This window comes from Ciconia boyciana, chromosome 1, assembly GCF_034638445.1.
Source record: "Ciconia boyciana chromosome 1, ASM3463844v1, whole genome shotgun sequence".
Classification (NCBI taxonomy): domain Eukaryota; kingdom Metazoa; phylum Chordata; class Aves; order Ciconiiformes; family Ciconiidae; genus Ciconia; species Ciconia boyciana.
The window spans coordinates 208,385,297-208,527,337 of NC_132934.1; the positions used below are offsets into that span (position 1 = coordinate 208,385,297).

The 142,041-nt window shown below is 40.6% G+C and overlaps 5 protein-coding genes and 9 non-coding genes across 37 annotated transcripts; 10 read left to right on the plus strand and 4 right to left on the minus strand.

Annotated features, from left to right (window-relative positions):
* The first annotated feature begins 7,889 nt into the window (after nt 1-7,889).
* Nucleotides 7,890-16,891, plus strand: VSTM5 (V-set and transmembrane domain containing 5). Its single transcript, XM_072850738.1, has 5 exons — nt 7,890-8,044; nt 11,223-11,552; nt 11,654-11,794; nt 13,377-13,501; nt 16,332-16,891. Exons 1-4 carry the CDS (start codon nt 7,960-7,962, stop codon nt 13,418-13,420), a joined length of 600 nt encoding a protein of 199 aa, XP_072706839.1. The 5' UTR covers nt 7,890-7,959; the 3' UTR covers nt 13,421-13,501; nt 16,332-16,891.
* Nucleotides 16,892-17,054: 163 nt separating this feature from the next.
* MED17 (mediator complex subunit 17) lies at nt 17,055-30,261 on the minus strand. The gene is made up of 12 exons (XM_072850712.1): nt 29,947-30,261; nt 29,414-29,580; nt 28,842-29,061; nt 27,458-27,594; nt 27,273-27,357; nt 26,017-26,169; nt 25,061-25,191; nt 23,830-24,014; nt 23,128-23,265; nt 21,999-22,116; nt 20,532-20,691; nt 17,055-18,617 (listed from the first exon to the last, which is right to left on the minus strand). Exons 1-12 carry the CDS (start codon nt 30,176-30,178, stop codon nt 18,412-18,414), a joined length of 1,932 nt encoding a protein of 643 aa, XP_072706813.1. The 5' UTR covers nt 30,179-30,261; the 3' UTR covers nt 17,055-18,411.
* Nucleotides 30,262-30,882: 621 nt separating this feature from the next.
* Nucleotides 30,883-42,616, minus strand: C1H11orf54 (chromosome 1 C11orf54 homolog). 8 transcript variants are annotated; one of them, XM_072850736.1, is made up of 11 exons: nt 42,511-42,616; nt 41,386-41,477; nt 40,858-40,918; nt 39,612-39,735; nt 37,661-37,759; nt 36,776-36,849; nt 35,883-35,984; nt 34,732-34,908; nt 33,841-33,990; nt 33,134-33,250; nt 30,883-31,056 (listed from the first exon to the last, which is right to left on the minus strand). In XM_072850736.1, the coding sequence occupies exons 4-11, from the start codon at nt 39,667-39,669 to the stop codon at nt 30,883-30,885; spliced, it is 951 nt and encodes a 316-aa protein (XP_072706837.1). In that variant the 5' UTR covers nt 39,670-39,735; nt 40,858-40,918; nt 41,386-41,477; nt 42,511-42,616. The 8 variants fall into 8 exon arrangements, with proteins under 8 accessions (XP_072706837.1, XP_072706836.1, XP_072706838.1 ...); XM_072850735.1 differs by lacking the exon at nt 42,511-42,616 and adding an exon at nt 42,289-42,498; XM_072850737.1 differs by lacking the exon at nt 42,511-42,616 and adding an exon at nt 41,933-42,073.
* A 26-nt stretch (nt 42,617-42,642) lies between these two features.
* On the plus strand, nt 42,643-57,477 carry TAF1D (TATA-box binding protein associated factor, RNA polymerase I subunit D). Of its 15 annotated transcripts, XM_072850716.1 has the most exons (18): nt 42,663-42,734; nt 43,219-43,290; nt 44,903-45,157; nt 45,229-45,715; nt 45,998-46,173; nt 47,770-47,824; nt 48,147-48,437; nt 49,816-49,882; nt 50,128-50,179; nt 51,057-51,161; nt 51,485-51,630; nt 51,969-52,016; nt 52,886-52,923; nt 53,465-53,537; nt 54,289-54,342; nt 55,292-55,364; nt 56,237-56,309; nt 57,030-57,477. In XM_072850716.1, exons 3-7 carry the CDS (start codon nt 44,916-44,918, stop codon nt 48,228-48,230), a joined length of 1,044 nt encoding a protein of 347 aa, XP_072706817.1. In that variant the 5' UTR covers nt 42,663-42,734; nt 43,219-43,290; nt 44,903-44,915; the 3' UTR covers nt 48,231-48,437; nt 49,816-49,882; nt 50,128-50,179; nt 51,057-51,161; nt 51,485-51,630; nt 51,969-52,016; nt 52,886-52,923; nt 53,465-53,537; nt 54,289-54,342; nt 55,292-55,364; nt 56,237-56,309; nt 57,030-57,477. The 15 variants fall into 15 exon arrangements, with proteins under 15 accessions (XP_072706818.1, XP_072706817.1, XP_072706814.1 ...); XM_072850717.1 differs by lacking the exon at nt 51,057-51,161 and having other exon boundaries at nt 42,643-42,734; nt 43,219-43,266; XM_072850713.1 differs by lacking the exon at nt 51,057-51,161.
* LOC140646757 (small nucleolar RNA SNORD5) lies at nt 49,927-49,998 on the plus strand. Its single transcript, XR_012040562.1, has one exon. It is a non-coding gene; the product is annotated as a small nucleolar RNA SNORD5 (small nucleolar RNA).
* LOC140646751 (small nucleolar RNA SNORA40) lies at nt 51,248-51,374 on the plus strand. The gene has a single exon (XR_012040556.1). It is a non-coding gene; the product is annotated as a small nucleolar RNA SNORA40 (small nucleolar RNA).
* On the plus strand, nt 51,722-51,860 carry LOC140646742 (small nucleolar RNA SNORA8). The gene has a single exon (XR_012040547.1). It is a non-coding gene; the product is annotated as a small nucleolar RNA SNORA8 (small nucleolar RNA).
* Nucleotides 52,249-52,380, plus strand: LOC140646745 (small nucleolar RNA SNORA1). The gene has a single exon (XR_012040550.1). It is a non-coding gene; the product is annotated as a small nucleolar RNA SNORA1 (small nucleolar RNA).
* LOC140646741 (small nucleolar RNA Z40) lies at nt 53,080-53,152 on the plus strand. The gene has a single exon (XR_012040546.1). It is a non-coding gene; the product is annotated as a small nucleolar RNA Z40 (small nucleolar RNA).
* Nucleotides 54,107-54,238, plus strand: LOC140646747 (small nucleolar RNA SNORA18). Its single transcript, XR_012040552.1, has one exon. It is a non-coding gene; the product is annotated as a small nucleolar RNA SNORA18 (small nucleolar RNA).
* On the plus strand, nt 55,034-55,172 carry LOC140646743 (small nucleolar RNA SNORA8). The gene has a single exon (XR_012040548.1). It is a non-coding gene; the product is annotated as a small nucleolar RNA SNORA8 (small nucleolar RNA).
* On the plus strand, nt 56,353-56,482 carry LOC140646744 (small nucleolar RNA SNORA25). Its single transcript, XR_012040549.1, has one exon. It is a non-coding gene; the product is annotated as a small nucleolar RNA SNORA25 (small nucleolar RNA).
* Nucleotides 57,478-58,239: 762 nt separating the features above from the next.
* CEP295 (centrosomal protein 295) lies at nt 58,240-103,746 on the minus strand. Of its 3 annotated transcripts, XM_072850710.1 has the most exons (29): nt 103,597-103,743; nt 100,986-101,119; nt 99,426-99,626; nt 98,145-98,269; nt 97,158-97,251; nt 91,842-91,955; nt 90,284-90,424; nt 88,970-89,153; nt 86,925-87,116; nt 85,753-85,977; nt 84,382-84,488; nt 82,612-82,824; nt 81,684-81,781; nt 80,453-81,557; nt 79,317-79,488; nt 79,041-79,193; nt 77,476-77,700; nt 71,406-71,512; nt 69,719-69,857; nt 67,929-68,162; nt 66,361-66,515; nt 65,947-66,109; nt 62,943-63,583; nt 62,478-62,651; nt 61,267-61,384; nt 60,818-61,021; nt 60,154-60,262; nt 59,502-59,601; nt 58,240-58,629 (listed from the first exon to the last, which is right to left on the minus strand). In XM_072850710.1, the coding sequence occupies exons 2-29, from the start codon at nt 101,091-101,093 to the stop codon at nt 58,594-58,596; spliced, it is 5,637 nt and encodes a 1,878-aa protein (XP_072706811.1). In that variant the 5' UTR covers nt 101,094-101,119; nt 103,597-103,743; the 3' UTR covers nt 58,240-58,593. The 3 variants fall into 3 exon arrangements, 2 of the variants coding, with proteins under 2 accessions (XP_072706811.1, XP_072706812.1); XR_012040487.1 differs by lacking the exons at nt 58,240-58,629; nt 59,502-59,601; nt 60,154-60,262 and having other exon boundaries at nt 60,991-61,021; nt 61,267-61,501; nt 103,597-103,746; XM_072850711.1 differs by lacking the exons at nt 58,240-58,629; nt 59,502-59,601; nt 60,154-60,262; nt 61,267-61,384 and having other exon boundaries at nt 60,817-61,021; nt 103,597-103,746.
* On the minus strand, nt 70,109-70,192 carry LOC140646750 (small nucleolar RNA U2-19). Its single transcript, XR_012040555.1, has one exon. It is a non-coding gene; the product is annotated as a small nucleolar RNA U2-19 (small nucleolar RNA).
* Nucleotides 103,747-142,041: the final 38,295 nt, after the last annotated feature.

Consider the following 142,041-nt stretch of genomic DNA (forward strand, 5'->3'; position numbering starts at 1 on the left):
TGCTGAAGATGAACACCATCCTACCCAGTTCTCCTCTTCCCCACACAACTTGCAGGGCAATGCAAATGCCTGGTGCCAATCCTGATGTGCATGGCAAGAAAGGAGAATGGGGTTTCTTGGGAAGTTGGCAGAAATAGGACCAGCAAGAGAGGCAGGATAGAGGCTGCGCTTGCCGCTCCCCCAGTTGTGCTCTTATGGGCGAGAGAATGCATAGGTCACGTTTCAGTCTGTGAATTTTTATTTGGACTGTATCACTCTAAATATCCCTCTGGTGGGAATTTCAGGCAAGGATTTTGTCACTGGATAAAACTGGAGGGTCTCCTGTTCTTCAAATCAAGTTTTGAGAACGTACGAAAAACGTAAGATAATTCAAGTTTCTTTTTCCTTAAACATTGCAGTCCTGGCGTGTCCTGTGAGATACGACTTCCTGGGCAGTGTCGAGTCCACCCCATCACCATTCTTCACAAGATGTTTTAGGGACAGATGTTGCCGAACTCCCCTTCCAGACACCCAATTGCAGAGAGCTTTTAATTATCTACTCTCTAGCACCACCTAAGCGCAGCCCCAAGTAACACAAACCAGCGCTTCTCTTTCAGAGCATGCCTTTCCCCGCGCCCTGAACGCGGGGGATCTCCCAGTATCTCCAGAAGTGTCCTCACCAGGAGATGCTGACTGCCACCAAGCACCATCGCCTGCCACTTGCCAGTCAGACAGGCACCTCCCCAAGTGGCTGGTGGCCTTTGGGCCCTGGCAAGGCACCTGCAGCCTGTCCCAAGTCACCAGGCACCAGGTGCCTCAGTTAAGGTTGTTGGGAGGTCTTCTGCTGTCAGTGATGGTGCTGCATGACCTCCTCCATCAGCCACCTATCCACACTGCACTACTGCAAATTAGAGGCAAAAAATAAATGAAGTTTCCACCTCTGATGTGTTTGGAGCAGTTCCTAAGTCCTCCCAACACACAGGCTGAGGTGGGGAGCTGGGGCCAAGGCTATAACTGATGCTGTGACGTCCATGGTGCTCCAGGAGGAAACCACCCATGGTGCATGTGCAAGGGTCTGAGCTGTGACTGCCCTGAGTTGCCCGCACTTGCTTACGTGGGAGACACCATAATTACACCACCATTGCTCAATCATGGTCTTTATTTGAAAGGCAACATGCCTAAAATGCTTCAGCAGTCATTCTGCAGGGCTGGATGGACTTGACTCAATTTGCTTCAGTGCTGCGTATTCCCAGCTGCCCCGCAGGTGCCATGTCCAGATATGGGAGCCAACACGGGCAGCGACGCTGCCCACAGCGAAGAGTATCAAGCCTGTCTCTCCAGAGAGACCCCGTGGGCAGCCCCTGCTCAGGCCTTCTGGCAAACCCAGAGAGAGCCTACCTCAGTGGTAGAAAAAGAGGGTTCTGGTTTCAGTAGCTCAGTTAAGACCATGTGAGGACACGGCTGTGCTGACAGGGCAGGTCAAAGTAAATTCTTTGCACCAAATGAAATGGAGAGGTGCTCAGGTGATCCACATAAAAAGAGCTGTTGAGACTCAAGTGTAGATATTTAAATAGTCCATTTCAACTAGACCAGCTTAATCATGCTTAATTATTGCCTTGTTTAATTATTACTCATGCTTAATTCTATTTATGTTCTCACCTAATCTGTACATATCACTACTTCTGCATCTTAGGACAGTGACCGAATTGGAGATGGGAGACAGGCTTGAGCGCCTGGGGCATCCCAAGATTTGGGATGACAAAACCTTATGCTATTCTGGTAACGGTGAGGAGAAAATCAAAACTCACAGGGAAAAAAGGGAAGACACAAGAGTCCCTTTGTGTCTTTTCCCCTTTATGAGATTGTTTTCATTCTGCACACAGCAGGTAGATGTGCCATTTGCTTTCCTGAATTCTGCAATAGAAATTATTCACACTGCTAATAAGCAATAGTGAAAAGTACCATGGATCAGCAAAGTAGAACTAGAGTATCTTGGAAAATGGTCAGATGATTATTACATCTGATAAAATCTCCTTTGATATTTTCTTTGTATGGTGTAACACTAACCAGGCCCTTTTCTAGACAACAGACAATAACTTCAGACATTGATGTGAGGTGAAGGGTTATGTGAATGACTGACCTTCTGGTGTCCTGGTCAAACTGGAACACAAATATTTTTATTTAATCAGAAATGCATCATTATTTTGCTAGTATTACTTTGTCTTTGTTCTCTGAAATTAAAGCCTGCTTTGTTCTGTGGAGTTAACATTTCAAAGTAAAAGAAATGGGCATCCAGTTATTCTCCTCCATCCCACCTCCCCAGAAGTGTCCACATTTGACCTGGGTCTCCGATTTCTTGGGTGTGAACCTCTACCCCTGATCTGCTGAATAAAAGGCAAGAGGAGAAAGGCAGTATACCCTGCTCATGGTCTTTTGGACTCTAGCCTAGGAAAAAAATTCAGCATATTCAGCAAACAGGATTCAAATTCTTGAGCAGCTTTAGATGAACCAAAACAAGTTTTTGATAATAGATTTACCTACTGGGTGATGCCTGGGATTCTTTAAGCCTCTTTGATTTATAGAGCTGGACTATAAAATCTGAGAAACAAGCCTTCAAGTGACACATATGCAGCTTTCTGGGAAAGCCAGCTTGCCTGTGTTACTAGACACAGAGTCTCCAAGATCCCTGGAGACACGCACCGACTGCACCAGGCTGGAAATCCCAACCTAGCAGTTGTAGTAAAAGTGAGGTGTGGATGCAATCGTCTTCCTTTGGTCTCTGGGAAGATCTTGATGGCAGAGCCATACCAGAAAGCCTTGTAGCCAACGCCTACAAGATTTACTTCTAATTTTGCAGGATTTGAGTAAGTTTTCATGGCTGTCACACCTGCCCTGATTGGTGCCATAGCTGCTTCTCTGGGTCAAACAGTTTTTCTTGGCATTACTTGTGGTGCAAGAATTGCAGCTAGTGTTGATAATCAATGCCCCAGCATCTTAGGCATAATCTGCAGGCAGGTGCATTGAGTATGATGAACTGGACCAAGAAGGAGGAAGGAAGGAAGACAGAGAGAGAGAAAAATGCTAATGAAGAGCTCAATGAATTGCAGTGGTCACATAATGTGTCCTGCTACTGTAGTGCAAGCCTGCAGCAACCGTCCCTGTGCTGGCTGTGCCCTGTGCTCTTGCCACACCTTCTGGAAGGGATAAAGGCCACCTCAGAGACTCAAGAAAGTGAGGATTTTTTTTCTCTGTTTTGCCATAAACTTCCTAGAAAAAAGCAACTTCGTGCTTTGGTTTCCCATTGAAAGAAAATGGGGGTATTGCACTCTCTGTAAATACAGAAGGAGGATGTAACATCTTGGAAGAGTTTTAATGCCACATAGCAAAAGCCTGTTTCATTTCTGACACTGAACAGTGTCTTGTGGGTGAATGCAACTACCCGGCTATCCCCACTCAGAGGTATGCTTTGAGTACCTCCCGTTTCATAAAAGCTGTTTCCAAATGTCTCCCTTCTACTAAGTGTCTGTGCATCCTCAGATATACATTTCTGCATCTTTCGAGGTTGTATTTCACTTCATTTCATTTTTTACTCTATTTTCCTAACCCCCAAAACCACAGACCAAAACCACAAGGAGACTCAGGCAATCTAGATAGCTTAAAAAGTGGAGGAATGCTGACAGACCAGGACTGCCCATGGTCTCTCCTCTTACAGCTATTGATTGATTTGGGGTAAGAGAAGGGCTTTTTGTTCTGTGCCTCTGCCAAAAAAATAAAAGGCGAAAAGAAACCACTGACAAACAAAGTGCAGATTTGGCCAGGTTCTACTTCAGATGCTGAAAAATACTTTTTTTCACCTTATATGGATGGAAGGAATGTTTTTACACATGGAGACCTCCCAACGAATGTTCTTTTCACTTCCAGAAGACCAGAATAAAGTAAGCCTGGATCACCAACTTCATGTGAAAGAGGAGGGTCCAGCAGGATGTTACCTATTTTTCTTCTATACCTGTGCCTGGTGTACATTTCTGTTGCTGGTTCAGAAGCCTGCAGCTCTTTCCTGCTCTCTGCCAGCTGTTTGCCAGCTCACTGCATCGACCAAAAGCATCTCAAGGCAGTGGTGAGCAGCCTCCGCAGCCCTCCGACCCTGCAGATGCAATGCCCTGCAGTCCCTGTTAACATTTCTTTGCTGAATTTTCTCCCATGGTTTCTCGCAGGATGAAATTACCTCTCAAGTGCTATTGCAGGTCTGGAATCTCTGTGAATTTTTAATTCTGGTGGTTTTTATATTTTCTTCAGCAAAAGACAAGGTCAAGCATTTTGTTGAGTCCAAAAAGACATCAAAGGAAAAGGGCAAGGAAAAAAAAAAGCAAACCCTCTGTATAAAGCATTTCCGAGTACTCGTGCAGCATATTAGAGAGCAAAAGGAGCTTTCTGGCTCCTATCTGGCTGTTGTTGCAATTGTTAATGTGGTTTTGTTCCATTATTAATGACACCAGAAAGAGAAATCAGGCCTTCCAGACAAACCTGAGAGACTCTCAGACGGCAAAGAGAAGGAAGGGGGGAAAAAAAAAAACTTAAAATAATGGAAATAAGCAAAGGGAAGGGGAGGGGAAACTTAATATACTGAACATGTAGCAATAAAAATCTGTAGGTGTCTATAGCACTGCAGGGATGGTGAACTGAATCTTTTGCAAAGCTTGCAAATCATTCCCAGAGCCTGCTAGTTTAAGGGCACTTTGTAATTAAACCAGGAAAAACTAATTTCTTACAGTCTGTACTATATTGCTTGATACATTCGTGTTTCCTATAACTGCTGTTTGACAAGCAGAGAAAAATAAAACCAGAAAAGCAACATTAATGGCTGAAACATTTGTAACCTGGAGCGGCGTATCATTAGCCTCATCTGAATGTGGTTGGACAGGATTTCAACAAAAAGCTTTGTTAGGAAAATACATCATGCATATGCCAAGATAAGTAATCTCAGGATTAACGCTCCAGTCTGGCTTTCCTGTAAAGTTACTCCAAGTTAGCTACCAAACCAGCATCCCTGCAGAAGAGCCGGGCAGGGCGCACCCCTTTGCTCCCACTCGGCAGAAACAGCTCTGCTGCCGAAGCCTTGCGCTGATGCCCAAGCGCTGATGCCCAAGCACCAAAGCCCAGGACCCACCACCGGCTCGTCAGCAGCATCGTCTTCAAACCCCCTCCTCAACAGAAGGAGGGATCTGCTGAAGCTCATCCCCCATTGCATTTGGGGTGCTGGGGGGACTCAGAGGGGCCAAGCATCAAGGTTAAATTTGGTTAGACTGGCCACTAATCAATAATACAGCTATTATCAGTACTCCTTGAAGTCAAGCGATTCGCTCTGCAGTCACTTGTTGATGGGGCTGCAACACCAGCCCCTGCAGTGCTGCTCATCACGGCCACGCTCCTCCACAGGCTGCTAGCAGGGAGCCTGCCTCGAAAATCCCCCCTGCCCTCCACTGCTGCGCTGCCCTGCCAGTGGGCTCCCACCCTGCCCAGAGCGCTCACCCACTGCTGCCGCTTCACACCCCGGTGCATTTCTGCTTAAGAGAAACCTCCTGCCTTGCAGAGGGGATGTCTGCAGCACAGCGGGAGAAAGCGTTGCTTGCAATGGGCTCTCGGGGAGAGAGGAACCAGCCAGCTTTCAGATAAATGGGGTCTATAAAAATCTGATTATATGCTTTCTTAATACTGGGAATTTTGTTGTGTGTGTCACTGTATTTCTTGAGGTGCTGTTTATATTAAAAAAAACCCAGCCTTGAGACATTTTACAATTTTCCCTGTAAAAAGAAGGAATCTGAAAGCTCTTTGCTGTTAATTTTGCTGAAATTAACTGAAATTTTGAATTTTGCTGAAATTAACTCTTTGCTGAAAACAAACACCCATTTCATATCCCAGGACTGAACATTTGACCTATACTGCAAAGCCAAAACTGCCAATATTTGGGAAGAACTCCAGGCCTGGATTTCAATTTCATGACTAAGATCTGTCTTTCCAATAGAGTGGATTAAATCAATGCAACCAGTGTGATACATTTTAAACTACTAAAAGTTCAATTAATTTCATATGAGCATATGTCCCATATGTTGTGCTGCCAAAACAGGTCACTGGGCCAAGAGTTCAAAAATAATTTAAATAAAGGCTTAAAGAACTGAAAAAGGAAAATTACATAAATTTACATTACCATGAGACCTTCTTTAATGCTTTGAGGAATAAAACTGCCATCAAGCAATAGGGTCAGGAAGAAATTTTGCCACTGGGGATCTCATTTTCAGCAGGGACCCAGACACGATGTTGGCCTGACGCAGCAGAGGGGATTTGGCAAAGCACAGGAGCAGCTCAGACAAATAGGGTGGAGGGGAAGCACTTTGTAGGCTGCCTTTGCAGATGAAGTGCAACCGTGCTTTCAGGCACCCCCAGCTCCACGTCAGGCTGCAAAAGCTACGAGATCAAATATTCGGGCAGTATGCCTTCACTGACCTCTCCTCCCCCTGTCCCTTCACCTGACTCCCATTGCTGAAGCTTCAAGAGATGCACCAGAAGTCAGGGAAGCTGGAGATTTTATTGCACCCTGAATAAAAGGTGGACCCTGGAGTCCATGCAGATTGCACCCTCTCTTGCCAAGGCCTGACCTAAGTCCTACGAAGTGGAGGTGTGCAAGCAGGAAACCCTAACGTCACACAGAAGCTTTCACCTGGCTGCACATGACAGCATCACACTTGTTGGACAGCCCCAGCGGGAGCAGGTCCCCCACAGCCGAACCCTGAGCAAGCCCAGCCCCACTCCTGTTTGGCCCCCTGCCCGCGGCTGTGCTTCTGCCACCCAGACCCCCACGGGGCTCACTTGTCATCCTTGTAGACAACCAGTACATAGGGAAACCTGCACTAGTCCATACAGGGCAGTGGGAGACGTGGCTGCCCAGTGCAGCGGGCTCTGGCAGACCCCGGCCGTCCCTCCTTGTGTGGGGAGTTGCCCTTTCCTCCCACCCGCCCTGAGAAGCCTGTGCTGACGAACAGACTGAGATGTCTCTCTTTTACCCACAGCCTGCTAGAGAAAACTTGAGGAGAAGGAAACTTGAGGAAGAGGGGGAAAAGGGCCACCCCGGCGTGTAACCCTTTTGCCGGTCAGAGGGGCAGCTCTCCTGGGGGTGCATACGGCCTCTGGCAGCATCCGCCCCTGAGCGAGGGTGAATTTTCAGGATTGGGGCACTCGCATGTTTTCTAATTATGTTTCTCCCTAACTCACGCTGCCCCATGCTTTCTGAAAGAAGAACAAGTATTTCTGGGGACCGCCTCTGGAAGATGGTGGAAGGGAGAGAGAAGCACCCAGCGCTTGTGCTGGGTACGGTGGGATGGGAACCGGGCTCACTTTCCAGCGTGGTCATCTGAGGTGACCCCTGGGGACACAGAGACGCTGCTGCCCAGCCCCGCCATCTCGCCCGCAGCATCGCCAGACCCCTCGGGGCAATAAAGTCATTTCTAACACCCCGCAGGGAAATTTCCCCGGCGGGTACGTGTTCCCTGAGCGATCACACACACAAAAAGCACCCTCGCCCGAGTGTCCCCATGCCTGGGCTCGGTTCCTCCGCTCCGGCCGGGGCTCCGGCGGAGCCCGGCTCGCTCCCCCGCCGGCAAGCGGCACGGCCGGGCAGGGCTGCGCGGCCCCGCCGGCGGCCCATTAGCGCTCATTTCCTGGCTGGGGCGACGGCAGGCGAACGGCAGCGCTCTCCCGTCCTCAGCCAATTGCATCTTCAATCCGCATCGGAGGATCGCGGGGTGTGAGGCGTGGGAGAGCCCGGGGGCCGGTGCGCGGCTGGCGCCGGGGGGGGAGAGGGAGGAGGGGGAGGAAGAGGAGGGAGAGGAGCGAAGAAGAGGCCTGGGGCGGGCAGCCCCCGGGGTCGGGCCGCGCTGGCCGGCCCAGCCGCTTAAATGCGAGTCCTGGGGCATCGGCTTCTCTCTGATGAGACCGCTCCAGGGCTGCCGGGGACGGGGCGTCGTCGTGGGGACCGTCACCCTCTGCCTGGCCGCCGGGTGGGCTCTGCAGAGTAAGTGTCCCTTTCTCCCCTCCGCTTCCTCCCCCGGCCCTTTCCTCCTCCTCCTCCTCCTCCTCGCCGCGCTACCCCCGGCTCAGCCCCCGCGCCCGCCACCTGCGCGGGGCGGTGCGAGGAGCCCGGCCGCCCCTCCACGGGCTCCGGCCCCGGCCGCAGCCGCCCGCGCTGCGCTGCCGGCAAGCGGCGAGAGCTCTTCCTAACCCGGACTTAACCGGGAGCGCCCGGGGAGCGGCTGGGGACGGGACTTAGGGGGGCTCAGGCAGGCATCGCTGCTCTCTGCAGGCTGGGAATGCTCTGGGAAGGCTCGTCCCCGCTCCGGCTGCGCGGAGGGAGCGGGGGAGCTGAGCGGTGCCAGCCCGGGGCCGCAGCCCGCCCGCCCGGGCGGGGAAGCGCGGCGGCGGGGGGACGAGCCTCACGGCCGCTCCCGGCGGGGGGGCCCCGAGCAGCCACCGTTCCCCCCTGCTTTCCCAACAGCGGAGGGGACAAGGGAAGGAGGAGGAAACAAATCCCGGTTAACCAGCCCGAAGGGCTTCGGGTCACGCTGGGAAAGGCGGCGGTGAAGAGGGAAGCTGGATTTCAACCCAGCGCCCCACGGGGGGCGAGTGGGGACGGGGCAGCACGCAGAGAGCCGGCCCGTCCTCTCCGAGCGAGGGCTAGAGGAGGCTCCAGCCAGCCCCCACGCCTGGGAATTGGGGTGGGCTGTGCCACCAGTGGGTTTGGTTTGGCCACGTCATGCCTCCTCCTTCATCATCAAGGGGACGCACAAGCAGCACTCCGAAGGGTGGAGGAACCGTCCCCAGAGGTTGAGAGCTCCTGCGTGGAGGCTCCTCACTGCCAGCCCTTTGCACCCGCTGCCCAGCACGCTGCAGGCCCGGCTGCGTTGCTACGGCCAGGTCTGGCGCGCAGAGCCACGCTTCCAGCTTTGACTCTAGGCCAAGCGAACGCTTTGGAGCGCAGCAGCATGCCAGGGACAGCAAACTTGCCGCACTTGGAGCGGCAGCGGTACCCGTACCCTCCTCTCCACCGTGCGTGTTCTGCTGGGCGTGAAGGGTCTGGTTTTGCAACCAGCAGAGCGCAGTGGCCTTGCACAGGGCACTGCGGGCGGGTGTGATATTTGCTCTCAAGGCTGATGCCGCTCTGTTTGGATTCGACCGGTTCAGGTGATCTAGGCGGATTGCCGTATTAAAAATATTCTTTGAATGACTGGATATTGCATTGCCTTTTTTGGCTTTGTGTGCTGGATATGGACAGAACACATTTGCAACTAATTTAATGGAAGGATTTTTTTTTTTTTTACATTTACCTTGCAATCACATATTCAAAACAAAGCCATGCCTTTATCAAAATATGGAAGGGTCACTGTGGTAAGACACTCAGCTCCTCTCTGGTCAGAAACAGTGCAAAAGGCCTTTAAATAAACACATGGAGCAGAAAACAATTAGAACAATTTGAAGTGATTACCAGAGGTTCCCATCTGTTCTGTTTCTCTAGCTGGCACAAACCCCTTTTTCACAGCTCTGGTTAGTCTCTCCTGCACACAGGCTGAATGGCAGACCACAGCCTAGCTGAGGATGCGCTGGGCTACCCGGAAAGCGTGTTGTCCTTGCAAGGGGACTGGGCAGCACGAGCATGACAAGATGCCCATGAAGGGGGAATCCCAGGAGTGTTATCTTGGAAAAAGCCTAGATCCTATCTGGTTAAAAAAATATAGAGTGGCTGGGGCTTTCTCCTGTGCTGGTCCCATAGGTGAGGACCTGGGAATCAAACTGGCTTCTCGAGCTTCCCTGCCTGACCTTGACCAGCAGAGTTTCTGAATGCTGCTAGAGATCCCAAATATGGCGAAGTCGGCTTGTAATTAATTTACCCCTCTCTCCCCATTTGTGGTTGCTCTGGAGTTTTGGCCATGGAGGGTTCTTATTTTTTTATAAGATTTTAAAAAATAATTTATTTTCCTTGATTTTTTTTGCTTTGCCTTTTTTAACGATTCTTTTCCCTGAAGACTCTGCAGAACCTCCAGGAGCATCCCCAGGGGTTCTGCTTTGTGCTCCTTCAGTGTAGCTGAGGGTCTCATCCTCCCTCCCCGCTGGCTTACAGACATTTGCAGCTCAGCATTGTTTTTTCAGTTCTGCTCTTGCAGTCAGGCTGCTCTCAGAGGAGAGCGGGTGAGCTGCTCCAAGCCAAACCAGGAAAAGGCATTCAGTGGTGAGGCTTACTCTGTGCTTTACGTGCCTTTTGTCTGGTTTGATTTTTGTGGGTAGATAACAGGATTTCAGTCTCTAGCCAAGTGTCTCAAACATGCCACTAATTTAAAAAAAAAAAAAAAGTATGCCAATTGAAACTCAGATGTTTGGTGTTCATCCAAATCTTCATGCAGAAATACCCACACGCAAGCAGAAATTCCTGGAGTTACACATTAAACTAAATGGTCAGTTCAGTTTCACAGTGTTATGAACAGCTCCGTAATCACATCAGTAGGAACTAGGTGAGAATTAAATATTCTTTCACATGCATTTTTGCCTGGAAATCATCAGGAACATGAAGTCCCTGACTTTGCGTGAAACTGTGTACCTTGATTACATGCGATTTATCTGCACTGATATGTAACTGGCTGCCTTTACAAAGCTGTTGTCTCAAACGTTGATTACGCATCTGGAAAACATGATGAAGTCCTTGCCAAGTCTTCACATACTTAAGCCTCCTACAGTTCTTGCTTTTGGGGGATGGTAATTAATTAATATAATAGGTTACCTTGGCCATGGTGATTAAAATTTCCATTTAAATTCAGGATTTTAAAGGAAAGCCAGTTACTGATGAATACAAAAGCATTGCTCAGTTTTCAGGAAATGTTATGCTCCCTTACCCAAAAAGACTCTTCCAAACTCTATCCTCTTAGGTATCGAAACACTGAAACACATGCAATTACTTGTCCTGTATGGTGGAAGCATTTCTCCTGACTATCACCAAATAAAAATGTGTATTTAGTCTTAAATTTAAGTATGTGTGTTCCTTTTAGGGTCAGCAGAAAGAAAGAGAAACTGCAAAGCATAATCCATCCTCTGTTAAAACAGACCACTGAGATAGGTGGGATGAATCACGCCCCAGAGGTCCCATCCTGCCCTGGACAGTTGGTGCAACATCACCTCCACACTCATCACCCTCCTTTGTCTTTCAGCTCCTGGCGGAGTATCGTTAGTTGTCCCACAACCCAACATCAACGCAACAGTGGCACAAAACATCCTCCTCTCAGTTGAATACTCTTGCAGAGGCATTGCCACCATTGAGTGGAAGCATGTGTCGAGCTGGGGCACCACCAAAATTGTTGAGTGGAAAAGTGGGAATTACGTCAACATATCCACAGTCTACAAGGACAGAGTGACTACTTTTGAAAATGGCTCTATACAGCTTCTGAACGTGGGCATGAGAGATGCTGGCTACTATTTTATCACTGTAACAGAGGAGTATGGAACCAACACCTACGGCACCATCATAGTCAACGTTTACGGTACAAACGAGATGGGAGTTCTTGGCTTTACCCTGTGTTTAAACATTAATCTGCTTGTAATTGATTTTATAATATTATTTTTTTTCCTGTCCTCCCTGCAGAGGTTATCTATGAAGATCTGCATTTTGTAGCAGTTCTCTTTGCATTTCTCGCTGCAGTATCTGCCATTTTGATCTGCTTCATGTGGCTGTGTAATAAATCTCTGCATCTATTCCAGAAGAAGACGACGCACAAACTAACAGGTATCTCTCTAAGAATGCAGTCAAGGTATAGGGTTTTGAAGTCTGAATTTTGAGCCTAAAATTCACTTGTGATTTGAGCCATAAAGGTGCTAAGCAGGGACACTGAAAAACAAGACTGGAAGGGCTCAGTTCAGTTATCCTGTTCAACATTTTACTAGCAGAGGCAACTGAATAATAGGTATTTAGTTGCAGAACAATCCACAGGACATCTACCTTATACATTTTACATCAGAAACCACAGAACACTTCCCAACATTGCTAACTGCAAAACTTAGGGAGAAAAGGCCAGAGCTGCAATAACCCCCCATCAGAGGGCATGAGTCAAAGTCACAGACCCTCAGGGTCTGCACCAGAAGGGTATCTCCTAGGGAAAATACTCAAATGGCCCTTGGGAGTGGCTCCCACCTCACTTCACGGAGGATGGCACCTCTTCTTCTCCTCTCAAACCCCCCTTTCATCTGTCCTCATGTTTGATCCAGTTGCGGACTTCAGTGAACACTGACTGATATCAAAAGCAGACTCCTAACATGTGCCAAAGACACCAGTCTGAAAAGCAGATCGAGGGCTGCACTGAAGGGAACATTCACATATGAGAGAAGAAACTTCCAAGCCACAGCCAGGGACATACAGCCTAGGCAGCAAGACAAGGTGCCACGCTACAGGCCTGGGCTCAGGCTCTGGGCACATCCTTGGAACAGGAGGTTTCTTTTACCACTTCAAAACATTTCAGGCGTTTACCTCCCTTCTTTGTAAGTGCAGATCCACTAGTGGTTTCTTGCCCTGTAGGTAAAAGGTCTGTATTTCTTCTTTAATAAGTGCTGCTTAAGCTGTTACATTACAACAAGCAGCCTAAGTATCAGTATTTTACTAGACCAACACAGATACGCAAGAATCCTAAGCCTCATGGCCCAGGCTTTGTGTCAACTCTGCAAAACCTGATATGAGAAGAGATTAATTTGGCTCAGGCTGTCTCTTCCTTTCTGCCGCTCACCTACAGCTCTAAGGGCTGGTGCTGTTTTCACGGTACACACACCGCTCACAAGCTTCTGTAGCTACTGAAAATTTTCCTATCATGCCAGAATATACAGACTTTTATTGGGATAAAGCCTCTCCTTCCTCCAGTTAAAGCCAGTCTCCCTACAGAGCCAGAGTTTTATGAAGTCTGAATCAAATACGCTTATTTGGCAGACTTCAGGAAAACCACAGTTCTGGAGACGTGTTGTCATCTCCCAGAACATGATCCAAAGCAGGGACCTAACTTCTGCTGCAATTCCACCTTAGAAGAGCCCTCCTTTCAGAAGTCACAAAGAGAGGTATAAGGACTGGCCCTATGGACTTTAGTTTTCATAGTGCCTTTAGTCTTGTATTGGAAGAAACCAGCATCACTTTAAAGATTGTGACGGACTTTTTATGCAGTTAAATATTTTGAAAAGATGTATTTAAAACCTAATTGTAGATGAGTAAGCTTGAGCTAATATTAAAAAGTTTAAAATGTCTCAGCTATTAACACAGCGTTGTTAGTTTTGGAACACTGGCCTTCCAATCCATTTGACAATCAATAATAATATCCTTTTATTTGCAGCAAGTACAACTGAAGAGATTGAATTGGAAACCATTGAGTGCTAGCCAAGGACTGTCTCATAACAAAAATAACAATTCTACCTCAGGAGAAAGTATTGGCAAGGAAAGCAAGAAGAAACCTAAAAGGTAAAATGTTTGTGACTACTGTACAAACATCCTGACTTGCAAAGCTAATTAGACATGAAAGCAGCAGTGTCTGATGGAGCTGTTTTGACCTGTTAAGATTTCAGCTCTGCTAGCCAAGGTCAAAGTAAAAAAGAGTATGCTTTCATGCTGAGCACGAACACATTTTTGTGGCTAATTAATAAAATCTACAGCTTCTACCACTCTTAAAACCAACCAACCCTCTAAGATCAACCCATAAAGGAAATGAACATGGTCTTGAAGGACACCTGTATTTTGGCTACAGCAAGTCTCCTATGACAGACAGAGCATCCTTCAACATAATGCATTTAATGTCTAATTACAGTATTACATTAAAAATTAATTGCAAGGATTGAATCCTGTTTATTGCACCTATGCTGCTACTTTTGCATGTAAGGAATTTCCTGAAGCTCTGAAGACAAACTGTAATTCTTCATGAGACAAAACTGACTTTGAAACAATGCCGAGCTGGTCAAAGTTCCCCCACTTACGTTTCCAATTGTTTACACTGCCCCCAGATATTAACACACATTTTATGACATTACTAGGAAAGGTTGTTAAACAAGGAACTACACACAGGCACTGAAGAGGATGCTGCCTATAACGATTAGAAGGGTCAGATAAAATACTGACAACATCACACCAGCGGGGTGGCAAAATACTACGCAGTTTCATTGTGAAAGATGTCGAATCCTTTGCAAACTTAGCCCACCGACGAATAGTCTATCTGGGAAGAAAAGTTAAAGCAGCATTACTTTGAAATTTAGTATTTACAAATACAGTTCTGAAATGGCTCTTGCTGAGAAGCCACCTTTGCTTTCCTATGTTGTAAGAAAACATGAAGTGATCCAACTAGCATTTTCCTGAATCTGCGTATCACACTCACATTTTCCACCTGCAGATCTTCTGGGTGGAATAACATTTGCTTTTGTGAGTGAGAAAGCACTAAACTGACCAGGCTTCAACTTAGCCTGTTTTGCTTTTGTAAAGAGAAGAATTTTGCAGTGTGAAATAAACTCTGAACATGTAAGAGACCATGGACTAGCCTGTGTCTGCAGATTGCCATGTGGCTTTTTGAGCTGAACCGCTGCTACTGCCTCTCTCACACTGTAGCTCACTTGTTCGCATGAGGCTTTTACAAGACAGGCTGACAGAGCTTCCCATCTGGTCAGGGACTACGATGCTCAGGTGCAGAGGTACGACAAGTTAGATATGGAAAAACAAAGAACTTCTCACCAAGTGCGTAACACTGCAAACAGGCTTTTCCCAAAGCACCATACTGTACACAATATTTTTAAAAAGTCATCCCCAGATTGAACTGGACATTTGTAGTACAAAGGGCCTCTCACTCACTCATAAATTTGTGTACCAGATTCAGCTGGTTGTGCCTTCCTGCATCTAGGATAAGAGGTCAAAAAAGGCGAGAAATTTAAACAACAACAAAAAAATCCCAGCTGCAGCACAGCTTGGCAAAGTAAGTTTGTTCTAATTCTTCACTTTAAGTATATATTACCAGTCTTCTGTATCTTTGAGTGAATTAAGCTTTGAGGACACAGAAGAAGTTGTAAGTACGTTTGTTTTAATCACCAAGCTTGAAGTATTTTGTAAAGTATCCATACAGCATATGGAAAACATTATTAAATGGGTTTTTTTCTGTTTATCTGTTCCAGATTATTTTTTTTAATCCCTAAATCTTAGAACTTCATCGTGAAGTTATGCATTAGGCTGAGCTGAGTATATAGCAGGTGCACTGCCAGACTTATGTAGAAAGGACAAAAAGTGCAACTTATATGTAACACCATTATTATCTTCTAACATTGACCTGAACAGGGTAATTATCAAAGGAAAAGTCAGAGAATGTATACAGACATGAATGACCATTTGAATGCATTGCTGTAATTGTAGAGATCACTTACACTTTTAAACTACAGCATTTGAAAGCTGGGATGAAAGTAGCAAATGACCATTTAAAATTCGTCAATTTAAGATCCGCTATAACAGCAGTGAGAGGTTTCCAACTAGCACAGTTCTTCTACCTCTCTCAGCTTGCCTAAAGATACAGCAATTTCAGGCATCCATCCCTGGCTATTGACGCTGGTGCCAACCTTGCTTTTAGATAGTAATATCCTAGATGAACAATGGGGATTCAAATAATATTCAGTAAGGACATACAGTACAGTTAGCCTATGCACTGTTTTCCTTATAGACAATTCCTCACCCACAAATTTTACCCAGAATTTAACATCCTTACTCTACATAGGTAGGGCCACTTATAAAATATTCACATTTTCTGAAACTGATGTTTGTCAATATGCGTTATTAATGTCAATAATATTTGATATACAAAATGTGAGGTTAAGCTGTCTGTAGCAGTTTCTTGCTACACTGGAGGTGCCTGAAGTATCTAAAGTCTTACAGCAAGTTGTTGAAGTAGAAGTTTAGAACTTAATAGCTATTCTTACTCCATATGGAGTTGTAAACTCCATACAGAACAGCAGCAAATTTAATATTGAGAGCATTCCAAGTGATCAAAGGGATGAAGGCATTTTGCATTTAACTTTTTAATTAAAGAGATGTCCAAGTTCACAAGATTGCTTTGGCAATCAATTGTAAAGGTCTTAATCATCCACTAATGTCTTCATTTCATGTTCAAAGATGCAATACCAAGAATTTCAAGACTGTCCCTCTGTTAGAAGCCTAATCAGTCTGTTTTCCATCAAAATTAGGAATTCCTGTGTATTCAACACTAAAAGACAGACTCTCTGGGACCCTAATCATCCTTTTTTTTTTTTTTTTTTTTTTTTTTTTCCAGCTAGGCCTGAAAGTCTTGACAAATGTCTTCACTGCTAATGTGCAGTGCTTGCACTTCTGCAACATAAGGGAAGTCCTCTTGCATCCGTTGTTTCTTTTCAGAAGGGGACAAATCCTGCAACTATGAGACCCTAACAGCTCCACAGTGATCCTATTACTTGGTAAGGAAGAGCTTATTTGATGAAAAGGCTATCACTACATGCAGACCTGTCAGTTCAGGTTGTGTAAAGGTAGTGTAAGGACACGTTTAAGTTTCATATGCTCATCTTCTAATTATTAGTAAGAGAAGATTTGTTGTGTTGCCAAGAGTCAAAGCAGCCTCATAACAGATGCATCAGGCTGTTGGCTGAACTGTTCACCAAGGAACAAAACCCCTCTCTGCCTGTAATCATACAGCGTCTGCTAGCCAAGCAATACGGGACCTGGCATCACAGGTGTTGCGTAATAGCCACCCACCTTTCAAGATCAAGAGACTATTTTCAACAAGTATTTTTTCATTTTCGTAAGTTGCCTTGGGTAACTCATCAGAACCTGAAAGGTTCTTTCACTCTCTTTTCCATAGTTCAGTTGCACAGAAGCAAGTACTTCAAGGAACTGAAATAACAAAATGTTCTACACTGGCAAACACCAACATAAGTACAATAGCTGCTTTGGATACACACTGTGCTTGCCACAAGCAGTTGCTTAATATGTATTTCCTACAACTATTCTTTATTGCTCAAGAATACAGCAAAATAACAACTGTCACCATACAAATATGATGTTCAAGTCAAATGTTCTATGTGCAAGAAGCTCTCATATATATATATACACACACACATATATACACACACAGCTCATAACACACAATATGGACATAAGTCTGAACCAATTCATACAGACACGTTTCAGAAAGATCCTTAGCAATTAATCATCTAACAGAAGAAAAGCTTTGTGCAACACCTTACTAGAAGCTTCAAGAAGGCTACAATTACAACCAAAAAAGACAAAACCATGACTTTTTTATTTTAAAAGAACCCAAAAGAGCTGATCTTCAGGAGGATACTATTGTTTCCCTGGGCAATCATCAGTGACAGTGCAGGGGAAAACAAAAAACTAAACAAACAACAAAACACACAAAACAAAAAACAACACAACACAACCCCCCCCAAAACAAACGAACAGCACAAGTGTAGAGATCCGAGGTCTACTGCATGAGAGTTACCTGCTTCTATCCAGACAGGAATTTACACAAGTCACCCACAAACTCAAATTGTCAGAATTTTGCAAGCAGAGTAAGACCCTTTCCTCTACATGCTTGCAAAAAAACAAGGACTGAAAACCCAAGTAAGGTAACCGACACCACATAGGCTCATCTATAGCCATCAGAGGGGAAAGACATTTGCCACAAGCTGTGACTTCATAACACTCTCAACTTAAACAAATCACTAAGTAAATACATCTCTCAAAAAGAAATGGGTCACCCAGAAGCCACATCAATGTACAAACAAACTCCAACTCAAGAATGTTATGCAGTGAAGACTGTTCCTTGATTCGTAAGTTTTGTTTAGCCTTAATTCTTGACACGGGAGCTCTGCTTCTCCTCTGTTGTCCCACTTCTCATCAAATGAGTCCATTACCTTCCACAAGGATAGCCATTCCTTGTAGTATAAGCCATTAAAAGGCTTATCGATAGCACAATTCAATTCTAATAATTTTCATCTTTCAGAAATACTTGCAAAGATCTATTGAGAAAAAGTAGGGTCACGAGGGGAAAGGGAATGACTCTGAGCAGACACCTTTCATGTAGCAAAGGACTACTGAATTTAGTTTTGTAAAAGAAAAATACATTAATTACTCAGCTATGTTACTCTAGATAGAGCAAAGATACAGCTGAAAGGAACTTTTTCAAAAAGTTGTATTTTATATGCCATTGAAAAAAGTTTTATTACAAACACTATAATGGACGTATCTGTACAGGAAATGAGTTTGGATTTGCTTTCTTGTATTGCCCCATAGGTTCCATTTCCCTTTGCTGCACGGCAGTGGCCGTTCACAGCACAGTGATGATTCAAAGCCCCCACAGAGAGGCTGACAGATTATTAGCACGGAGTTAGGGCGGCCATGAGGAGTTCCATTTTATACACAAAGTTACGCCCTTCCATTTTATTCCACTGCACTTCCTTGAACGGCCCTCGAAGATGATTCCACTTGTTGTCTTGCAGTACATCGCCTTTGGGGAGATCCTTGCACTGACTCCGTGGAAATTGAACCATAACTTTGCTGCCACTTTCTGGACCATTACGTACTGTGATGAACAGAGATTTTTATGAGCATTTTTATACTGTAGGAATTCCTCATATTAAATATCCTTCCTTGTGTATGCTATACATTACTCCTACTCAATTCCAAACATGCTGAAAGCAAACAAGGGAATTCACTTTACTTTTTTTTTGGAAAGTTCTTCTCTTTGAATTTTCTCTCTCTTGTCTCCCACTTCTCTGTGATTTTGGTGCTTTAGCACTGCATGGTCTTGGTTAGAGCAAACCAGAGAAACATTTGACAAAAAAACCTACACATACACCTTACAAATGCATTTATTTTTCCCTAATGATGCCAGGAAGGGCAAAGATTTTTTGCCAATTCTTACCTTGGATGTATTCCCCACCATTCTGTTAAAAAACGTGATCAAAAAGACATTGTTCTAGTGGATTTATCTCAAACAGACAGGAATGAAGTCACTCAGGATAGCTGTTGCTTTTAATTACAAATTTCTGCAAGATCGGTGGAGGGGTGGTGGTATTCTGTTGGCTTGGATGGGTTTTTGTGTTTTGATGTTGGGGGGTGGTGGTGGTGTTTGTTTATTAAATGAGCAGTTAGGGAGATAACACTTAGCTTTCCCCTCACCTACCAAGCTAGCCTTCTACAAAGAGATGACTATCAGGCTGACTGAACATAATTTCTCTTTCATAAATCGATGCTGACTATTTCCCATCACCTCCTTCTCCTTAATATATTTGGAAACTGCTTCTGGGACTGTTTTTTTGCCTCATCTTCCCAGTAATTGCAATGAGGCTGACCAGACTGTAGTACCCCAGATACTCCTTCTTGAATACAGGATGTGACATTTGCCTTCTTCCAGTCCTCAGGAACCCTTCCTGATCACCATGACCTTTCAAAGGTGATCAAGAGTGGCCTTACAATGACATCAACCAGCTCCCTCAGCACTCATGGATATAACCCACCTGATCCCATGAACTTGTGTATGCCTAGTTTGTTCAAAGGTTCTCTAACTCAGTCCTCCACTACTGAGGGTAAGTCTTCTTTGCTCCAAAATTTCGCATGGGTCTCACAGACCTGGGTTTCCTGAAGGCCAGTCTTAAGACCAAAGCAAAGAAGGCACTGAGCACCTTGGCCTTTTCCATGTCCTGTGCCACCAGGTCCTCTCCCCATTTAACAGCAGGCCCACATTTTCTCTAGTTTTCCATTTGCTGCTGACATACCTGTTGAAGGTCTTCTTGTTGCCCTGTACGTCCCTCACCAGATTCAACTCCAGATGGGCTTTAGCTTTCCTATCCCCAGCAATGAATGCTTGGACAGTCTCTCTGTCTTCCTCCCAGGTCAACTGATCCTGCTTATAATCTCTTGCAGCTTCATTTTTATGTCATGAGTTTAGCCATGAGCTCCCTGTTCATCCACACAGATCTTATCACCTTTGCACAACTTCCTGCACATAGGAATGACCAGTCTTGAGCTTGAAAGAGGTGATTCTTGAAAAAAAATAATCAACCAGCCCTCTTGGACCCCTCTTCTCTCCATCCCATAGGATGGTATCCCATAGGATTCTTCCAAGAAGATCCCTGAAGAGACCAAACTCTGTTCTCGTTAAGTCCAGAGTTGTCAGCCTGTCGTTTGCCTTGTTCCCTTCTCTCAGGATCTTGATGGTTTCTGTAATCTATTTTTTCCTATGCTAATTCTAAGAAATATATTCAAACCTGTGTAAATTAAAACAGGTTTATATTAAGTGGCTTACTGGGCAAAGTATTGATTCTATTTAGGTGCCAATTCCATACACAAAAGAGACCGTTTCTAGAATATTTTGCTATAAATTGACATTATTCTATAAAGTCCAGAGACTACCTCAGAAAGAGATTTACGAAGCCAGTAGAATTTGTGTAAGAATTTTAAGATTTTTCCATACATCTGCAAGAGAAAACAGTACCTGAAATGGCATAGTCTCCATTTGGTGATGCTACAGTTATTGCTGATGCATTGCCAATACTCTCCACGGGCCCCAGACCAACATGATTACTGAAACTCAGCACATGCCATCCCATAACTTTCGCAAGCTGCTGAACTGCGTGTACTTGGTGCTGCGACATCTGAAAGATAACAAGAGGTTCGTCTTCTGTTCAGTATTTGCACATCACAGAAAGAACTGCTTACTGGTTTTACCAAGCTTTTTTTCTTCTGCTGTACAGTAGTTATTTATAAAAATTACTTTGTCTTATAAGTTCTCTAGTTTCAGAGGAACTTTTTTTTTTTTAACATATGCTACATAAGTGCTAGTAGAGCTTTGTGTTATTTGAATTTAGACTAGTTCCTTTGCAGACAGAGAAGACCACTGTATTAAACACACTATGCAGTTAGACGAATTCTTCATAGGTAAATGGGCTTATGCATTTTATTTAAGTATTGCTTTCAATTTATAAAAACCTTTATTTAGGTCTCAAGAACTAATTCAAGTGATACAAACAGGATTTTGAAATAATCCTTTCTTTGAACAGAAATGAGATTTCTCCTGTAAAATATATAAAATCTGTGAGAGTAATATCATAGCAAACTCAGGGGAAAAAAAAAAGTTGAGGTTCTGAGATGCATGATTATCTCCATTAATGCTCAAGTGTAAGCATTGAGCTTTAGCAGCTTAAAAGTTTAAATGCTAATATTTTTCTGTATCACAACTTAACACTTGTAACAAGGAAGTATCTAGCACTGTTCAGCAGTTCTCTGTGAACAAGTCTGAGAACACTTGACCAAAAAGAGATACCCTCAGCAGAATCTGTTTCAACTTGTTTTCTGTGTTCGGGAGTTTCGTGTAACTGCAACAGGTCAACCACTGTTATTAGAGACTTGTATTTTGACTATATATAATGCATAGTGGGGAGACTGTCACTTCTGAATAAAACCAGCAGCTTGCTCTAAGCAATTAAGAAAAAAAAGTTCATTCAAATATCAGCTGATTTAGTAATGGCTGATGCAAAGCAAACATTAACAAGACAATGTTGAAATGACAGTAGTTGTGCACTCATTAAGATCTCTACTCTAGACAGGACTTGGTTACAGTAAGTTTCATATATTGAATACCTTATTGTCTGCTATGACTCTCACTGACTTGTTCTGAAGTAAGCAAAAATCTTAGTGCTCCCATAATGAGTAGCATAAAGAAATGTATTTGAAATGGGAGGGAAAAAATTATTATTACTACTGACCTTAGTAAAAACTGGCATTATATTTTAGTAACAGTTGCTAAAGTCACTATGCAAACATACTGAAAAATTCAGTCATCCACCTTCCTATTTCCACTATCTTTATTTGACGTTTTCTAACATTTTCTACATAGATAAAGATGAGATTCTAACTTTTTCTGTTTCCCAAACACTACAAGAAAGGGAAGAATAATGTATACCTGAGATAAAAGGAAATCCTGCAGTTCTTGCTCTTGATGGGACAATGTAATAACTCTTCCATCTCTATGCACAACTCTGATCTGTTCAACTCCAATGTTCAGCTGTAGTTGAATAGATCTTTGAAGACAAGATGCATATTTATTCAAAATGCATTACAACACTTAAGAAAACAGGAAACGAAGAACACAGAATCCCTCCCGTTCATTGACAAGAACTCTACGATGAGGATGGTGCAAAGCCTAGGGAATACGACAGCAACTCCAAACACTTCCATTTCATCACTCACCACAACAGCTCCCTCTGTACTGCAGGGGACATACTCTGTGGCATGTTACCAAACCTCGTCCACTGCTTGTTCAAGTCAAGGAACCTCCTGAGGTGCCTCACAGCTCCCTGCTACCACTGTGCCCAAGTTTCCTTCCAGAGGTGCAGGGGAACATGGTGTGTACTCAGGGCCTGTTCTATCCTACAGCCAAGACTTGGGCAGCATATGTACTCTGGAACTGAGACAGCAAATTGCACCAGTGACTGCAGTCTGCTCCTCCACACTCTGGACACGGCCAGAGAGGATTGCTCAAAATGGAAAAAACAACTGGTTCATCCACTGCAAACGCATTAGTTAATTCACTGCTGGTCAGCATCCAGACGTTAGTTTCTGGAACATGAAATCTCTTATTTTGATGACAAAGTGCATAACTAATAGCATGAATTACATGAGTTCCATATTTCAGTACCTATGCAGCCAAGTTAGGACTGAGCACTGACTAGCTCTCCATGACCAGACTGGAAGTTCAGAATCCAGCACATACAAAGATACTTTATATTCAGCTATCTCTATCCAAAGTAAATCCCCCCTTAAACGGCCATTTTCACCTTCAATTCCTTCTTTGAAAGGAAACTGTGCTAATTAACAACTTACTAGGTTTCTTCATGAAAATGTAAAGTGGGTGAAGAGTTTTCTTAGGGTGATTGCTCCCCCCACAACTCAGAAAAAACAAACACTCGCACACAAATAACAGGCTCCTACTTGTCTGTCTGAAGAGAATCTAAAGCCGTAAAACACAACTTGAATACACTCTGCTGTTGCTGCATGCTTCTACAGCAAGAAACATGCATTTTCATACTTACTTGCATATCTGTTCGTATCCTTGAGAAGTTATTAGAACTTTAACACTGGATTCGTAAACGTCATTTATATTGGACCAGTGGGCCTGAATCTGAGGATCCTCAATACGACTAGCCAGACTGTCAATGGTTCGAGCAGTTCTAGAAGATAAAAACATATTCCGCGCACAATAATCTAGATAGTTTCTGCTGTCATCTTGTTTAAAGGAAACTAGTAGGTTATTAATTTGCAGGGGTTTTTTGTGGAACACCAAAAAAAAAAAAGGGAAAGGGGGCAAATTTAACAGAACCACGTGGATCAAGGTTCTATTTCAGCACCATTCTGGCGCTAATGCAGCACACTTGTTTACTCTGTACATTTCACATACATTCTGCAGCAGTATTAAAGTGCTATTACTCAGTATCGGTTACTGCACAGCAAAGAATACTAAAAAAGATTTATGCACTTTAAGAAAACTAGGGACAATTATCAGCAGCCTATGTCATAACTGTCACAGATCTTGAAGAAATCAGATATTTTTTTCTACTGAGTGCTGTTTGCTCATATTTCATAATATGTTATCGGTTCTTAGTACTTAGAAATAAAGACTATTTTAACAGCGAAAGAAGAAGTAGCTAGTTTTAAGAACACTGAAAAAAGATCAATTGTATTATACATAATGGTACATTTTATTGTAACTTTAACGAGAATAGCTTGTGACCCACCTGCGTCTCAAAAAGATATGTTTTGCCTGCTTTATTATCTTTTCCAGAAGTCCTTCATTTGACTGTAAAGAACTGATATCATTTTTATCAAAAGCCTGGGGTCCTGCAAGTCTCATTCTCTTATGACCAAAAGGTGCACTAGCTGGATGTGGCATCACTGTTGAGCTCAGGGTTTGCTTGTGACACTGCAACAAACAACAGATGTTATAAAAGGAAGTGATGAAATAATGTATCCGCAAGAAATAATATGTGTACTACAATATGCTGCTTCACATCAGGTTTTTTAAGTGTACATACTTTCAAAAAGTGCAACTTTTTTATTTTATAACCTGGACAGCACTTTAAAGCCAGCTTTACACTCATACTTTGCCTCCCATATTTATGCAGGACTTTCAAACCTTATCGAAAGTGATTTTTAAAAAAAAAGGTGCTAGCTAACAAAAATTTGGTAGTATGACAGTAGCTCCTACTAAGAAGTCTGCCTTGTATATATGTCTGGAGACAAACAGAATCGTCAAACAAAAATAAAGGAAGCATTTTAGAGATAAAAAATTGGAGGTAGCAAAAGATTTAGCAACCTGTTCAAAGTCAAGAAAGGAAATTCACAATAGAGCTGGGCATGGAGCCAAAACTTCAGAAAACCTAGCTCAGTGTTTAACACTGGGCTATTCCACACGACTGCATGACTTGCAGAGCCATGCGCTAAGGAGATGAACACTCTCTGGAACACAGTTTCACAACTGCTTAGACATCTAAAATTGTGCTCCTTTCCTGAACAGACGCAACCTCAACCTTCTACCCCAGGTCATTCTGCTAGATTACACGAGAATCTAAAACACTGAAGCAGAGAAGTGGACCTCAAAAGAAGTGAAATTATTATGGTAACTGATTCTTCTTTCTTCATGGGAGTATGGTCTGAACAGATGCTCACTTAAAGTACTTGACAAGTACTAATTAGACACAAAGGAAAAAGGGAGACTGATGAGCTGTACTGGAAAAACCTTGCATTGCTTTTCCGAAGTAAGCAGCCAGGCCTGAGGTTAAGTAAAGAACTCCCAACATTCTCTACGTAGTAAAGAACTCCCTAACCACCCACACATACTAAAACTGAACAGTAGGTTGCCTTACACAAATGGATAGAAACTGACTGGCCTCTACTGGCACTCTGCTGTTACAACAGTGCTGCACAAAAGCCCAAAAACTCTTCAGTACTTGACCATAAATGCATTACCTCTCTGATAAGTTGATGCAAATTATGTTCCAGAACATAGAGATGATCCTCTGGATTGTGTTTTTCAGAAGCGGACTTTTGTGATTTTTTGTCATTGGAAGAGTGACACAGAGAAATAGACAACTGCAAACCTGTACAAAGCATATAAAAAAAAATGAGGACACTGACAATTTTCAGGCAGGCTACTGAGAACTGCTTTTTCTTCACATTTTACAGTCAGTAGTTTTACAACCAGTATTCACTGTATCAGAGAAAAATCAAAGAATGATGTTGGAGAGCACAGCATCAAAGGCAAGTAAGACTTGCTACTCACTGAAGTGTTGACAGGCCAACTAATAAATCACTAGGTGCATTTCACACTGATTTCTACGACTCAATCCCACACAAAAAGAAGAGTCCCCAGGACCCCATTCCTTCCGCAAAGAAGGAATGATTTACCATCATATAAATTTTAAGCAATCCAGAAACATATTCTTCACATGATATAATCATTTGTGTACTCCTTGTAAGAACAGAGGATTCATCAGCCGACTCTGAGCTATCTTCATGCTGTTTAATTATTCTCATTGAAGAGTATTAGCCTCCATTCTTCTGAAGACCCATTAACTCAAGTCTTAAATTTCACCTGCATGCAATCCAGGAGCAATGACTTATGCACAGCTCCAAACTGCAATGTGCACATGGCATTACAGTTGATAGCTTTAAGTGCTACTGACAAAAAACACAATCACAAAGAAAAACAATCCAAAATCTACACAATAAAATATGAGTAAATTAGAAACTAAAGTGCATTAGTTGAATTTTTCTATAATTAGCAAGCAAAATTCAAATTCTGGGAAATTCTGTTTTTCAAAACCTTTGAAAAACAAGGAGATTGCTCCTCCCCCCCCGCCCCAAATTTCAGTTCACATTTAAGCAAATAATCATAGGTTAAGAAGTCTTAAAAAGTCTCCTACCTGGGAAAGGCTGGGAGATTATCTGATTTTTCACAACAATGTGAGGAATCTGTGATTTAATTTGGACAGCTTCTCGTGACAGCTGAGCAAAAATTTCTTTACATAAAAGAACATTCTGTGCTGTCTCCAACTTTGTCTGCCAGTGTGGAGAACCTGAAAAATATAAATCAACGTTTGCAGAAGAAAAGAGTAAAGAGAAGCTACAAAGGTAGCTTCAGATGCCAGATACTGTGCAGTAGCTATGAGTAATCGCTAACATAAGGTATTTAGTATCTTCTATCCAAACTGAGTATTTTCAGAATTTTATCTCAGTTAAGCAAGCACTTTAAGATAACAGTAGTGCATTTTACTTCCATTTTACATATATATATACTGTGAACTGCACCTCCCTTCTGGAATTGCCTATTGCATCCCCTTTTGTGAACTCTGCTTATGAACCCCTGCTTCTTAAGTTGCAATTTACTTTCAATTATACTTCTAGCTTTATTAAATTTACTCTAAAATGAATCACCAAATAATGTTAAATTCATGTACATGCTTTCACAGGATTTATAGGCCCAATATTCTTGGAAGATTCTGGTCTGAGTAAGTACCCAAGCTCTATCCTCTACCCTGAATACCATAAGAAACATCTACTTAATACAACATCCTGTCTATGTTCAAGACAGCACAAGCATCTGTGTCACAGATCACTGTGAAATAAAATCCTGCCAGTTCTTTTTAATCCTAAAGAATTAAGGATGAATTTTTAATCCCAAAGGTTTACACCTTCAGATACTGTCACATATCAAATGAATCAAGCTACTGTCTGCCAGGTGAGCTGTTGGTAATTAATGCACATGCTGCCAGCACACTTTCAGATTCAGAGAAAACATACCAGCCACAGAAACAAGTGATGCATTTTGGGCAAAGTTAAAAGTGAACAGACATTTAGTCCAGTTGAGCCACAATACCTTGGTTTGCTTTTGGTTATGTGCTCAAACTCTTAATGACGAACGAAAGGTGCTCCAGAAGACCTAAAATACAATCCTAGTAATTTTATTTCAGAAATTGAGTAAACACATATGAAAAACTGAAGGAGTACACTTTGAAAGCATCATCCTTCCAAAGCCCAAGCAGCATCTACACAGAAAATTTCAGTTTAAATCAGTATATTCTTGTTCACTCTTCTTTCAAGCTAGAATTTTCAAATAAACATCAGATGCAAACCCATTTCTTGAGAATGTGCTCAGAAAACAACATATAGCTAGCTATACCTGGTTTTGATTTTGGCATGGGTCTTTTAAAAAGATTCACTGTCCCAAGATCACCAATGTCTGGAGCTTGTTTCTGAATAGAAACCTAGGCAAAAGAGAACATTATTTGATGTTTGTTCTTTGTTGCAAGCATACAAATAACAAAACAAAACCCATGCTATATTATCAAAGTTTCTCTGGCAAACCTTTATATAGGCTGATCCTTCTAAATCACTTGGAATTTGAACATCCAAAGGACAGTAATCCTCAGGTATCTTTTTATCCAAGTCGATGTCAGTGTTCTTTATCACCTCAAACGTGCCATGATGAAGAAAAAGGGAGCCTAAGAAAGGAAGGACAAAGACACACATACTATAAAGCATCTTATGCAAATAATGAAGCTTATACCTCCATTTTGGAAGAATACGTATTTCCATAGTTGCGCTTGACTCAAATTTCTTAATGAATTCTTAAAAAAAACAGGTAAATTAGACAGCTCATTTCAGCACATCAGCATCTCAGTCCTCCAGTGTGCGATGTGTAATATTTTACAGTAAGTTAGCAAGTAGTCTTTAATAGTTACGTGAGAAAACCAAGAATGTTTCAAAATGGTGTCAGCAGAAGCAGGGAAGGAGAAAAAAGGTATTTGGTTAAAACAAGACAAAAAAATTAACTGCCCAAAGTTTTGCAAGCAAGTAGCTCAAGGGGCAACACCTCTACTGATTTAAAGGAATGCTGATGATGTTTGGCTTGACAGTCTATCCTTTAGATTGAACACTGTCAAATTATGACAGTGTTCAGTCTGTAAAAAGCAGCCATACAGCCAGCCATTCGGGTGAGACTGATAAAGGCAGATGCCCACATCTGTCCTAGTTGCATCCCTTTTACATCCAAGGCACGGGTCATCTAGTTTAGGATAAATCATCTAAAAAGAGGCATATCCTGGGTTACATCTACAGCTTCGTCTTGAACACAAGATTAAGAACCCTAAGTTTGACAATGATGACAACTGGAGCCCAACACAACCAGTTCAGATGCCTGCTTTGCATCTACATCTTCAGTTTGGTGAGATTCTGTATTCACTCCTTCACTCCATAATTGGCTCTTAGAACTCTGGGCTGGCCACCCTCTCTCACTGTAATCCATGAAATAATGCATATTCTCAGTGTCATTTCTCACAAGCATAGGAATAATAGGTATAATAAATCTGTCTGCACTCAGAGAAAAATGCAAGATGCTCCTAAATCTTTTCAAAGTGCTTTACAGACCAAATGCAGATAAAAACCAAAGATTTACAAGGTCAACTGATCAACTCAATTGTCAATGCAGAATTGCTTCTGTAAAGGAATCTTTACTATAATCCTATACAGTCAGCTTTTAAAATCACTTGCTAGGTTGAGGATGGCAGGATATTTTCCCTGATAGTAAAACAAGTTTCCTCCTTTTATAATTCTCATAACTATAATAATATTTTATTATCTAGTATTATTTGTTATTAAAAATATTGCACCTGTTTTTCCAGTTACAAAAAAATTATTTGTAAAATATAAGTATCCATTTTTGAGAAAGACAAAAGACCCTACTGTTTACCTGCACTTCTGTAGCTCAGATCGCCAAGAATTTTGTCTCCCACTTTTCTCAGCTTCCAATGTTGTCTCAGTCTTAGCAGTTCAGAGTTGAAGTCTCTTTGTCGCTTATTTTCCTGGTTTTCTGCAACCGATTTGGATAATCTTTCTGCACCTTTCAAAAGGATTTGAGCTGCTCCAGCTAATGACTTCTTTTTTGAAATCAACTGTAGAAACTGAGGATTCTAGTAACAAATAAAAAGAAAAGCTTCTTGTATCTTAATTCTCCAAAAATTATTATTAGTGGCACTAACTGACAGTGACTGATAACTTAGGTTGGTGGATGTTCAATAACTTACTTAGAGTAACTTTCATGACAATATTATATAGCCACAAGTAGAATTTTGACTTACAGCTTCAGCAAAGAGGCCTTTGAAATTAGCCTTCCCCAACCCATAGAGTGTGTGTACCATGTGTGTACCAGCACATCACAAGGAACATTTTCCTAAATCTTGTACGTATCACACATTAAAACTTCCAGTGAAATAAAATCTTTAGTATCAAGCCATAAAAACTACACAACTAGGTACAATATACCTGTTTTGGAGGAAGGGGATCCTGCACAACTGGATCCAGAGTCATGAACTTTTTATCCTTGACAATACTAAGAACATCATACAACACACACATCTCAGTCAAGGCGCTTCTTAAGTTGTTCCTCACTGAATCCCAAGGCCAGAGGGATGGCTGAAATTTTACCAACCCTAAAAATAAAGCAAAAGAAGGGAAAACAAAGGATTGTAAAAAGCTATGGTGTAAGGCTCATTCTTAAACCACAGAGAGATCACAACGGCATGAAATACAACATAACAGCAGGATATCTGGATCTATCCTTTCCCACTCTACCCCTGTAATTTGCTGGGACTCGGTCACGAATACCCTGGCCTGACCCACAGCCAACCGTGGCAATCCACGGGAGAAGGCCAGCCACGCCCAAGCGCCTGTGGGGCTGCAGGCCGGGCACCGCCACGGCTTGGCAGGCCTCCGTCAGCTGCATCCCGAAGAGAGCCCAGGCGCTGGGCCCGGCCGCGGGCCGGCTGACAGGGACCCGCGGGCCCGCCGCCCCTCACCTTCCTCATCCTCCGCCTCGCCCGGCTCGGCCCAGGCGCGGCCCGCCGAACCCGGCTCGTCCTCCTCGGAGCCGGAGCCCTGGCTGAAGTCGATGCGCTGCGCCAGGCGCGCCAGGTTCTGGGACATGGAGAGCGGCTGCAGGTAGGTCTCGCTGCCATCCAGCCCCACCTCCTGCACCTGCTTCTCGCACGCCGACTCGATGCTGATGCGCACCGCCGGCACGCCCGCCATCTTGGTGCGACCTCCGACCGCAGCCGCCAGGCGCGCGCGCGACCCCCGCGCCGACTACGGGTACCGGGCGGAGGCGGGCCGGTGAGGGGGCGGGGCCAGCGCCGGGCGGGCTCGGCTGTTTCCGGAGGGTGCTCGGGAGGGGGCGGGGCCGGCCCGTGAGGGGCGGTGGGGCCTGAGGAGCCGGTGGCGGGGGACGGCGGCCCCGCGGGCGGCCGGGCGGTGCTGCTGCGAGCCACTTCCACGGCCGATTACAATACCGGGCCGCTTTCCTTCTCCCTCGCACGTCGCAGGCAAAGCCCGGCCGGGTTTACTCCTCAGAGGCGGGCACGCAGCTCTGAGCTGCTGCAGTTTTCTTTTACAGCGATATTTTTGACCAGAAGTTGGTTCGATTGCCCGTTCTAAACATAAATTCACTTCTGGTTCCCCACCATCAGCTATGACCATGCAGGAAGCTCAGCGAAATAGCAAAACCCCCCACAATTAGTAATACTGCAGTGAAATTCCCATTTGGATTCAGTCATAACAATTTCAATTACGCGTACGCTCCGAATGCCTCACTTTAACAAAATGAAGACGTCGGCAGGTTACTGCTCTCGTATTTATTCGTGACTCTGATAAATGTGCATAATGAAAAGCGTTACAAAAATCGCCATTTGTGTTTTAGAAAGATCCAATTGCTACGCCTTGACCAGAGCCTCCCTGTTTCAGTCTCTCCCGACGAGGTGTGTCTCCGGGGGCCTGTCGATGCGGAAGAGCAGCTCGGCGGGCAGGAGGTAGCCCAGGTACTGCACGCTGTCGGGGCTGGTGTCCTGGTGGTAGTGCCCTCCTTCCCCGTGGTGGCTGAAACAGTGGGTGTGCTCCACGCGCAGGTCAAAGCCCTGTCACCAGAGAAAGGCCCGTGAACACGCGCTCATGTGAACTGTGGTTAAAAGTCCTGGGATAGTCTCTCCTTTGTACTGCGTATTTCCACGCATCTCAGAGCCCGCTCCAACCATTAAGCAGTGAAAACTTGCAAGATGCTTGTGAAACTAATAAGACAAAAGAAGAGGAGCTGTACAAGGCTTTACCATAGGACAGCAAAGAGAAAAGAATTTGGAAACCCTGACAGCCCCCAACTTTTGGTCTCAGTCTCACAGAGATTTCCTTTTTTTTTTTTTTTCTTTCTTTCGATTGGGATTAAATAAAGCAGTCACACCAAGGAACCCCTACTGGAAATGAGAACCCCTTTGCACTGAATGCCACAGACCCATGTGATAAAGGGACAATCTCTACTCCAATTCTGAGAGCCAGCTTAGATGGAAATGGGAAGAATAGTGAATAAAGTAACAACTAGCATACTAAACTGTGAGATCAACCCCAACAGTTCTATATATCATAGAATGGTAGAATGGTTGGAAGGAACCTTTAAAAATCATCTAGTCCAACCCCCCTGCCATGGGCAGGGACATCTTCTACTTGATCAGGTTGCTCAAAGCCCTGTCCAACCTGACCCTGAACACTTCCAGGGATGGGGCATCCACAGCTTCTCTGGGCAACCTGTTCCAGCGTCTCACCACCCTCATCGTAAAAAATTTCTTCCTTATGTCCAATCTAAATCTACCCTCTTTCAGTTTAAAACCATTGCCCCTTCTGTCACTACAGGCCCTGGTAAAAAGTCTCTCTCCATCTTTCTTATAAGCCCTCTTGAAGTATTGAAAGACCACAATAAGGTCTCCCTGGAGCCTTCTCTTCTCCAGGCTGAACAACCCCAACTCTCTCAGCCTTTCCTCACGGGAGAGGTGCTCCAGCCCTCTGATCACTTTCATGGCCCTCCTCTGGACCCGCTCCAACAGGTCCATGACCTTCTTGGGGCCCCAGAGCTGGATGCAGCACTCCAGGTGGGGTCTCACGAGGGGGAGAACCACCTCCCTTGACCTGCTGGCCACACTTCTTTTGATGCAGCCCAGGATACGGTTGGTTTTCTATGCTGTAAGAGGATACTGATGAGTAATGCTATGGCATTTGAATGCCATCTTCTACTGCTGTCTCTGTAGTGACACTCAAACATTTCCAAAACCATAGGCTTAGCCGAGTGCTGCTGAGCTTGCAGGGGACAGAAATGGGAGTAACCCTGCTGCATCCACTACACAAGTTGTGTTGGTTCTAAATGGAGCAGCTCTTGATGGCTGTTTTCAAAGTACTCATCAGATGATTCTGGGAAGATGCACACAATTTAGCCTTAGGCCAAAGGCTGCCACATAATGACACAATAAAGTCACACCCTTGAACATATCCAAGCCTACAGCATGTCTCATTTAACTCTGGAAAAAAATGTTTTTTATATTACTTATGACTGCATTGTTATTTATAAAATAGTCATTTTCATCTATGGTTTCCTGGTTTCTTTTAAATAAAGTCTTCCTAATGATGAACATCTTAATGGCTTTTGAAACCAGATTGTTTTTATCCTGAATTGTTTGCTGTTGAATTTAGTGCTTCTGAAAGATGCTAGATAACTTTCTAGCATGAGGCTTTGCAGACTTTGATTTGCATCGGCAATTATGAGACACACGCTTCACATATTTCGACACAGCATTAGTAGAGACAGTTTTTATGAAAGTGAACTACATGAACACATAGCTGAACAAGCTTCCATGCTCTTGACATTTCTCCTGGTGTGGCCAGCAGTGAATACAAACTATGCTGTTGGGTTTGGGACGCAAACACTTGTGCACTTGCAATTGGAACTGAACCATTAAGTTCAATCCACTATGAACAGCCACTAGGTTTCAGAACGGACTGACCTAGCCTCACTTCAAACCAGTGACAGAAATGAGAAGCTTCTATTTCATTACAACACCTCTGGAAGAGTTTAAGACAATATATAGACACTCCTGTTCTTAAAAGGAAAATCACATCCAAGACAAAATTCATTACAAGTCTCAGTTTACACTTAGAAATGAGAAAGAGACTCACTGGATCTCTGGAAACTATTACTGGCTGACAAATCAGCGGAGCCTTCATTTCGAAGAATCTGAGCCAGTTATTCACATCCTCATCGGTATTCAGAGGACAGGCAGAAAATTCTGGAGGCTACAGCAAAAGTAAAAGCTTTATAAGTGAAAGGAAGACACTTGTACCAAGATACTTTTTCTCTAGCAACTTTCCTTCACTTTTCCCCTCCCCACTACTCTGTTCACATTCCTTCTTGCCTAAAAGCAGCTGACCAGTGCCCATTACTGTGTTTCTGCCAGAAATAGAAGTGCCCAGAATATTGCTTCTTTCATTGCTCAGGTAGCGGGAGAACTACCGAAGTAAGGATTGTCCTCCTGGTACATTTTAGAAGCTCATTTATTTTTAAAAAGTCTATTGCTTCTTATAAGTATCATCTCAGTTCACATATTTCATTTCAATTCATGTTACAACAGCTCTACAGTTCTTTAGCTGCCCATGGATTTCAAAAGAAAAGATGACGGTATTAAGCCCAAGTAATACAGCATCACTAGTTTTGTAACGTCAGTTTTGTAATGTCAGCTTCTTACGTTAATACACTGCTTATCCTAACAGTTTATGCATACATTTAAAAATACAAAAGAAAGTCAAGGCACTGAGATGTTACACCCTGATTTATACTTCTGTTTTCAGAAGGATGAAGAAAGTTATATGAATTGAGAACAACTTACCATAATGTGAATCTTTGCTTTCCCCTTCTGAATGATAAATGTACCACCCATCCCAACTGGCTTTTCTCCATAGTGTTTCTCTAAAATTTGTCTCAGACAAGACACAAAGTTAAGTTCCCCAGTTCTTCCATTGGCTTTCACTTCAATGACCTGGAGAATAAAGTTAATTTGTCACTGCTATCTCCTCCTGCAACAGTCTGCAAAGGTCTGTGGAAGCTGCTCTGAAATTCTCCCCAGCTTCTAACCCAAGATTACTTTTTGAAAATGTGAGTTTCCCTGCAAGTGCTGCTCTACTTGCATCCTTCCAGTACCTGACCAACTGTCTTTCCTGACTTCCTGTTCAATGCTAGCTTTGCCTTTGAAGGGTGCTGGGCAGCAAGCTGTTTACTCATACATGAGACAATGATATAAGCAACCCCTTTCTGTCCACCAGCTGGCTTCCACTCTGTTATAAACTCTTGGAAATGGAGAAGACTGCTCAGTTTCCAGTAGTCAGGTTTGTGACTGCTCTGCCAACACCTCTTTGTGCTAGCTGTGTTGGGGGAAGCACTTCTACAAAAAAACAGACAAGTGCCCAGACCTGATTTACACAAGTACCTTGTACAACCATTACCTTAAATCGCTGCTAGTTTGGACTGGATTTGTATGGATGAATTATGATGGAAAAGTTTTAATAAACTAATATTTATCCCTCAAAAATTCAAATGCCTCTCTGTCTCCACCAATTCTTCCCCTTGTTTACAGGCATCAGTTCCTTATGTTTGGATATTTCTTTCATGGAATTACTACTTTACTATTATCACAGAAAACTGATAGGAGAACATTGAAACATGAGTTTCCCTTCAGCCACAAAGCTCTAGAAGCAAAGTCACCTTTGATCCAAGTACGTACCTTACCAGGTTGGCCCTCACTGGCATAAAGGTTGGCCAACAGCCCAAACTCACAGTCAGTATATTTACTGCTGTACTTCTCAAGCAGGCACCCTTTATCTGCAGGATTTATCTGAGCAACGTAGCTTCCATTTACAGCAGGCTTTTTTTCACTCTTAGTTTGAACAATAGGGATAAGCTGAGAAAAAGAACATGTAAGAACAAGTCAAGTAAGTCAATAAGAAAAGAGTAAGAGTCAGTCAAATGAACAGAACTCATAAATGCAATTTAAGCTTTGGACCATGATCCCAAGAAATAATCCCCTTCATCACACAGCTCTGTCTCTCAGGATGAGGTCTGTACTGGTAAGAAAAATGTACTAATATTGTAATGTAATTGAAAACTCTGGGAAACAGTTTTACTTTTTCTGGAACGTTAAATTTAATGTTATATGAAGATGAATGCTAGTGTTGAAAAAAAAGAAGGGAAAAAAAGAAGGAAAAAAAGTCTAACCATTGAGATCTGAGGCCTGCATGCAAGTATTGGAATTCTATGTAATACTTTCTCAGTGCACAGTAACAACCACTATTATAGTGGCCCAGATTAATGCTGAGATGGACTATCTCATCTGCCAATAAATGCATCAAAAGGAGACAGCAAGACCAGAGGTTTATGCTTGAAAAGACTCTGACTAACCAAAGCCTCCACAGGCAATAGTTCTTCATCTCCCGCCTCTCCTGCAGGTGATCATTTTGTATGTGGCATCTTTAAAATTTACAATGGTAGAACAAAGCCATCCCAGAAGGCAAAAGACAGGGAGTATTTCAAAGACATTTACCAGTAACTTTGACAAGCATTTCTAAATCTTGTTATTAAAACCTCTGGTAAGGTCTTTGTCAATCAGTTTCAAAAAATCATGTTTCTTGCACCCTTCAAAGCAATCACATGCTTCCCGGAGAATTACAAGTTAAAAATTAATCTTTATTATCTCAACAGAATGCACCTCTGTGGATGGACCTCATCTGAATTCCTTCTAATGTGTTTTATGTGCTTCTGGCATGAATGGTGTTTATTAAATGTTTTGTTGTAAATGGGAAATACCCAGCATGATACTGCTATACTATTATGATACTTCCATTAATTCATTGAGAACCATCACACTTACTTACTGACCTCGGCATTTACTCCAAGACTCTTAGATGAAGCAGCTCCAGCTCCAAGAATGAAAGCTCCAGGCAGCTCTATGTCTTCTGCAACCGTATTTAGATCGTAAACCTGTGAAAGAGAAACAATCCTTTGATTTCGGTGTGGTGCTCTGATCCGGAATTGTCATTCTGTTCACTGTAACCTCTGGATGCATTTAATTCACAACACCCTCATTAGTATTTTGGATAATTAGGTTGAACACAGTTTCTGAACAACACAACATTTGGCAGTAACAAATTGGGTACATGTCCATTTGTTTTCTGAAAGGTAGAGTCTGCTTGTATGTTCCCCTGCCATTTTACCCAAAAACTGAATTATTGTTCTTATTGAAATTTGTACTTCTGTAAACTAAAAAATGGAAGGGAATATCATATAGAGACAGATGGGGTGAGGTGTCAGAAAGGAGGTACGATATTCTTGGAAAAGGACAGTAACGTGAATCCAGTGTTGGCCTGAAAATGCAAATAAAGCCAGTTTTTACAAAGAAGCGTGGCTGTGACTTGAAATCACAGGCATGCAGCAAGCCATATATAAACATGCAGACAAGCCCCTTGTTTAGTAGTTCCTTCCATGGCTCCAGTCACAGATGGTATGTTTCCAAAACTATCTTGTATTTGAGGGCAGGAGAAGATGAACCATCAACCATGATATGCTATTTTTGCTACAATGTGTAAGATTTCCTGACATAGTCTATGTTTAACACACGTCAGAATCAATCTCATAAAACACGGAAAAGTAAGCCTCTTTCACAAGTGGAGTCTTATAGTATCTGTTAGTCCTTAGTTTTGTTTATATTTCAACAAGATACTGCTTTTCTTTTTACAAATGTATTAAACCCCACAGCTCCAGGAAAAACTCACTTTTTCTTTGTGTACAACAGGTATGAGGTAAGGAACACCTCCCACATCTGCTATTCTAGGCTTTCCGCAGATTCCTGGAAGAATACAGCCAGTTAGCTTGGTAAAATACTTTTTCCTAATAATCTTAAATGAGCATGCAGTCTAACCCACCAAAGAACTGGTTCCTCCAACTTATAATACCCTTTGAGAACACTATTTCCGTAGCATGCTTAGGTAAAGTGTTGCACTATTAAGAAGTCCAAGGACAGTAAGCCCTAAAATGATTCACAGTAGGATTTAATGCTAGGCAACCTGTTGTAAAATTAACATTCTCTAAGCACAAAAAAATATTAAAGTGGGCAACACTGCCATTTGCCAGTTCTCCAGTAAGATGCCCTCACCACACAGTGGATACACCCACTGGGACTCCACTTGCAAAACTTCAGCAAAGCTGGATGCCCAAGGCTCAGGACAATTCATCCCACTTATTTGGACATGTATTTTAAGAAGGGATGAATCACCTTCTGGAGGTGTTTCTTTCACTACATTGATGACAGAGGGAACTCAGATGAGTAGCACAGATGACATGTCTGTCTTCCAGACAGCTAATGTCAAAGAAAATTAATCCCGCTCAGAATAAGACAGTTTCACTTTGTCGATATACATGAATGGCAGGAGTTTATGTTAAGAAAAAAAAATTATGACAACTACTTGGTAATGACTTGTCCTTGTTCATACATCAACTAGGAAGCAAGTCCAGGAATAAAATGTAGCTTTCCTCTCATGCATATTCTTTACCTGAAAAACAATTTAAGTTCTCCCAACATCTTTAGAAGATCCAAACCAAGCTGGATCAGGTAGAAAGAACTGGAGAAGCCTTAGTGGAAGACAGGAATGCTAGGTTACCTTTAGCAGGAAAGTTGAAGGGTTCCTGAGTCAGATCAGGACAGTCTACAACAGAGACTTGAGCATCAGCAAAGTTTTCCTTAAGCCCTTTCTGCAAAACTATAATAAAGAATAATGGCAAAGTTAGTGACAATGAAAAATTACCAAGAGTTTGACAAGTTACTAACAACAATAAATACATCTGTTCAGGCTTTATTTCAGCAAGCTACATTAAAGGACTTATGCTTACCCTAAGTAACTCCATTGATTTAAATGCTACTGTCTGTAGGCACTTGTTTCCTGAGTCAGAGCTTCAGGAAGAGCAAAAGCTTGTTCAGATAATTGTTAGCTACCATGTTAATTCATTTTAAGAATTTTTAAAACCTTTTAATTGAAACACAATAACTCACTGCTCCTAGTAGCACTAGGAGCAGCACAATGTGAAGTAACATGGGTAAACTTAAACCACATTTAGCAGTGGGTTTGCTTCACAAGAGCAGATGATTATGATCACGGTTAAATATCATGCGAGAGCAAAGGAGGAAGTAAGTTTTAGCTAAAGTGACAATCAGTTCTTTAAATATATTAACTAGACTGTTTGCAATAGCTTGGTTATAATCTCAAACTGTCTCTGCTGTCTGGAGACTTCTGCTGTCACAGGATATTGCCTGTCATGTTTACGTTCACGTGGAGATTCTCTGGCAAGTGTCTGTACAAGACAGATAATGAATGGTGCTGATTATAATGGGGCTGACAGCCCTAAATCTAAACTTTTGGTTTTGCTTCATATCAGTGTTTTCAGGCTCAGAACCTGCAAAGTCACTCAAACAACAGGGAGGATTCTGACTTAGACAAGTGCACTGTTGACCACAAGGGTCAGTAGAAGGTACTTGGCAGGTTTCTAAATACATCTCAGTACCATCTGGTAAGTGGAAAAGGACAATAAAAGGGCACTCCTCAAATTATACTCAAGAGCTGAACAGCAACAAAATTCACAGCTTACAGGAGGTCCTCAGGACAGACCGGGGGAAAAAAGGAAAATTCTGGTTTGTGACTCATTTTTTCTGCTACTGTTTTAAGCTGTTCTGCTGCAAGTAGATGCTGTTCTCTGCAGAGCCCACAGGTCTATAGCAGCCCTGGCCTATTGCCCCAGCCTGACAGCTACTGGGTGAGAAAAGCACTGAGAACCACCTGGGGTACTGCTGGGACCACACTTTCTCAAAGCATGGAAATGTCAAACTGACACAGATTTGGGAGAGTGGCAGACTGAACTTGAAGACCTCTCTGAAAGAAAAAAAACCTTTAGTACATCTGCTGCAGGAGACAGACAGCCAGAAGGAATAATGCGTCTCTACTAGGGCAAGGAAAGAAGCTCATGAGCAGGTGGGTTGGACCAAATCATCTCCACAGGTCCCTTCCAACCTCAACCATTCTGTTATCCTGAGCCCGTTTTGTGAAGGCTTTGGAAAGAAACAAACTAAATAAAATGTTTCCTGCCGCCTGGTTCTAAGGCAATCACCAAAAGAGGAGTCTCTAGGTTCAAGCAAGAGCACCTGCCATGCTATACTGCATACTTGCTCAAAACACTTAGCTGTGTTTTGAGTAGTCCTGAAAAAGAAAGAAATACTAGAGGGTAGAGGAGGACAGATGATCTCGTATGTATAAGTAAGTTCGGTCTGTTATTGTCAAACTTTCACAACCCATGCGCAAGTCTGCAAATGCAGCAGACAGTTTTAAAGGGTTTGAGAGCCTGTTCGTGTGCTTAAATATCATTGGGGTTTGAGGGAGGAGTCACTGTTTGCTTTAAGGAAATAATAGCATATAGAAAAATAGTGCTTTTCTTTACACTCAGTGTGCTAAGAGCAGGAACATTCTGCATGTACTAGCTGTAGAAAGGTTTTAATAAGAGCTTTAAGATAAGTTTGAAGAGTACATTATAAGTTTGTAAAAAATTACACGCTGCATGACTTACCCCCAGCAAGCTCCTCCAGACTTGGAACGTGAAAAGCAAACCTTTCAACTTTGGCCATTTCCTAAGTGGTGCTGATTTCTTCAGGTAAGAAATTACAATATACCGCGCTGTAAGAGTGACTGATCTGTCAACAAGGATAATAGTTTAATGATTAAAACAGGCCATTTTCAATATGTTACTTATTTTTCAATTTCACTCAAGAATACATAGACAACAGTAGAATTGTAGTTCTGCCATCAAAGGAAAGACTAACAGCTTCAATATTAATGTTAATTTTCTTAAGCGCTTTGGAAGAAGATGTGTCTGTCAGCACTATAGCTGGCTCAGAGCATTACATATGCTAGTCCTCAAGCTTACAACTGGCTGTAGGCAAAACACATCCTACACTGAATCCAGTTCAAGGGACAGGTCAGGAGATTTATCTGTCCTTTATAACCCTGGAGTCATAATTTGTTTTTGAAAGAAAACTGGGCGTTTCTGAGCACATTAGCTGCCTCCTCAGGTCTTCCCTCCCTTAATGTTTACTTTTCCAGCATTGGCTATGGTGGACTTTCAACCTCAGCTGTGACATGGTCTCCAGTTGATTCTGGGCATGTGTTTCCCCTTCCAGAGGGGAACAGGCTAGCAGCAAAATAGAAAACAACAGCAGCAAGTTCTGCAGTATCAGGCTCTGTACAGGTACAAAGCCTGTAACAAGTTTTGTTTGAACATAAGTTTAAGAACCCCTTTACAAATGAACTATATTTCAGTCAGCCTTGCAACAGCAAAGTCAGCTACTAGGGCAAACCACTGGCTCAGGGCAGAAACAGATGATTACACGCTACCTATAAATCAGCACAGCAATCATTAACTCCTTAGGCACATGCTTACTGCACACAGCGGAAAAAGACAATGGGTCCCACTTATCCAGATCTCAGGCCTTAGAGGAAAAAGCCAAAAACCTAATTACAATCCCAGACCTGACAGAGCTTTTGTTAGGAAGGACCATGATGTGAGCTAGCTGTTTATGTATACTTTTAGCTTCTATTTTAGAAAAATCCTAGCTTTTATGATTGTCAAAAATTGTAACTGTCCTTATACCATCAGCCTCTTAAGTCTGCATAAAGGAAAAAAACCCAGCGGAAAAAAGAAATAAAAAGAGTTGGGAGATCATAGCACTCACGTAACTGAAGTCTTGGAGCTCAAAGTTCTGCCACCCCAAATTACTGCTATAGCAAGCAGTAGAGAAAGGGAGAAAGACACCTACCTGTCATTCTCATCTTAGTTGGTCTTACCCATCTCCACAGGTGGCTCCCTCCCTCCTCTGGCTGTGGAGGAGAAAGTAAGAGGCTGGATTTGGTGCCTCTGGTAGAGTAGAAGCCTACTGTCAGATGGAGTGAATCATACCCCAAGACTTTAAGTGTGCACTGAACACAAGAAAGGGAGTAATTAGAGAAAGAAAGTGAGAAGATGGCTTTGGCAGCACTGTTTTAGATGATCCGCATCCCCTCAAGAACCTTTTGCCATGTCCAGAAGGAAGCTGTGCCAGCACTCAAGACACCAGTTGAAAAAGTCCTGAAACAGACTGAGAAGACAGGCTAGAACTGCTGTTGTGCAAAAGGCAGAGGCAAGACTTTGACACAGTTCAAATAAGTAGGCTCAAATATAACACCTAGACCATCACCTGCTCTTTAAAGGACAGTAGTCAGCTCAATCAAGAAAGGAGGGAAAGACTGTGGGAAAAGCTCAAGGTACCATAATAAACCCGATCTGATTGCTAGACAGTAGTCCTTACCCAGAAGAACACAAAAGAGAAGTAGATCCGTGAGTCACCACTGCAAGGAGAGCATTCACAGGGGAGTTTGTGTGGTGTGGGAGAGGGAGAACCTGAAAGGAGACAACAACAGACAATTAAGATCCATCACAGAGGGGCGGAGTGACATTGAATTACTACAGAAGACTTTCAAAGAAAGAACACAAATACTAAAGGGACGATAAGATTATTAGTCTGGGGTGGTGCAACAAGAATAGAGAGAACAAGCACCTAAAAAGACTTTAAAAGTCTATCTTTTTAAGAGGAAGAAAACATCAGAGAGTAGTCAAGGGCCAGGAGAATGCAGATGAACTGGGAACCATGATATTAATGGGGTAGGGGGGGTTGTCTAGTATCAAAACCTGAATTAAAACGAGTTTAGAGGGTAGAAGCCAGAAAGCAGAGGTTATAGGCAGGCTAGAGATGAGTCAAAGTGGGGGAAAAAAGAAATATCTGGGAAAAACTGAAGATGGCAGTCAGTGAGAGAAGATAATTTTAGCGATGACACCAAGAAGAGCAAAACATCTACAGATGCATCCGCAGAGGTTGTATTCCTCAACTGGGGCGAGGCGAGGAGATCCCGTCCGTGGCAGAGAAAGGCTGCAAGACAGCAGAGGCATCTGCTTGAGCGGCTGGGATTTGGGGAAGGGATGGGTGATGGCAGGGCAAGAACAGGCGGGCCAGGCGAGGCTGGGGTCCTTAGGGAAAACATCCAGGCAGTCAAAGGCAGCAAAGAGCGCTGGAGCGAAGAAACACTAAAGCTGACCCTGCACTTGGCGTGGCTGCGAGAGGAAAGAGGGGATTATTCAGGCTGGAGCCGCCAGCTCGGGGGAGACTGGGCGGCAGAGGGAAGGAGAGGCAGGACAGTAGTAACGGGAAGCCGACCGGTGCAACGAGCAGCTCCTCGGAGTCTCACAGCGAGCGGGAAGCGCGGGAACTGCGCCCTGAAGGGAGCCCGGACCCTCCGGGCGAGGCGGGGAACGGTTGAAGGGGGAGGCAGCCAGGAGCCGCCCCGCACTGCCCGTGCCTGCGAAAGCGCTGGCCGACGCTGGCCTGCAAAAGCCCTGGCCCCGCACCCGGCCGCCACTAGCGCCTGACCGCACGTACCTGCCCCGCTGTCCGGGCTGCGCGGCGGCACTGCCCGCCCCCACCGCGGGCCGGTCCCGGGGACCGCCCGCCCCGCCACCCCCAGCATGGCGGCGCCGGACCGCGGGCCTTTCCCTCCCTCCCGTCAGCCCGCGCGCCTCTCGCGAGCGCCCGGTGCTATTTAAGCTCTCGGGCGGCCATTTCGTGCCCTTTGTGCCGGCCGTGCGGGAGGCGAAGGCGACGGGGTGAGGGCGCGCTCGGCATCTGCCGCCATCCGCGGCGCTGGGGCGGCGGAGCGAGGGGTCCGGGTGAGGGGGGAAGAGTCGCGGCGGTATCGAGTCGTGCCCGCTCGCCGAGCGCCTCCGCTGAGGAGCCCGTCTGCGGGGAAGGGCCCGGGGCAGGTTGGCGGGCCGGCCCGGCCTGCCCCGGCGGGGGTTGTCCCAGGAGCGGGCTGTGTGGCGGCCGTTGGTGAGGGCCTCCTTGGGAGCGGTGCCCGTAGGGTGTCCCCGGCCTGTGGTAACTGGGCGCCCACGTACAAAATGTCTGCCGTGGCGCCGGCCCCAGCGCGCTGCTGGTAGCCGAGCTCGGCGAGGGGTGGCGAGCGGTGTGTCTAGGGCTGTTCAGCCTGAGGTAAATGTTGGCGAAGTAAGTGATGGCTCTTTTGGGAGGAGAGAAGTTCGTGTGAAATACTCAAGACAGTTACATGTTGGTTGTTTTTCTTCCCTAAAGGATCTGTGTGGCGTGCCAGCTGTTCAGAATAGAGCTGCAGTAGAGGCGGTGAGTGATGCTGAGCTGCTAACTGTAAGTACCAGCCGCAGCCTGTGTAGTTGGAGTGCCGTTGTCGCATGTGTTCTTGCTTTGATGTTAGGCCGTTCTGTTGCTGGGCGTTCTGTTTGTCAGGCTTTGCGTGAACCGATGTTGGTGGTGTGCCTGCAGTTCGTCCAGGCCATAGGTGCAGGTTGCTGTCAAAAATCACCTTTCTTCACAGCAAAGGGCAGGTTGGGCCCCTGTGCTGCTATTTTAAGTGCATTAGGGTGAGTTAAGGTCTAGTGTACTTCTAAGTCTGCATTTAATACAGTTTTGGAATGAAATATTTTCATTTTGAAAAATACAGCTGCTGTGAACAGTTAGATGATGCAAAAAGTCGTCTAAATGTAGACTGCTTGAAAAATCACTGATGTATGGCTGCAGCAGATTTGTGATATTTTTATTTTCTTTGTTCTGAGAATAACTTTGAGGTCACTGTAGCTTTATGGGTTAGAGAAGAAATGGAACTTAATATTTTGTTAACAGTCATGGCTGTTTATGTTCTACAGCCGTTTGTTCTGGCCTGCTATTCTTATTGTTTACTGGTAGTCTTTATGTATCTACTGTATTTTCAGACTTCTCAGTTTGCTGTTGCATACGTTTGTCTTCCCATGCTTTTGGGAAGCCTTCTTCCTGAATCTGTGCAGTAATCTGTACTCTGAAACATGAAACTGTTATCCAGACAATAGCAGGTTATCTGAGGATGTTAGATGAGTTCTGCTGTAGTGTCTTCAGATGCTAAATTGTGTGTAACAACATTTGAAATACTAATGGGTATGATGATGGGTTTGTGCAGATGTAAAAAGCACAGTAAAATTACAAAGTTACAGATCTACAGTGCTAGTAAATGACTAACAAGCAGGTAGAATAATTCGAGGCTATTGCATAGGAAGGACAGGTTCCTCTGCTATGTGTTTCAGTCCCTTTTGTATAAGACCCGGGCAGCTGAAGGGGTGGATTGGGTTGTCTCGCAAATTCAAACTGAAAATTAACATCTTGTTTGTGGGGTTAGTCTCCATGTCGATTAATAACCAGTGAACAAAGGGTTGATAGATTGTTGGAGCAGGAGGCTTTAGGTGTTGTGTAGCTAGCAAAAGAACAGAGGGAAGATGGCATTACTTCTGATGGTGACACTGTCTTAGATTAGTTTAAAAAGGCTGTAAACCACAGCGAAGTGAGTATTTGTGTATGGCTTAAAACTGCAGTATCCTTACAAGTATAAGAAGCTGTTGGCTATGTGTATGTGTGCTTATTTAAGGGAAAATGTATTCCTAGTAGGGAGAGGGTTAAAACATTCAGAACTTATCTCTACAAGTTTCTGAAGAATCTGATGTAACTCTGAAGTTAGTCTTGCTTTGAGTGGGAGTTGGACCAAAAGAGCTGTAAAAATCCCTTCTGACCTAAATTATGCTACGAATATCTTGAGATAAGTGGCTGCAACTTAACTGTTCCTCTGAAGGTTAATATGTTTGCTCGTGGTTCATGGGCAAATCTATGTTGAAGTTTGCTCACAGATTGTTTGTCTAAGTTTACCCTATTAGGTGGAGTGGTGGAAGGCTTGTTACCTGATTAACATATAATTTCTTTAATTCTCATTTATTTTTAGGGCAAACTGAAACATGACTGATACAGATGAATCCCGGGCTTCTGGTTCTGATTACCCTGATGCCCAAGAGCTAATATGCAGTCAGCAGAAAGAACCATATAAGGTACATTTATGTGAAACAAATGCACGGATGGAGTGTTCATGTTCAAGACAGAAGAATGCTGCTCCTGAGGAATCTTCAGATGAGCTTAACAATATTTGTAAATCATCAGCTGCTTCAGCTGAGGTTTTCCTGGACAGCAGTGATTCAGAAATGTGAGTTTTTATTTCTAGTTCATGTACAGAACCTGTGTGATACATCATAAAATTATATATTCTTTTGAAAGTAAATATTGTTTCTTCTTCAGCAATCTCTCTGCTGCTAGTGGCAGTGAATACCATCCTAAGTGCTCTGTTGTACCTTCAAAGCAAAAAAAGAGATCTCTACCTTCAAGGCAACAAGCAGAATCTGTTACAGGAGTGCCTGACAATGAAAGTTCAGATTCTTCTCTGTCTCCTCAAAGTCCAGTGAAATCATTGGAAACTTCCAAAAAGCAGAAGTCAAAACTCAATTTGAAAGCCATTTTTGCCTATCACTTCAGAGGAAAGAAGTTTAAGGCTGCTGCACACCGCAGATACAAGGGTGGCTCAGGGAAGAAGAAGAAGAAGAAGAAAAAGTATCAGAGCACACAGATGCGCACCGGGAGGCCACCACTGACAGCCTCACCACAAGAGCAGAAGAGAAGGCTTCTAGATAGAGGCTTTCAATTTCCTTTTGTTGAAAAACATTATGGGAAGAAACACATTCCCTTAAAGATGGTTCTTGGCTATGAGGTGAGTCCTCTGTTTTGTGGGATAAATGTCTTATTCTTGTATTTAGTCTAAAAATAGTGAATTTAAATTGGGTATGTTGTGCTGCTACCTGGTGTGCTACAATGTAACAAATTGTGTTTATTTTTGTTAAACAGGACACTTGGTGTTGTCTGTTTAATGCCTTTAAGACAAACACAGGTAGAATACATGTGTCAATTTAATATTACACTTCAGTTGATAACATACTTTCTTTCTTTGCTTTATAGTGATATTTAAGATCTCACCTGATGTGTTTTTCTGTAGCAAGCAGCTGCAAAGGGATATTTCCAGTACATTGAAGTGCTTAAATATGAAGAACATCTCAAAAAGGCTTTAAAAGCCCTTCAAGCTAGTGAAGACTTAGAAAGAGAATGTCTGGCAGTACGGAAACACAAATACTTAGATGATGAAGGCCCAATTTCCCCTATCCAGGAGGTGAAGTAAGTTTGTCTTGATATTTTTAGGTGGTATAAAACTTGCTTTTTTGTTCTTAACTAAAATCTAAGTTTGTGTGTATACAGGTAGATGCATGACATCCCACCCCAGCCCACCAGCTCTTGGTTAGCCCCAGCCTGTTTGCTGGAGTGGGGTGGGCGTCAACACTGCTTTAGTCACAAATCCAAAACAGCACCGTACAGGCTGCTATGAAGAAAGTGAACTCCATCCCAGCCAGACCAGTACAATCTGCTGCTGTGATGGTTGAGGAATTTGGGAGGTAGTACAGTTGCTTGTAGTAGCATGTGATTTTGTGACAGAGTTGTAGGTATATCAAGTTCAGTTCCTATGCTGTCCTTTTAGCCTATATCAACATTGGGTAATTAGATGTGAATATCTGCTTATGAAAGCATTGTTTATTTTGGGAACAAAACACTCAGCCACTTGGGATTCTGTGCTTGTAAATGTGACTTGGAACTTCTCATAGAATTAGGTATTTTTGATCTAAAGACCAATCATTGTTTCAAGTGGTGATTTGTACAGTCTCATTAAAATGACATGGTAGAAACTTTTTAAAACATATTTCCTGAAATTATTTCCTCTATAGTTATCCCAAATGAAGAAATTGAGTGTTTTTATGGCAAAGACTAAAGGACATTTTTTATTTTCCTTTTTACTTTATTAAGTAAATTGAAGTATCATCTTAGGTCTTTCTTTATGATCAAACAGTTAACTTGCAATAAAGGGATCAGTAAATCAGCAAGAATACTTAATGTGGTAAACTTAGCGCCTTAGAACTAGAAAGCCTAAGAGACAGTGTAAAGATACAAAGCTGTCTTTCAGCTACTGTTCACTTTAGTAATCACTTAAACTGCTAATTTATGTGAGTTGAAGTATTAGGGTTAGCCTGTAAAATGAGTAACAATAATTAGTTTGCCCTCTTACAAAAGAGCAGAAGAAACAAAGTTCTGTAGAATAAATGCAAGCCAGCCCACCCAGACACACAATTCTTTATATAAAATGAGTACTAGAAGATTTTCTAGGTTTTGGAACCAGTCCTCCCCGTGACACTTGTTGAAACCATAGTGCTAAAATGGCTTCATCTCTTTTTGGGGAGTTCTTTATTTCTTGAGAGAAAAACCGGTGTGTGGACAATAGGGGAATTGAATTTCATATTTGTGTTTCATGGCAGTATGGAGATATTTCTTAGTTGTAGTATCAGGAAGACAGGTGCGTACTCTTGTTAGCTGAGGCCTGTCCTCTTGGTTGTATTCTGCTTGTTTTCTAACTTGCTGACTTTCTAGCCTGTTTGCCAGTGTAATCCTAAATATCTCAATATTACTGTTGATATCTACTACTAAATCTTTGTTCTGCTGCTAAGCACTGCTTGTGTTCTGCCAGTGTTGCTAGTTAGGATGCAGTTCTGCTGTTAGAAACTATAATTTGAGAACAACCTCATGTAAAGTAGTATTAGCTTACACCTGCAAGCTGTAGCACTTCCATACACATGAAGAGAAACCAGGGGTTGTGGTAGGAAAATAGTTCACACGTTTTAGGCTACTGTAAAAGTACAGAGCTTGATTTGAATTTTTATATTTCAGTGATGATGACAGCTTGCATTCTGATAATCAAGAAGACCTTGATGCCAGAGTAGTGGTGAGTAAATATTCCTTAACTTGAGAAACTCTCTAACCTTCTTTCTCTCCTGAGGTTAAATAATTAGTAGATAATGTTTGAAGTACTAAATTCTTGAGCTTAGATCCAGAGTGAACTGTGTGATACCTGTGAATCTGGATCTGTAATGCAGAAGGAAGTTGTTTTGAGAGTCCACACTCTCTGCTTTGAAATAATGCTGGAACGTATAGGAATTCTGGAGTTCTCTGAAGAGTTCTTAAAGTTTGCAAAGTTGCTACCAAAATCTTACCTTTAAGTATCTCAAAACTAGACTTGTGAATACTTCTGTCTTCCATTTTCTTAGGATAACAGCGCATTCATTATAAGCAGTAAAATTCCCAGTAAGAAAAATCAAAGCCAGAAACGGAATGTGCAAAATCGGCTGTGAAGTGATCAAAGTAGAGGAGGAGGACGACTGTGCTGCTGAGAACTCTGGGCTTCTGTAAGGATCACCTCAGTGAACAGAAAACTAAGAAACGAGGTGGCAGTGTTCACTCTCCAGATACCTTTTCCATGGCCTACTTCATTTAAAACACTAGTCTGAAGTCAATGTTGTGAGCTATCAACCAAGCAACCTAGTCAGATTTGGATAAAGGTGAGTATATTGGGCTTCTGTCCGGGACAGTTACAAACAAGTATAATCTGTATTTTTGCTAAGCCTTTAAGTGTCTTCTGTGCTGTCCTGTATCAGGTGTATAATATCGTTGATTCAGTGGCTGATAATCTTGCTGAAATGCTAGCTTCTGCATCTTGACTTCTTGGATGTTAACCAATTGATTATAGTATTTATGTAATTAAAAATAGGAAAACAAGTTCCAAATACTGTAACATGGCAGCAGCACAGTATAGAAAGTGTATGCATTTGCATACATACATATATACATGCTCATGTTACAAAGGGCAAGTTGGACCCCTTTCTTTCATAGCTGACTTTTGCGAGTGGTACTTGAGTGATTATTTTTCTGTATCTTAAGGAAATGCAGGTTGTGCTTTGAAATACTTTGAAAGCTGAGTAAGGGTTGAAGACAGAATTGAAGCTTAATGTGTATCTTTGTGCCAACAGTAAAAATGTAAAAGTGGTTAGTCAACTTAGACAAAAGTCTATCGCAAAATATGGTTCGTGCATTTGAATGATGATAAAATCAGTTTGCGTGATTGAGGTTGACTATTCCATGCAGGATAACTTCTCTGAAAACTAATTCTCTGCTCCTGAATCTAATAAGATAATCTGAAGTTACAAGTTATCTTAAAAATAACTGTAGCAGCATAGTGAATCTTAGATAAGATTCCTTTTCCCCTCTTGCCCTCCTCTGTCCAGAATGGGGTCTGATGTGAACGTGACTAAGCAGAAGATGAAAGCTCTTTATAATGACAGTTCTTAACAAGCATTGTCCCAATTGTAAATACCTTTCTCAAAGGTGTTTAAGACAGTTGGAAACATGACTAGTGAATGTTTAGAAACGGTCTGAATGTTGCTAACTCCTAGATGACAAGGCTGTCTTGGTAGTGGTAGAAATAAAAAACTGCTTGGAGAGTTTACCTGTGGATCAATAAGATGTAAATAACTGAAGGGTGATCTGCCTTGCTCAAATAATCAAATCTGTCAGCAACAAACTAACAGCTGTTCAGCAGGTAAAAGCAGTCTGTGCTGAACAGGGATGTTTTCAGAAAGACTCAAGATCTACTGGTTTAATTTCCTTCAAAATGTCATTGACAATCTGAGATTGACAATAGGTGCTATGTATAATGAGAGCAGGTCAAGTTGCATTCCCTATATTATTGAATTAAGGTCCCAAATCTTTCTAAATCTTTCTAAATCTAAATCTTTCCCAAATCTTTCTAAAGGAAGTTTGGGGTTTCCCAGTTGCAACTTGGTAGCTCTAAGGGAGTGAGACTGCAAAAATTACTCTTCATTAGTTGAAGATCACATTTAATATTGGTCCAAAATTAATGGCTAAATGTAACTCTTTTAGGCATCTACCTGAAATACTCTATGGCTTGAAAGACTCATCCTGGATCTAGGAGTGGGGTGCTTGCTTGGTAAGGCATAGCGAGGTGGTATGCGGAGTCTCGCTCATTCTGCAGTTCATGTGATGAATTTTTCTGTTCAACTGCTGAGTGACTCAGAAATGAACTAAATTTCAATTCTGATTAGAACTGGATAAATACACATGAAAATCAAGCTTATTACAACTATTAATTGCTTGCTGAAACATAACTTTTGTCTTTAGGACTCTTCACTTATTTGACCATATCTGATAGTTCTTATCACTTTTTTCTTCTAGTTTATGTTCCTTTTGGAAGATGAAATACTGATCAATTTTCTTGATGCGCAAGGTAAGCTGTTACTTGGTTTGCAGTTCCTATTTTCTTCAGGTAGCTTTTTTGCTTCACAAAATGTTTTGGAAAAACAGTATTCTGTAGTTCAAGTATGAATACATCAGTGTTTCATAGCTGTGCAGCTTCTGTGTGAAGCTTCCAAGGTATTGAGTTCAGCGCAACCTTTCTTTTATCAGTCTGACCAAAATTAGAGCCTGTAGCCTCTGCTTGAATGAAAACTAAAACTTTTGAGTTCTTCAATACCTGTATATTAAATGCAGTTTTTGTTAGAAGTTACATACAGAAATACTTTGGTTTCACCTGATATTGAATGCTGCAGGGCAACTTAATCTGTCTGATTTGGTTTGGACACTACCTGGGATCTTCTATGCTGAAGATGTTGGAGAACTACTGTACACTTAGTCTCCTGGTGGTGCCCCACCCACACTTTCTGTACAGGCGTGTATCATACAGCTGCAGCTTCTGATTGCTTCCCTGTGGTAAAATTTCATCTTAATGCATGTCCCATGCAAGAACAGGGAGGACAGCAGAAAGAAGCTGGTAGTCTTGCACATATGTATTACTAAAGCTGTGAAAATTTTTACTGTAGGATGTTACCAAGTTTGCATGGCTTCAGGACAGTCTAGGAAATAGCATGGAAGAAAATGCCATGTAAGATTACTGGACAGGAAAACATCTTTAACACGGGAAGGCCTGAGCTGAAGCTGGGCAAGTAATGAAACCTTACAAGAACATACTTAAGTAAGAGGACAGGAACAGAGCATCTTATTTGGTCATTGCTATAGTAGGGGTACTGGACTAGATAACATATTGGTTTGACACAGCATAAATTGTTCTTATGACAGCATATCTGATACTGAATTTCTTGCTACAGTTATCTTAGTTCAAACTGCACCTGTCTCTAGAAATAGAATACACAGTAATGGAAGGTGACCGTTACTCCATTACGCCACAGTAATGGAAGGTGATGTTACTAATGGTAAGTATATAGTAAACTGAGAAATAGCTTCAAATGCTGTTTCAAAAATAGTGGAAAAATGAAAGCTGATACATTCAGTCTGTTCCAGCACGTGTTCAGTTTTTGTCTGTTGCTGTAGACAAAAACCTGGAACCTAGTGCTTAGAAAAAACCCTTCTTTTGCAACCCACAGCTGATGAACATATTAGTTGTGTTACTTATATGAAGGGACAATATTTGCATGTATTCAAACAGCAGTTCATTCAAATACTGACAGATCTAGGGCATGAGTTTTGTGTTCCAAATTTGCAGAGGTGTAGTTCAGTTATATTGATTTCTTTCCAGACTTGGCAGATGAACACATCAGCTCTGCAGCAGTGAGCAGTTGTAACTTTTTTTGGAGTGCTTGAATTCTTATGGCTGTTCGCTGGCCTTCTGATGTACAAATCTATTACTTCAGTGGACTTTTCTAGAACGTGTTAGCGAAAGAAGTAAGTTTTGTTTCTGCTGCACTTCAGCATAAGAGTATTGTATTTCTTCAGACAAGTACTGTTCCCACAGCAAGTAATCAGTCTAATTTTGTGCACTGGATGGTATCTGCACCCAGCAGTATCTTCCTGACAGGGTGTTCAAAAAGCAGTGCTACAGTATTTCAGCAGCTGGCATCGTTGGTTTTCATGCAGATGTGCTGGTTAAACTTGGTATTTCTGTTGAAACAAGTAGATTGAAAGTTTCTTATTGGGAAGCTTGTCAAATACAACATTGAAGAACTGTTATGGGATAAAAGTATAGTTAAATCAATGACCTTGTTCCAAAATATTTCTTAAAGGGGCATTCCTGTGATGTCTGGAACACAGTGGGGAACCTCTACTTAAGGGTAAGTATTGAGGAAATAGTTGTTTTTTCCTAGGTGGAGGTAGTTGGATGAGGATCATAAAAACTCAAGTCTTAGCTTTTTGGTTGCCTTTTTACAAAGAAGCAATATTTTATTTTGAAACACAATTCCAGGTGCCAGAAGGCAGCAGCTAGTGACATGTTTTTTTAAAGTTAGCTGGCTAGGCTTCAAAACCAGAAGCTACTCTACAGACATTGTGAAGAGTTAATTGTTATGCCTTGTTATTCAGCAGATAGACACAACTCACTGTGTGTCTGAATTGAAAAACGGGGCTAGAAGACTAACAGGTTATGCTTTCCTCACTGTAAAGTTAATTGCAGTGGTGACAATGAGACCTGTAACAGGTTTACTTAGTGGGACAGTTACACAAACATGATCCAAAATGCAGCTCTGTACAATCCCAAGGATTAGCTTGTTTTGATGTTTTTGAATTCTGCATCCTGCCTACTAAAGGAAGTAGAATTAGCAGGTAGAGGAAATGCATGCAGTGCTGCATTCTTGTAGATGGTTTATTAGAGCATATAGAGCATACTTGTAAGCTTAATCGTATGTCATACGTGTTTTCTTTACATCACAGTACCAGCTGGCTGTTAGGCGACTCCCTTAGTTGTATCGTCTGTGCCACAGTGCTCCAGTTTCTTAAATTGCAGACAGATTTTGTTGATACTTGTGTGACGGACTGGGCCATGGCTCTGATTTTGAAATAAATGCTTTGTTTTGGCATTAGCATAACTGGACTACAGTATGCCTGCTTCATATTGAGTATAAAAGTACCTAAGTCTTTGTAAATTACTAAAATACTGAAGAAACTTGGAACTGTTGCTCAAATGCAACAATTTATTTCTTTTTAGGAAGTCCACAGGATAGTCCAGTCTGAACTAGCGTCTTGGTAAGTTAGTGTGACAGATTATTTTGTTTTTTTTAACCCTTGCCTGTTGCAGCTTAGCTGTCTGTCTTTAACTTGGCGAGCTGGCGAGAAGATGCAGTGTTGCTTTAGGAAATGTAAAGAGCTTATCTTCCCCCAAACTTGAGAATGCTGTGAGGAAATTGTTGTGATGATTGGCAAAATGTTCAACTGCTCTGAAGAGCATGAGTGAGAATAGCCTTTCTGAACAAATCTACATGAGCATCCTTTTCATGTGACTTTATTTTGGGCATCTGTTCTGAGTATTTAACAGCAGTGTTTTGTGTCAGTGAGCAAAGATCATGACTGTGTGACTTGCTTATAAAATAAACAGAAAATTAAGAGCTGTCAAATTAAATAGGATAACATTCAGACATTATAGTGGCTTTAAGTGTGATTCCAGGGAGAGAGGCTGTCAGAAATGCCTGTGGTGATTAGAAATCATTTAAGTACTAAGTACTGCTCTAGGTTCTGCTGGTTTGTGTGCACATACATGTTGGTCTGTAACCTTCTGTTGCCTTTTCAGGTGGTATGTAATGGGAGAAAATGAGAGAAGAAATACAGGATGCAATTTCACAGAAATCTGAAGCCCCTTCTAGGTTAGTATGACATCTGAGGGTCTGCATATTCCTTAATGGTTGAAGGGCTCTGGTTTTTAGTGGCTGGTAGTCTACATCAGATCAAGCTTACTGACTTGTGGAGGGTTTCAGGGACTCATTTCAACACTAAGTTACTGTGTTTTCATGTAGTATTCACTGTCTGTTAAATGAAGAATTTATTTTAACTTTTGATTTGTCCAAAGAACACTCATACAAATTTCTCAGTCAAAAAGCAGGTAGTCAGCTTAACTGCTTAAACTGATAGTTTTACTTCTATAAGTAAGTTAACACTTAGCAGGAAAGTTATAGGGAGGATTCTGTTTGAGTACAGTTTTGTAGTTAATTCCTTTTCTTGTTTGCCTTTCAGGTAACATAACTTTTAATGTTAAAAATTCTTGCTAATATGAAGGAGTTACTTCATCTTCCCCAAATGTTAGTGTAACATTAGCCCTCCTCCTTCCTCTAAATGTCTTGAAACAAGTTAAAAAGACACTTGGTAGGATCTGTATGAGATGCCTTTCCAGTCTGCTTGATTTTTATCTATTGTGTTAATTTATAGTATCAGAAATGGTGAGGTCTATCCCGATAGGATCTCCTCTGTAGGTTCGTGTCGTTGGAAATGCCTCACAGAATAAACTTGTGGTTTCGCTTTACCCATTGAACTACCTGTTAGCTCTGTGGGATAAAACTGCAAGACAAATCTTAATGTAGCATCCTAGGAACCGTAATAATGCATTATGTTCTCCTTTAGGTACTGACTTACACTTGTGATCAAATGATGAAGTGATTCAAGTGGAAAATCTTGGTAAGATTTGAAAGGTGGTGTGTTCTGAGACTTGAGGTGTAACCAACATTGGATTACATGGGCTGAACTTACTTTTCAGCCAGGTTTTTGTGTAGGTACCTGACTTCCAACATTACTTCTTGTGGTTTGAGTTTTCTGGATGGCTTTAAACAACCTATTCCCCCTTTGATCACAAAGGAGTGATTCCTTATTTCTTGTTTTGGTGGCTGTAGGTAAGAAGAGACAGCACTGGTGTCTCTCTGAGGTTGAAGTGACTTCATAAACGTGCTGCATTGTTCTGTGTCAAGTAGATGCTTGATAGTTTTGTACTGAGCAGCAATATTGGGTTTCATGCCTGTAAGCTTCTGAGTTTAAAGAGTTAATCTGTGAGCAGCTCAGCCAGTTTACTACTATACCATTAAAATTCCTGGCTTCTGTTCTGTAGAATACAGAGTTTAAAGTAAAACAAGCAAAATATTCTGGAAGAAGTATAAATCCTTCATGGTAGGAATATTGAAAAACTTAAAAGAATTCTGAAGCTGCTGTTCCTGTTAGGTGGAATTCATGGAGTCTGTTTTCCCTCTTAGTTGCATGGCAGCTTATGTGAAATGAAGAGTACATAAGTTTAGCTTATCACTAGACACTAACTGGTGCATACAAAAAGCTTGAATCTTAAAACGAGCAGTTGTGGATGAGGAACTACTGCAGCTCTTGCACTGTATGGTATCTGCACCCAGCAGCATTCTCCTGATGGGATGTTCAAAAAACAGTGCTAGAGGAGTTCAGCGTTTGGCATCGTTGGTTTTCATTCTGCTGTGTCTGTTAAACCTGGTATTTTTGCTGATACAGTCTTTGTCCTCTTCAGGGATTTAAGTGTACTTGCTTTCTATTCTCATGTTCCAGTGTGAGAACTGGATACTGGCCTCTGGAACTTGGCAAGTGCATTCAGCTGCCTTTTTTTTTTAAACAGGTCCTTTTAGATACAGAAGAATGAATTTTGCTGTGTTAAAAGGATTGGCTGTGGAAGATAACCTGTTTGACAGGTAAGCACTGAGCTACTTGTCAGTTCAGATGGTTTCATGCCACTTTACAGGTTGTGTGTTAAGTTGGTATGACTCTAGAACACTGAAACCTCAGCAAACTGTTCTAGAGAAGTGTAGAAATGACTGGGCAGTGATCACCCCAGATTTTGGCAGTATCTGGGCAGGTTGCTTATCTGCAAGTTACTCGTCTGTGTGTATATATACTTTAAATGGATGTCACAGAGTTATGCAGCAATTTGCAGTACTGGTTTCTGAAGCAAAGACTGCTATTGGTTGTGAGGAATTTGTCTGTACTTGGAGCTTTTAACAGATTTTTAGGCCTGTTGGTATACAACTTGGCTTACATATTTGCATGATTGATGAGTCCTTAACAAGAAAGGATGGGCAACTGGAATATTGGTTTAAGTCCCAGATTTAAGTTGGTAACAGCAGTGAGAGGAAGAGAGTACCTGGTCATTACCAAGGCTGCTAGGATGTTGCTGTTCCTAGTAAGGCGTGGACATGACCGTAAAGCAAGTCCATCAGACTCTTGAATTGCCACTAAGTCTTAAATGGCACTAAGTCTGCTGGGAATAAAGCTTTAGTTGTGGGTCAGACAGTTGCTCTCTTCTGCTGTTAAGATGAAAGCAAGTTCCTGCTGAGGAGTAGGTATGTGGCTCTATCCTTGGGCACCTCTAACACTTAAGCTACAGAGGAACAAAAGTTCTAGTTAGAACCTTTGTGACTTGGACTCCAGAAGCTGCTAAGAGGATGGTGGTTGTGCACATGGAAGCAAAGAGGGGAGACAAAAGCCCACTCCATGCAATTTACATCCAACTTCTGTTTGTTGTAACTCTTCACTGGCACTAACCAGATCTGACTTTAACCCACAGTGTCTGCGACCAAGTCACTGCATCTCTGAGGGGTGAGAAACACTGCCTGAGTGCCACCAAAGCAAGTCTGAAGGTAAGAGTGCTCAGCAAAATTGCTGGTACTAAAAAGAAATTCAAGGTCACTTCAAAGAGGGTTTGCATGGCTGGAAAACCAGCAGCTCTTAACGCAGTGACCACATATTGAAATCCTCTGCAGGATGCTGTGGACACTTGGTGTGTGCTATGGTCTATTTATGAGGAGATACACCTTATGTATTGAGGCTTCTTTGAGTGAAAAAGGATGTTTATATCTACTACCCTCAGTGTTTTTTGAGATGCTAATGTAGGGAAGAGGCTGCTCAGTTTCATTCTGAAACCAGCTGACTTTTGCAGCATGTGAAGTTGGAGAACAACATGTTGACACCATTGTGGCACGAGCAGTCTTGTAACTGAAATTCTGCTTCCTTTTCCCTTGGCAGTATGATACATATTTCTAGAGCTGTGTGGAAGTCTTAAGAGTGGATAATCCTGGAACAACTAGGTGAGGGAGGAAAGCGCAGGGTGGGAATGTGATGGGCACTGTGAGTAGTTACAGGAAGCAGAACATTATGATGCCTGGGGAGATGGCATTGGAAATCATGCTTTTGCCCCTCAACAGCTGAGTAAGGGGTGTATGCATATGTTACCTGCATTACTGCTTTTATACCAGCAGCATGTCCTGAAATTTAAATTGCCTCAGACTAGAGGAAGATGGTGGAGTTCAAATGGCTTTTCTTTTGAGTAAAAGTGCTAATAGATGCTTTTCCTCTCTCAGGTCCTGGTGATGTTGTTCCAAGTCTGCTGCAAAGAACTGCACAGCTCTTCCAAATAGAGAAGGAACCTGAGCTAGAGTGTTTATTGCAGTAATTTAGAATTAAACATTCATTCTAACTTCCCTTGCTGCTCTGTAAATTGAAGTAGTGCATGTTATTTGGAACCCAGTTCAGAGGCAGAGGAAGCCTTTGCCCTTACCCCTTTCAGTTGTGACCTGTCTGTTTTGCCCTCCTGGAAGCTGTGGTGGCAAAGCATAGGATGGGTACTTAGCTAGCTCTTCTGCAACACCAAGCAGGTACCTCTGTTGTAATTTGACTGGAAGAAGCTGCTATCACCTGGTTTCCCTCACTTCCCTGTCACTGAACTCCACTGTGCTAAAGCTCTGGAGAGGTATTTATTCTGTACAGAATGTCACAGCATGTAAATAAAACTGATGGGTGAAAGCTGCAGCCTGGGTTTATTTCCTGTTGCTATACTGTAAGCAAACAAAGAGGGGCTGAGTAAATCATGGTGGCTGATCCCCTATGGCTTGCTGGTAGCAAAGTGTAGTCTTGGGTCTCTTCCCTTCTGACCAGTATGAGAAAGGAGCAGGAATATTAATGTGTAAGCCTGAGCTGCCCTTGGAGAACTACAAGGGTGAAGGTGAGAGACTATACATAGTGTAGCTCCAGTCTTTGCATTGTCAAAAGCCTCTACCTCACTTAACTCCGCAGAATGGCAAGCTGGTTCTGTCTTTGGCTCTTTACATAGAAAGGGGGCAACAAATTGCTTCAGCTACTGCAGTAGCAGACTGAAAAAATCAGTGAAAACAAGCCTAAGTTGTAATTAATTGCTCATCAAAAATAAGCTAAGACTCTTCTCTGCTGTATTTATTTGAAACAGGACCAGATTTAATGCAATTACCCTGCTCTTCCACCTGCTGATAACCACATTCAACTTTATAGCAAAAGTTGAGCTCTGAATTTGTCCTGATGATGTAATTACTTAGCTCTGCATTAGAGCTCAGGAAACCTGGGTAGAAGAACTACATTTGGAAGTAGTAACAATGTAAGGCTGTTACTTACTCTCTTTGTACCTTCAGGTGCTTTAAGATGCACCTCTTGACTGCAGGAACTCACACTTCCTAATCTTAGATCACATAGTACAAAGAACAGGTTAAAATTTCAGTTTTACAGAAGAAATTAATGTCTTGCATCCTGAGGATTCAGGTCTTAAAGAAAGCTTTATTTGAAAATGTTTTATACATGTATATTACAAAAGTTAGTATGATCTCCCTTTAAAACACCAGTGCACATAAAGAAAGGCTTTTCACAGTGTCAGTCTACTCAGTCTGAGACAAACTGTTTAAAGCAGTAGTTAATCTGCTTCTGTAGTGATCTCATTAAAACCTTAGGTACTAGGCAGATTGTTTACTTAATGGTTTTCCTACAGCTTAAAGCTGACAATTCTTAGTGGCTCCACAATTAACTTAACTTAATGAAGTCTGCATGATTCAGTGGTCTCTTGGATTGTACCAAAACTGTAGTGTTCTTTGTCGCTCAGTCTTCTGCCAGTCATGGTGCTTTCTAAGTCTTCTTGGCTCGTAGTTTTTCCAGCATTTTCTGCAAATAAACCAAAGAGACTGTGGTAGTGTAGCTTAGGTGACTATACTAAAACCAGTGTTAAAGGTGAGCACAACTGAGGTACTACTCATGTATAACCTCAGCATCTGTAATGGACAGTACAATGGGTACCCATCTGTAATGGGTTCAGTTACTGCTACTGCTCCAAAAAGCCCACAGATTTCAAGGGGAAGGTGTGCTTATTTCTCTTATTTTCTGTTACTGATGGAATCTGTAAAACAATATAAAGAGAGCAGCACTTTACTCCACCACAAAAAAAGTTGAGGTGGTCAGTGCTATAGGCAGAGGTTTGGGCCTAGGCCCAGGCTATCAAGGCTAGCCCGCATTTCCTTCCTTCCAGTTGTCTGAGGCCCAGCACGGGGACAGGGAGAATTAAGTCAAGTCCTCTTGTTCAAGCCCCTGTTCTAGGTTCCCAGACAGGATTCTTGGAACCTTAAATTGAGGTGTGCTCAGCTAGGCAGAATTGTAAGTTACCTAGAATAGCCAAAGCAGCCAGAAAAAGACAGACTGCCTTATAATAGAAAGTCAGTCAAGTTTGGACTAATAAAAAACCCCCTCACTCTTTTGCCAAGTAGACTTTTTGCTGAACCTAAAGTCACCAGAAATATCCAGCCTGAGGCAGGCACCCTTCAGAGGAAATCTCAGCCCCAGGAGTTACTTCACATCATGGTGCTGACAAGGAGGTTCTGAAGTGGGATATGCCAATAGCATCACTCAAAATCCAGACTGGTTTGGTGGTCTCTGGTTCAGTTGCACTCACACCACAGAACTATGTCTCAATTAGTCCAATTAGAAGCTCAGTGAAGTCACAAGAACTAACCCAGTAAGAAGACACTGTCACAGGCTATTACCTTTTGAAACTCTTTAGCCTTTTCTCTGTTTTTAGCATAAGTTTCTTGCCTTGTTTTTTCTTCCTTTCTGATTTTTACTTCTGCAAGTTGATTATTAAGTCTGTCAAAACAGTAGAAAAAAATGTATCTTGTCAGTAGGGAGAAGTGGCAAAACAGGAATAAGTTAACAGGCTTAAAGGTTTATACTGTCTCAATTGCTAGAAAATAAAAAAGGAAATTGACTCAGCTTTCCAGTCATTTAGAATCACTTCAAATTCCTCTGTGGCTGCCTGTATCTAACGAAAACCCCATATTCAGGAGTTGTATATGCAAGTTACCATTAATAAGTGCCCAAGTACAATTCTGAACTTGGTTTCAAGTTGAATCTAGTTTCATGTATTAACTGGCACAGCTGCCTTAGCACTGTGAACTGAGGGAAGTGAGCAGGCTGCCAGTCACATTTCTTACTGCCAGCCCTGCCAGGCAATTTCCTAACAGGTACCTGTCCCAAACAACATCCTCTCCCAGCACTGCAGTGTTAAGCAGCATTCCCCTAGGGTCCAACTGGACAATCACAAGCTGCACTCCGTCTGACCAGCAGCTTTCACAAGACACAGATGAACTACTTCTGTTTTTTTAATCCAAACTTCTCCCACTTGCGTTCATGCAATACCTTGAAGTACGCTGGTTCATTTCAGTTTCTCCAGACTTCCTGTCCTCTGGAGAAGACACTTTCACTTCTCCTACTTTCTTCAACTGGTTGGCAACTGCACCTTTTTTTCCTTTTAAAAAAAAAAAAAAGGGGCAAACATATCTTAAATCTCTAGTCCAGCTAACTCAAAAGCATGAGAGGGTTCAGAGGTTTTTAAGTGGCACTACAAAAAAAGAAACAGGCTAGCAGAAAGGACACAATGGAGATGATATCTTGTGTTGAAAATAAACCTTCATAGTCTCACTCATTAGGCTGCTGCCTGTACTTGAAGCCAGCCATGCTTCTCAACAGCCAACTTCCAACTCCCCAGCAGCCAGTAGAGACCCCTCAGTTCACTTAATATGGTGGTTCTTTCATAAACAACTACTATTGGCAGAGACAGCCTATGACCACAAACATGGGCAGACTGAAAATATGAAGAGGACCCATAAGGGCCCCTACAACACTGAAGAGGTAGCCAGACAGCAGAAAAAAAACCCAAAGCTCCCACATCCCTGAGAAAACAAATTAAAGAATATCCCAGTCTGCAATAGCAGAGATGCAACAAATGTGAAATCTGTTCTTCGATATAAAACAGCAACTAAAAGGATGCCTAATGCTACATCTTGTCCTCAGATAAACCTACCGGAGATAAGAAAAGATTCCTTTTGCCTGCTTAACTTCTCAGACTTTCCTCTTTGAAACTGTTTAGCTTCTGGCTTTTCATTTTTTCTCTCTTTATTTTTTATTTCTTCTACTCTTTTCAGAGATTTCTGGATGAAGTTCTTCTTTCTTTTTAAAAAAGATTCTTGCAAATTTCCTGGTATAGAAGCAAACTCCAGCAGCATCACTGTGAAAGAGAATGAAAAGTCTCAACCTTTCTCACTGCATCAAAAGCATCTTGATGCCTCAAAACATATCAAAGACCCGAGAAGTCCCTCACATGGTTAAGGTCTGCCAACTCCTATCTGTCATGTTACTGCTGTTCATCTTGGACAAAAAAAATATTTCAATATTTTACTGATGTTCCACACTGTCATCAGAATTGGAGCTTGGGGACTAACAGGAAATAAAAAACAAGTTACATGTAATTACCTGCAGTCTGATGTGATGGGGAGTGACTGTCATTGGGGCTCCAGGCTTTGGAAGAACTGTCAGGCCTTACAAACACAGAATAATCTGCATCTGGAGCTAGTGGTAAAAATTCTCTCTCCTGTTTCAAAAGGAATCGGGGATTGGAAACGCTTAAAATCCACAATAGATTTGAGTGAAGTGGTACTGCTGTACCACCAGCATAGAGCCGATGCAAATAGAAGATCTACTCTTTTGCCTTTATAGCAGATGCAAGAAAAAAAAAAAAAACAGAAATGGATCTTGATGGTATTAAAAAGCTACTTTCTAAAAACATTTTAAAACTTTAAATAAAATCCATTGAAGACCCTTTGCCCACCAGATTGCAATTGCTTGTTCTTAATTCAGGGCTGCATAATTTCGTCTCAACTGATCCGTTTTTCTTCCCTCCAGTTCTCTCTAGTTCTCCCCCATCACTCTCTTACTGCTGTCTCTCCTTCCCCAGTTTCAGCTGGCAGGCAACACCCACTGCCGAAGTACAGCCTCCAGAGGCTGTACTAAGAGACACCCAACCAAGTAATTCCTGTCTCTTAGATGACTAATTAGATGAATGATGAATAGATCAGATGAATTCTCAATGAATTGATTGCTTCAGCACCCAAACTATTCTCTCACTACAAACCAGTCCCTCCATAATTCATGGCCTTTGCTTTATAGAAGCAAACAGCAAAAAGCATACCACAGGCAAGTTAAGTATGGCAGAATGATGAGCTGATCATATTTTCCCCATAAACTAAGAACTACCGTGTGGATCTGGTGCAGCTCCATCCACTAGGTAGGGGATTTTTTTTCCTTTTTTTTCTTCTGTTTAGTGCATAGCTTTTGTTTTGTCCCACCCTCTCCCCTCATCCAAATCTTCAACATAATGGGATACAATTTAGTCTTGCAGACACTGGCAAGATGGTTCTCTTTCTTAGCAGCAGAAGTCTTCCCAAACTCTACCTACGCTGATATGACAAGGTAGTGATGTTAAGCAATAGCCCAAATTTAAGTTCTATTAGATCTGTCCAGAAAACAGAACATCAAAACAAGATGATCCAAGCACTTGCTAAGCTCAGATAACCCTAATATTATCTTGTTTTGCAACAGTGGATTAACTGCCACAGTGGGGCCTCTCCTTATTACGATTAAGACTAAGTTAAAATCAGAATTACATTAGATAATAAAGACTCAACCTCAGTAAAAACATTAAATTCAGGCTGATCCACACATGCTGGGTTATTGATTTTATCCTCCTTAATCTTCTCTTGGGTGGTATGTTCCATGTCTGATTCTGCGATACTGATGTCATTTGAGCTTACCAGAGTGAGCTCAGGTTCTTCCATAATACCATGCCCTGACTCAGTCTCCTAGAAAATAAATTATACAAGACTACTATGAAGAAAATTAATTCTATCCCAGCCAAAACCAGCACACAGTGTAAAAAAGAAACAATAATAATTATTAAAAAAAATATCACTATTTCCAGCACTAGCAACAGCTGTTACCTTGTCAGAAAGAGGAGGCTCATTCAACATGTAGAAGAAAAAATCTGCCAAGCTTCCAGATATTAAAGGTCTAAAATAACTTGGCGCAACAACAAAAAAAAACAACAAAAAAGCCTGCACAAATGACTGCTTTTGGAAATCTGTTTTACTCACCCAGACTGGAATACGACATGAGCTTCTGCGCACAGATTTAGAATGTTTTTCACATCTTTCCTGGAAAGAACCGTTCTGTTGTACGACAATCTGTAAATGGATGTCTGAGTCTTCCAAGTTGGTTTCTCTGGGAACCCTCGAAAATTTTTGTACTTCTGGAAAGCCTTGATCTTTCTCCTTTATATTTATATTGCACTGAGAATCCAGCTCCACAGCTTTATTTGCTTCATGTACATGAACTGATTTTTCAGGAAGCTTCACATACTTCTTATCAAATGCCTCCACAGGTAATTTTTCAGAAGACACAGTCTCTTCTAGTAAGTGTTGAGGGAAAGTTTCATCCACTGTAACTGGTGTGGTATTTAGCTGATAAAATGATTTCTGCTCTTCCAGTGGATTCAGACTTTCATTTCGCAGATCTTCCATTGAACACTGGAGATTAATACATTCCATATTTCTTGCCAGTTCTTCGTATTCTCTAGCAGATGAAATACAGTTCTCATTGTCCCATTTTTTAATTCCAGGGGTTTGTTCAAAAGATCTCTGTAACACAGCATTAAGGTCCACTGGCTGATCAGCATTCTGACAGTGATCACTCAGAGTAGACTCTAATTGCAGTGGGTGAAAAGATTCTTCAGATCCTGTTTCAAAAATGATCAAGAGTCAAAATTCGAGCTAACACAACAGAATTTCAACTTTTAAAAGTCCCTCCATAATGAGACTTTTCAGTAATGGATAAGAAGTCTAATAATTCAGAAGAAACACTTTGTTTAAAAAAAAGTCTGCTTAAGTTTCTTCAAACATAATACCATTAACACTACATAAAATTATTCCTTCACTGTACACAAAACAACTTCAGGAAACAACACTTCTCGTTGCTTCTTAGATTATGTTTAGGGACAGACTTCATGATGGTGCTGACATAACTACAGTGAAAGTCAATGGATTTTACAATTTATACTCTGTAAATGGAAGTCCTTTGAGTCCCTTTTGGGCTCTAAGACAGGCAGAAAACAATCCAAAACCCCAGTACTTGGGCAGAAACTCTTCAAAGTAGAAGAAAACATCCAAATTGGAACAATGATTGCTGTTCCTAGAAGTTACAATACTGCACCCTAAATTATCTTTCCCTTAGGATCTACACATACAAATCAAGATACTATTTTTTTTTCCAGAAGAGGCTGGGGAAAGAGAAATATCAGGTACCAACATTTTAATTACTGGGGAGGCATTTCAGCAGTACAGCATATGCCAAACAAACAACAGGGTTGTTTAAAAATTTATTTTTTTTTTTTAAATATGCCTCTGACCTAAGTTCGATAAAATCGGTTACACAAACTCCAGCATCATGCCATCTATAGGCTTTTTATACACAAAGAAATATATCACATAAACCTTTAAAGGTTTCCTGTAAAATTTTTTTGCATTTTGACACATAGAAAACATCTAATTTTACATGTATAAAGAATATAATCTCCTGATAAATAGCTGTTAACAGGGAGGGAGGAATTACACTGCAACATCAGCCATTACTAGAAAATTCTCCAGATGACGGACTTATATATCAATCTACCTTGAACTGACAACCCAAAATAGTTTTTACTTGCTTAGCCTGTTGCTTATGTTATTTCCTCCCCCCCCTTTTAAAGCACAATAATAATTGGTTTGGGATTATAAAAACACTTAAGAGATGCAGAGATATTGCAGTTATCACAGGTATATTTTTAAATTTATCAAAGTTATATTGCAGTTATAACAAAGAATGTTTCTATAAGCAATTTAGAAGTAGAATGCTTTGAAGTTAGAAGGGAGCTTCCGAAATCCTATTTGCTGTGACCACAGGTAGTCTCAAAGTGTAAGCCTCTTCTGACATTTTTTAGTACTTTTTTTTTTTTACCACATCTGCCAGCTAAAGCAAAAGAGAAGTATAACAGACACAGAACAGTTACTTGCAGCTTTAAAGATAAACAGTGTGTGTTTCCAAAAATTAGATGTGTGTATATATGCAAATAACAAAGATAATTGACCAGGAACATTTACATTATAAATACATCTCTTACTTAAAATATTGTGCTGTGTTTCCTGTTACTGTTCAGCTTTCTGTTGGAGTACCTTAAAATGTGGAAACACCTGATATCTTGGTAAATAACAGCTTCAGAAATATTTAGATTACTACTAGCTGCATTTGGAATTTCAGATTGGTGCTTTTAGTTAGAATACATGAAATACCGAGTTAACTTGAATTCGACTGCGAAGCATTAAAAAATACTTTTCCTGCTATGAGCTGCAGTTAACTTAATGCTGCTGTAGAATAATGAATTTTTAATCTACTAATTCCTACGTTGTAATCTAAAAGTTTATTCCTTTCTCTCTCTTCCCCCCCTTTATTTTGTAGATAGATAAAGCAATTCTATAATCACCAAATCAGACCAAATTTGACAGTGTGCAGTACATAATGACTATTGGTGCGACTTAACAGTGGAAAAGGAAAATTCAATGGTTTCTTGAAGGACACAATGTATAAAAGAAAAACAAGTAAGATCAGAGAGATTCTAACACATACACCTTAAAAAAATTTAACCAATTTATGGAGCTTCCTTAATTTCCTCAAACTTACCAAATGATGGATATGCATGAACAAATATTTGGAAAAGTACTTAAACTGACAGTTTCAGCCAGAGTTGATATTTCTTCACTAACATCATCATTACGGCACAAGTAATAAGTAACATAATGTCCATTACAGTGACATGAACATGCAGGTCTGCTTTTGTATTAGTCATAACTGCTGAGAAAATAAAGAACTTCACAAAATTTAGGAGTTCTACCCATTAAAGGTGGTGGAGAAGACAGTGCGTGAGAGCAGCCAGCAGAGTTAATTCAGTACATTTCAAAGTAGGGCTGATAGAGAAGTGAAGAGTTCCTTCCCCATTTCAACAGAGCAAATTCACCTTATGGGTTGGCAGTAGGTTGATTTTGGAAGCATTGATCCGACTATACATACCTAGAGTAACATTTTCTTTAACAGACTCTTCTTCTGATGTAATGTTGTTTGGCCCGTTTGTCTCAAGACTAGAAGGCAGACTGCTTCTTTGTACATTCAAACTGGCATTTCCCACTTCTAGAAATGTAGGCATGTCTTGACTTTTTGTTGAAAATTTTGAAGTCTAGTAGCAGAAAAAAAATATCTTGATTTAAGATTCATTTTCTCAGAAATATGAAGGATAAAAAGTTAAAGGTAATAGTTGACTTTTGGATCACATTTCTGCTACAACCAGCAAAAACGTTTCCAGTTCTAAGTACATCAAAGATTATTACTGTGTTTCTTCTAAACAGAAGACAGTAAAGGGATTACACATTTAAATCTTACAGAAGTCTTAAGCCAAAGTTTTCCTCCATCACAGTTTTTCTGTAGTACCTTGCTAAATTCTCTGCTGTCTTGTTTAATTCTGTATTGAGAACAGGATGATGAAGTATCAAAGTCAAGACTTGGTTCCAAAGGCTGAAAGAGCTGGTGATGGAACTTTGGAAAATGTCTCTCCGTTTCAGGAAAATCAAGTTCAGCTGCTAGAGCTATAAGAAAAGAGGTTATTTTAAAAACAAACAAAAAAACCCTGCCCAAAAACAACATCCCTCAAAGAACCAACAGACATATCATACCTTGCTTCTACATGCAGTAAATAAAGTATATAGAATCCTGCAGGTATACAAATACCAGCTTGTAAAAAAAAAAAAAAAACCCCACAACAAAAAAACCCCACCAAATAAACAACCTTTACAACATCCAATTCTTTCCCTCTGATACAATGCAGGTACAACAAGCAGCAAGAAAGTGCTACACTGATGCTTTTTTTTTTTTTTTAATGAAAAGCTGAAGTCCATATGCTCTCTGTTCAGCACTTGTGAGACTGCATCAGAAGCAGTGTGGGCTTCCCAGTACAAAACATACAGTGACACAGTGAAGCACGTCCAATGAAGAGCCACAAGGATGATTAAAGGAAGGATGAAGCACATGATGTTCAAAGATAAGCTAAAAAACTGAGTTTGTTCAATCTTAAGAAAAGGTTTGGGGGTGTGGGGGAAGGGGCACAGAAATCGTCTGTCTACTACAACCTAAGAGACAGTACAGAGAAGAGGCAGTCAGTCTTCTTGGACACGTTCAGTGAAAGAAAAAAGATATAATGGACACAAGATGGAACACAGGAAATTCTGGTTGGATACAATAATAAAAAAAAAAACCCACCACCACACCACAAAAGAGAGAGAGAGAGAAGAAAAGAAGAAAGTTGTTAAAACGTTGCCCAGGGGGGTGTGGAATCTGTCCTTAGAGATGTTCAGAACACGCCTGGACAAGACCTTAAGCAACCTGGTCTGAGTTGGCTCTGTTGTGAGCAGGAAGCAGAATTTGGAACACGTAACTAGAATTCCTTCCTGGTCTAAATTACTCTATAATTCTAGGTTTTCCAACATTCCAGGAGAAAGTGTTTCAAATTAAAACACTAGTGTTCTCTTCATGATAGCTAATAAAGATGTTCTTATTTTCATGAATTGTTACATTTTTCTAGAGAGCACAAAACTCCCACCAGTCTATTAATCAGTGTTTCATCAACTATGTGACCCTACATGAATAATAAAGTATTATACATTATTGTCTCTACCTTCCTGAAGAGAAAGCTGTGCATAAAAAAAATGATAAAATCGGCATAGATTATAAACAGTCTAGCCACGGTGGCAGGAAGCTGTGCAGAACTAGACTATGATCAGAGAGATACCTGATCAGACTATCCTTTTCTTTTTTGCACTACACTGGGCTATGTGGACATATACATAAAGCAAAACATGAGAACATCAAAGCATCGCATGTAGAATCCTTATTGACTTTAAAATGTCAGCTGAATATAAACAATACAGACTAACACATAGCAAAGTCCTCCTTGTTCTCTATGATGAGAGCGCAGCCCAAGAGTGCTTTAAAATGGCAAATACCTTGGAATCGTGTATTGTCCTCAGAGTAAGAGTTCAAGTCTCCAGTACATTTCCCCAAGATCTGCTGTATCTGACTTCCTTTATAAAGGTGCATCTCTCCTTCAGGCAACTGAGTTTCAGATGCTCCAGACAAATTCTCTTGCCTCTGCTGCAAGGTAAAAGGCAGCGAGGAGCTCCAGGGGCGGCTTCCTGTTTCTCTCAAAATTCGATCTTCCATACTATCAGAAGACAATCCTGAAATAGTAAGCTAGATGTTCACAGTTTTGCATATAAATCACTTAGAAGAAGTAATCTGAAAAGACACTGCTTAATATCCTGAAATATTCGTAAAGAGCTCTGGGGTTTTGTTTCTTTAATTGTCTCCTGTCAATGCTCCCACAAACCTTACGACAAATTTCCACAAGTTCAAGTTGATAATATCCAATTAGGCAGTAGTCAGTACAGCTTAGCACTTTCAGAGTATGTAGACTTAAGAAATACTGAAACAATAAAATCAGAAAAGAATTAATACTGTTATTTTATGCTAGCTAGCATATTTTTACTTCCTCTCGCACATAAATGTGTCAATCCTTTAATATGATCTTGAGTATCTTTATGACATTGGGCAGTAGTTTTATTCATGCTTAAACAGAAATTGCCTAATACCAACACAAGAAATCTGAGGGAATCAAGGAAACCAAAATCGTGTTCCTAGTTGGCACACCAACCCCTCTTTGTCTATATGCTTAGAGAAGAATTGCACAAAGCTATCAGAAAAGGTCTTATATAAGACACAGCTAGACTTGAAGAATTTATTCATGTAGCTGAGTAACCAAAACATTTGGTATTTTGATTCCACAACTAAAAAAACAAGAGAAAAGAAAAGTTACAAACAAATGATCTTAGAATTTCCCTTAGCTTTTTAATGTCAGTAACACACAAATTTGTCACAAGTTATGAAGTTTATTGCTCAAAATAACACTTGCCAGTTTAGAACATTAGGGTTAAAATACGGCCTGAGATTTCAGTGGCTCAAACACTGTAGTCTTCAAAAATTGATTTATAAACATGGAATAACTCATATACACATATGGTTGTTTACGAGATCAGATGTGTTAGATTAACACAATATTAAGCCTTAAAGTAAATAAATCCACAGGTCACTATTGAATCGCTTTCAAACTCACTTCCCATGTTCACAAGTGATAATGTCAGTATATAGAGGAGCAATTATGTATTTATTATAAAGGAATTATTTTTAATTATATGAAAAGCTCAAGATCAAGAGGCAGACTGCAAGCAAAAAAGGATATGAACACATATTTCCCAGAAAAACTATTAAAAGTCAATACAGCATTCCAATGACATTTTCACAAATAAGTTAAGAATTACTATGGTGACAAGCAGATATTGGAACAATTCTCTTAACAGCAAGACAACAATCAGCTCTGTAACAATCTATGATATAGTGATTTGAAAACTTTTATCAGAGTATCATTTGCGGATCAATTTTTTTTTTTTAATTTGCCACTTAAAAACTGCTGGTATTACAGTTGCTTAATAAAACTCAAAATATCCTTTGCCAAAGCTGATGCAAGGTTAAATTATTATAAAACCAAAAAAAATCATGAGCACATAACAAAGTATTCTAGTTACACTGAACTCTGTAAGACACATTAATCATTCTTAAGTGAAGTTTCCCATTAGCCTATTTCAGAAAAAATTACATCCAGTGAGCTAGACCCATTCTGTTATAAAGAGAATACACATTTTTCCTTTTACAAGAACAACAACAAACCCCAAACACTTACCAGTGTCAACAGGGCTTACATCCAATGTTTCACTAGTCAAAAAGCTTCCAGTGGAAATTGTTGAAGATAAGTCACAGGGTATTCCTTGCATGAAAGCCTCTGAACCTAAGTTCGTGGATAATACTTTAGAAAGTACTTCCTAGGATGAAATAACATACCTATTACCATCTATCTGGATGTCCATAATTAAAGCTTTAAAACCACACATCTTATTCTGAGCTCAGTTCAAGTGTAGAAGCCTTCATGTTTTGCAGAGTCAGGCGAATACAGCTTCATCATTGCTCAGTACTAAACATTCACACCCAGTGTCCCGGACACATCACTCCCCAACAGCCCCCTCCCCTCCACACACACACACACGCACACGCGCACACACACTATTATAAAGCCTCTCAGAACTGCATACAAATCATGACACCTGGAAGATTATTTTATCTTCTGGTCATCAGATTTGGCTATTTCTCATCACAGATCCACTTCAGTAGAATTGTAGATCTCAGAGGAACATATATGCAATACATGAAACACTCAGGAATTTTACAAAGTACTTGCAAGACGAAGCCATTTGCATACAGGAGACTGACTCAAAAATTTAATTCTACAAAATTAAATGAAAAATATACAAAACATCCTAAAATATTATCATCCTTAATTTTGAGGTAAGGTCTACAAAGTCACAAAACAGAGAATGAAGGTTCTTGTACTTCAAAATTTTGAAGAATTAGATGTGAACATTTCTTCCCAAACTCTGAATTAAAATGTGCACTAAGAAAATAAAAGACAAAAATCTATGAAACCCTTCCCCTACATTTTTCATTATAAACTACCTTATATAAATATATTGAACATACACATATTTAAAAGTCATGTTATATACACATATACACACATTATACATAGCATTTTTAAAATACTGCTTTTATATCCTGACAAAACGATGGGATCTTTGCGTGAGGAAAAAGCAGGGGATATCATTGGTGTTGATTTTGGCAAGGCTTTTGCCACTGTCTCTCACAACATTCCTGTATCCCAATTTGGATGTCACAACCTGGATGGATGGGTGACGACGGATAAAACACTGGCAGGATAATGAGGCTCAGCGGAGAGCGATTAAAGGGTTACACTCTACCTGGAGGTGGGGAACAAGTGGAGTATGACAGGGCTCTGTCCTGTGACCGGTCCTCTTTAACACCTTTCACCAGAGGAGGTGAAACCATACTTTTATCAAGTTTGCAAATAATACTAAGTTGGGAGGACAATCCGATACACTAAATGGCAGGGCTGACATCTAGAAGGACCTCATAGGGCCAGCCCTACAGGACTGTTATGAAACTCAGCAAGAACAAATGCAAAGTCCAGTGCCTGGGAAGGAAGAACCCCATACATCAGTCCAAGCTGGGGCCTGCCTGGGGAGCAGCCATGTGGAAGAGGACCCAGGAGTCTTGGCAGACAGCGAGCTGAGCGTAAGCCTACGGTGTGCCCTAGCAGCAAAGACGGGCAACAGCATCCTGCACTGTCTGAACAGGAATATAGCCAGTAGATCCATTGCAGTGATCACCTCTCTTTACTTGGTGCTTGTTATGCTGCTGCATCTAGAATACTGCACCCAGTCTTAGCCTCTCAAGAAAGATTTAATCACAAAATAAAAGAGTAAGTTATGTTATATAGTTATTTTGATATGACTAACCGTATTATCAAGTCTGAATGATGGTCCAGAACGTGTTGTAACTCCCTCTCCGATTTCAGCAGCAAGAATTGGTGAATCCTGAGCCACTTGAGAATCCTGGGACTGGGCTAAACACAAATGTAATAGAAACAATAAGGAATAGAAAGCAACTTTTGAGTTCATAGTTAGCAATTTTTTTTGAACACCAGATGTCAGTAATACTCTACTGCTGCTGTCCTCACTATTAAGGCACTGATTTTGCCCATCCTTACCACTTTCTTCTCACCTGCAACATAGTCCCTGCTCTACTGTACTGTACTCTACGGATTTAATTGGCAGCCAGTGGTTCTCCTTGACCAGTCTTCCTAAAATGTCTAACTAGCATGACTGCTCTCTGCAGGGCACGCAGGAAGAGCTAGAAATTCACGCTTTGGCTTTGCAGAATGAAACATGGCTTTGCTAGTGTTATTACAATCATTTAATTGGGGTGGGGGGAATCTTTTGCCCTTTACCATTACAATGATTACGAAGAAAAGCAGACATTCTAAGCAGATCAGCGAAATCAGAAACGCCAAATTACTTAACTATAGCATGACTACTACCGTGGAACTGAATCACCTTTGCCATAATGCTCTTACACATAAAAATAAGTAAGATCAATATCTGTGCAAAAGAAGTACCATAGCAGTACCAAAAAAATGCAATTTCTGTATTTAAGTGCTGGCAAGCACCTTCAAAGTTTGACAATTCTAAGACTGTAAATTAATTGTCAAGCAAACAACTCTAAAATAAGTATTCTTATTTCCAGTAATAATTTTCAAGAAAGAAGTGCTAAATATCAAAATTAAATTTAACAGTAGAAGTGAAGTAGCTATGTTTTCTCCCAATTCTACAAGGGCTGCTAGTGACAGAGACATTTCAAATCCCCAGCATTTGTAAGGCTCTATACTTAGGCATGTCTCAGTGTTTTGTGAATCCTAACACTAGTTTGTACCTTGTATAAACTGAAACTCAATTTCTTACTGGAAGGTGGAGTTCAGTTGTTCCATTTTTCCTATTATACAGAAAAAGAGGGGAGAGGTTTCCTCTGTGAGGCAATACCAGTGAAGTATCTATATGATACGATACTTATGTATCTCAGTTAATATGAAACAATTTGAAACTCATTCCGGGGGCAGGGCAGGGGGGGAATGTAAGGTTTCCTATAGCCACTATCATCCAGTACTCTTCTAGTAGAAAGTACAAGACATAAAATGAAATAATCCACATAAATATATTTTAGATGTAAAAGAGAAGTTAACCTATTCTTAATTAATTTACTATGTTACTACATTAAATGCCGAGTGATCTCAAAATAAAGGGTAAAGAAATTCTCAAATGGCTTCTCCCACACACACACACTCACAAATTCTCCAGAAAGTTCTAGCAGGCTTGATCCTGATCATTTATGACATTTTGATCAGTAACTAAACAGAGGTGTTGGCAAGAGAGTTTGCAGATAATATGAAGAGTGGAAGAACGGTAAAGACAGTAGCACTGCAACAGTAAAAATCACCTCAACCTCCTGCAAAGCTGGGTCTGTTAAACAACACTGTCCCAATACAGATAAAATTCTAAATCTAAGAGCACAGAACACTGGCTTCTGATCCCTTTTCCACAAGTACGTGACAAAGGTCTTCAGGTTCACAGGAAAGATAACATTTAAGGTTTGAGTAGACCAAGGTAGCAACAAGCTCCTTGGTTGGATGTGGCAGTAGTGTGACTGAGTCTAGATACGCTGCAGAAGTCCGCTGCTCTTTGGAGCAGAACATAGGAGACAGAGGATCCTGAAAATGAGCAAGGCCTTCAAGAAAATTCCTTGAACCAGCATGAAAACTGCAATCATATCATCTCTTGGTATTTAAATATCTCTGTAGGAGAAAAAACTCAAAGTAATAACAAGAAGCAGTGGCTACAGATAGCTGTCAGACATTCATGAACTGGAAATAGACCATTTATTTTATAATTTGATAAAAAATTAAATGCTGGAACAAGCTACCAAAGAATTCTCTGTTTCCTGATACCTTTACATCAAGATTAGATATTTTTCTGAAAAAAATTATTTTATTTTCTCAACGGTATCAGCCTGACAGGTAGTAATTTAGGATACATACGAGATGAGATTCAAGCATTTAATACTCTCTTGTATATAAATTCTGTGGAGAACTATGCTACAAATGTTTCATTGCTATACTGTAATAACCCGCATTGTTCTTGTGTTATTAATACAAGGGATGAACAGTAGCAATTGCATGCTATAAACAGAATTATTTAATTAAAAATACAACATGCTCCTATCTTGTGACTTTATTACATTAATATCCTTAAAAAAACCGCTGTATTTGGTGACTCATAAAGGAGGGGTCTTTATTCTTCTCTCCTCCCTCCAAAATAATAGTGCAAGGTTCTTGTTCCTCACAGCTTCCTCACATCAACATGAGACTTTCATGTTTTAACCTCCTAGCCACCACAATATAACAAAGAATTTGTATTTAAAAATTGAGGCTGTAATATCCAAAATGTTTTTTTGTTTGTTTCCAACAGAAACTGAAGTAAAATAGCAGCAATTATTTGAGAGTGCAATTTGAAAACAAAAGACTGAAAACCAAACCACTCAGTGAAGACAATATAAAAACAAGGATTAGTCCAAATCTAACCATGTAGACAAACAAAAAAAAGTTGTATTCCACGCTAGTTTGGCTAAATTGGTGATGGATAAGACAATCTGTCACAATAGTGAATTATGGACAAATATTTGGGATTACTAAAAATAAATTGAAATCTTAGCTTGGTTAGCTTGGATCACACAAAAAATAATCATGCTTGGAGTAACATCCCTGCATAGGGTAGCAATACATGAAGATAATCTCATCTGGAACACTGCTCAAGGGGACCGTTAAAGATGAATAGAGACAAGCCTGTTGATATGTAATGAAGGAGAACTGAGAGATGTTATGTATCAAATTAGTCACTATTTTCAGGCTGATTTCCTAAGGAAATGAGGTTTATACCCTTAAACTGCCTGTCTCATCTGTAGGGTTACTCTGCAATTCCATATTAACAATTTGCATTCTATTAGCCCATTTTAACCAAATTGGGTTGGGAAGAAGAAATATCAAGTGTCCAAAGTTCCTACCTCATCTTGTCATACATCAGTGGCACGGTAAGAGAGAGCAATCCAAATCTTAGCCTCACTGGTGGCACTTACTGCAACATCACTTTGAGAGTTACCCGTCCTCTCTGCCTGCCAACCAGCTGATCAGTCTGTGTAGCACTTGTAGCCACCTGATACTGAGCATAGGCATTCATCCTCCCCTAACCAGAAGCAGTCTTTAAGGCCCGTTTTATGTTCAGACATGTCTGCTTCTAAATTTGAGAGGGTTAAAGTTATTTTTGTTCTTGTAATAATTGGAAGAAAGAAATACAGCTAATTATAGAGATTAAAAAAAAAAAATGCCTGTTACCCAAGGACAAGTCTCATATCAAAGGAAACTCACCTTGGCTGATAAAGTATCCAAGCAGATTTACCAAGTTTATTTTTTTAAGAACCTGCATAACTTTTACCTTTTTATCTTTAATGCTTTATTTTGAAAAAGCATGTGAGCAGTGATTAATAGGATTTGTGCACATCTAGTGGTTCTGTAATCATGAAAACAGTACAACTCTCAAGTTGTAAAGCTTTACATTATTTGACTGAAGGTAGAAATGACCAAGAACATAATGTCAAAGAATAAGGTCAAAGATCACACATACAAAGCACTCGTCTGCTCTCACCTTTAGAGACACAATTACATCTTGAAAACATGGGAAAACTGCAAACATGTTCTGGTTAGAATCAAGTCGCAAAAAAAATTAAAAACACAACCAAACAAAAACCCCTAAACCTAACAATTAAATAAAAAAACCCCACCAAACCTACTATCATAAGGAACAACTTAAAATGCACCTTAAATTTCCCCTTCAGAAATTTTATATTTAACACAGACTGTAGATTTTCTTGCTGAAGATACTGCACTAGTTACTGAAAATGTGGTAGTGCTTCAGAGTGCTTCACAGCCTTCAAATTACAAAGATACTGTTGACAGTTTTAGTTGTTGAACTGCTCAAGAGGACAATCCTCTTAAATACGTAATCACAGAAAGCTTTGGGTTTTTTAAAATAAATATAGAAGTTCACATGAAGTTTCCTAATCCTCTTACATAAACCATTGCACTGTTCATATATAATACTCACTAGTGTAAAAAGACACTACACTAAGATATTTCAGATTAATTTGGTAACGGCTGATCTAGCAATGCTTCTATGACTTACTCAGAAAAATACAAGCCTTTTCTTCAAATATTGTTAAAAGACAAAATTCTTTAGTGATAATTTAAATTTAAATATAGGTATATTTCAAAAAGTATTCTGAGAATTAAAGGAAGCAGCTGAAAAAAATGAGCTTATATGTACTTATTCAAAACAACTTCAATTCCTAGTAAATCCTGATTGAATTGGAAAGGATGTCTCAACACAAACTAAATGAAAAGTTATCTTAAGATTTGGGGCAGCGGTGAAATTCCTAGCAAAACCAGGAGGTGCATACTACGTAGCTGTATTGCTCGTAAAGACGTACGTATAAGATAGCAAAGTTGTTGAAAACTCCTTTGCAGCTGTAGTAATATATTTATTTTAGATGGATACTGAAAACTGTACTGGACCATGAGATGCTGTCATCCTGTAACAAGCTTCAAATTGCTTTAGTCAATGTTTTGCAAACTTTGTGTAACTGTTCCCAGCAAGTCAGGCATAGCATTTCTCAATTACAGTGGCAATAAACTGCATTTCAATCTGCAGGAAATTTGAAGAGAAGCAAGTGCATTGCAACTGAAAGTACTGGAGCCTTTGAGTTAACGTTATTCCAAGACTGGAGAGACAAGCTAAATTTGTATAGGCACGGAAAAAACAGTAGGAATTAAAAACCTTGACAACCACTTCTTAGTCCAATCTCTTGAAAAACTTGTTAGTAACCTGCTTTCTTTGTTTACCTAAGACTAGTCACCTTTGTCCTTTTATGAAGCCAGTCAAGCTACCCATAACATGCTTAGTAGGTTTCAACAACCCTGTAACAAAATTTTGAACATTCACAAACCACTTTATAACAAAAACAACTTTTTTTTTTTGATAACCAAAACAACTTGGTTTAATTTATGGAATCAGACTAACTTTGTCACATATGGATGCAGTCTGTCCTGTCCTCAAAGGTGTGATCTCTAATAAAAGCTCTCCACAGATGAACAGAAAAGATCAGAATTAGAGTAATCCTTACATTATTGCACTATTTTTATTTTTGTCACAACTAACAGCTGATTCTTTCGAAGTTGTTTCTTTGAGCCAAGGGTAACACTCAGCCTTCTATTTTTTGTCTCAACTGTATTTTTAAGCAATTTCTTATATACACTGATCTTTCAGTGGGCATCTACATTGGCACGTTAACACTCCAGAGCTCTCTTTAAGCATTAATTTCCTTTGTGTCAATACAAGGAATCACTGGGTACGGAATCAGGCACACCACTGGCCTGCTCAAAACAGGTTCCCACCTGGTGAAGTTGCAAACCTGAACAGCCCACAGTCTGGGCAGAAGATACCTCCCTCAGGAGGAAGACATACCTGGGGCTTTCTACAGCAGTGTGCTCCCTATGCATGCATGGGATTCTGCTGGTCAGGGCAGGGCAATCAAGTAGTACAAAAGTTTCTTTACAGACAATTCTACAGGTACAGACAAAAGGCACATGCACTGGATGAGAAACTGTTGTTAGCAATGAAGTTCACTGCAGTGTGGACTTTTGTTACTAGAATGCTAATGGATCACACACAAAAAAATAAAAACTCGGTCATTCTGAGACACATGCTTATTGAAACACCCTTTTTTACAATTAAAATTAAACATTATTTCAATAGCACTGCATATGCTCTTTAACAAGTCACATCATATGCTACAAATAAATAGCAGTAAAATTAGCAGTGCTGAATGGTATTCACATAATTCCTCGAAGGAAGAGGATTTCCTCACCTGAATCATATGAATTTTCAGCAGTCATCATCAGCACCTCTTGTAATAATCTACTTGACTGTTTACTTTGCCTTGGACTTCCATTACAGATTTGTTCCTTGTAGTTTGTTATACTCAAAGGCAACCTGCCTTCTTCATGAAGAGCATGACTGTAACATTTCACATATGCAAACTCCCCAATGGTCGAAACGGGAGAAGATTCTCCACCAACAGAATCTGTTTTATCTGAATTCAAAACATTTGTAATCAGTTTAGGTATAGAAATGCAGTGTTTTGCATGTCATGAAAAACATTAAGATGTACATTCTATTCTACAGAAAGAACCTGCTGAATTCATACATTAATGTAAAGTTAGCCATATTGGGTCAGTAAAAACCTTTGTATTGCACAGTTTATGGATCATACAGATTGAAAGATTATACAGGTCATAAACTTATCAAAAAATAATTCCTAACTCAACTAAAATATTTCTTCCAAAAAAATTCCAACAAGTTTTTCCACATAGCAAATCCACCAAAACTTTCAGTATTTTTTCCAAATCCAGAGGCAATAATTTCTCTGCTCTGGCTTAAAGATTTTTCTCCCCAACCCACGCCACAACACGGCCCTTTTTGGCCACCCAATCCAATAAAAAAAGTCAAATCCAACTTTTTACTACCTACCATGACCAATAGTTAGATAATAAAGGAAAAAAATCACCTGTGGATCATAATGGGATTACACAGCAAATGAGTATTCCCTACTCTAGAATTCCACTGGATAATATTTCATAAAACTTTCTTGGTATGTATTTTGTTTTTTAATTTTTTTAATTAAGATGTGTAACACTAAGTTAAGTGCTTTTGAGAATATAAATATATTCTTCAATCAAAACCTTCACCAACAAAACTTTTTGTCTAATCAAGATACCAAAGTGGTTCAACAAGAATTATTCTGCATAAACTGATACTGATAGCATTAATTACTTTATTTTAAAAAGTCCCATATCAGCTGTTTCATTATTTCATTATTTTGCTCAAGATGAATGCCAAGACGAATCAAGATGAATCTGTGAAATTTTTGCAAACAGTGTTTTATAACTGAAAAAAACCTAAAAAGATGGTCTAAAAGTTTCTGTAGAAACTTGATACTAACTCCTTATTTAAAAGATTTCACACTCACTTTCTTGGTATGCTCAAAAGCGAAACCTTTAAAGACCTTCCATCAACTCTGAAGGTTCTCTTTACAATTATTGCACAATTGTCTATTAACACAGACCCTGCCCAACAGAAAAATCAACAGGGAACTTAAGTCATGGAATTATGGTGAATTTTCTCTTCCTGGTGAATTTTTGTTTTGATTATGTTTTTCTAGACAGACACTGACAGGATAAGCTTTTCTCAACTATAACTCACTTTGCTAGTATAAAAATTATACCTTAAAAAAAAAGGCAACAGTATCAGCTATTATTTCATAATCAATCTTCTCAAAGACTCTTCAGAAAAGATTAGTTTTCTCCAATCCGTATTTCTCAGGAACAGCAGGATTTATTATATATTTTACATATATATATATATATATATTACCTGCAAAAGAAATGTTGCAACTCTTCGGTGTGTCTACCTCTGGTATAACACTAAGTTCATGTTGTTCCAAATCAAGCCCTAACTTGACTTTTGCCACAGGTGGTTTGGAAGATCTCCATTTCTGTTCTCTACATAGAACTTTCTCAGACTGTTCTGTAAAACAAAGTTTTTTATGTTGCAATAATATATATAAAATTAACTTGGAGAGATGGAAGAGAACTCCATCTCAGCTGCAAAATGAGAAAAATTATAATGAAAAATACTATACGGTATTACCAGTTTGCTCAGCTGGACCGATGCACTCTGAAATCATTTCACTTCCGTAAAATTTACTCCTGCCACAATTCTCTTGCTGGTAGTTTTCCGAGACTTGGAAAAAGTCAGTTCTATTAATCCAGTCAGGCTTTTGTGCCTCTGTCATTTCTTCATTTGTGCAAATATGTCTCACCTTAGAAGGGGAGGGGGGGGTGGGGGGGAGCAACTGTAGGTAAGTTTGTATTTATACTCATTTATCAAACCAGCATTTCCTTGTGTGTGTATTCCATGCAGGAAAATATTAAGCACTTTGAGAAAGTCCAAGTATGCAAGATACTGGACAGATTTGCTTAGCTTACAAAAACATTTGGACATATAGGTATTTTATTTAGCTCTACAAACCTAATATGCTAAAACATAATTATTTACATTTTCAAGGCCTTTGTTAGATTAGATTAGAATACTCAGCATTTTTAACAAGAACAATTCCTGAAAAGTGTGCTTTCAGTTTTTCAGCTCCTGAATTCAGGAATTTTAGCTGTCTGGAGATTGCAAAAGCAAGAGACAGGGACTCCAGGCAACAGTTATTTTTCTAAGATGGCTTCTGTTTAAATAAAAATAAATAATTAAAAAAATGAGCTTCTTTAGAAACTCAAAAATAAACTTAGATTTTTCTTCTGTTACCCAGAAACAAGCAAAATTACAAGTCAAGAGTGCAGATGACAAACCAATTTTCTAATGTGTACACATAAAGACAAACTTTTAAAAAAAATCTTTTAAAAATGCTTACGATAACCTTTGAGGTACTGCTTAAGTATTTTGAATACAAGAGCTGTTTTACAGATAAAGCTGCATTTCTAGAGCTGAAGAAAACTATACCTGCAGATATTTCAGGCAACATAACTATTTCAATAGGCATTATGTTCAGAGACCACGCACAGAAGTTCGTACTACTTCTGTTAGAATGAACAAAACTGCACTCTTGGGGCTTACAGAAAAGAAATAATTAAGTCACAAGTCCTAATTCAAATTTTCATTATGGCAAATCACCTAAAACTATCAACACTCCATGGGATACTTTGCTAATTGGTAGCGTTCACTCTTAAGTTTGATCACCTACTAGATGACTCACCATGCAAAGCATTTATAAAGCTTACCTGCTTGTTCAGAAATCCTTTCAAAGCCTCTTGCTGTCTCTGCATCTGTTCCTTCAATTTATCTTGCTTCTGTAAAAGTAGTTGTTCTTGTATCTTCTGTCTAGAAAGAAGAGCTTCTCTTTGTGCATCTATCTGCTCTTGCAATTCTTTCAAATACTTTTGCTGAGCTTGGATGCTTTCTGATGAGGCCAACACTCTGTCCCTTAAATTCAGTATACCAGAATAATTTAACAAAGATGCATCTCCCGGTTTTGATATCAAGAATCCCTCAACACCCTGGGCTTTAGATTCTTCATGAGATAAAGTCACGGGTTCAGAAAGATTGAGGGGTTGTTCAAGGCTTGTTTTGATGGTACTCTCTGCAGATCCCTGCTGATACGCCAAAGAATCAACTGAGGCTGCCTGAACTATATGAGATCCCTTTGCTGCTGGCATGAGGGGTGTCTTAAGTGGAGGCTCTTTTCCAGCTTCTGTCTCTGTTTGACAGCTAGACATCTTCCGAGATGACTCTTTAAAGTGCAGTGTTTCTGCAGGCTCAGAGGAATCTTCTGCAGGCTCAGAGGAATCTTCTGCAGGCAAAACAAATCTAACATGTTGTATGTGTGCTTCTGGTTGCGTTCTTACTGCAGTGACATCTTTCATTACTAACTCTGATGGTACCTGGAACAGAGATGGTTCTCTGACGTGGTTATTGGAGGTTTCCAACATTCCTACTTGTTCCTGTGAGGGACAGCCACACAGCAAGCGAAACTCTCCATGCTTCAATTTCAATGCTTTTAAAAATTGCACATGTCTGGCAGGACAAGTGTTATGCATTTGCTCTTCATGCTTCTGCGAAGATGGCTTTTCCAATGTACGCGACGTTCTTGAAAACACAGGTAGCGACCGTGCATAGTCTTGTGCATGTGCTTGTTCAGATGACTGGTCTTGTGTCGGTTGCACTCCTTGCCTCTGTAGAAGTGGTTCTGAGACAGGCTTTAAATTAATTGCTTTTGTTTCCACATATCTCAGAGGTGTTGCAGAAGTAGACAAGTATCTTTGCTTCAGTTTATTCTGATACTCCTGTAGACGCTTTCTACCTTCTTCAATGGCCTGTTTGTGCAGCCTGAACAGAACGAAAACATGAATCTTTCCAGAGTGGTGCAAATATAAACATCAATTTCAATAATCAAAGCAATTCAAATTATTTTGAAACAGGCAACTCAGACTTCCATTTCATAAAGGAATTTACCTATTTTGCTGTAGAAGGCGTTGTTGATAATTACGAATCATCTGTAAATGGCTGTCTTCTCTAGGACTCCTGGGTTCTGATACAGTAGTATTTGCAGTCTAATCAAAATAAAATTATTTTAAGTGCACATATACAAATAATTCACAGAAAACTATTAAAGCAACAACCTTAAGCTGTATGTTTTTTCTCCTAAGTTTACAGAAGCCACTCTGTACCACCATTTGAAGTGTGTGAGATTTCAGCCTGAGGCAATGAAGCTAAAGCAGTTTCTGGAACAGATGGCCTACAGCTACAGTCTCTCTTGGCAAGTTGAGCATACACCGTCAAAGTCAATGGTACTTACAGCAGCTTAGCTCAAAGAGGTAAACGTACCCAGCAGCAAACTCAGGGAGCAATAATCCAATAGAGCTGCATTTTCAAGGCAATCAGATTCTCAGAAGTGTACAGGTTGTGCAAATTATTCAAGATTTTAAAAAAGATTACTTCAACATTCTCAATAAATTCCTCTCCTTTAAGTAGCTGTTTGAGATTTAGACAGATGAAAACGTAGAGGTGTTTTTTTTCTTGCCCCTTTTTTTCCCCCTGAGATTCCCCCCCACACACACTCCCCCCTTCTTGAGAAAGGATATGTGTACATGCATGATCATTATATGACTCTAATCAGATTTTACTAACAGGTATTTTAAACAGACATGCTGTCCCTGGGACTATGCAAAGACAATCCAGTATTCAAAGTCCAGTGATATGTGAAATAAGAGCGTCTATGTTAGACAAAAGGAAGCTTTTATATGTACAAACTTCTGATTCATAGCCTAAGAAATAAAAATTGATTGTCTTGACTGATATAATTTGAAACTGGAAACGGTGCTGTTGATTTTTATAATAAAGATAATTAAAAAACAACACACAATTTTCTACAATTCTTCACCTCATGTTCCACTTTGTTCTGCTGATCTGTAGAAGGAACACTGTGGCTTTGTACCAGCTGACCTTGCTCTTCCTCCTCTTTTTTTTTCTTAGCCTCCTCCAAACAGGTTTGCATTTGGATCTTCAGAAAATCAGCCTCCAAACGTGCTCTCTCTTCTTCGATTTGTTTAAGCAAGGCCAGCTGTTCCTGTTTCTGTTGCTCTATTTGCTCATTCTATTAAGAAGAAAAATGAGGGTGAATCTCCAGAACTGAAGGACAAAGAAATCAAAGACCCCTCACACACACCACCGCACACAAAACTTTGTTTCAACTTACGGTAGAAGTTCTATTGCTTGTGACAGGCATTTCCGAATTGTAAGAGGCCTTTAAAAATAGTTCCAATGTTTACAACAATAATTTTGTTTTACTACCTAGATATTTCTAATAGTCACTGAATCCATTTACTATTGCACTATTATCTGTTCTCAAATTAGTAGAACGGATAAAATCAGAATCTAACCATTCAAGATACATTATAATTTTCCAGAGACTGCAAAAGAAGTCCTTTTCTTCAACTGAATTCAGAAATCTACTTTGCATTTTATAGAGCTTTTCATCAAGAGTCCACATTTAAATGTTAATTCAAGCCTTACAAAACTTCTGAAATAGCTAATGTATAACCACTTTAAGAGCACTTCATAAATCTCTGAAGTGGTTTGTTTATTTTTATTCTCTTTCCATGTACCTGTCAGCTACAAATCACTTGGGTCCACACGTAGCAACAGCACATATACTTTTAGAACAGAAGCAAAGAAAAATTTCAAAGTACTGGCAAAGATGAAGTGGACAACAGCCTTTAATCAGAGTCTGAATGGGGATGTCAGGAAGAGCAACCTGAGAAAAAGCTAGACCTGAGAACAGTTAAAGTGGGCATAGCAATATATACACCTGGGCAGGTGCAAAGTGGGAGAAAATGAATGTTAAAGAAAGTAACCACACTTTCACAGAGGATCTGCTGCCTTTTTTTTTTCCCCCTAAAACAGTATTATTTCATAACATTTTTGTTTCCTGAACTTTAACTCTACAATTTAAGGCTGCACTAAGACCCGAATTTCAACTTTCTTTTTTGTTTTTTAAATTGATAAGCCACCACATAGTAGCTGGTACATACATAAGGATACAACAAAAATGAAAATATAATGAAACATATACAAAATACACATAATGAATTAATACACAAAATTAATATTTTCTAAATATAATTATTTTCTAAATATAATAAATGTAGCATTCCCATAGACACAAAAGACTTTCTGCATTTGTTTCCTAGTTTATTTAAACACACACACACAAAATACTCAAGGTTTGTAAGCTTTTCCTGTCACTCTAAACACAATCCCACAGAACTTCCTATGTTATTACACAGGATTAGGAAAGTTTTCACAGAGTTGTGTATTGTTGACTACATCCTCCCTAAAGCAAAATGTATTAATCTACAATTGGGATTCTCATTTAATCATAGGGTGGCATCCCTGGCCTACAGCACTTGTTAGATTTTAAGAAACTGGGTTTTTACACTCTATTCTAAATTCCAGCTAGAGCTTAGTAATTTTAAAAAAGTTAATACACAGAGGATAAGTATAGAAAATGTTACAGTAAAAGTTTATTTAAGTATTACAAGCATGTTAAAAGGATCTATAGCTGTTATATAACCTGAAGCATTTTAAAGTCTTCTGTAAATCCCTTTTTTTACACCATAACTGAGATAGAAATAAGTACACACACACTTACCCACTTTTGTCTCTCCTCTTCCATTCTAATTTTAGCTGCTTGTTCTTGAGGATGGATTAGAACTGAATTTTCAGCTGCAACTGTATTTTCCAACATTTCCACAGAGTCTAAAATATACATGTTATTTAACTGTAACTGCAGTCAGAAAGGGCCTTGGATCTTCTTTACAGTTTTGCAACCTCTCTCAACAAAATGCATAAACTGCTCTTGAAAAGATTACCATCTCATCCCACTACTCTGCCTGTCTCTATAAGCTGGAAAATCAGGTTTCTGTATTATGTAATCCTTTAACGGCCCCTTATCATGTGTCTTTCTTTCATATACAGTAATGGCTCAGGTCCAACAGGACTGAAGATTGCTTCTACCCAGATTACTTGGTAGCCTAGTAGCAACATCATCCTGAGGAATAAGGCGCCACACATTAACCTCTCAGAACAAAGAAGGTATAAAACTGGCACTCCCTGGGCAAATGATCTAACATTTGGCTATTGCATAAAAAGCAAGCCTTCATCCTGTCCTATCAGCTTCAAATAGCAACACATTTTCCCCAGAAGCGTGTTTTCACTCATGCTGCACTCTCCAGTCCCCAGGAATTATGCTGGTGTATCCATGTACATGATTGAACTATATCACTTAATCTCATTTAAAAAAATCAAGCACCCTATGAAAGCAAAAAAACCGAAACAAAACAAAACAAAAAACCACGCCACAACTTAATCACTTTAATAGACTTCAGAAATCCCACTTAGCATACATGTTCACCACCTTCAGCACTAGCATAACCAAACAGCACAAAGGATAGAAATGGGAAGTAACCCCAAAATGATTTGGCTACCAAACGAAATGGAACGTCTAATCACTCTAAATTTCAGTTTTACAAAGAGGCTTTTCAGAATGGTGCCTAGAAACAGAAAAAAACCCCACCAAATGATTTCAGACACATCAGCTCATGCTTGTCTTGTGCATTTCTAGCTGTGAATCTCTGAAGCATCTGGCTTTTCCAGTTCAACAGAACTTCAGTGCGCAGTTTTGCACTGAGAATTCTACTCCTGGAGGCAAACACCTATTAAAGCATGGCAACACCAAGTGTGACAACAATTTGGGTGAGATTTAAAAGATACAAAGGTATTTTGGACATCTTTCCTCCACAAGATCTTAGTGGAGAAGTTGGCCATAAGAGCAAAACCCTCTACTATCTGTGGTTTCAACAAATCCACAATGCACTGTGGGCAAAGATAGGAGAATTGTACTTTCTGGCAACATGACAAACCACCACTACTGAAAATTCATTAAACAGTTTTGTTACAGTCCACCCTTACAAGTCTTTTTGCTCCTACATAACAAATTTTGGTGCAAGTATGTATTACATACCTTTGGCTTCACATACTGTATTTTTTGGTTGCTCATAGTTAAGTTCTAAATCACACAATGGTCTCTCTTCACTGGCAATTGTGCCCGATTCAATAGTCTCAATTTCACTTTGAATCTCCTTCTCACTTTTTGATGTCCGCACCTCTTTTTGGCTTCGAATCTTGTTCAGCAATTTCTTTAAGGCAAGTTTTGACTGAGATCGGTGAGTTTTTGCTTCTTCATGATCTATAAAGAATACGTACTGTTAAGAGTTTGGGGTAATGAGTATCTTCACATCATAAAAACAAAAAAACCTCTTTTTTGTTTTTAATTGCTTACACAGTTGGACAAATAGCTCAGGTATATTACTAAGTTTTAAAAGCTTAACAATATTTTCTCTTACCTGCAAGAGAGAAGCAGTAATTTGTCTCTGCATGCTATAAAAGGAGGGCTAAGCTAGTTGTAGTGTTTCACAGTCAGACTACTCCTAGACTGTACTGTTGCAGAAATAAGTAGTAGTATCCCCCCACCTACCTGCTTTGTATTAGCACTGGCAACACAATGCATCACAGACCAAAAAACTGATTGTGCCAGCAACGGAATGTGTAAGAAATGCTTGGCGAGGCAGCAAAGTTCACTAACACACTTCCTGTTCACATCACATTATCCTGTGCATGCCACAAGTGAAGAGTACGCATGCACATGCAACTGCTGCAGCCTACTCACAATATGCAGCAACTCAATCACAAACCTGAACATAAAGGACGTACAATAAGTAGACTTCCATACGAAGTCAAGCTTTAACTTTGAAATATTTCAAAATACAAAATTTAAGTTCACATATGAGTATCATGCCATAATTTACACTAATTATACAGGAATTGTTATGGCTACTAACAATGTAGTTCTTACAACAATTAAAAATTATTCTCAGTATACTAATGAACTGAAGTGCATTAGAAAAAGAAGTCACATTTTCATTTTTAAATTCACGATCATTACAGTATTATCATCCATGATAAACATCATAAACCACTTGATACTGAAATACTTCACAGGCATTAAGGAATTTTAGTACTTAAGACATTTCAGTTAATACTAAAGTTAATTTATTTGGTATATTAAACTAAATCTCTTCTCTTCTACTATAAAACCAAAAAGTTTAAGTTAAACGTAAAGTTTAAAAGCTTTACTTTCTGATTCATTGGGAACCTCCTCTTCTATCATCTGTCCCGATTCTTGTCGAGTATCACAAGCAGATTCCGGTTGAGTGTCACAAGCCAATTCTTGCTCCAAAGAGATATCAAGATCATTATCTTTAGATCTATCAGAAGGGGCTGGGAAAGGTTGTGGCTCAAACTGCAGAATCAGGTCTCCTTTCATTTCTAATTAAAAGAACACAGCCACATAAAATGACCAATTGGAATAAAAAGCAAACAACACTGCAAGACTACACTCATGATACACGTCCCTAAGAAGTTCCAGTATCAATAGCTTGTTTCACAACAGATTTAATCCAACTATTTTTTTTCCCAAAATAGAAAATTCAAAATTGTTTAGATCATTAGCCATCTATTAACTGAGAAACTCTACAAGGTTTTCCACTAGAATATGCTATGTCAATTTCAAAATGCAAGTTTATGTGATAAAAGGCTTCTATTTACACAAAAAGCAGCACACAGGAACAGTTACATGCAGGAGGATCCCAATAACTTAATCAGGGAAAAGGCGCACCCTGACCTGGCTGCTCACAGGGCTGTCACAGGAGTGTGACTGATCACATGGTCCAGGTGTGAAATCCTAGAAGATGAGTCAACAGGACTTCTCCCAGGATCACCTCACCGACTGAGGGTGTCACTGCCTACAAGGGGTGTGGGACACATGGGAAGATCATCTTGGGATTGTACGCTTATTGTAGATACTTAGGGGAGGAACCAAAAGGCAGGGAAAGGATCAAGTTAGTCTGGGGAGGAACAAGTGTGAGGAAAAGTATAAGAATAAGGGGATAAAAGGGGCTAGTCAGTACACTTGTCTGGCTATGCACTGTACCTGACAGTCTGTCCTGTCTTCTCACTAAATTCCATTTCTAGCTGTTTTCCTGAGTGAGGAACCCTCTATTTTGTATGCATGTGCATATAGATATATAAGGGCCAGCAACTGGAGCGGGGACCAAAAGTCACAGGGGCACCTACGTCCAGAGCACTGCCAACGACTGCAGAGACCAGAACGAGTGCGTGTTATGTGGGTTTGAGTATCAGCATGCAGTGGCTAGCAAATCACAAGCCAGACTAGCCAGCAAGAATGATAAGAGGCTTAGGAGTTAGGTATCAATCAGCTGTAAGATGGGGCTGGATACTGGAGAGGCCAGGGGATCTGTGACTTGGCTAGTGGAGGGATCAGGAGAATCAAGCATTCAAGCCAGCCAGCTACAGGGGAGACCATTGGGTCTCAGGGTCAGCTAAGAAACCTGCCAGCACACGTGAGTGTGTCTCAGACACTTGGAGACAAGAGGATCCAGTGTCAGCTACTGGGTAGACTTGAGTATTTAAGGTCAGGTACTACAGAGATCTCCATAGCGTGTGCATGTCTCTGGGTACATTCACATACCCAACTGAGTCTGTGTAGCAACAACTGGAGTGGAGCAGCAGACCTTGGAGGTTCACATGCCCAGGAGCCGGCAACTGGGGAGACTAAGGATCAAGGGCCAGCTGCTAGGCAGAGTCAATGTCTAAAGCCACTTACTGAGAGATCCATAGCACATATTTGAGCATACCAGTGCATATGTGGACACACAAGGTAGCTGGAAGGCTACAGGGTCCAGGATGAATTACTGGCTAGACTGGGTGTCTAAGACCTGTTACTGGGGGAATCCATAGTGTGATGGGTGGAGACCTGGGATACAGGGGACAGCTACTGGGTAGACTGAGTGTCTAAGATCAACTGCTGGAGGGATCCATAGCGTATATACAGACGTATATCCTACTAACAGGCCTTCATCCTGATCAGCCAGAGCAGTGAACAGGATGAGGCCATTTGTGCTGTTTGTGTTTAATGCAAGTGCTGTGTTTTCTGTGTTGGCCTGTGTGACCAGCTGTGTGTATGTGTACTGAAAGCCTGTTCGTGCCTACTGTAAATACACAGAGCCTTGCTACCAGCTGGACCTGGGAACAGGCAGCTACTGCAGCAGCCTCTCCTCTGTTGGACTACCAGATTCAGCAACCTCCAACAAATTACTTACTCCTGTCTTCACTGTACATATCTTCAAATGCAAACTCCAATTCTCTCTGCCATTCTTCTTTTATTTCCATGCGTTTGTATGCAGGCACAAAAAGTTGAGGTGGCATCTGCGCTACAATCTGTCTTCTGCGCATCCGATCCATATTCTGCATTTGCTCTAGTTCTTTCAGTAGCCTTTCCCTGTCCTTCAAGTATAAAAAAAAAAAAGGAATAACATAAACATATAGCATTGACATTCAGACGGCCATATGTCAGGACTGATAAAATACTTCCATTTTGTTACCATGAAGTTTGTTTAATCCTTAATGTTTAAACTTAATTTTATTCTAGGGAGAAGGTGCTTCCTCGGTAGAAGGCTGTATCTCAGCCTTAAATGCAAGAGTCATCAATACTACCTAGAGGATCTAATGTTAAAAAAAAAAGATCGGACTGTACACCTGTAGGCCAGCTTTCCTCAACAGAATTAAATCTTCTGTTTTAAGGTAAATGAGTACTTCCTTTGGCAAGTTACTTTTGTTAGTATAAAAAGTAGCAATTGCTGAAGTATAAGATGTGAACTAAATACTCTTGGCACATTACAATTATATATGAAAGCTATTTAAAAAAAGCTTTATTTGAAGTTTAGTTGGGTTTTTTCCTTTTAACTTAAGGAGCATCAGTAATATTTCCACAGTTCCCCATTTTAGTTAGGTTACTCATTCAAGGCCAATCATATCTCCACTAAAAAACAGGAAGCTTTTGCTATTTCTAGCCTCCAAAAATACTTCTGAAGGTAACAGACAATAAAACAGATTTCAGAGCATACTTCTGGGTACAAAGACCTTTCTCAATAGTTCAGTTTTTACTTCTTAAAGGAAACAATTTCAATATTTCCAGACTTATACACTAACAGAACTTCAGTCTTTTTTGGAAAACTTTTCAAAGTTTTTACTTAAAAAATAAAAATAAACTGTTGCCTTCTTAATAATAAACTAATTTTTCCCCTGAAGTACAGAATAATCAACTCCAACTAAAGCTGATGCTGAAAAGTAGAGCTCATAACCTATTAAAGAAGTTTAGCTTGACTATTTCCAACTGGTTAACAGCTGATCAAACATTAAGGTAACAAAAAGTAAAGCATGTTCTTTCATTCTCCCTCCTTCCAGATAGCCAAAATAAGCAAACAGAGTTTGATGTTTTCTAAACACATTGTGAAAACTCCTTTTAGTCCATCAATTTTCCTCCTGTAACTATAATTCATTTACTAATCACCTACCTACAACTTACTTAAAACTGGTCATTTGACATGAAAAACAGGCACAACTACTTTGCCTACCTGAGCCAAATGGACCTTCTTCAAGGCATGACTTCCTCTGAGATGTGCCTTTTCAAGCTGCTCTCTTCTCTCCCTCTCTGCCTCTCTGTGTAGTTCCTCCAAACGTTTCTCCTCTTCTTCAGCAGCTAACCGAGCATCTGGCTGACAGTCAATCAATAGTTTAGTCCCTGAAGTTCTTTGTGGTAGTTTAAAGCATATGTAACAATAAATAAATGAATAATTCTGTAGCAAAAGTACTTTAAAAAAAAAAGACATACAATGCCATATGAACACCCTTGAAGGTTTATAATTCTTGGTTGCAAGCAGGACCAAACTAGTTTTTTAGTTCTGGGAAAAAAAGAAAAAAGTGTATTTACATATTCCATAAGTGTAGGTGTCAAAGTGTTCTACTTTCCAGCTGTGCTAGGGACAATCATTTGTACAATTTATTTGTTATAGCAGAGTGGTTATTCTTCCTACAATACAAGGTAAAATGAATAATACAGTCAATATTACAGATTGACTATTTCTATCCTCATGCTTTTGTTTTAAACAAGGGGGAGAGGGGATAAATCCAGAAGTGTTTTCATTCTCATTTGGGAAACCAGAAACAATCTGCAATTTTTAAATAAGGAAAATATTACTAACACATGAAAATTAAAAAATACTTAAGTAAAAAAAAAAAATCATCGCACATAAGCAAGGCTACAAAGATTAACATTTTGGAATTTTCCATGACAAAGCTGAGAAAACTACAGTATCTCCTCTTATTGTTTAGGCCTAGTCCTTCAATTGTTAAGAAAACCTAAAACTTGATGAATGAAGACTTCATGAATGTACTGGAGAAAATATTCACAAAAACAAATTTATTGAGAGTGCTTTTCTAGTCTAAAAGAGGCTGATCCAGAACAGGAACTTAGATTGTGGTCTCACATCATCAATAAACCAAACTGTTGTTTGGTTCACCTTTCAATAGCATTACCTTAATTCAAAAATAAAATAAAAGCTAAGCTCTTGCTCCATCTCCCACTTTTTCAGGTCCTCCCCTTCTTCTGATCTGACTTTGGCCTTTGCCTGAGTGTATGAGTGTACTGTAAACTTGAGTAAACTTTCCCATTTGGCAAAAATCTATTCATCGTTCTTTTTCCCAAATTAGACTTCTGCCATTTTGGCAAGCTGAAACTGCTGACTGCATGAACAGATGAACACAAATAAGAGGTAAAGACTGGGAGGTAAAAAGAGGGGAAGAGAAACAAGCAGGGCAACTGCAATTATTAATTTAGCATAAGCCACAAAGCAGAAGATTTGGGTGTCTTAACATTATGCCAGTCTTGTGAACTCACCTCCTTACAGAGGTCTGTTCACATGAGACTGTCAGGTGTGATCTAGCAAGTGACTGAGCACGTAACAGGCCTTACAAGTTTCCCCATCTAAGATTCTGATTAGTAAGTTGTGTAATGGCTGCTTTATATAACTTCACATTTTTAAACAAGTTATAGAAAACTTAACTGGTGATATCCAGACACTATGCAATATAGATATATGGAAGAATGTATCACAAACACTTGGAGTTAATCACCTGCTCTCCATCCACTTCTCTGTCCACGTAAGGTTCAGAAATATGATAACGTGTCACTGAAAAGTTGTTAGCACTATAGGGCTTCACTGCAGGAGTCTTTTTCACTTCAAAATTCTAGGAAGTAAAAGTAAAGCTGTATCAGAGAACAGTATCTCTAGCAAATCAACTAAACAGAACATAAGTGATCTGTACACTCAAATTAGTATTAAAAGAAAACCATCCCCCCCCAATTTTCTCCTAAAAATATTGTTGTTTAAAACTTTACATACATTTTAAAATTAAAAAGTCACATCAGCACAAGGCAGATCTAGAAGGCTTAACAACTGAGAGCATCTAACAGCCTAAGGCAGACTCCTCCACACAAACTGACATTCAGAGAGCTCTACCTTCATGATTCAAAAGCATTATCTTAATTTAAAAGCACTTGAGTTTAATGTACTAATACAGATCCCACTTACAACAGCTGTCACACTCACCTCAAAGCAGGGCAACCACAGATCCACAATATAATTATACCTAACAGCAAAATAACGCTTCTCAAGTACAGACTTTCTTTATGAAACTCAGAACCCATTATCTCCAATTTTTTAGGTGACCAGAGAAAAAGAGCATTTTCTGTAACTTCGCTGAAAAATGTCTATTCATATAATACAAAGTTTTTTTTTTTTTCTTTTAAAAGTTTTGGGTACACTACCTCATTTCAACCCTTGTCCGAAAGAGTTTGAACACTGAGCAACCAGACCGTCCCTCTTCTTTGGCTCAGCCTGATGTTCTCAGTAGTGAGATAGCGATATTAGGTAACCCAGTATTCTGCAGGACCTGCCTTTGTACTTCTAACATATCCTCCATTCATTTTCTCTCAGCTTCCTCCTCCCTAGACTTTCTCCTAAAAAAGGATTCTTATCCACATTAACTAAGACAGCAAGTTTCATAGCCCGAGCAGTTGACCGTAAACAAACGCACGTACACAAAAGAGCAGCATTAAGTCTCGGGAATATCTTAAACTTATCTCTATGCAAGGTAAGGCATACAAAATTTCAGTATTGATTATCTCTTGCTATTTTATAGAGACTGTAGAAAGTGAAGTCTTTAATTTAAAATCCCATGATAAGCAACTAGTTTTAGCCTTACCAACAGAACTTCAGTAACTTATTTTATAGTTCTTAAGCAAATGCATGTGTCCTGGTTTCGGCTGGGATAGAGTTAATTTTCTTCCTAGTAGCTGCTATAGTGCTGTGTTTTGGATTTAGGAAGAGAATAACGTTGATAACACACTCATGTTTGAGTTGTTGCCAAGTAGTGCTTACACTAGTCAAGGACTTTTCAGCTTCCCATGCTCTGCCAGGTGCAGAAGAAGCTGGGAGGGGGCACAGTCAGGACAGCTGACCCCAACTGGCCAAAGGGCTATTCCATACCATATGGCCTCATGCTCAGTATAGAAACTGGGGGGAGGTGGCCAGGGGACAGCGATCGCTGCCTGGGGACAGGCTGGGCATCAGTCAGTAGGTGGTGAGCAATTGCATTGTGCATCACTTGTTTTGTACATTCTTTTATCATTATTATTATTATTTTATCTTCCTTTGCTGTCCTATTAAACTGTCTTTATCTCAACCCATGAGTTCTCACTTTTATTCTTCCAATTCTCTCCCCCATCCCACCGGGGCAGGGCAGGGGGGTTGGGGCAGGGGGAGGGTGAGCAAGCCGTGGCTGTGTGGTGCTTAGTTGCCAGCTGGAGTTAAACCACAACAGCATGTTATTCTAGGAAGAAGGGAAGAAAAAAAAGAAAAAAAAGAGATATGTACAAATAAAAGCATGCCATCAAGAATTTCACTTTTATTTGTACATGATAATGCTGTTTAAAAATTGCTAACTTTCTTAATAAATAACAGTAATTGTAACAGATCAACATTAACCGAAAACACTTACAGATACTGATTATAGCTCTGAAAACAGACAAGTCCCATGCCTAAACCTCATTAGTCAGAGCACCACCTGCTTGACCTATGCTGTGTTACTTTCAGAATGTATAATTAAACCTCAGTCTTCTGAATTATTTAAAAGAATGTAAAACTAACAAATCAGTAATTAATAACTACATCTAATAAATTAAATCTCCAGAATTTTATTCAAAAGCTGTGAAGATGTGAGAATTATGTTGGAGGCTGCAATTTTCCAATTAATGTCAAAAGCAATTTAGGTTGAAAAAAATAATACTTGTAACACTATTGCACCTCATGGTGGAACCACTGCAGTTAAGAATCTGTCCGTACTTCCATCAAGAGGTTTGTAATTCCCCCCACTTTTGGTTTTTTCCTTAAAAAAGTAAATAATTCTACACTAAAATCTGGCAAAACTGGAGCAGCAATGTATCATGAAATGAAAAAAAAAAAACAGAACAACAACTCTACAAATGTTATGAACATTCAGGAAGAGTATAGTAACATTTTTAGGTTGTATTTCTGTTACATACAAATCTTACAGATTATGTAAAAAAAAAAATTAAGTTCACAAGAACTGTGACACTTGTCAATAAAATGGTGGTTGCAGTTTAACTTCAATTAAGTAACTTAACAGTTGGTCTAACTAAATAAGGCCTCAATTCCTAAAAGCTATCCTCTGAGAATTAAACTTGATTATGACAATATATCTATAGTAAAACACTTCTTTTGTAACTGGATAAAGTAACAATAATAGGAGTACCTTCAGAAAATGTTTCTTGTATACTAAGTAATCCTGCAATGAACAACACTGCCCTAGCTCCATTTTATGAAATTCTATTCAATTGTTATTGCAACAGAGCATCAGATTATGATTATAGTTATGTTTAATAAGCTCTTTATGTAAATTGATTCAAGAAAATAAGGATGCTTATGCAGATGACCATGTAATTTGCTATAATTCACAGGATTTAGAATAAAGTTAAGCAATTCAAATTCAGTGCCTTTTGAGTAATGCAGTTGCAAGACAAAGCCCCAGATTCCCCCCCCCTGAAATTGACAGTTAACATCTTTTGTTTTCTCCCTCTATACAGAACTAGGAATAAGCCACAGCTCTCATCATCATCTCCGATCTTTCAATTACTTCACATTTACCCCATGCAATACACGGCACCCAGTTACTCTTCCAAGAAAATAACTTTATTCTTCACCCTGTGCCCTCCCAGCAATGTGGGCCTATAACAAAAGGATTGAAATCCATACAGATATGAAAACTAGCAAAAAGGCTCAAAGTCAGCTAATCTTTACATGGATCAAATTGACATGCTGCGCTATATTTAAACAATGCAATCCCTTTCCTGAACAAAAATCCACCATGTCTGCAGAATTCTTGATTCAATCTGCCATTATCAGAACAAGAACTTCTTAAAAGAAACAAAACCCATGTATTGTAGAAAATCCAGATATATGCAAACTCTGCTAAAAACAGCAAAAATCATGTTTGCTGAAAAAGTGAGTAAAGGACATTTGTTCATGGGTGGAAATGAATTAAATTGTAGAATTTAAGGAAAGGAAATTATGATTCTGCAATACTTAAACAGGATACTGACCCAGACCTGTCATCCAACACAATCGCAAATGCAATTATACCAGAACCTGGGGAAACCTGAACAAAATCTTCTTGTCTGTCCCAGTGAAAAAAAGACTAAAGAATGATGTAGGAAATTCTGCATTTGTAAAATGGAAAGACAGATGCATTACTGAGGTTGTTAGATGAAAAGTATTATATAGTACTGTGTCTTTTTAGCTGTTATATCACCTACAAATATGCATGTTGACTGCAGCTGACTTTCGGTCACCAATTAGAAACTTTTTTTTTTTTAATAGAAAGCTTTAAGGATGTGTTTAACATAAAACACATCCTACATTACAAAAGTTACTAGAAAGCAATGCTGCAGTGTCTCGTGCTTTTCCAACAATGCCAAATTGAGCAACACAAGCATCTGAAAACCAGAAAATGAAGAGTCAAATTTTTAACTGATACAGCCTTCATCGGCTCTACAGCAGATACACCAGCAACATGTCATGTGGCACAATGTAGAGAACAGCAGCATAAAAGAGCGTTTGAATTTACCTGAACTGTACCATACAGGACCTTCTTCCTTCTGTTCTAAATTCCAATATTGCATATACCTCACCAGAAATAACCCTAAACGTTACCACTCCCTTACAACATTTGCTTTAATCCTCACTCATATCCAACTTCCACAGTAAGAAAACCCTTGGGCAGCCAGCGAGGAGACCTACAGAGAAGCATGCACTAAGGGATACAAATGAAAGTATACAGGCACTCCTTCTAATCATTCTGAAAACTGTGAGGATCGAACCTTACTCAGTTTTTCCAGACACATCAGTACCAAACCCCTATCATCCAACACACTAGCCTACACATAAAGTGCTGGAGGTAGCTAGGAAAAGCTTTGGTAACTTCACTGGCTCTGAGAGGGACTAGTATACTTTAATCCTCTCTTTTCTTGTCAGTGGTCTGAATATCCCTGAACCTGATGGTGTGACAGGGCACAACACCACATAAGGCAACTTAAACTCTGCATTAATGAAGTTCCGATAAATTAAATTTACTAAAAGTTAACTCCAAAGTAAAAATGCATATAATGTTCTTCCTGCAGTTCAGATCTGCAATCCTACAGTAACTTCTATGCCTATGCAGAATCTCTCAAAAATCAAAGCAGCACGAAGGAGTTATAAAGTTGCCCCTGAAAAGGGTACAGCATAGAATTAAAAATATGTTTTTTATGTACTTTCCTCCCCAATAGCCTTAGGTACTGGTTTCCTATCAAAATTAAACAGCTTACCCTATATTTAGTACTCCCTACGAGAAACAAAGAAATTGGAAGAAAAAAAAAAAAACAAAAAACCCCACAGATAAAGAGGTAGAACTATCTTTATTACAGAACTAAACAAAATGCTACTACTGCATCATTATGACAGAAGGCTGAGGTGGTGTGTACATGCTGAGAAAGATCATTGCAGAGTTTAATACCACTGTGGCTATTAAATGAAAATGAGATCATTATGAAGTTTAAAAAGACACATTAACCACAAAAATAAGATCTCAGATGACAAGAAATAAAATCCACACATAACAAGAGATCAGAAATAAAAAAATACCAAAGTTTAGTAGTAAGAAGTCTGCTAATACATTATTCATTAATTTTCTTGATTTTTGCTGAACCACTCTCCTTACAGTATGCAAACAGCAATTTTGGATATCCTGCTGTGAGAAGTCAGACCAATAAATAAATCATTACATTATATGGTACCCTGAAATTGTGATCACTATTGCATCATGGATACATACCTCAAGAGGACGTGGCGGAGGAGGTGGCAGGCTTGCAACTTTGGCTGCTCTTTGTCTTTCCACTTCCAGAGCATGTTTACGTGCATTTATTCGTCTTGGGGGAAAAAACAAAAACAAACAAATCACACACACACACACACAAAAAAACACAGAAGAGAAGACAGAAGGAAAATTATTCAAGCAACAATGACAGCACTGTGCAAAATAAAAGACAAACCTAAAAATAAACAGATTCAGGTATACCTGAATCGAATGCTTGCGAGATAGGGATGGGCAAGCACACTGAAAAGTCAACAGAACTTATGCTGGAAGGCAGCACTGGAAAATTAATTTATCGAAGTAATGCAGAAATGTTAATACACGCAAGCTTCTAAAGAACAAAGCAAAATCCCTGCTTTTCACTTAAGTTTTCAGAAGGCACTGCATCACTTGAACATATTTTCATTGCTCAAGTGTGGACAAAACTAAGTATTTAATCAATAGGTCTCAGCTCTACTCAAGCACAACTATTCCCAAGAGTACACAGCTCATTTTTCATGCCAGCTCAAGTTTGGTCCAATCTGCTTAAAAAAACCCCAAAACTGCTAAGAAGGAAGACTATGACAAATGCAATAGGTCCTTTTTTCAAGCAGGTAACTCTCTATCAGGAACTGGCCTGAGAACATTTCATTTCATGTGTCACTGAATAACTGTCAGCCAAAAATCTAGACTGAAAATAGTGATATACAGATGAAAGGCCCCCACTCATTGAGAGTCTGTAAGGCCAGCTCGTATACTTGACATTTGTTTTTTGACATTTTGACTTGGTTTTAAAACTACAGTTCTTATCAAAATCCACAACCTTTGTCCAGAAGCATTAATTCTCTAACTTATAAAATTTCAAGATTAAAAAAGCTCCAAGCAAGAAGCATCAAGGTTTTTGCCTTTCACCTTGTGACACTGTAAAATGCATTCTATGCTTAATAAAACTAGATAACTATTGCATACCGGGCTTGCTCACGAAGTAATTTTTCTTTTTGGTACTTCTGTTCTTTCAGGGCTTTCCTATGTCTCTTCTCTGCTCTTTGTTTCCTTTCCTCTGCTTGCTTTGCCAGAGCTTCTAAGTCAGGTTCCTTAACAATAAAATATTGCAAGCACTTAATAGAGGATTTACTCACTTCTCATACTATCAGTGTGATATTACAAATTAACTTTTCTTTCTCTGCCATCTTCTGTATTCTCTTCTTCTCTACCACCAACAGCAGCAAGTTTGCCACATTCCTCAACCAATGTAACCAAATATTGATGTGGAAACCTTAGCCTCTCTCTGCATCTCTTTGATAAAGAGGCTAATATAAATATACTTACATGTTTTAGCACATGCTGACTAAATTGTACAGGGAAAGCATGTCACTACCTTTCAGTCATTACTTACAACAGTCATGTATCAACAGAAACATTTCTTTATGATTAGTTGTCTGTTCCTATGGCATTGGTACCACAGTTTTCCAGAAACTCATCCATCCTAGCATCGGAAAGGACTTTACAAAGAAGTTGATTTAGAGACACTGAGTTACAGAAAAGTATAATGCTATTTTACTTGGGTTGAAAAGCCCTACTAATTCAGGAAGTAAGCTAGTCTGAAAAACTCATGCAAGAAATCTGTGGCACTGCTGGTTTCTATAAGCCTGGTTCAGAATCAAATCTATGGAAAATTTCTACCCAATGATCTCTCAAAGACAGCCCACACAAGTTATAGAATTTTAAAGTGAAAATAGGTTACAGGTGCAGAATTAAGAAGTGACACCAGTCTGCAGTCTAGGCAAAGGCCCCTGATGCCCTTAACAAGACTTTCCATGTCACTTGAGCACCAAAGGAAAAAAAGTTAAGTGTATTTTCTTAACCATAGAAAAGATAGTTACATGGTAGAGAAAAAAAGTTACTATATTACTGGTGTACTGGAGACAATTATTTACCATGTGTAATTTAGCCCAGTACAGAGATACACTATCATATATGTGTACAATCTAACATAAACAAAATAACTTTAAGAGTTTGTACAGCAAAAGCCTTAGCAGATGGGCCTGGTAGACCATTTAATCCTAGTCTTGTGAAAAGGTATCTGCAAAGAAGTACATAAACATTTCTAAGAAGCTTCCATTCTTGAAACACCGTTGTTTTAGGTATTAGGATTGCAAGATCAAGAATGTAAAAAAACCAAACAGCAATCTTCGTATTTCTAGAACGTCAAGAATTTCTCTGACAACAATATTAAGCCGATTTACTTACGTTCTCCTTGGCTTGTCGGTGACCCTCACCAATTGCTCTTAAGCTTGATAAATACAGTTTTTCTAAGGCTTTCATCTTTTGATCCTGTGCTTTCTGCCATTCAGCTCTCAGTGCCTCCTCTAACTGATGTAGTTGTTCTTCTCTCCTCTGCTTTACTTTCTGTCTTATCTGCAAGGCGATATACTTCTGTTGCTCTCTAACCTGTAGAAATAGCATTTATGTTTTGTCAGCAACTTAAAAAAGCACAATATTTTTTTCAGCAAGTCTTTCCACAACATACTATATCGTCCTTTCAGCTTTCCATCTCATCTACTATTCCATTAACAATCTGTCCAGAAAATACTTTAGAGTTGCCGTTATTTATTTCCAAAATTAATACTTAAATAATAAATTTAATCTTAGTTAAACATTTCAGTTAAAGTCCAAAGAGCAACATACAAAAACAAAAATGCAAAAATAAACAAAATGCAAAAACTGCTTGGAATATCCTTCTGTGGAAAAATACAACACAATAATTTATTAAAGACTCCTATTACAATGCAACATGGTTTAAAGAAAATCAGCAACTATACTGATAAATTAAAGACTGTTTACTAAGTTTTTGTTTTCCACTTTGTCAGTAAAACTCTCTTTGCTAAAGAGAAAAACATATCAAGAAAAAAGCCCAAGAGGGGTGAAAGATTAGTATATAGTAAACATCTTGAAGATGTGAAAGACCCGAACAGCTTGTGTAAGACAAAGCAGAGGAAGGCTAAGAAAAGAGTAAGAAGAGAAATGGAGAAACAGCCCTGTGTTCTAACAGCAGGACAGCAGAACAGAAATGGGAGAGAGAAGAGATGATCAACGGACACGTTCTGAAGAACATAAAGGTACTCAGACATTCTAAAAGGAGCAGTACTTAAAGCATGTAGAGCTATGAGGGTGGTGAGGCACTGGAACAGGTTGCCCAGAGAAGTTGTGGATGCCCCATCCCTGGAAGCGTTCGAGGCCAGGCTGGATGGGGCTTTGAGCAACCTGGTCTAGCGGAAGTCCCTGAGCATGGCAGGGGGGTTGGAACTAGATGATCTTTAAGGTCCCTTCCAACCCAAATCATTCTGTGATTCTATGACATATTGCAGCAATTCAGTTTGTCTACTGGAAAGCTGTGAAGTTCTGTATTAGCTGTAGTTGTCTTATTTGTTCTGCATGATCAGTGTGAAAACACCTGGAACACTGTAAGAGGGTTGAATCCTTACACAAGTGACACATCAGCAGGAAACAGAGAACTGCGTGTTCATGGCCAAATAAAAATGGTAGATACCAGGAAGGTGGCAGAGAAGAAGAGATTCTGGAACAGAGGGCAAAGTGAATCTAACGAACAGACATGGTATCACAAGCAAAATATGCACTTAGTAGTAAATAAACATAAGAAAAGGAAAATAATTCACAAACTAAATACCTAATATACAATATTATGACCCTGAAATTTAGTTTACATGAAATAAATTTTTCAGTTAATGTTCCTAAATTATTTGTTACATTATTAAATGAAATACACAACATGCAAAAACACAGGCATACTTGCTGTAGCCTGAGTTTTCTTCTTCTTTCATATTCTTCTTTCAGAAGCATGGTTTCTTCATTAGGACTAAGCCTCAATTTCCCAACTTTTGCAACTTTCTTCTTCATCTTTGGAAACACTGAATAATCAACTTCTATGAAAACAACATGAAAACCAGAAATTGTGCATAAATGCAATAGGTAAACTAGCTATAAAAAACAGATATTGCCATAATCTTACAAATCTATCATGGTATCTAGGAGTGTGAGCTACAACTGTTCACATCTGTTCCAACTGTACTCAACAACATTGGCACTGTCTGTGTCACAGTCACAAGATGTACTGCTTTTGAATTATTATGTTATGTAGCAAACTCTGCAACAGCATTACAGTATCCACATTCTACACTGTGGACCAGACAGGCACATCTGCAAAAGGAATAGCGAACACCCTTCCACTCCTGGGAAGAAAAATTTTAAAAAAAGCCTGCTGAAAACCACATCATACAGTAAAGCAGGCTGGTCACTTAGGTGATTGTCGTGGTTTAGCTTCAGTCAGCAACTAAGCACCATGCAGCTGCTCGCTCACTCCCCCCCACCCCCCCCTCCCCGGTGGGATGGGGGAGAGAATCGGAAGAGCAAAAGTAAGAAAACTCATGGGTTGAGATAAGAACTGTTTAATAATTGGGAAAAAGAGGGGGGGGGGGGGGGAATAAATTGTAATGAAAAGGAAAACAATGAGAGAGAGAGAGAGGAACAAAACCGGGGGCGGGGGACACGGTGACACACGACATGACAACAAAAACAAGTGATGCACTACATAATTGCTCACCACCCACTGACCGATGCCCAGCCTGTCCCCGAGCAGCGATCGCTGCCCCCCAGCCAACTCCCCCCAGTTTCTATACTGAGCATGACATCATATGGTATGGAATAGCCCTTTGGCCAGTTGGGGTCAGCTGTCCTGGCTGTGCCCCCTCCCAGCTTCTTGTGCACCTGGCAGAGCATGGGAAGCTGAAAAGTCCTTGACTAGTATAAGCACTACTTGGCAACAACTCAAACATGAGTGTGTTATCAACATTACTCTCATCCTCAATCCAAAACACAGCACTATAGCAGCTACTAGGAAGAAAATTAACTCTATCCCAGCTGAAACCAGGACAATGATTTGTACCGAAATATTCTCATAACAATTATAAGATATAAGATATTGAGTTTGTTAACGTTTTTGACTGCAGTCCAAGGTTTTCTGCCTTGAAGACTGTGAAACTTCGACAACAGTCTGCATGCCAAGCATTTCACTAGAACAATAAAATTGCTCACTGACAATTTTTTATTCAAGTTCTCTTAAGCAGCCATTTCAAATTATGTTTCCCTGTAGATTTTACCATGGAACCAGGATCTGCTGGTTCTACAGATCGTTTCCCTCACCATTATAATTTTCATCTGCACAGCAAAAAAAGACTTTTTCAGCTTGATATGCAGCCTAGTCCAAAACTTCCCCCCCAGTCTTTATGTGATCTTTAAATATTTGTATCCCTGAAAATACTCTCCCAAAACAAACCAACAAAGACTTTCAAAAGCCACTGTTTAGTTCTAAAAATTAAAAGCTTATTACTAGTGAACAATCCACATAGCACTAACAATTTAACCAACATGTTACACCTGGAAAGATTTATTTTCAGTATCATAAATAAAAAAAAACCAACTCTAAAGAAAGCAGGTGAGGTGTAAAAACAAAATAATTATGCATAAGATACTTTTGATACAGGGTTATTAAGCCAATGAATCCCAAGTTCATTACAGGATAAACAGGGACAGAATATCGTGGTTCCTGCTAGCCTTCCCTTATTCAGCTGATGAGGTACAAAACAGAAGTTTATCAACACACAAAATTAAGGAGCAAATGAGTACATTCCCTGCCTCCCCAAAGAAAGGAAAATTTAGAGGATGAACAATATGAAGTCTAGATCTAACACTTAAAGAACAAGAGCAAAAGCAGATGACGCAAGTGCCACAGCACAGTAGTCAACACGTGCACAGATTCAGTTGCAGTACGAAGCAATCAGTAAATAGACGACAGTTAAAACTAAGCCAGCCTTCCCCGGGAACACCGCACTACTGAGGTTCTTGTGAGCAACGGTAACATCTCTCACTATCCCGCCCACGACAGCTACCAAAAAGCACTTCTCCAAAGCCGGAAAGAGAAGCAGCAGAGTTAAAATGTAACGACGAGCGCAGCGCCCCGGCCGGGGGCTCAGACGTGAGGCGGGTAGCTCAGACCTGAGACGGGGAGGATGAAGGCCACAAAAGCACACGCAGGCCCCCAGGGAGAGCCCCACCGCCAGCATGCTCTGCCCAGGAGGCCCCGGGCCCGCTCGGGCCGCTCCCCATCAGTCACCGGGAGCCGCCACAGGGGCCACGGCCGCTGCAGCTCGACCAGCCCGAGCTGAGGAGGGACAAGGCGGAGGGAAGAGAAAGGAAAGTACGCCCTTCCCAGCCCCAGGACAGAACTCCTCCGCCGCCGCCGCCTCCAAGCGGCCGCGGCCCCGCGCGGGAAGGCGAGAGCGTGGGCGAAATGAAGGGAAGGAAGGGAAGGGAGCGGTCCCACGGCGGGGCTGCCCACACCTACCCGCCGCTTCTCCCGCCGCCAACTGGGCCCTCCTGACCGCCGCCAACGGCTGCCTCCTCCTGCTGCGTCACCTCCAACGCTCACATCGAGCGGCCAATGACTGCGGGCGCAGCGGGAAACCAAGAGCCACAGCGGGACTCACCCACCGCGCATGCAGAGTACACCCCTCGTCGCTTGCCGCCACACCGCCCAACGCTCCAGGCTCGCAGCAGCACGCATGCGCCACCGAGCCACCCTTCCTCGCCTCCCAGCATGACCGAGCCCCCCCGCCTTCTGGTGACCAATGGGAACTGAGGAAAGCTGTGACTGGCCGGTGAGGCCGAAGGCGGCGAATATAAAATGGGCGCTGGGGGGTTAAGGGAGGCGTTTGGCTCCCTCCCCTCCCGTCAGGTCTTCTGTTCTCAGTCAGAATCTTCCCAAGGACTGGTTTAAATGGGGTTACTGTTTTCCCTGCTTAGTCAGGCAATCTCAGTATGTATTTGAAGGGGTTTATTACTATGATTTTCTGACGGTGCTACATCAGCAGGCCTCAGTCAGGGTTTCCGAGTGCTAAAGCTCATGTGGGAGGGGTATTGGCTAACCTAGAAATGGGGAGGGAGCAGAACTAGCTCAACACTGCTAGTTGTACCTCACTAGTTTTACCTCTATGTAGCTTTCTTGTTCAACACTTTTTGGATGCACTGCATGAGTAGAAGGAGTAAATTTAGACTATGACTACCCCTGGACTTGTACTGCTGCTCTGCCTGTCTTCTAGGCTTGCATACGGCTAGCTAAGCTGCTTCTACAATGAGCCGATCTGTGCTGCTACCTCAACCTCATAACTAGTGCCGATCTTCCTTTTATAAACCTTTTTTTTAACCAATGTCTGCTCCTTGTAAGTCTGATGCAATACTTGTTTGCTTCTTTACTTTCATCCTTATGTTTTAGTTCTCTTTCTAAAAAGGACCGTTTATCATATGTGTGAGACTTGCAGCAGGTGGGATTTGAAGGTGGAGTCATCTGATATCCTTGACTTATGAGGAACATAAAACTGAGCAAAAACGTGTTATTCATGTTGAGAGAAACAATTCTGCTGCACATATGGATGAAGCAAGAGAGGCTGTGCTAGACTGTTTCTTTGCATTGAGGATGTTCCCAGGGTCTGAGCTGCTGCTGCAAAAAACAGAGGTGCTTGTGACTTATAACCAACCAGGCACAAAGGAGATAATCGGTTGTCTCATGCTGAAATGTAACTGCAAAATACAGCTAATTTTCATGGCAGTTTCTTCTAGAAAAAATAAAAAACAATTTTGTACTAAGAGCTAACCATCATAGTAACCCACAATATTATGGCCTACAGGACTGAACCCGGGAGGGCCAAGATTACTTGGTAAAACTTAGCGGCCTGGTGCACGCGGATGCGTGGCCGCACAGAAAATACACTAAAAAAAATACAGAATGGCAAAACAGAAGACATGAGCATAGGAAGAAGAGGTAACATAGCAATTGAATATGCTTTCTTCCCTGCCTTCTCCATTTTACTGCTAAACCCCCGCCTTATTCACAGACTTCTGTGCTATGGGAACAGTTAGGGAGATAATTTGCTTTCTGTCAAGTGCTTGCAACTTGCTGCAAATGGCTGACTGTAATAGCTGGTACCGAGTTAATATCTGATTGTACATTAAAGACACCCAGATGTTTCACAGTATGCATATTGAATAAATTAAATGTGAGCAGTGTGCTTGCAAATGTGTTTTCTACTCTCCTTATTGGATTTTTTTGTCCTTCAGCATTTTCATTATGGCAGTGCTCTCCACAATAACATCTCTTCTAAATAGCTTTATCCTGCAGGTCAACAGGTAAAAAAAAAAATTGAAGACAGTCTATTAAGAGAGTAATTGAGATTATAGATTTTAGAATCCTGTACTTATAAAATGTGAAAGAGGTCAAATATATTCCCCTCAATTATACTATTGGAAAAAAGGGATATTACAAAACCTACCTGTGTTGGGTAAGAATTTTGTTTCAAGGGTGTTTTCTAGTCAATGTATTGCAGAACTATTTCTGCTACCACTTAATTTACATACATGTACTGAAAAACAGGGATTTGGCAAACAGTCATTTTAATACTGTAATGTGTTCTACTTTTTACTATACCTGTTAGCATCACAGTATTACAGGCCTGCATTAATTCTTTTCCCTTGTGAAGCAGATGGTGTTCCTTTTGTAAGAGGTGAATAGTGACGCAGCAATATTGGTGCATCTAGCCAGGCATACATAAAACTGGAGATAATGGCTCCCCTGTGTTTCAATTACTGGTCACATTTCTCCTGGGGGAAAAGAATGATACTTGGAGGAGTTATCTACAAATTCCCAAGATAGTTGGGGAAAAATCTGAATTTATTTTCAGGAACAGAATGCTTTCCATACATAAAAAATGTCTTGCAGTGTGAATGTACGTGAAAACACAGACTTAAAAGAAATCATTTTCATTTCTTGTGTTGGAAGTTAAAGAGGGCTTGTATGAATGTGAAGTCTGCTGCTGAGGTGGCCTGCAGCATGCCGTCAGGAGCTCAAATCACAGTACAGGCCTTCTGCTGTCTCAGAAAATGGCTTCTGAGAGTGGGACTGTCCATACTTCCTTATTGCAGATGATGTTTATTCCATCAGCGGATGAACCACTGCAAGAGATGTTGGCACAGGCATGTTGCCTTGGTGTGCTCTGTGGGACTGTTAAGTCTGGATATAAGATCAGTGAGACTGGAGTTGCCTTTGTGTGCTCTGAGAGAACAGATTCCCTGTCTGGAAGGCAGGTCAAGCAGACCAGCATATGCAACCTATACCTCTTATGGCTGCACAGGAGCACTGGCTCCTTTCTTCATTAGAAATTCTTAACTGGCCACTTCTTTCTCTCACTCTCACAGGGGAAGGATGACCTTGCAGGCTTTTCTGCATCTTCAGCGGGGAAGCACCAGTTTTATAGGTTTTCTGAGATCCAGTAATGGAACAGTACAACCACCTGACAGCTCACCCTTGTGCAGGACTTGGCACCCTGCAAGAATTAAGTATTCTCCTTGAAAACCTCTGAAGAAAGAGCTTTAAAGAAAGTGTCATATTCAGACACTAAACCCCCCACCCCGAGTCCTCTAACACCTCATTAGACAGTAATGTGGTTTTCTGTTTCTTGTCTCCTTGCTGATTAGTGAAGTATCTGAATGAAATGAGAACTTGTCTCAGTTTGAACTGGCCTTTCTCAGCATTCAGTATTCCTCAGCGTCACATACCACATTATCGTATGGTCTTAAATGTTTCCCTGTGGTTCATTTTGGTTTGATCTGTGACTACTTCTCCCATGCTGTTTTATCTCTTTTAGCACCTGACACCGGACATCTAATTATCATGACCGCCAGGAACTAACAGGATGTGGTTTTACAAAGGTTTGTAATCCTCCAGTTCACACAGTCTCAAAACTGCAAAGTGCTTTTGTTAAATAGTTTGCATTGTGTTTTTTACCTGTAAGCCTTGCAAACATAGATGGAGTTTCCTAACAAGGAAAAAAGGCTAATCTTTATTTTTGAGACTGACTAATCCACTATGGTCAGCCTGTGCAAGCACAGTCTGTAATAGTCTCTGCCTGAGACTGATTTGGAGATAAATTTTCTTGACAGATGTGGAAGGGCAGCTTTCGTTATTATACTCCATGTCATGTAACAGAAGGCTGCAAAGCTACACTTTCCAGTATCAAAGCAACTGTATCCAGAGCTGTGCCTGTATAAATTTTCAACTTGTGGATTCTATTCATAAAAAAGATGCTACAGTTAAAAAAAAAAAGGGAAGCAAAATATGAGGCATAAAAGGCTAAGCAGCTCATAAAAGGATAACTACATGTAATTAAATTAAATACAACGTACATCCTAAAATTATTGTCATGGAAAGACAAAGAAATGGCTGTAAATTCAGATCTGGTTTTAGGTATAAATAGTGGTGTCTTACAGAAAAAAAATGCATGTTTTCTTACGACATTGGCCAAGAAGCTCTTATTACGGAACCAACAGCAATCCTCAAGCAATGCCCATTCTCTGTCACGAATGTGCCTGGGACTTCAGCCAGCGTCCTTAGCCCAGCTTAATGGTTTGGGTCTCTGGAAAACAACCAGCCTTGGGATGGTAAGAGCAGCACCAAGTGCTTAAGAACTTATTATTCATGTATGACCCATGGTGCTGCATAAGGCCATTTTAACATGGGCTCTCAAACCCTCAAACAAATAAACTCTCCCAAAGCTTGAGGCCAACAGAACTGAGCTGGATTCAGGTTTTTACAGGCAAAAAGGAGCCTTATGTAGCTATACTGCTGCATGTCCTCAGAACCGGTCTGCCTAATTACTCAGTGATGCCAGGGTATACAGAATTCTACAACACAAACTTGGTGTGTGCGCATTCATTTACTAAGATCCTTGTGATCTGTGTTCAGCGTTCTAAAATATTGGAACCATACATAGAATTTTCTCCAATTGTTATAATATGCATAGTAACTATGTGCACAAATAGGCCAATTATGCTCAGTCCAGTGAGTTTACAGCTGGTCTTTGCCAGCTTTTCTCAGCTAGTGTGCTATATCTTGTTTGGCTAACCTTCCTTTGTTTCTTCTTGTAATATCTACTTTTATTCAATTTCAGAAACTATACTGAACATTACTTGCCTTATTGCAGGTAGTTTCGAGCAGAAAATAGAACGGTGCTGGATTTTCTGGTATTTCCTTTAAATAACGTATTCTACTCCAGCAAGATCTCTTAAATGGCTTAAAACTTTACCTTGTAGAAAAAGACGTCTTTATGTGATTAAAAATGCTTTTTTAGTTTAGTCCTACATTAGTAGTAAGCATCATATTTTCAGCATGTAGTACAGATGAAACTGGGAGAAAAAGAATTTTTTTCTAATTTTAAAATGATTACTTTTTCTCCAACCTAAATTGGCTTGTTTTGTATTGTTTGCCTCCTCCTTTTGATTGCTTATGTTTATTACATTGTATACAGGAGCTGTTGGAGCTTTCTGAAGCTTAAATTTCCCTCAGATGTACATCCAAATCCTGTGCTGTAAGCAATAAAATTAATGTAAGAACATCTTGAAGAATAGCTTAAGGCATTAAGTCTACAAACTGCCAAAGAAGAGGTTAAAGGTTCTGGATGAAATCATAAAGAACAAGTGAATGGTCAGGTCCTGCCAATTTAAGGACTGATTCAATCAGAATCCCTTTTGATGTCTTAATAGTCATTTATACATAAAGCAACTAAAAATGTATGCTAGATATTCCTTTTCGTTACCGCTGGCTTCTGCCATCTCTGGGAACTTCTACAGTGGGTGACATACAGTGTAAGATACAGAATGCAGGTCTCCTCTCAGGAAAGTACATGTCATTATCCTTGGATATCTGTTATAATATCTCACTGTTGTTTATGAAATACCAACAAAATGTCCACACTGTAAAAGAGTGGATCCTGGTTTGATCAAGACCTTCACAGTCTAAATCAAACAGACTATATGATCAGACAGACCTGTGATATACAAGATTACACTTCTACCACAAATTAGCTTTGATGTTTTCTTTAGTAGAACGAAACTGATTATATAGACGGAGTGATTAAAAGGCTTTATGGAGGAAAAGTTTCAAAGAGAACCTTACTAAAGGAACGGATGGTGAAGAAAAATTTACAAGGAGCAAGAATGAATTTGCACCAAGAGGAGGAACTTGGAAAAAGCTGCAGAGTGAACAAACTTGTGTTTAGAAGAAAGCAGTGAACATGGAGCTGTGCTATACTGGTTCTTATTGCTCCCATTTTACTCTTTTTAACAGAAACCAATTTCTCTACAGACATGGAAACATTTTCTGTCATAATTTTGCTACATATTATAGAAACCATGGAACAAAAGGTCTTCATGATTGCAAAGCAGTGAATTTAAAGTCAAGTCTGAGAGAAGAAAATGTGGAAGGGAAGTTGATTAGTGACTTAGATGCTAGTTTGGTAAACTGGAGTCTAAGCTTCATTTTTCTGTGAGACCATAGGCTTTTGTGTGTGTGATCTTGGCTTAGTCTCTTTGGGATTGATCTGATAAATGGAACTAAGTCCCAGAATCCTGATACTGAAAACCCTTGTTAAGCTACTAAAGTCTAGAAGAAGTTAGCATTTTTTAATCCTAAAGATCCCTGAGCTTCTAGATTTGCTGACCTTTACATGCTCAAGCTGTTCTAATGTTGACAGGACTGAATGGCTCAAAATCTAAGCCTGAACAAGATTAAGGAATTACTTTTTTTTTAATACAGGTCAACATCTAGTATACTTAAAGTACATGCAGCACAACAACTGCATAGGGTTCTGCACAAAACATGCTACTATTTTCTTTCGTGATCGGAGAGAAGAGGCAATTGGAACCTAGACCTCCTGTTTTCCATGTTTTTGTCTGAACAGCCTGTTTAGAGTCATCTGCTCACTCTCACTATGGCCAAATTAATAGTGAATTACGTTTTGCACAGCGGCATGGCTTCACAGGAAGAGGCAGATGATCCCATCTTCCTAGAAAGAGATATGCTTGGTGGTTAGAACATCTCTGTGGGAGCTGACTCTGACTTGTACAAAAAAACACTGAATCTTTCCCACTTCCTCCACAAGTGCTGTGACCACCAAACTGCTGTTAAGTTGATGCAGTTCCTACCGCCTGCTCCTGTTGGGGAAAAAAAAAAGAGCTTTGCTCAGCTTTTTTTTGAAAATGTGAGTTCCTATATTTAGTAGAGGTTTGAGGCTAAAGATATATTTTCTGAAAAGCGTATCCCTACAGGTCTGAGAGGTGGAATTCAAGATATATTCCTTTTATCAGTATTTCCTATAAGGTAGTGCTAGACAGCTGCACCTTTGACTTTAAGTGGTTCCTGTAAGTGGTTCCCTCACACATTGGTGTGCTCACATCCTTAGATTGTACCTCGAGATTCCAGTAATGCCTAGGTGATGTACCCAGCAGTATGAGTCTACTTCAGCCCTAAAATTGGAGGCGCCTATTGAATCTGGCCCTTTGTTTCAGATATTAAAGTAATACTGAAGTCGGTAAAGCGGACAGTAGCAGTAGTGGAGAAAGACATGGACAGCAGTATCGTTTGCCCCAGTAACGTCCTTCGTAAAGCAAAAACATTTTTTTCCCACTGGCCCAATAAAATTGCCTCAATCTGCTTCCTTGGGTGATCAATGCTCATCTGGAATTTTATCACTGTCCTTTTTAGAGGATAATTTAATTGTTTTACATTTACAGAGGCAAGGTAATAACCTTAGATTTACATAGAGCTAATTTCTTTCTTTGTGAGTGGGTTCTGCAGGATGTGAGCAATTAAGCTTCTGTGGGAGGATACAGGAAACATGATTAATGGATCAAAGAGACACCATCTAAGGCAAATGGGTATAATACCAAGGGAGATAATGCTCCATTTCATAATAGTTATGCAAATATGCCAAATGTTGGAGAATTCAATTAATATTTGACAAATGGATTTTCTGTGATGCAGTGTAAACACATACTGGGGAAAAAATAAAGCTCTGTTGCATATTATCTGTTAGCTTCCTCTCAAGCAGGCTGGGTTGGCTGGTCAGGCATCTCATTCCTCTGCAGGTGGCAAAGAACAGCTAGGCACGAATCAGTGCCAGACAGTGATACTGTCTGGATGAAAAAGATTGACCAAGGTTAAATTCTATGCACACAAGGCCAATCAGTGCTTGTTAGTGTGCTTAGGTCTATTGCTCAGTCCTCTGCTAAAAGTTAAATTTTATTCCAAGTAAATGAAAAGTGGTTTAAGAATGAAGGAGACAGAATTAGACAACGTTTATGTTCTTGATTTTCTTTTTCACTTCTCTTTTCTTATCTGTAAAAGCAACATTAGTAGAAAAAACAATAACCAAGTAAGAACAGAATGCCTGCGCTAGTGGAAGACACTGGGCTGGGACTCGAAAAACCTGAGCCTCAGTTACGCAAGTATAAAATGAGGTTAATACTAATGATATATAAAGGCAAAGACTCATTCAGATACTGTAGTGATGGGAGATGCACAAATAACTAGATTTACTGAAAACATAAGTTTCTTGTTTATTTGCTAGCTTACATACTGGATATTGTATTTCAATCTCTATTCTAAAATACTCTGTTCTCTTACTAAAGATTTAATACGAGGTTTTGTTCTGAGAAGTCCTGATCCAGAGAAGGAAGGCATTTGAGAAGCATAGTGAAGCACATTGAAGAGTTTCTGACCATACAGCTATGGTCGTTAGCTGGGCATTGAGCCAACGAAATGTGGCAAGAGTTATGAAGCTGAAGTTGTAAGTATGAAACTCAAGTTTCCCCTTTAGTTGCACCTGTGCTATAGCTGGGTATCAGGGCTATACCTGTATGCACACCCAGACCCCTTCAAGTCCTGAATTCCCTGGGTGGTCTAGGAGCTCCCCAGCTAGTCATCTACATCGATGGTTTAGATTGATTTGAAACAATGGACTGACTTGAGATAAACCGATTGACTGGACTTCCAGCCACCTTCACAATTAAAAATTTGACTTTCACAAAAGCTCTCCAGGTAGGAATTTTGGACAGTTCTAGAGATTTCCCCAGACAGCTCCTGCTGTCCCTACATCAATTTATATGCTTAAGTGTGTTGATTAACATTCTGGGTGGAGAATCTGGTCAAGAGACTCCCTTACACGGTTCTTGCTGCAGAATTGACCAAACTTTACAGAGACATTTGTAAATAGGCAGCAGAAACTGTTCCTACCTATGCAAAAACTGTCACATAGGACCTTTGTACATACTTAAAACAGTTAGGAGATGTTTTGTATGGAGATTAAGATAATCTGTAGGAATGGATCATACACATGCTGGAGTGGTCATGTAGCACCACAGGCCAGTTAGATTATCTAAGAATTGAGCAAAACAGTGGTTTAAGAAGCTGGATCACACAATCCAGTTAAGATGCCGTTGCAAGGACCCCTTGCATTGGCGACTCCCATTGCCATCTTGACAATAACCAACTGTCCTGTTTGAGAGATCTAATTCACCATGCGAGCATTACCTTGTGCCAAGATCTCAAGAAGCTATTTCTTTTTAGGCAACACTCTGAGTGTCTGTGCAAAACAAATCCTGGGCTGTTAGGACATCCCATGCCTTGCAGTCAGGACGAGTTCTAGAGACATTCCTTCAGAGCCTAGAGACAAGAAGTTGGGAAGAACTTAAGAAATTAATCTTCAAAATCCCGTGTTCCTCAGAAAACCTACTCTTGAAGATTACATGCTCCTACTTGACTTGGAAGCTCTCTCAATGCTTCAAATGAGACTTCTGTTTATTGCTCTTTTCTGTGGAAGTAGGTGCCTACTCTGTGAAAACAGAAGTCCACCGTGACGCAACCAGGAATGACTAAGGGAGCTATAAACTTATATATATATACACCACACAAGAACTGTATTTTTTTCAATGTAAAGCATGACAGCCAAGTTACCCTATATAAAAGTGATACTACTGTTGCTTCTTCAGTGCTGTTGCTTAGTGGTCAAAGCAGTTACCCAGGGTAGTGGTGATCTGGGGTTGATCCTTAGCCTGCAAATGCCCTGTCTCAGGCTAGGAAGGTCTCTTTGGGGCATGCCCTGTGCCAGCTTGGCTGCTGTGCATCCAGGAATGAGACTGGAAAGAAAGCAGACAGAGTGGTGCCAGGCTCTGGAGGCATGGAAAGGTGAGGGCACCTGGAAGTCAGGCAAACATTGAATTCTTCTCTGCTCTGAACTATCAATGCATTTTACGTTAGATAATCATGAGATGAACATTCAAAACTAGTGAGGGAGTTGAGACCCCAGTTTAGGCTTGTCCTTCAGCCATTACTTTCCTCTAGAAAGCCATGCTCGGTTAGGCCATTACAGTGAGGGGAAGGCTCTGCACTGTGTATCCTAAGCAGGTAGAAGCTCCAAAGTCCAGGAAAAGAGAAGTGCTCAGACATGTGTTGTCCTCAGGTTTTTATACTAGCCAGCCACCACGCCCTTGTGTGGCCTTCTGGACTACCCTGGGAAGTGTCTAACTCTTTTCTTTGAGAATATGGACCTTACACACCTAATTTCAGTTCTTCGATTCACCCTGCTGAGACCAGACTTTGTGATGCCTGTAAGAAGTGCATAAATAGGCACTCTGGATCTTATCCACGCATCATTTAAGTGTGCATTTTCCCTTTGCTTTTGACTGTAGGGGAGGATATGAGCCCTATTTGCTACTTGCAAGGCATGTGTTCATTCATTTTGATTCACTATGGTCAAGTTACAAGATCTTAAGAAAATCCTCATCTCTTCTACTAAGCCATCTATTTAAATCAGAGATAATAAATTTTAATAAACATTGATATTTTCCCGGGTTTATGATTTCTTTTAACAAGCAATTTTCCTGTGATCTTTGAGTTATTGCCTCTAATAGATGACTTCCCTGTTGTCAGGGCTGATTCTATCTCAAAATGTATTAATCTAACCTACATGTACACTTCAGTTAAATGTATCTTGGCAGACATCCACCACTGGAATCAGTGCTGAACACCGCAGAGTATTTTTCTAATTGGACATAAAATTCATAGTTTTATCATATGATTCTTTGCTATACAGCGTGTCCAATTAGATTTAATGAGCTCATTTTCAGGACAAGTTGGCCAAACCAGTGCTACTGCTAATTTATAGAGGCTACAGAAAAAGTTACTTGATTAATTTCTTTCCTAAATTAAAACTGTCTAGAAAATATCATGGCTTTTTTTCCTTTTAGCACGTCAATATACAAAAGCCTAATTTTGGAAATAAAATGTTTTCCCAGTGTGTAATGTCCAATGATTGTTGTAATATCTTTGTTTTTTCTTGCAAATGTTTTGCCAACAAAGATAAGTCTAGCATATTCTTGTATCATGTTAATAAAACCAAGCTAAGTAGCGTGATGACTGAGGAACCAGTAGCAATGTAGCTATCATAGCATGAATTGAACAAGACAGCTTGAAATCCTGAGTAAATACTTGGCAGCTGGTGCCCAAGCTACTCTAGCTACACTGCCAGCTCAATAGTTCAGTGTAAAAACATTCTTGGCTAATACAGAACTGGTTTAACAATGTTTTTCTCTGGAAAAATTATCTCACTGGACACAACCACGCTGGCTAAGACAGAAGGAAGCTTTGGCCATTACTGTCTGAATTCACTAGACCTTGCAAGCTACACAAACCTGAGCTGGCCCACACTGGAAAGCTGTCTACTACAGACCCAATTCAAGAGACCATAGTTGAACCTCTGGAAAGATCAGAGCATGGAAAACAACACAGAGGAAGGACTTCATTTGGCCTCCTCGTCACTTGCAGCACTAGCAGAGGGATTACAAAGCAGACTGGCAAGTTGTTAGTTGAAGATGCAATGCAAAATGTCCATGTTAACACATGGTTGAGAAGAGTGGTTGAGAGTGGTTGAGAAGAGTGGAAAAAAAAAAAAAGGAGATCCAAACACTTGAGACAGTCATTCACAAGGAATGGTTCCCTAACAAGCTGATGCTATTTTATGTGGTAGCCTTCTATCTTCTACCTTTCATCTAATGTCAGTGGATAGGTGATGGGAGCTGGTAGGCCAAGGTTCTCTTTCCAATCGCGAGAGCAGGGACGGGAGCAGATCCGTGGGATGGCTGCTGCTGGAAATGGCAGCCCCACTCCCACCCTTCTCTTCTGTGTGCTCAGCTGCATGGCTTCCTCCCACCTCGTTCACTGGTTGATTCGTTTAGGCAAGGCACTTGTCCTAGTAGGATCACTTTCCACAGCTGCAAAATGGGAATAATACACCCATTTTTGAAAAATGCATTGAGAACTACCAGTATGAACCTCAGAACAGGAGTGGAAATTATTGTTATTGCAATTTTACTTGCCCCTACTTGCTTTGTGACAGTGTCACAGGCCATGATCACTTCATAAATTGCTAGTTCTGAGTTATTAAGAATTAAACAGTTACGTTCCTGTTTGTATTGGACAGATATATACTAAGGCTTTCATGCCTGGTATCCTTGCTACTTCTTACAAAGATGTTTCTCATTTATATACAGAAATAACGAGACAGAAAAATGTTAAAAGGATTGCCTGAAAGCTGCAGCTCACTTCTGGCAATAATTAGTTATCTGTCCACCATTTTGGCTGTGTATATTTTATTCTCTCTCGGTGTATATATAACAACAAATTACTTAGCAGAATCAAAGCTGCTTATTTTAAACTTACAGTGCTCTCTTTTGACCTGTACACAAACAAGCAGTATATTGGAGGACATATGCACATTTTACACTTAGTAATCTTTTGATGCTAATTTATTTACATGCATCTGGTTGCTTTCCTAATAGAATAGACCAGTCTTCCTTCCCTAATGAAAGTAGTCATGGGAAAATTGCTTGAGGTGCTATAATGAAAGCCAATATATTATGATTTGTCTTTAGCAGAGTGGGTTAAGCATGAGTACCTTGTGTGTTAACTGTTTCTTTCACCTGTGCAGTACAAATTTTGCACTAACAATGACAATGTATTAGCATTTTACACAGTGAAGAGTCAACGTTAACTAAATATCCTTGCCATATCCCCTGAGAGAGGAGAATGTCATTAACCTCTTTTACAGATGAGGAAACAACATCGGATTAGCATTGTAACTCCACTGACTTCTGTGGAGTTATTCCAGATTTACACCAGTAGAAATAAGACTAACATTAGTCCTCAAAAGAATAAGCCATTTGCTCATGGTTATCTAGTCACAAAGCTGCACTCTCAGGATTAGAAACAGAAGACATCCACGTTTCCTTTGCTGTTATAATAAGACTTCCTACTGAAATAGCATCTTTAAACCTTCAGCTAGGATAATTTAAAAAAAACCACACCACCACAGAATCTTACATTGTTCTCCCACTTATGTCTAGAAATAATTGCCCTGTGTCTAGAAAGGTCTGAATCCTATGGAAATAAATGAACAAGAATAAATTATTTTTTATGAACTTCTACTTGCCCAGAAATGTGACTGTTTTTCTGGGTAAATTTAATAGCAGCAAAGAATAATGGGCTTCCAAAGATTGCCAATGAGCAAAGAATGTAAGTTAAAAGCCTTTTTATATGCAAATACTTCATTATGTTTGTGGTTTTTCTTCTTTTTTCTCTCATTTTTTGAAAGCAAAAGCACAATGGGACATCAGTTATTTCAATTTACATATGAATACCCAGAATTCACTTTCCACTTACAGTTATTCCAGAGTCCTGGTGGTACCTGTCAGCATTTGAGGTCTGGAGTAAAGTAGGACTCTGCTGACTTCTCTAGACAGAGGGCTCTGCAGAAATTAGGGGTCTGCACTATTTCTGCAAAAACAGGAAATCTTTTTGCAAGATATGTGTTCATTCCCAAGTAAGTGGTGGCAACAGCATTATTTCTGAAGCACGATGACTTGAAAACACTTACAAATACAACTATCATGTCTCCTAGTTAAATTATTTCTAATGTATCCATTATAAAAACTCTTAGCTGTCAGTTATAATATGCTCACTGCAAGTCTGGGAACTAGAGCTGAAATTCAGCCTTACACAGAGGATCAGTACTGAGCTTCATGCGTAAGACCCACCCAAAACAAGGTTAAGTCCTGCTCATTAACCTCCTTGCCCTGAGTGGCCCTTATGGGTTGAATGGGCACTGACTGCACTGGCCAGCGTCCCCTTACCATAGCTGAGCAGTACCCTAAGAATTCAAATTCCTTCTTGAAATCAGGTTAGAAGGTAACTGTAACTAAATCTTGAGTATTCCAGATGAAATAAGATCAGATCTGTAAACTGAAAAACTGCTTTCTGGGTCAGAAACCAACATGGAGGCCAAATTTCATGATAATTTCATGTCAGTGATATCACTGACACTACACGGATGCAAATTCATATGGAATCTGGTCTGCTGAAATCAAAACTAATATTCCAATGGGGTTTGATATTCTTCCAAAAATTTAAACTATTTAAAAATTTAAAATCTGAAAATCTAAATAAGAAATAAAACATTTATTTCTTCCAAAATTATTTTTCACATTAAACTCCTTCCAAAGGTAAGTGCACAAGAAAACCAATTATGTAAAAGTCTTTGCAAGAACAACTTTGAGCCAGAAAATTAAATCCATTCAGATTTTAGCAGAACTCTAGAGACTGTAGTCCATTTCCAAAAATTCACAGAGATAAGAATCAGAGGTTGAGAAAACCCTACTAATCTCAAAAATCAAAGGCATCATTTTAAAAAGTATGGACTGATTATTTATAGTAGTGTGTAAGTAACCATCACTGTTAAGTTGCCAAAATATCCACTAATAATTAATATTCAAAACCTCAATTTGCAAAGGGAATTTGGAAAATACTTATCACTGTTTCATTATTTCCATTATCCACAAATGCCGCTTTTCTTTCTCTGTCAGAGATGCCGCTTTCCTAATACAGCTTATCATCAGGTGGGATTTTTATCTCTCTCGCATGGCAGCACTTGAATGCTTGAGAGATGCTGGCAAGTCTAACAGATTTTGTGTGGAAAACTTTTCCTTTGTAAACAGTAATAACAACCTTCCTGTACGATAAATACAATAAATTAGAAAGCCTATGGATTTCCTGGTTCTTGAACTGTATTACCAAATAATCATGAAGATGAATTCTGTTTCATTGGCTGATGTTTGCTTATTTAAGGTAAGGCATATTCACCTTTATTTTTAATTAATTGCACTAGTAAAACACAAGGGGGTTTAGATGCTAAAAGCTGAGCTACAGATAATGAGATACATTCTCTCTAAGGAAAATCTATAATTTACATATGGATCTGTAGTCTTACATGGGGGGGGGGGGGGTGTCCTCATCCCACTCTGTCCCTTCTCTGCCTTCTCCCCCACACCGGTCACAGAGCCACAGAGTGAGAGACTATTCCTTTTCAGGGTCGGTGTATCACCAGATCTGCAATGTGAATAACTTACCCCGGGGTTACATTCACCCACATTTAAAGCACTCAGCCTCCTGTTAAGCTTGTTTCCTAGCAGAGGCTTGTCATAATATAAAATGGCAAGTCAATCTGGGATATGACAGGATCAAGCCAGGCTTAACCAAGAGTGTAGGCTTTTGATTCGTTCAGAATTGCACTCTCTTAGTTGTCCTTGAGGCTTTCAAAAGCACGGACCAGGAACAGAGGAAAATGCATGCTGCCAAGGTGAGCTTACTCACAGGATTTACCTTACGAGTTCCTTACAAAAGACAGTGTAAAGTGCTGTAAGACGGTAGTTTGCACAAGTACTGCAGTAGTGGCCAAGCAAATGTGCACAGCTTTATCACTGCAAATGTGGTCCCAATCTCCTATACCTCACCATTTATGCAAAATTTATTTTGATAACAAAAGATTGCTAGGAGTCTGAAACACTTCTAGGATAAAGTAATGTTCCCAGTTCAGAAACAAGAATTTTCATGTCCCCTCTTTTCAGAGAGTTTTGTGGCTGCTGTGCCACAAACCTTTGTGTCTCTGCCACAGACCTCTTTTTTGGGGACCTGAACAAACCGAACAAGGACAGCTCCAACTCCTTCTGTAGTCAATAGGAACAACTCCAGTTGACTTCAGTCAGATTGGTTCAGGCCCTTCATCTCCCTGAACGTATTTCCATTTGAACAAGCGGCCGACGTTGATATTACCAGAGAAAAGGAGGGTGACATGAATCTATTTCCAAACAAAAGAGATTTACGAGCCAGTTGGAATTACAGCACATTCATCTTCTTTAAAGTTAATGAGCAGCATGATCTAACAATAATTGTATCTTATGCTTTTCATAAAGCTCTTAAGCATTTCATAATCAATTAACAGCTCAAGCACGTCATCATTACAGAACATTTTGCAATAATCCATTAGGAATTAATGTAGAGTGAGCTTTCCATCATCACTAAACAAACTGCTACACAGCTAGGATCCACGCCAAGCAGGCAGGCTTTGAATTTTCTAATGAAGATTATACATTCCCTGCAAGCATATCGCCAGGACTTCCTATTTGCCTCCTCCCCACCACCTACAAATTTTTTTTTATGTTTAGCCATTTCTCTGTACTCTGGTGAGATTAATATAATCCAGTGTTTCTGTGCTGCATAACCTTTAATTCAGATATTTAGGACAAGATGGATCACAGAAAATGCAATATGGAGTAGTTATACTCCTGGATTGAAAATCAGTCCCTGGAGTGATTTCATGTATTTCTGAAGTCTTTCTTAACAGCTCTGTGAGTAAGACTCCCAAATAAACTTCTTAAATCTTGCTACTCCTCCTATTTTTCCCTGTTAATAGTTCTGGACATATCCATACCTCCTCAGATCAAATACAGCAAAGAGGAAGAGAGCACCTATGTAGGTTTTTCCAAGCTGTTGTCAGACCTGGCAATTAAGTGCCTGGCTCTCACAGGTATTTTACAGCAGCAGTAACGCAATCAGGCTCCTTATATTCCAGAGATAATGTCTGGATCTAAAATTCAAGCTTGCACCTAAACAGCTCCCTCGCCTGGCAACAGCAGGCTATTCCCTCTCCACCTCAGGTGTTTGTGGCTTTCCACGCTAATCTTCTGCCCAGCAACAGTTTGCCCCTTCCTATCTGCAGCAACAGTCTAATGTAAGCAACTTGCCCTGAGATCAGCAGCAGGAACTTACAGTATGATTTACAAGGAAAAAAGCCTCTTCAAAGATTAAAACTCCTTTAGATGTCTGACATTGGGCCCCCACACTGACAGCATCACACAGGATGTAACTTCTAAGCCGTTTAAGTGAGACATGTTTTTATTTTATAAAGACAGCACACAGTCTATTATTAATCTTTTGCATGAGAGACATGGCAGTTTCCCCACTGTTATGCCAGACAATATGGTTTGATTGCTTCTGCCTCCTGTCAAGTCTCCAGCTGGAAATGTGTAATATGAAATGAAGTGCAGCAAAACAGATAAGGATGTGCTAAGGTAGTTAAAACAATACTGGAGTAATTAAGGATTGGTATCTATACTAGAAACAAAATAAGCCCACTGTTTGGCTGGTTCGATTAACACTGCAGAATTGTAAGGCTACTGATGACACATACTCTGTACAAAGTGGAAGGAGAAAAATCATCTTAAAATAGGAAAGTTTAACACTAAATGGCGCACACTGGGAATATTTAATTTATTTAAAGGTTTTCAGGAAAGATTCTCTTCCAAGCAGAAACAGGAATAGAAAATGGTTCTTGCAGCAGCTATAGCAGCAAGTTATATAGCGAGAGGCCACTCTGATCTTTTTGCTAACATGTGCTGCATCATTATTATGCGCTTAGACCTGTGGCAAATGTAGCAATAACGAAGGAGACTGAATGCCAGTGGCAGAAAAAACTAGCAGCAACTGACTACATAAAACATGAGGAATTCCTTCTGTGCATGCCTCATTTTTTAAAAAAAGCCAACAGCTCCTTCCTTCCCTGCACCAAAAAATGATGAAGTACTGCCTAGAAGAGCAGTGATGAACCATGGATTGCTCTTATTAATGCTATATCATGCAACTTCAAAAAACAACCTGCTTTGCTCCAGAAGGCACCAGAATCCAAGCAATAGAGTGAAGCTTACTGCTAGGTATCTGATCCCTAACTCCTGTTCTTTTGCAACTCTTTATAGATTACATTTGCCCTCAGTACACTGTAACCTTACAAGGATCGGTTCCCTCCTGTGTCCAAGCTGCACTTCTTTGACTATCAAAGAGAGTCATTAATTCCTGAGTCTTTAATTCTATATTTACAAAGTAATGCCTCTTCTTTGGAGAAGAAATACAGACTGTGCACAACTGTTAAGTTATACCCATAGCTGTCCAGTGTATGCAGTGTATGTGGGAAAAGGGGAAAAGGTGGAAGTATAGATTCCCATTGGCTTCAAATGGGATATATGACCAACAAAGGAAACAAACTCCCCTTCAAAAAGATCAAGGGAAAATGAATGAAACAATTCCCTCCAAAAGATATATTGCCTCTCTTTCTTCTCACTCCTGCTAATCATGCCTTGTCTTGTACACAGTCATAATCTCTCTTTTTGATGAGTGAGGTATTCATGTAGTATAGCCTTGCTCAAACTGAGAATATTCTTACTTTATTTCCCAAAGTGAATGTATCAATTGAACCAACTCGTCAACTGGAAATTGCTGTGCGTAAGCCAACCCCAGCTTTCTGTGTTGTCAACTGAGTGATGCACATTGCTGACAAGCTCGACAAAACAGGCCATTTCACAGTTGTGAGCTGCAGAGTGATTGAGCCGATGTAGATTTCCAGCAGTATGCTTTCCTAAAGAACTACTGCTTTGCATTCCCCTCGTGACACAGCAGTGTTAGGGACGCTCTACCCTCATTCCTTCTGTGTGAAAAAAAAATACTGCAGTGATTATTTCTAAATAATGATTAACACCAGAGGAAAGCATATTAATATCAGCAATGGTCTTGTGACTAGTGTACTGCTAGGAGGTTGCTTAGATTAGGTTCAAGGCTAAGCTCTGCTGGGCCTGCTGGATGGTCCTGATAAGTGTTTTACCCAACAGCTCTCTGATAAGGATCTGAGTTTGAATGCAGCCCAGGACAGAATTGCCCCAGTTGCTTCTTTTGCCTTAAAGGTTTGAGCTTGTTTTCCCACGGAAGTGCCATAATGTCCAAGTTACAGAGCACTCTGAATGTCTCTCTTGGCCACCTTTGCTGAAGCTGTCCCATTCTGCGTAGAATAATTAATATTCACAGGGACCTGAGAGAGTATGGCTTGTAACTTGGTGATTAAGGTAGGCATCTGAAGAGAGGATGGGGTTTCTCGTCTGTTCTCCAGGGAGTATATGAGGTTTAATTTACTAAGTATGCGATTGAAAATTTAAGATGAATGCTAAGCAGGCCATGCACAATGACATAGACTTAAATTTGGTCATAACACTACTCAGAGACAAACTGCTGTGGTAAAGGAGCATCGTCACCACTCGCTTCTCCGATGTGGATCACAATTGGATTCTGGTGCCTTCTGAAGTGATTTCAAACTGTGATCAGTGCAACATTCCAGGGTAATCCACATTTCTGTAGTATCAGATGCAACCGCACAGGTGTAGTGCAGTGGAGTAACTTCCTCTAACTACAACTAAAGGAGAAGAATCAGGCAGCTACATGCTCCTTGGATGCACATAGGGTTGTTCAATCATTTAAATCAGCTCCCGTTACCTTGCTGGGCAACAAAGTCAGGATATGGCAAGCTTCAGTAGGTCTCAGATGAAGAGAAACCTACTTCCAGTTGCTGGGATTTTTTTGGGGGGGTAATGATCTTGACACATAACACTTAGCAAAAATGACTGATTCAATTTTCAGAAATTAGTAGAAGATTCCCATCTATTTCAGAGGGTGACAGAAATTACTCACTCCAAAACATCAGTCTTCACCTTTGAGAATCAGTGATAAACTAGACCAGTCACACTTTTTAATATAAACAATTTTCTTTGGAAAGTGCCATTTCTACAAAAGTGGGGGTTTTATGTGAAACTATCAATTTCAAACAGTTTCTATTAGGAAATAGTGAAAATCTTCCTCTTTCAGTATTCTCCAAATGAGAAAGGTTGACTTTTAAATTCAATACTGTTTGCCATTTAGTGACAAAGCTCATATAAAAGACGTTTAAACTGAAACAAAATATTTGGAACTCATCTAAAATGAATTTCTTTTTATGTAACAATTTAACAGAGACAACTCTCATCCCACTCATCTTCCTGCCCCTCAAAAAAAGGAGAAGAAGCTTTTGTCCCACTTGGAATAAGGAAAACTTCTGTCCTGTTGGGAATAAGAAGTGCTTATTTCAAGATTTTCACAGACTGAAAAAAATATTTCCAGCCAACTCTACCAAATAGACTCCTGTGTCTCAGAGCTGTAAATACAGTTTTCAGATCTTGCATCTGTTTTTTGTTTACAATGATGGTAAGATATCTGTAGAGGTAAGTCAGGTTTTCCATGACAACAGTGTGTACTTCTACATGTCTAGCTAGTGGTGGTTCTTGAAAACACAAGAACAGGAGAATACAGAAAAAGAACCTTACAGAAAAAACAGCAAGAATCTAAAGAGGCAGAAATTAGGTAATGCATAGAGTAGCTGAGCTTGTTCAAGTAGGTAATTGTATTAGTATTGACTCAGTGTAACCATCTCTCTTTCATAAATGAATGCTTTGCATGACTGGTTTTCTGTGAGTATAAATGCATTGGATTTTTTCTTGTTATTGAATTTTATAGAAAAAACACAACTACATAGATGGAGGCAAGAGAGCTAATCCCTAATATTTTATATGAGAGGAAGTATGAAACATACATAGCAGTGAATCCAAATGTAACTAGAGATTATATGAACTGCCAGGGTGCATAATCGTGCTTATGTCCACTGGAAAAAGATCTGAAACCAGAACTCCAAATCTGAAGCCATGAGGAACGTACTATTTCAAATACCCCCACCCCTGACTGTGAGCTCCCATGTGAGTCCAGTTTCAAAACAGCATTTCATGCCTACCTCACCTTTGTGAGATTGCTCCTGTAGTCCCTGCTCACGCTGAGCAGCACCTACTCATGCAAGTTATTAGACTGAAGGAGAAGGGGGTAAGAGCATCTCCCCCTTCACTTCTTCTAACACTGCAAAAAAAGTGCAATATATATCTTTGCATTATAAATATAAAACCTTGGGGGGGAAAAAAGAAAGGTTATGAACTTGGCCTCTGGGATGCACAGAAGTGAATTGATAAGAACATCCACAGATATAATATTAGATATTATATCCACGGATACAATGTACAGAAAGACTTTGGAATTGAGCCCAGAAAGAACTGCTGATACAAGACAGAGTTCCTTATGCTTCTCCTAAAATCTCAAAGTCTGATATTAATAAATAAAAAGGTTTTTAGGCTGGAATTAAACTTGCATAGTTTTATGAGGGACAGGTCTTTACTGCCTAGTTCAATCTGCATGACATTATAACCCTCATATAAGTCAAGCTTTCGAGAAATGTGGTAGTTGGAAAGGTCTTTACAGTCAAGTCACAAACTTCTTTTTGGTAGGAGGTAAACAGGAACCAAACATTCTCTTTTTATCATCTTACGTATGAAAATGTGTTACAGTGACATCATTAGTGATATCACTGGAACCAGCCGATCTATAGCCAGAATCTACTCCACTCCTCCACCCAACTGTAAGCATAATCACTCGACCTCTCTCTTCTGACATAAACACATACGTCCACCTTACAGTCTGAGCCTGGCTGATCTCTCTTCCTAGGCCCAAAGCTAGCTTGTGAACAAGACATCCCAGCCAGCCAGTCTGAAACCATCACCCTCTCTAGCCACCAGTCCACTCAATCCAGCATCTCACTTTTTATGGTTTTGGTGCAGGAAAATATAAATAAAAGTAGATCTGTCCAGTTCTGTCCAGGCAAGTGAGGGGGCAAGGAAAAGAAAACTTCCTAATCCCTTCAGGAAATCATCTGAAGTCCTGAGAGATGAGGTTTAATTACAGATACTGGCCTAATACAGAACTGCAAGTACTATGAGCAAAGCAAGGACTACGGACACAATTTGGCTTACTATGTCATGACCCATGAAGAAAGGAAATGCTCCACAGATTCATAGTTCCTGAGACCAAAAGGAACTGCAATGTCTCCAGGCCATAACCTCAGCATACGGGCTGTAAATTTCTTCTAGATGATTAATGCATATTTTGTAAAAAAGATACTAACTCCTACTTTAAAAAAAACTAAGTTATAATAATCTACTGCTTCCTTGTTAAGGCACCCTACTGTTTAATTATTCTCACAGATTGCATTTTATTTCAAAGTTGACTCTATCCCGCTCTGACTTAAAGCTTTTGGGTTTTGCAATGTCATCAAATGTGAAGGCCCATCACAAAAAATTATAGTGACATCTATGTCAAAAAAGCACAGGACCCATCTCTCTACTAAACATGCTAAGCACAAAGCTGGACAATACTGCTATGTGATTTTCTCACGTTATCTGGGGATACACACACTCCCTTTAATTATATTATTTTACTTCCCCAGTCACTATAAGGTGATCATCAGGGAAGCAGGAGGAAGCAGAAGGCTCCGTTATGTGCCAGAAAGAATAAAGGACATGCTGTAAACAGTACCTATGTGCCAAATTCTACTGGATCTTTCAACAGATCATTGAGCAGTCAACAGCTCCAGTCTGGAATTAGGCTGATTGTTTAGAAAAAAAGTCCTCAACCGAATCAGCCATTTGGATATCTGGCTGCTATGATTTAGGAAAAATATAAAAGAGCTCACAGCATTAGTATGTTTGTATAGATAAGGCCATTTATCTCCTGAAAGTCATGGAACTGTACATTAACTTTTAAAACTAAAAGCTTTTTACACTTAAGTTTCTCCAAAACATTTTGTCCTCTAACACTGAAGATAACATCAACAGCAACAGAAGTTGATAGCTGGTGTGAGAATCCTAAAGGAAGTGACAGTAGGTGTTTGCCAGTTAAGTATATTTTTATGTCAAGAAGAAAAAATAGAAAATGTCAAACTACACCTAAAAGTAACTACAAATATGTAAGCTAATAGAATTAATTTGCACTTGATTCTTTAAAAGTCTCAGCTCTTCCTGTAAATAGTCAACTTCCTTCAATTCCTAAAAGATCAATAGGAATTGAAAGCATTTCATAACTTGCAGGAAGTTGCTCAGCACTACACCATGGTGTTTATAGTGCAGATTTTGAAAGTCTGGTTGGTATGACAGATTCTTCAGAGAGAAAGACATCTTGAAGCAAAGAAAATCTTTTCTCAAGCATACATCTTCAGGGATTCACCATAAGTCACATAACTGTTAATATATTTATGATGATTTAATGTGAAAATGTTATACGTAGACATCAACTTTCAAAATGGTTGTGATTAGAGAGCTGCAGGTGTTGCTTTTGTACATTTCATACAGTTCAGTGCCAAAAGAGGAGACAGCAGATCTACTAAAGCATTTATATCAAGTCTGTACTGAGGAAAGCTTTGTCAACGCCTGTGACTTATCTTTCCACTTCTGTAACACATGGTACAGATGTAACTGTCTAATCTGACTTTTAGTCACAATATTTAGCTGCCTGAAAGATAATGTAACACTATACATTTCTCCTCTTTCAGTCTTTCTCAGCTTTGGAACTGTGAGCCTTTGAAAGCAGACGACATACTCAATTATTATCAAGTAAATTTTGTATCTGTCATTTCATCACTTGTGACAGCAAATGAAATGTAAAAAGACTAAACGTGCACTACAGAATTAGCCTGCAAAATATAATAGTTATTGTAGTGTATTCAACATACAAAATGTAAATTATCTGTCAGAAGTTTCTAAATAATATTTTTATGCTTTTCAGATAAGATCGGCCAAAGTTCTGTTGATGTCACATTTCTATAGTATCTTTCAGAATATTATACATCCTGTCCTACTGAAAAAGGAATTTTGAAGTCCAGGAGTCCCACGGTAAACTGGAGTTCTAGGGAAAAAGGATAGTGTCCTACTGTGTTTCAGTCTCAGCTTCAAATGTTCATAGATCAGAATTTCTCCTTGTGTAAATCAGTATAATTTCACTGACTTCAGTGGAGCTACGCCAAGTTAATAGCAGCAGATGAATCCAGTCTTTTGTTTTCTATCACAATTCACATTTTCTTCTAAAGGTTATTTTAGGCTCTACACTGAGCGAACCATTGTGATTGTGAAACTGTTATCCAGAGTGCAGAAGAAAAGAGTTCTGCAGGATGGTTACTGCTCAAACCACTTCTTTTACCTTGTCAATATGGACCAGCTTTCCATTTGAAGAACTTATCCCATAGTTTGTAAAGCCAGAACAAAGCACTGTGATAATTTACTCTGACTTTCTGTATATAGAGATCATCAGAATTTCTGGGCTCAATTCTTGAATGAACTACAGCAATTTTTTAAGGAAAGCATCCTGTCTCAATTTAGACATTACCAGTATTGACACTTTTCAAGTCATACCAGATGTATATTACTGTCCCTATTTATTTGCTTGCATGTTTTCAATCTCATTCTTAGTGTTAATACGTTCAGCTTTAACTTTAATCTGGGAGACTGAAGAGTCTGTTCCTGAAATCTTGTTCCCCACATAGGTACTTCCAGTTCACTGCTGATTTGCTCCTTAAAGCATCTCTTTGATACACTTGGTTCCACCACAGTTAGACTGAGCTCCAAAGATCTCCTCTCCAGAAGAGAAAGGGTACTGTAGGCTCTGGGACAGTTCGGTGAGTGACACCTATCATGAAGTCATCTCTGAGAATACAGATGAAGAGCCAGGTGGATTTCTCATTTTTCAGAGACTACCAAACTACTTTCAGACAGTAGTAACTAATGGTCACTTGTGTTCCGAGGTAGCTACTGAGCTAGAAAAGAAGGCATTCGTTATCCATCACCTCAGGTACCATTGTTACCAGGACAAAAAATTTCTGGGCCTTATCTTTCAGTACTGAAATGACTCAGATTTTGTCTTTGACTTCACTGGCAACACAGAAGTCTCATGAGATGGAATTCATCTCACCCCACTTTAAATGTCTAAACCTCATCTACTTCTTACATACTTTTTATAGTCAGTAAAATATAAATAGGCACTTCCATGGCACATCCCTCCCATCCAAAATTTGACAGATTAATATCACCTAGCTTGAGTGTTTCAGGTAACTGTCCAGGAGATTTCCATGTTAAAGCTCTCTATTTAGCAATGAGAGAAAGAAGACTGTGATGATGCGATTCAGGGGAGGTGCCACAGGAGTATGGTATGAACAGAGAATAAGGAAAACAAGAGCACAGAGTAAATCTGAAGAAAGTGTGGAACCAAAAAGAAATCAAAGAAGGGCAAAGGAGTTCTTGAAAGGTAAAGACATCAGCTAAACCCAGAGGTGGAACTGCACAGAGGTGGGAAGGATTTGCTGTAAGAGTGCTGTGGCTCCAGCACCCTTTGGAGAAAAAAAAAGTCCAGAACTGCTGGAGTCTCTGAAAATCACAAACCCAAAGAGACTCGACAAGCAACATTTGTTTTTTATTATCAGGAAATATTTTACCAGTTGGGAAAGACATCATCTGGAAGGTTTTGCCACTGTAAGTTCTCAGGGAAGAAAAAAATTCTCCAGGGAAAGGCCCTTGTAGAGTATACATATATGCACCCATACAATTACATTTTGTGTTTGAACTTGTAACTACTACCACAGTTATTGCACTTCAATTACTGTTTATGTATGACTTTTTCTCTCCATACACACACACATATGTAAAAGCATATGTATTTATTAAAAGACTAAGCTGCTGCTATCACAGAAGTAGGATACAAAAAAAGGAAAAAATACTGAATTTGGTAACAGCATTTCCCATCCTTTTACAGTACTACATATAAAATCTATAAATTCTGAGCAGGTTTAAGGGGAGAATACTGCACACTGATAGCTCAACCTAAAAAGACTTTTTTTTCTAGATTAAAAATAAAATAATAAAGATTATAATATAATCCTGGCAGCAGATTTTTACATCTACATCCAAAGGACATGCAGGTTTATTAAAGAACAGTGCAATGTCTTAAAATGTGAACCGAACATTTTACTGAGCTGTACTGCAGACTCCACTGCTGCAATCAATACTCCAAACAGCCCTATTTTTCTAGGACAAAAAACATACATATATCTGACATTTGAGGAAGCCAGGTGAATAAATCAATAGCCAAACAAGAATGTACTTAATCATATCTATTCTGGACAGATGCAGAGTGGAAAATCCTATATGGTCCATGTATTGCCTTCTGCTTAAAGCTTAGAAATGACTCTGTGTTTCCTAAATGACAATGTCCTGTTGCTAGAGCATTGCTGAAGCTAGAGTGATTACAGTAGCAATTAACTGTGTGCCAGCCAGCGTTAGACAGATCTATTGCTCAAACTTAAGTTCAGATATAGTTTGTCGTTAGAGTACTTTAGCACAGATACATAACTTAATAACCAACAAATTATGTACTTTATAAGTGTAACAGCTTTACTGGAATATGTAGGAAAGATTCACACATTCACTTTAACCTTAAATCTACCGGGCTGCATTTCTTACCTCGAGTCAGCCCAAGGAGGAATTTAATACATACACATACTTTGTCTTTCCTTAATGGTTTTAAGCGGTGACCGTTATTGGACATTTCTCATGGTTGTTGCAGGTGATCATTAAACATACATAACAGCCTTACTAAATGATTATAGATAACTCCAATGACAAAATTTTCTATATTCAAAGGTACATTTGTGCACAGAACGGCTGCTATGCTTAAAGGTGCTCCTTTACTTGACATTACTTCATAAAGCCCTTTGAGATAACCACAGTGTGAGAGATGTTTTAGAAAAACACAATTTTATTTCTTCTCTGCTTTAGCCCTAAGCGGTTCAGCATTATTTGAACATCAGCAACAGCACTTCTTTCTAACTTCAAAGTCAGATTCTAATCTCAAATTGGCAGTGCACCTCGAGATTAAAAATCTGCCCGCCACTGGAAGAAATAGATGTTTTCAGCAGAAAGAAGAGCAATAGGAGGTAACAACATGACAGTCTAATATCACTCAATTAGAAGGTATATTAAGGTTACACTACGGTGCCTGACAAATTCTTTCCTCTTATAGGAAACACTTTAAGAAAGGCATGAGGAAAAGGATGACACCATTAAGCTTGAGATGAGTTTTGTAGTTGTTATTAACCTGGAAGAAGGGTGAGATTCCTCCCAACTGACCTTTTCAGCGAAAACCTCTGTGTCAGGCACTCTGCAACCATGAAGCCCAAGTAATATCTTCTGGTTTCAAAATGTGTAATCCTGAAAAGAAGAAAATGCAAATACACATCTGAGGTCTTTTATTTTCTACCAGTTACACCTACTGTCTGTTTAGGAACATGGTGAGAGGTCTCTTCTCCTCAGTAAGAAGAGTGTCTCTGTGGTGGAGCCAGCCTAAGCCATGGAAACTGGGAAGCTGCCACAGCTGTTTTGGGGTCCTGCCGGTACAGAGGTAAGAGCAGTTTGGGCTGGGTGTGACAGGGTTCCTCAGCAAATTCAGTCCTCCTGCTGTCCCCAGTCAGCCCTGTTCCTGGAGGATGTGGGGAGTGCTCTCCATTTTTATTTTAGGCCCATTATTGCAATCTTTCATCAACTTAACAAGTGCTTCCATCCTGCTGATATGCAAGGAAGCAACTGCGGTTGTGATTTCACCTATTTTGGCATTCTCCTTTTTAATTCACCAATAAATGCAACATCGCATGACTTGGAGTAACGCTTTCCGTGCAGCACCGTACGAGATTTGCACTTCAACTGCCAACGATTTCCACACTCGCCTCTCTACCCGGCTCCCGCGCACCTGTCCCCCACAGCCAGCGGGACGACACCTGAGAGGTCCCAGGCGGGAGGGGGCTCGGGTGTAACTCACCCAACTTCACAGACACCCGGGGTTTCCCTTCAGGCGGGCACTGCTCGCCCCCCTGCGGGCCGCCGGCTCCCGCCCGCCGCGGCGGGCGCTGAGGGGCGGCAGCGCCGCCGGCGACTCCCCGCGCCTCGTCCCTCAGCTTCCCGCCCTCGCGACGGAGCTCTCCTCAGCGCCCCGCGCCGCCACAGGAGCGCGGGCGGGCCGCGTCCCCGCCGCGGCGGTAGCGCAGCCGCGGCTGGGGGGACTGGGGCGAGGCTCGGGGGCAGCGGGTCCCTCGGCGTGCGGCAGAGGGCGCCCCGCATTCCGCCAGAGCGGGGCCGGGAGGAGCCTCCGGCGCGGCGCGGCGCGGCGCGGCTCGGCTCGGCGCGGCCGGGGAGGGAGCTGCCACGTCCTCTGCGCCGAGGGAAGCCAGCCCGCGCCTCAGCCCCACGTGTGGCGGAGCGGGGAAGTTGCCGGCGGCCAGCTCGGACGCTGCCCCTCTCCCGCCGCTGCCCGTCCCTTCCCGTCCCTCGGGTGAACGCAACTCCAAGTAAGGGCGCGCGGCGGCCCGCTCCCGCCCGCTGTCCCGGGGGAGGCCGGCGCGGCGGTGGGTGCGGGCGGCAGCGGCGTGCTGGAGGCGTTGGGAAGGGGGCGGCGGGGAGCGCTGAGGGGGCGCGGGTCGAACCCGCTGTATCTCCGGGGGAGCCGCGGGGCAGCGGGCTCGGCTCCCGGGCGGGCCAACTTCCTGCGGACTTTGCCTCCGAGCGCTCCTTCCCGGGGCAGCGGGAGCCGCCCGGGGTCCGGCGGCCGGGGCGCCGCGGCTTAAACCAGAAAGTTTTAAAAGCCGGTGTGCGGGCTGGGTGCCGCGGCGGAGAGTCGGGAGGCGAGCGTGGCGCGGCGGCGGCGGGCGGGGGAGAGCCGCCGCCTCAGCGTGTGTGGCGAAGCGGGGGCCGCGGCCGGCTCGGGGCGCCCTCCCGGCGTCTCTCCGCGGGGCGGCCCGGCTGGCGGCTGGCTCCGAGCCCTGGAACGAAACCGCCTCGGGTAGAGACCCCGCCGCGGAGGAGGCCCGGGCGGCGCCGGTCCCGCCGCTCCGGGCGAGGAGCTCAGGTGTGCCGCCGGCTTAGCGGAGCGGGAGGCGCGCCGCCGGGCCACGACGTTGGCGTTGAATCGCAGCTCCCGAGAAGCACTGCCGAGAGATTAATGAGGAAAATAACTCTTAAAAAGACTCGCAGAAGTCTTTCAGGTTTTGTGTTTTTGCGGTTTTTTTTCTTCTTAATTTCGGTTCCCCAGTCGCGAGTACGATTGTGCTGAGAAACGACCGAGACCTGTGTTTAAGCAGCCTATTGAAAAAAATACCAGGAAAGCATTAAAAGGTGACCGAGGAAAAAAATCAAGATAATCCGTTCTGAATGTAAAAATGTGGCTTTTGTCTCCTTTTTTTTTTTTTTTTTAAGCACCATGCCTTCATTTGTCCCTGCGATGTGCTGACGTGAGTTCGGTTTGTAGCTTTTTGGTTCTCCTTATTGTTGGGTACCTAAAAAAAAAAAAAAAAAATTATTTTCTGTTATGTTTCTAAACCAGTTATGGTTCAAACCTTCTTTTAAAGCAGCAGAGAAAATAAATGTTCTCGTGTCACAGAGATTTACATTCCGGGGTCCCGATCCTGCCTGAAATTTGTATGAGCTTTTTTATCGGTCTGTGTAGTACCACCCGGGCTGGGACCTCCTGGGGTTTACATGTTTCTCTCAATTTTGAAAATGTGATTGTCAGTTATTTTTAGCTTTGTTAAAAATTTCCTCCTTTAAATGAACCACAAGTCTTGTAGGAATTCCCTGATGCCCTGTTAAAAAAAAAGTGAAATGAGTTTCTCATTAGTACATTTTTAATAACTTTTTGTTCTCCCTCTCTCTCTTAACTGCCTTTTAGTGGCCTATTTATAACATACAGACCTCCTAGACTGAAGTTAAGAAGAAAGCTGGTTTTAGACTGTTCTCAACCTTTGTAGGTAGAAATTTCACTGATCTTTGTCAGATAAATGAACTGCTTGTCACAGCAATTTTAGTTGCTGCTTTCCCTCATGCTTTGTGGGAAACTGAGAAGGGACATCTGCCAACAGGAATTTTGGGTGCAGCTGTCAAATACCCCTTATCGCATGGGAAACTCTAGGAACTACCTGTTTCTTTAGTGTTTTTTCCAGCGTGGACTTGCACACTTACTCTGCTCCTCAAGAGGGTTTTGGTGGAGCTGTTGACCACAAATGCAGGGTGATACAGAAGAGCACGGACAGCACTGTCAGACATACAGAGATAAAGACAAGCCATTTACAGAGCTGGACATCTTCAGATGCTGCCAGGGTGGAGTCAGAAAGCCTTCCTTCTAGGGAGTCCTTAGCATGCTTAACACCCTTTTGGGATGTGATTGGTGTTCACAGACCTATGGGACTGCTTTGTGTGAGACATAAGATATTTAGCAGTGGCCGCATGCCCACACCTCCTGTCTGTGGAACACTACCTGAGCTTTGAAGCTACCCCAGAGCATCAGACCTGCGTGGAAATTGCCCTGTGTGAGGTGACAACCCTCAGTCACGCTCCCTAGCTGACCACTGGTTCGTTGCTGCTTATTTGGAGGTGTGTACAGTAACAGTGAGACAGTGGACTGTTTCCTTGCTGGTCGCTGCTATATCTGTATGCTAGCAAAATAATCTCGATTATTTTTTTTTAAATCTAATCGTGTTTTTCCATGCATTAAATACACAGTGAAATGCTTTTGCATATATATATGATATACGTGCTGATTAGGTGATATGAGCTGGTTTATGGGACAGTAGATAGACTATACGCTAAATATTTTGGCCATGGCACTTAATGTGTAATGTAATGCAGTTTCCTTGTTCGTTTTTGTTACAAATTTTCTTCCTCCATCATCTTTCTCCCTTGCCTGTTACTCTGAAGCCCAACAAGGCTTGTCCTGATGGTGTGTGCACTACCAAGAAGCAGTGGTGTAGAGGAGCTGAAAGAATTTCTCTGTGAAGAGTCACGGGAGACCTGCCCTGGTTCAGCAGGTAGCACTGCTGTCATGGGGACTGCCCTCAGGGAGAAATACATTGCTCTTTTACAGTGGCATCAGGGTTTAAGAGAACTGAACACTAACTGTCTCTGCTGAATTGGTCTGGGTTTTGCATTTACTGTTACAGCTGTGCCCCAGTTACTCCCAAAGCTATCTGAGCCCTTTGAGAATGGATCTGGCATCTCTATATTCAATTACTTTGGTCCAGGTCCTCCAGAATAAAATGATCTCTGTCTCCATACTAGTCTCCATCATGCACTGCAAGAAGCATCGATGGGTGGATTGATGTCCATGAAGTCCAGTAGCAATTTGTGTTGCATGGCAATCTGGTTTTATCTATTTTTTGACTGATTATGGAAATTTTACCATGCTTGGAGAAATGTCCCGCAAAGAGATTTTGGCTGTTGTCTTCTCTGGAGATCCCCCAAGGCTGATTGTTGTACAGGGCCACCAGAGCAACGGCAGGGCTGCTCTGTGAGACCACAAGTTCTGTAACTAGGTGGCATTTTTTTCACAAGGTAAGAGATCCTGAGTGGTCTCCATGATTGTGCTGTTCTGTGTTGCTCCCTTTTTGTGTGGGGTTTTTTTTGTTGTTTGTTTGTTTGTTTTTAATTATCACAGTATCAGCTTTCCAGTAAGTGCTCCGTAAAGCTGAGAAGTTACCTTCCTTTCTGCCCATTATGGGAAAGAGTTATGTTGACAGATGTGGGCTCTGTGAGGATTTGCTGAGCTCTTAATCCTGTTTGTGGCTAATAGGCCATGCTAATGTGGAAGGGCATCTCTTTCAGTACGTAAAGGTCTTAACTGCTTGCTACCTTAGGGAAAGGTGCTGTTAAAATGCTGTAATTGTCTTAGCAGTAGTGTCAGGCCATGAGGTTGTCGATGTAAAACTCTGCAACATTGCAGGCCTCCCCCCACTTTTTTTTTTGAGAGAGATTTTTTACTTGTTAAGACAAGCCCTAAAATAATTGCTGTAGGCAATAGAGGAAGCAGGCTTTGTATGTTGAATGTGGCAAATGGCCAGAGATCTGATATTTGTGAGCCCTTTAGGGACACGTGTATCTTGAGGGGATGAGAATGTGTGATAATATTCTCTTTGTTGTCTTTTACGCTACCACTAGTTTAGTTTCAGGGTTTTTTTTGTCTTCTCCATCCTGCTTCGTTTGATTTCTTGTACGCCGTTTTTAGTTGCAAAGAAGTTAGTCACTTCTTTCTCTCCTTAAAATGTGAGCTCTGTGCTTTTAGATGTCAGTGCAACTAGAAGTTTCTGACCACTTTCGTCATTAGAAGTCTTGTAGAATTTCTTGAAGCATAGGGCATGCCCCAGTCAAATTATTCTGTACTCAAGTTCTGAAAGTATAAGCATAATTTTACGTATATTAGCAACTTGGCAGAGACTTCTCCATCTAGTCCATCAGTATGCTGGTCAAAACTTAATCTAAATAAATGGTGTGCAGTGGTAGGACTTTCCCCTGCAGTTTCAAGTGAGTGTAGAAAACACCACTTTCCACCTCATATAATTAATGTATGCTATTTAAGCAGCTACTTTATTAAAGATGGGGGCTACATGCTTGAGATCAAAGGTGTTGTGTTGTGGAGTTTGCTGGTGAGATTCTTTGGGGCTGAAAAGCTTCTGAGCAAAGTAACTGTTTGCTAATATGCAATATTAAAGACATATGCAAGGTAGGGACCTTAGTTCCATGTTAACCACATGGAACTAAGGTCCCTGTCTTTGGTTTGGTGGAGGATGTTGGTAAAACCAGAAACTGGAGCTGGGTTTGTAAATGGAAGACGGAGGGTAAGTGATTTGTGACACTAACTTGCAGTATGCGGGACACTTGATTTTTCTCTTGAGCGGAGGTTGCTAACAGTGCCAAAATACTTGTATTTTCCCCCTTGTAGCAAGTACTATCTGTAACAGCTGCAAGGGAAGGCTTCTTCTGTGACTATAATGTATTCTCTCTCTAATTGGCTTATAAAAATTAGGCACGGTAATAGGGAGACTCAGTGTAAGTGTCAGTCTTGAGGAATTCTTTTCTTCCTTTCAACAGGTGGTGATAATAATGCTGGGCTTTTCTCAGTCCTTTGCAGGTGCATGTGGACTTCCTAAGGGGAAGGGACTTTGAGAAGGAGTCTGTCTGCATGCAGAGTGGGTGCATTCTGGCCCACTCAGGTGGGCGTTGACTTTCTGCATTATGGCAGAAGGTCAGAGGAGACAAGCATACTAGGTTTTGTAAAATGGCCAGATGTGCCATAGCAGGAACGCTGAAACTCATTATCAGACTTACCAATGCCTGCGAACCAGGCTAGAATGTGAACTCTTGACTGGTGCCTTAAGCCTTAGTGCCAGCTAGCCTCTTATCTGCTCCCTTTCATGATTTTTATTTTATCTTGTTTGGATTGCATATGTTTTCCATTAGACTTCTTCTAATGATCCTTTTCTTTGCCACTATAGTTATCTGTATTTTTCTTTCCTTTTTACCCCCAGCTGTTCTTTGTCAGTTTGTCTGATTTTTTTTTTTTAATTGCATCATTAGATTTTTATCCTGTGCACCCCCATGTTGTTTACATTTGTTCTTCCTTTATTCATCTTCTTATATTTTTCCCCTTTTAACTCTTATCCTTAGAGGAACCAGTTTTACACTTGGAGACCAGCCCTTTCTTATTGATTGCCAGCTGCTTTTATTGAAACTAATTTGCATTCTCTGCTCTTATTGTGCTAGACAGAGGACTAGTGATTGTGAGTAAAGCTCTTTCCCCAATGGCTTTGCTCAGAAATTGTCTCTGTATTTCACAAAAAGAGTCGAAAATAAAGAGCAGCATCAGTGCAAAAGCTGCTTCTGCCTAAACCAATGTGTTTGTGTCTTTGTCACATGAAGAGTAGAAATGTGGCCTGCCCTGCTGCAGGCACAAATGACTTCTCCAGGCTGAAATGAGCTGGTGGGTTGGGGGGAGTGCAGAATGATGTGGCCTTATATTTACTTATATGGGCATCCCTTAGACTCTGGGCAGTAACAAACCCAATCCATTTTGACTGGGACTGTGTATTGCCTTGGTACTTTTGTTTACAAGCACTTATGTAGCTGTGATTTTTTTTTTTTTGACCATAGGCAGCTCTAAAAACACTTATTAAGAGTAAAGATATACTACAGTTAAAGAGTTGAAGAGTCGTGGCTGCGTGATGGTAAAACTTGGAAAAAAACTAAATCGGAGCAGGTGGCTGGGGGGGGCTTCAGTGCTCGAAGTTCTATCTGCCTTCAGATAGGCTCTTTGATAAGGGTCTTTAATAAGGCTCCTTGAGCCTTATTAATTGCTAAATATAAAAACCTTGTGTTCAGGCCATGTTGATTTTGGGCTTTGTATCATGCTGGAGGTATGGATAATCTTGATTTGGATGTACCAAGCCTCAGGGTGTATATCTGTCGTCTCCTCAGACTGCCTTCTGTTTATAAATTGGTCTCATTGCTTTTTCACCCAATGCCAGTTTGTTTTTGTTTGACACCTTGGCTTTGTTTGTATGTTTGGAAAAGGAGTTGTCTGACTGTGGTACAATGCTTAGTATTAGGTCTGGAGAGGAGGTGTGCTGTATAAATCTGTTATTAAAACTCACTGAAGTGCTTTGCCTCTGAAGTGTTTGTTCCTAGCATGGCTGCTTACTGGTAGTTAGATGTCATTAGCATCTTACACTTTACATGGCATCGTTGCATCGTGAAAGATCTTGTGCTTGACTTTGACACCCAACTAGAAGGATAACAAAAATAAGGAATTGTTCAGGTGAAGCTGCAGGATACAGCTTTTAGTTATAAAAATGCACCCTCAAACATAGCTTAGGTACATGGCTGTCATGATACAAATAAGATTCAAGATCCCAGAGCCTTTTATTAGACCTTACTGGTGCCAGTATAAAATACGGCTCTGAGCCTGCAGCCATGCCACAAAAAGGCTCAGGGAATTCACCTGTAGTTCTTTGTTTTTGCAAACTTAGGTCTGCTTAGAAACCAATACACTTGCTGTGCTGGGTCTCACCATCAACCCACCACACCCACCATCACAGTGCCGCCTACTTTGGATGTGAGAGCATACATTTAAACTCTATGATAGTTTAGGACAGAAACTGAAGGATAAACATCTGTCTTAAGTGGGTTGAGGAGTTTAGATGGCGATGCTGCATAGCATCAGAAAAACTCAAGTTTACTGACTTGATAACTGTTTAAAGGAGTGGCTTGTAGTTATACTATTATAATCTATGAAGTATGCTTGGAGGCTTGGAGTTACTTGTGGTGAAGGACTTTAGCATGGGCGAAAGGGGTGCATGTCAACTTCTTGTCTAAATGTTTGGGTTTTATACTGTTGTTCAGAAGTCTTGATGCTGGTTCTTGCTGCTGAATTGAGATCATTTCAGTCTGCAGAGCAACCCTTAGCCAGTTTCCCTCCATTGTTTAAGTCTTTCCCACAGTGGTAAGAGAAATATTTAACAGGATAGGAAACAATGTCTGTGAAAGTAAGATTTGCTCTGAAATCTGATTGCCCGAACTACTTCTAAGACTTTTACGTTTCTAAAAGTTGAAGCTGACTTACTGCTTTCTGTTGATAATTTATTTAGCATGTTAACTCATTGTACAGTCATCTCCAACAAACACGCTTTTGCTTTTTTTTTTTTTTAAATGACATTATAAATTGGGGAAGAGAAACGGAAATATTTGTATACAATCATTTTATTGTTTTTTCCATGTCTTCCAGCTATAGCACTGCTTTCCTGAGTAGGAGAAAGTGAGACCTTTCTGTTCTGTGTCCAAACAGAACAAAATGCAGAAGCCAATAGTAGAAGTAGGAGTGAGAATCCATTTGACTTTTCAGATCCTTACCTTTGTTAACAACAGGATGGGTTATTACTATTGAAGATGATGATTTTTTAAAAAAAGGAAGTTATTAAATTTAACAGGTGCTTAAGGGGGAGCAAGGGGAGTTCCAAACACCCAGAGAAACCTGTAGGAATAAATCTTTGGAGCAAATTCAGTAACAAGCAGAAATATTCAAGTTGGTCTGTATGTCTTAACATTGACCTCCTCCTGGACTAATTATGCCCCTCTTAACACAGACAGGGCATAGCTGTACAGTGCCTTGCAGACTGACCTACACTTCTCTGCCCACACTCTCAAATAATTAGACAGGAGTTGGATCTTCTCTGTAAGCCTTCTAGCTTTGTTATTTCAGTGCTGTGCTCAATTGAAAATGCAGTGCTGAGAGACTGGCCTTTTTTAGCTTAGGCACAGCACCAGTCTAACCAATCGCTGCAGCTTTTGAACTGGAGCTGCTTTGCATCTGATCTTCTCTGAACAGCAGTGAGGAAGATTGGGTCTGCCTGCGGTGTACCATCCCGTTATGCCCCATCACTGGTGCTGGTAAATCAAAGCTGTTGACAGCTGGCTTAGCTGTTTTTCATGTTCCCTTCCTCATTCTCTGTGTATGTTCCTGAGATGCCCAACTGCCAGTGGGAGGTTAGTCTCAGCTGTCCTTTGTGACTTTGAAAAACTTCTGTGGGGTTTGGTTGGTTGTTTTTTTTTTGGGGGGGGGGAGGGTGTTAGGGTTTTTTGTTTTTTGTTGGTTGGTTGGTTTGGGGTTTTTGGAAGAAGGTACCTGTGTACTTGGTGCTTGAATTTTTAATATCAAGATGTGTTTTCTTGGCAAAGATTGGTTTTCCAATGCCAAGAAAAGTGAAAAGAACCCACTGGCCCCTAAAGCTTTTCTACTTAATGCACTTCCTTGACCTTTTCAACCGCTTCATGCTTTTGCAGGGATATAAACCTGGACATTTTACATATCCCATGTTGCTGAACTAAATGACAACTTTGGGGTTTTGAGACGTATGAGCTTTGATGATAAATGCATATTTTTTCCCTGTAAAACTTTTGTCTTTATACTCTGTGCTGGGTACTCCTGAAGGAGAAATTCAGTGTGAAGAGAGGTCTTCTGACAGTTTTGGCCTTAGCAACCATTAGAAGCACAGGAGAGGAAGAATTAAAGGAAAGACCTGCAGTGTGTAGAGTCTGAAGAATTAACATCAGTCCCTTTTTCATATAATGTAAGGAACGAGGTGACTGGAGGAAGAAATCTTTCCCATGGTACTAGCAGAGAAGCACAGACAGTATTTGAGAGCCAGATAAGGCCCCACAAGCGGCAGAAGTGTATTACACTGCGGAAGCTTTCTGGGCTGTGATCAGTGTTCTAAAATACAGTTTAAGAAACAGTCAACAAAATATGTTTTCCAGGGGTTGAAAAGACTTCCAATTAGTGATTCGTCTTCATCTGCAAGCTTCAAATGTATTTGATAATTCCCATATAATGCAATTCAAAAGTATTTTTAAGCTTAACCTTATTTTAATTAAAAAGAGGCACCATGGCAGGATATTCCACATTGCATGTTTGCTGAACAACATATACTATCTGGATAAATGACTGAAAACTTTGCTATATGGCATTTATTTGCTGCTGTCTTTTGTGCCACATTTTAGTTGTTGCTGGGTTTTTTCTTTTTTGCAAAATGAACGGGTATGAATTTTTTTCTGAATATTTTTATTCTGTGAATGTTTTTATTCATTGTGTGAAAATAATATGCTGTGTTACTAAAAACAGAGAAAATTTAGGTTGTAGGCATATATTGTAATGTCATTGGCTTTTTTTTTTCCTGTAAGAATTACAGTAGATGCTGAAGGTTTGTTAAACTTGAGGAGGGATATAGTTGCTTTCCAAAATAAATACTATTTATGAAAGTTCATTTCAAGTTATCTACAGGAGAGTGAACATGCAAGGAGGGGGCATATAATGTTTTCTTTGGAACATACCTTTGCTAAATATATTTTTAAAGGTTGCTAATCTGTTTCCTGCCTAGGAAACCAAAGGAAGTCAAAGAGAGAAGGAGATTATGGACATAGCTGTTAGTTCAATGCTGTGGCATTTCTATGACTTCCATCTCCTGTGCAGTTACAAGCTCTGCAGGAAAGGGATATGCATCTTATGTTGAAAACTTTCAGGTTTCCTGTTTCTCTGAGCAAGCTGGTTTCTGGCTGAGCCAGTTAACTTTTACTGCTGGGCCGTCTCGCCGTATTTTCCATTGCCCTGGAAAATTCGTGGTCTCTACTGTTCCTGACCACCCTGGATAGGTAGTGATCTCTTCCCTATCCAGGCTCACAATACCAGCAGTGTAGCGGCATTAGCAATGTGCAAGTCCCTTTGAGTTCTTCTGTGAGTTGTATTTCTTGTGAATAAAGTGTTGCTGTTACAGAATTCCAGGGAGCCCTGAATATAAATGTATCAATTATGTGTCAACACAACAGCATCTGTCGTTGAAATTGGGTATCATTTATTTGGCATCAGCATAGCAAAGATTTGGCTGACAGCCAGAGTAAAATATTCCAGCAGAAACTGCTGCAACAAGAGCCATCTCTGAAGTAATTCTCTGAAATTCAGGTGCTCTAACATAATCTTTTAATAAATTCTTAAGACATCAGGGACCTTAAGTAAAAAGCCTTTCAGGTTCCACATTTTTGTCTACTTTTACTTCTTTATGTCCAATTTTTTTTTTTTTTGTTCCTGCTCTCCAAAGAGATACATACAAGGTTCTGGGATGTATATGTCCTCTGATTTGATATCCTTTTTTTGGCTTTCCATTTCATATTCCAACACTTGTTTACATAAAAATTCCAAATGAATGCAATCAGTGATGTTTTCTTTGGGGAAACTTTGCTTAACTGTGAAAGAGGCAAGGCTTTCAAAATAGGAGAGTAAGAAATTATGTCCCTTTTCTCCTAAGAGATATGTACTTGTTTGTTTTTTTCCTCCCCCCCCCCCCCCGATCAACTTAGTCTCTCTAATCTTCCTTGCTTTTTCTTAGAC

Coding starts and splice junctions, on each gene's coding strand:
- VSTM5 (XM_072850738.1), top strand. CDS start 7,960: ATGAGACCGCTCCAGGGCTGCCGGGGACGGGGCGTCGTCGTGGGGACC. Junction 11,553..11,653: donor CATCATAGTCAACGTTTACG/GTACAAACGAGA, acceptor TCCTCCCTGCAG/AGGTTATCTATGAAGATCTG. Junction 11,795..13,376: donor GACGACGCACAAACTAACAG/GTATCTCTCTAA, acceptor TTTTATTTGCAG/CAAGTACAACTGAAGAGATT.
- MED17 (XM_072850712.1), bottom strand. CDS start 30,178: ATGGCGGGCGTGCCGGCGGTGCGCATCAGCATCGAGTCGGCGTGCGAG. Junction 27,595..28,841: donor TCTGAGCTACAGAAGTGCAG/GTAAACAGTAGG, acceptor TTCCTTTCTTAG/GCTCCCTTTTTCTTCATCAT. Junction 18,618..20,531: donor TGGAGACTATGCCATTTCAG/GTACTGTTTTCT, acceptor TGTTCATCACAG/TACGTAATGGTCCAGAAAGT.
- C1H11orf54 (XM_072850736.1), bottom strand. CDS start 39,669: ATGGCCAAAGTTGAAAGGTTTGCTTTTCACGTTCCAAGTCTGGAGGAG. Junction 33,991..34,731: donor GTGAGGGCCAACCTGGTAAG/GTACGTACTTGG, acceptor TTTATTCTCCAG/GTCATTGAAGTGAAAGCCAA. Junction 33,251..33,840: donor AAGCAAAGATTCACATTATG/GTAAGTTGTTCT, acceptor CTTTTGCTGTAG/CCTCCAGAATTTTCTGCCTG.
- TAF1D (XM_072850717.1), top strand. CDS start 44,916: ATGACTGATACAGATGAATCCCGGGCTTCTGGTTCTGATTACCCTGAT. Junction 45,716..45,997: donor AGATGGTTCTTGGCTATGAG/GTGAGTCCTCTG, acceptor GTTTTTCTGTAG/CAAGCAGCTGCAAAGGGATA. Junction 46,174..47,769: donor TCCCCTATCCAGGAGGTGAA/GTAAGTTTGTCT, acceptor TTTATATTTCAG/TGATGATGACAGCTTGCATT.
- CEP295 (XM_072850710.1), bottom strand. CDS start 101,093: ATGAAGAAGAAAGTTGCAAAAGTTGGGAAATTGAGGCTTAGTCCTAAT. Junction 98,270..99,425: donor ACCGACAAGCCAAGGAGAAC/GTAAGTAAATCG, acceptor TTTATTGTTAAG/GAACCTGACTTAGAAGCTCT. Junction 61,385..62,477: donor AATTTAATGTTTTTACTGAG/GTTGAGTCTTTA, acceptor CTTTTGAAACAG/GAGAGAGAATTTTTACCACT.